The 144179-nt window shown below is 40.0% G+C and overlaps 1 protein-coding gene and 1 pseudogene across 5 annotated transcripts; both read right to left on the bottom strand.

Moving 5' to 3' along the window:
* Positions 1 to 7097: 7097 nt before the first annotated feature.
* On the bottom strand, positions 7098 to 7560 carry LOC308246651 (myosin regulatory light chain 12B-like; annotated as a pseudogene). The gene has a single exon. The product of its transcript is annotated as a myosin regulatory light chain 12B-like (transcript).
* An 18685-nt stretch (positions 7561 to 26245) lies between these two features.
* Positions 26246 to 98810, bottom strand: NAMPT (nicotinamide phosphoribosyltransferase). 4 transcript variants are annotated; one of them, XM_080663911.1, is made up of 12 exons: positions 97900 to 98073; positions 91317 to 91473; positions 88105 to 88208; positions 85134 to 85262; positions 76875 to 77033; positions 76204 to 76340; positions 70223 to 70448; positions 68408 to 68527; positions 63772 to 63912; positions 60490 to 60624; positions 58034 to 58157; positions 26246 to 26523 (listed from the first exon to the last, which is right to left on the bottom strand). In XM_080663911.1, the coding sequence occupies exons 1-11, from the start codon at positions 97954 to 97956 to the stop codon at positions 58047 to 58049; spliced, it is 1476 nt and encodes a 491-aa protein (XP_080520037.1). In that variant the 5' UTR covers positions 97957 to 98073; the 3' UTR covers positions 26246 to 26523; positions 58034 to 58046. The 4 variants fall into 4 exon arrangements, with proteins under 4 accessions (XP_080520037.1, XP_080520035.1, XP_080520036.1 ...); XM_080663909.1 differs by lacking the exon at positions 26246 to 26523 and adding an exon at positions 98551 to 98810 and having other exon boundaries at positions 55301 to 58157; positions 97900 to 97999; XM_080663910.1 differs by lacking the exon at positions 26246 to 26523 and having other exon boundaries at positions 55301 to 58157; positions 97900 to 98219.
* Between the last annotated feature and the right edge of the window lie 45369 nt (positions 98811 to 144179).

The following is a 144179-nucleotide window of genomic DNA, read 5'->3' as shown; positions in this document are numbered from 1 at the left end:
TTCCCAGCAAATGCCAGCAACAAGTACCTGGAGATGAATACAAACTACAAACAACAACTAATATCAAACGAGGTGAGGGAAAACAGAACCAAAAAACAAACAAAAACAAAGGAAACAAAAAACAAAACAAAACAAAAGAATAAGCAAAACAATCTCACAAACAAGCATAAAAAATCGATATAATCAACATTCAAGCAAACAACAGCAAAAGGACAGAGAGAAGAACAATTTTTTGGATAGTGAAGACAGAGAAGAGAGAGGTGTGTATGAACTCAGAGCAAGGGATTGGAAATTAGATATATAAGTAGGGTGAAATTTTAACGGGGAAAAAGAAAGAATAGAGAAAATCTAAAGCAGGAAAAGGGTAAGAGAAACAGGACAACAAAAGGGGAAAAGTTAGGAAGAGAGTGATGGCATAAAGGTAGAGTTGAGATAGAGTAGAATGATGCTAAAGGAAAGATGAAGATAGAATGTAGAACACTAACCTCAAAGTCAAATAAAGAGAAAATAAAATGACATGTTTTTAAAGAAAAAGGTAAAATAGTAGTAGTAATAATATTGATTGAAAATAAAAATGTAATAATTAAAAAGGTAAAATTAAGTGAGGAAAAAAGAAAAAAATTAGTTTCTTAAGTAAAAGATGAAAAAAAGTAAATAAAAATAAAAATAAAAATAAAATGTGCAGTAGTGAAGGTCATTCACTTCCTCTACTGTTCTGTTCAGCATGCCCGTTTCCCAGTCAGGACAGTATTGCAGTTCCCTGTGTTCCATTGCTCCTCAGTGTTGTAAGCCAGTCCTGATTTTTAAGCAGGCGGTGTGTCTTATTCTTTTGTATTCCTTTATTTGTGATTACACAAGAGTCAATTTGTGATTTAACCCCTGGGTGGCAGTGTTTCTGGATTGACCTCCGGGTCTATAGGTCATCTCTTCTAGCCTGTGCTTACATCCTGCTTTCCCTGTGGCACTCAATACCAGTTTGTGGGAGTGGGCTGACCCAGAGCTGGTTCGCCGACGGTCACTCCCCACTCCGATCCCCAGGTTCCAGAAATACAGCTTTCCCCTGCAGTCTCATAGGGTGTCCCCAACTAGGTGATCCCATGCATTGGGCTCAGCAATCAGAAGCAAGGAATTAAAGAGGAGAAAGCGCAAGTGTGCGAACTCCGGAGCTGCGTGCAAGTTTGCACAGTCCTTCCTCTCCCCCCTCCCACCCCTGTGTCCAAGCAGCCGGCACACTTTTAAAATTTTTAGGCTGTCCTTCTGCGTCAGATCAAAATGGGTTGCTTTTTAGAGATCCCCTCTGTTAGCAGCTCTGAGGACCCCCTTCCACATTCACAGATCACGCCAGCCCCAACAGCCACGGATTTTTCTAGGCACAGACTTCCCCCGGTCCTCCAGCTCCCACAGTGTGTGCGTTTCTCTGTCCTGCCGGGACCAGAGACCTCACCTTATCCCAGGCTAAGTCTGACCTTTCCGTGGTGGAGTGTAGAGCTCCTCTGAATCCGTGTGTCTGCGCCAATTGAGGACTGGTGCTCTGGGGTTCGCAGCTGTTCGGTGGGTGCCACAGTTGTAGAGTTTCAGGCTTCCCATAACATCCACTTTCCCCTTCAAGATGGCACAGTCTCCGCGTCCAAGCCGGTGGTTCCAGGAGGGAACTCAGCAGCAGTGGGGGCTGCCCGGTCAGGGGAGCCCCGTCCAGCAGTCCCCCCACCTTCTCCCGAGTATAGCTGTCCCTTAACTCACCAACAAACACTCCCCGTGCGACCCTCAGCTATTCTTTCTATCTGCTCTGGCACAAGGCTTGGGACACGTCTGTCTATTCCACTGCCATTTTTTTCTTCCTCCCTTTAGTATTCTTATCTGCCTCTTTCCTGATCTTCTTCTCCCCCCAGTCATGGAAGTCCCAGTACTCTAGGTATTGCTGTAGAGAATTTTTTACATTATAATTGTTACTAGTGGCCTGGTGCACGAAATTCGTGCACATTAAAAGGGGATTTATTAGAGAAAATAATTTAATATTGCTATTTGCCCTTTCTCTAAAATAGAAGTGTCAGAGATGAAAGAAAATTAGTAAAATGTATATGAAAACCTTCCTCCTGTCAGAGTCTGGGGCGCACCACGGGACCCAGAGTCAAGTCCCTGCCCACCCACATGTGCCTCAAAATCGCTGAGACCCAGACCCAGCCGCACCCCCCCCCTCCCCATTGGGCTAGATCCAGACCTGGCAAGTCCCACCCTTGTCAAGCCCCACCGGGCAGGGGGCATAGCCTCAGGTCTCCTGGCCCAGCGCCAGGACAGGGGGCATGGCCTGAGGTCCCCCAGCCCAGACCAGGGTGGGGGGCATGCCTTGAGGTCCCCTGTCAAGCCCTGCTGGATGGGAGGAATGGCCTGAAGTAACCTGTCAAGCCCAGCCAGGCAGGGGGGTGCAAGCCTCAGGTCCCCTGACCCAGTGCTGGGGCGGAGGGTGTGGCGTGAGGTCCCCCGTCAAGCCCCGCCGGGCGGAGGGTACAGTCTGAGGTCCCCCGGCCTGGTGCTGGGGTGGGGGGCATGGCCTGAAGCCCCCTGTCAAGCCCCACCTGGTGGGGGGGGCGCGGCCTGAGTTCCCCCGACCCAGCACTGGGGGTGCACCTTGAGGTTCCCTGTCAAGCCCCACCTGGTGGGGGGGTGCGGCCTGAGTTCCCCCGACCCAGCACTGGGGGTGCACCTTGAGGTTCCCTGTCAAGCCCCACCTGGTGGGGGGGTGCGGCCTGAGTTCCCCCGACCCAGCACTGGGGGTGCACCTTGAGGTTCCCTGTCAAGCCCCACTGGGTGGGGGGCACGGCCTGAGGTCCCCTGTCAAGCCCCGCCGGGCGGGGCTTGAGGTTTGAGGTCCCCTGGTCTGGTGCAGGGGTGGGGGGCGTGGCCTGAAGTCCCCTGTCAAGCCCCACCTGGTGGGGCGTGCAGCCTGAGGTCCCCTAGCCCAGGACTAGGACAGGAAGCGCACCTTGAGGTCCCCTGTCAAGATGGCCTCATGTCCCCTGGCCTGGCGCCAGAGTGGGGGGCGCAGCCTGAGGGCCCCCAGCCTGACGCCAGGGTGGGGGGCACGGCCTGAGGTCCCCTGTCAAGACCCATGGGGGCGGGGGAGGGCGTAGCCTCAGGTCCCTGCTAATTGCTTGTTAAGGCTCCTTATGGGAACTTGGCCTCAGCTGTGGGTGCATCCATCTTTGTGAGGGAGTGATGGTCAATTAGCATATTCCCTCTTTATTAGATAGGATTGTTGCTTTTATACAACAACTAGTGGCCCTGTGCATGAATCTGTGCACGAGTAGCTCGCTGCTGCTTGCCTCAGCTGGCTGCCCTGCCCACTGCCACTCGTAGCTCTCAGCCACACTGTAGCTCTCTGCTTCAGGTAGCTTGCTGCCCTGCCCTCCTGCTGATCGGTCATTATGAGTCATGGGGTAACAACCACTTGCATATTATCTCTTTATTATATAGGATACCTAATCCTTTAAATTCCAACAGCATCCACAGCTGGAAAGCCAAGCACTCACTGCTCTTTCTTTCCCTGTAGGAGAGGTTGCTGCTGGCTAGTTTAGCCTTGCACAATGTTGCCTTGGGGTAGGTGTGGTGCTGGCAAAGTTCCTCTTACCCTCTCCAATGTGTCCAAACTTCCCCCACCCCCAATAGTGTGCTGGAATTTCCTCGGGAAGGCTAGATTTCTGCAAAGTCTCTCTTGTCCGAGGGTTTTTGCCCAAGTCAAGACTTGACAGGTTTTCCCCAACCATAGTTGTGAGTGGTTTGGACAGATTCACTGGCTCCTGCTGGTTTTACAGCCTGTACTGAGGTCTGTCTGCCTATTACTAGATGCACAGTAATTTCACTCTATTAATGTGTGAAACTCCTTCAGGGTTCCTTGGCATATGGTGCTGGATCCCACAACTCCCATAGAGGTGCTCTTCTTTGCGAATAGATGCCTAATTAGTTGTTTAAAAAGGAGGGACATCTTATGCTGCTGTGATACTGATGTCACTCCACAGGGAGAGTCTTTAAATGTGTTTGCATGGGTTAGCTTGACCTCTGTGCCTCCGTGTTCTCCATGAGATCATATCCCAGGTAGTTCTGGTTTCAGAACAAGAGTCACAGGGAGCTGACCTGAATTTGACCTACAGCCCAAAGCAGTCACACCTGCCAGTCCATAGATCTATAAGTAATAAATAAATAAATGCCTTTTTTTTTTAATGTCAGATATTTTGGGTTTGGTTGTCATACAGCATTATGTGACAATAGCCAACTGGTATAAGCTCTTGACTATTATATTTTAAGAACTTTTGTATACATAAAGACATATATATATAATTTTACATAAGTGCATAGCATAATTATTATATTATACATTTTTACTGCTGTCTTTGTTTTTTCTTTTCTTTATTAGGTTGGCTACCCCTCTCTTTCTCTCCACCCCACCCACAGAAGCCCCTTTCCCTTCCCAAGTAATCCATGTTAACAACCCAGTATGTACCTATATGTATTTTTCTACATATTTCTTATGTACTCATATACAATAATATGAACACACATATGCAGGAGTGCCATTCAAAATATATAGCAACCAATATGGCACAGTACAACCAATCAGAATGAACACTCCCTGAAATTTTCAGTGTGACTCTCACTGTATACTGGTTGAATGTCTCCCCGCCTCCCCCCAAGATAGAAGTTACTGTCATTGTTTATGTTTTACAAAAATGAACAATATTATAAGCATTTTTTTGCATTATAATTGTTATTGCTGCTTTTATACAATAATACCTAATCCCTTAAATTCCAATAGTGACATAGCTTTTATTCATGCTTCTTAATTGCTATATAAAATCCTATTTCATGAGCCAGATATATCAACATTCATTCAACGATACCCTATTAATAGCTTTCCTTTGTTATTAGTGTTTTTGTCACCATAAATAATGCTGCAGTTACTATTCTTGAACATATACTGTTATGTACTGGTATATTTATCTCTAGGGCATTGAGTCCCAGAAATGGATCAGGTAGATTGAATAGAGAGTGGAACATTTTGGCCCTAGCTGGTTTGGCTGAGTGGATAGAGCGTTGGACTGAAAGGTCCCAGGTTCGATTCTGGTCAAGGGCACGAACCTCAGTTGCAGGCTCCACCCCGGCCTTGGACAGAGCCGTGCCAGAGGCAACCAATCGATGTGTCTCTCTCAAACCGATGTTTTTCTCTCTCTGTCTCTTCCCCTGTTCCATTCTTTCTCTCTCTCTAAAAAAAGAGTGGTACGTTTTGTTAGCTTTGTTTTTTCTTTTCAAAGTTCTGTGACAATTTACATTTTTTACCACCAAGGTTTACATAAATCATTTTCCCTACAACCTATCCAGCAATAAGTAAGTGACTTTCAGATTTCTGCCAATCTCATAGGAATAAAGTACATTTCCCACTCACTAGTAAACTCACCCAGCTTCCCTGTGTTGGCTATTTGGATTTTTCTCTTCATATTTTTGCTCATTACTCTATTGTGGTGTTCCTATCCTTATCAATATGCAAGAGATTTTGCATATGGCAGATATAACCCTAGATTGAAATTTTTTTTCTTAATCTAGGATTTGTCCATTTATCTCTTGCCATGCCAAAATGTTGTCATGGTTATGAGAATGCCTTCTTTTCTCCATCCTCTCTCTTATCACACTCTTCTTTCCCCACACCTTTCTCTCTGTGTGTGCCTGTTTTCCTTCCTCTCTCTGCCTTTCTCTCTATATTCTTCTTGGTGTGGGTCTTCTTTTTCTTTCTTTTTCTCTCTCACCCCTATCTCCCCTCTCACTTGACTCCTCATCCACTGCTTTCCAGCTCCATGCAAATACTAATTTCTGATGCAGAGAGCACTGTCTTTTCTTACATTGTTACTTGCAAAGACAACTCAAACCCAAGAGGTGAGTAGGGCAGCACAATAAGGGGTTAAAGTAATGTGTTTTCAAAATTGGCTGAATTTGAGATCCCTTGATGAAGCGTTTTTATATGTGTTCTCCAGCCCACCCTCAGAGATTCTATTTCGGCAGAGGGGTGTAATATACCAATGGATAGCTAGTATTTTTAAATCTTTCCAGGGGATTTCAGTACACCTGCATTAGCGCTGGATCAAAGAGTCTAGACAAATGCTCCCCAGTGCTGGCAGGGTGCTTGGGTGATTGGACAAGCTGGGCTGTTACAGTCTCAGATAATTACTTTCAACAACTACCCGGCTCAGCAAAGACTGCATGAGGGGCTCGCAGGACCTTATACTCCATCTCAAGTGGCAAAAGAGAGAAAGGTGAGGTTCAACTCAACCTAAATGTGGCTGCAGTGCAGCAAATGGACACAGGGGGGCGGTGTCGCCCCATGTGGCTTAGAAGTTCCTCCTGACCCAGATTCCAGGAAGGCTCTGCCTTGGTGAAGCACTGGCTCACCACTCTACTTCTCACTCTTAGCCCCTGTCCTATAGAACCTGGTTCTCAGATGATTAAAGTTCATATGTAATTTATTGAACATGAATTATCATCAAACATTGTCCTGGGTTATTTCATTTAATCTTTATAGCAACCTGAGATAGACCTATTATTTCCATTCTACCAAAGAGGAATGGAATTAATTTCCTAGTGGATAGCAGAGCCAGCCTACTCAAGCCTGTCTGACTCCAAGGCAAGCGTTCTTTGTATTCAACAACTGCTACTTTACTCGATAACATTTAATTGATCCTGAACATATTAATAAACACTAATTTACCAATTTATTAATGCAGGGCAATTATTACTTTTTCTTTTTTTCTTCCTTCTTAAACACAGGCATCAGTAAGAATAACTAAGTTAGCTAAGAAGTCTTAAAGCCCATGGTGTGTGTGTTTTTCAGGTGGGGGGTTCAGTTTGTAGATTTTTATTTGTAAACTATTTTTCAACACAATTTACAACCTCATCTACAGTCTGATTATACAAGTGCTAAGTGGCAGAAAGATCTAGCTTAAATACATTAAATAAAGAGGCAAAGCTGTGAAACTAAGTTGTATGCAGCAGGTCTGTGAGGATGGGGAAATAAAACAGTAAGACTAAGGAATTGGAAGGTTTTAGCTAAAGTTCTTTCAGTCATCTTTCTCTTTAGCTCCATGTTTAAGGATTCGAGTGAACTCAATGTAACTTTGTCAATAGGCACTTCTCTGTACAGCTTCCTCGTCTGTAAGCCAGTCTCCCATTATTGTCAGTAGCTCTCTCAGGTAATCTCCCCAAATGGTGCCAGTTGCTTCTTCATCAAAGCAAGCAAAAGCATTTTTGATGACCTCTTCCTGGCCTGTGCCATTTAACTTCTCACCAAACATCGTGAGGAATGTGGTGGGATTTATGGGCCCTGGAGCTGCATTCATCATGGCATTGAGCTGAGCATCAGCTGGATTCTTCCCTAGAGCAGCAAGCTATCATGCAAATGTCTATGCTGAAGGCCTCTTTAAACTCCTGAACCTGTGACTGGTCTAACATGGCGAGCACAGTGTATGTTGCATGCTGGGGGTGCTTCTTAGTGGTCTTGGTCTTTGCCTGTTTGCTTGACATGGTGGCTGTTGAATTCACCGCCAGACGCTACAGCCTGGGCTGCCCTGCATGAAACAACCCTGCTTGCATTTTAACAAGTGACTGAAGGAACAAAGAATGAATGTCTGATGGTGAAATAGTAGCCATGGGGTTGCCTACTCCTTACAGCTATGCCTGGTGCCAGTCACACTGAAAGTCTGCAGACATAATGCAGGATTTTATTTGGCTAACATGGTGTTGTTTAAAAAATAGAAATTTCAATAGTTTTAGATGGGACGTTTGCCCTGCAGTTCATCACAGTCCCCACCATTCCCTTTTCTTTCCATCTTTCTTCTTTACTCATCCATGTTATGTTATCTCACTGCTGATGGCAGCACCGGGCTGATGGGTCCTGGTAATGCTGTTGGGAAATGAGACCTGCCTTTGGGCCATGAACCTCACCCCCCTCCAAATCCCTTCCCTCGCTCTACTTCCCTCCAGGTGTCATTGTCATCACACTGGCTACTCTTTATTGCTGGCAGCTCTTAACACCTGCGATGGGTGTATCTGTGGGTCTACTATGCTGCTTCTAGAACCCAGCCCAGCCCTGGGAATGCCAGGGCTAAATTTAATTGCACTGCTTCATCAGATGCTTGGGTATTTTCAGCACTAGTAGCATAGGGTGGCTTAGCTGGAAGTTGCTGAGTGCTGCTGCCAAGTGTTTTTGATTTCAACCCAGTGTTTTGGATTGAAATTAGCCTCCAGTTCGTTCCAAGGGCTTGATCCCTCCCCCTTTCTTCTTAATTGGAGTTCAGGAGACTGAAGAAGGCAAGAAGTGGCTGAGAGGAAGACAATAGAAGGCATACCCTGGGGACCCTTTGAATTTTCTCAGTTATTTCTTCCTTCTCTTAGCCAGTCACCTTTATAGCACGTGAGTGCTGGAAGATCCTGAGCTGGAGACCTTACTCTCCAGCTAAGTATGATGAGGGTGACCCATTTGGCCAGGACCACCTCCTGATTGGTAGCCGAGAGGAGGGTATGGTTTGCATTGCACAATGCTGGACTGCCTGCTGGCCTGTTCTCTCCTGTCCTGCTAGGACTCATTGTTCAGGGAGTGACTGGCCTTGTTCTGAGCGCCAGCATTCTTCATGTGTCATCCAGTGTCCTTTCCTAACCTAAGCATTGGTCAGCAGCACTTTATGCCTGAAAGCTTGGCCCTCAGCCCTTTGAAAGTCCCTGGCTGGTGGGACTATGGGTTGGTAGTCCCTCTGGCCAAGAGAGCAGTGTATGTGCAGAATCACAGGTTTCCAGTGACGGTTACAAACAGAAGAGAGACCTCCAGACCACAGCTCTCACGTTAGGTGGGGCTTGGGATCCTCTGTTTGGAACTGCTCTTGTTATAGACAGCAAGCTGCAGCTCTCAAAGGTGTTTTTTTTTTTCCCTTCCTTTCCATTTTATTTTCTTTATTGATTAAGGTATTATATATGTGTCCTTATCCCCCCATTGCCCCCCGCCCCACACTCATGCCCTCACCCCCAGGTGTCTGTATCCATTGGTTAGGCTTATACTGTATGCAAGCATGCAAGTCCTTTGGTTGATCTCTTCCCCTTACCCCCACCCTCCCCTACCTTCCCTCTGAGGTTTGACAGTCTGATAGATGCTTCTCTGTCTCTGGATCTTCTTTTGTTCATCAGTTTATGTTGTTCATTATATTCCACAAATAAGTGAGATCACGTGATATTTATCTTTATCTGACTGGCTTATTTTGCTTAGCATAATACTCTCCAGTTCCATCCATGCTGTTGCAAATGGTAAGAATTCCTTCTTTCTCAAAAGAGGACATACTAGTAAGGAAGGCCAAGAGACATATGAAAACATGCTCAAAGTCACTAATCATCTGAGAGATGCAAATCAAAACGACAATGCGGTACCATCTCACATCTGTCAGAATGGCTATCAACAAATCAACAAACGACAAGTGCTGGCGAGGATGCAGAGAAAAAGGAACCCTCGTGCACTGCTGGTGGGAATGCAGATTGATGCAGCCACTGTGGAGAACAGTATGGAGTTTCCTCAAAAAAACTAAAAATGGAACTCCCATTTGACCCAGTGATCCCACTTCTAGGAATATATCCCAAGAAATCAGAAACACCAGTCAGAAAGGATATATGCACCCCTATGTTCATAGCAGCACAATTCACCATAGCTAAGATTTGGAAACAGCCTAAGTGCCCATCAGCAGATGAGTGGATTAAAAAACGTTGGTACAACTACACAATGGAATACTACGCTGCAGTAAAAAGGTTGTTAGTTTTATGTCTGGCTTCTCGCCTGAATCATGTCTTCAGACCTTCCTATTTGTCATGCTAATATTGACAAGAACTAGCAATCAGGACACTATACCAGGCACATTTTAAACACTTTGCATGTATTAACTCATTTAGACCTTATACCAGACCTATCTATGAGGTACACAGTGCTCTTGTTCCTGTTTTACAGAAAAGGTCCTGGGGACTCAGAGAGGTTAAGTGACTTGCCCAAGGTCACACAGGATTTGGAATTGTGTGTCCTAGTACCAGAGCTCTTAACCATGGTGTATACTGCCTCTCATGGTGCTTCGTTGGGACTGCCCATTTCTTGTCCATCTCTTACATCAGACTGTGAACTACTTGAAGAAAGTGATTGTTTTTTTAAGTTCTGGTAATAACATATTTTATTTATTTTTAAAATTAAATTTATTGGGAGTGACAATGGTTATAAGATTGTATCGGTTTCAAGTGCATATTTCTATGACACATCATTTGTATATTGCTTTGTGTGCCCACCACCCAAAGTGCAATCTTTCGTAACCACGTATTTGACCCCCTTTACTCTTTACTACTCTCCACCCTCTTCCCCTGGTAACCACCATACTGTTGTCTTTGTGAGTTTTTGTTTGTTTTTCTTGTTTGTTCATTTGCTGCTTTCAGTTTTATATACCACATATGAGTGAAATCATACGGTTCTTATCTTTTCCCAATCTATGGCTTGGCTTTTCAGAAGTTTTTATTTTTAATGAAGTCTGATTTATTAATTTTTCATTTATGTATCATGCACTTAGATTTATAGATAAGAAATCTTTGCCCATCATAAGAACAAAGATTTTTCTCCTAGGTTTCCTTCTAGAAGTTTTATAGTTTTTAGGTTTACATTTAAGTGTATGGTCAGTTTTGAGTTAACTTTTGAATATGGTATGATGTATGGATCTAAGTCCCCCCCCCCTTTTTTTATGCATGTGGATATACAGTTATTTCAGCATCATTTATTGAGAAGATAATCCTTTCCCCTCTGAATTGCTTTTGTACTTTTGTCAAAAAACCAGTTGTCCATACATGTGTGGGTCTATTTCTGGACTCTTATGCTATTCCATTGATCTATTTGTCTGTCTTTACACCAATACCACAGTATCTTGATATCTGTGGCTTTATAATAAGCATTGGAATCAGGTGGTGTTAATCCTTCAATTTTACTTTTTCAAAGTTATTTATATCATTTGCATTCCTGTATGAATTCAGTCTTTCCGTGTTATGTATGATGCTAGAGATAGGTTTTTCATAGATGCTCTTTATCTGATTAAGAAAGTTCCCTTCTATTACTAGTTTGCTCAGAGTTCGTTTTTTTTTTTAAATCAGAAATAATATTGGATTAAATGCATTTTATGCACCTATTGAGATAATCATGTGGATTTTTCATTTTAGCTTATTAATATGGTGAATTATATTTATAAAACATTGACTCTTTTTAAAAAAATATATTTTTATTGATTTCAGAGAGGAAGGGAGAGGGAGAGAGAGATAGAAATATCAATGATGAGAGAGAATCATAGATCGGCTGCCTCCTGCATGTCCCCCTACTGGGGATTGAGCCTGCAACACAGACATGTGCCCTTGACCAGAATCGTACCTGGGACCCTTCAGTCTGCAGGCCGATGCTCTATCCACTGAGCCAAACCAGCTAGGGCTTGATTAACTCGTAATGTTAAAATTAACCTTGCTCTGTTGGGACTAACCCCCACCACCACCCCTTGGTCATGATGTATTATCCATTTAAAATAGGTGTTGTCTTTTAACCAAATAATTTATATGCATATATTTATAACCTGTGGACACAGACATAATGTGGTGAAGGCCTGGGGTGGGGAAGCAGGTGTGGGGTGGAGGGGATCAATGGGGGGGAAAAGGGGACATCTGTAATACTTTCAACAATAAAGATAAAAATTTTAAAAAAGAGTTAAATAATAAGAAAAAAAATCTTACCAGTGTAGTTATCATTTCCAGAGCTGTTCAATCTTTCATATGGATCCGCATTTCCATTTGGTATCATTTTCATTCCTTTCCTTCCTTTTCTTTCTTTCCTTCCCAAAGAACTGCTGATGAGTTTTTCCTACTTTTACAAGGAAGGTCTTAATTTCACTTACATTTTTGAAAGAGATTTTCACATGTAGAGGCAATTTTTTTCTTTCAGTAATGTATAATTGTTGCTTTATTGTTGGCTCACTTACGTTGATTCTAAGAAAAACTTGCCATCATGCTTATCTTTGCTCTTATGAATCTGTCTTTTTTCACTGTCTGGTTGTAATATTTTCCCTTTAGCACTGGTTTTCAGAATTTGATATATCATGTGCCTTGGTATAATTTCATGTTTTCTGTGCTTGTGCAGGGAGTTTGTGGAACCTCTTGAATCTGTTTATAACTTTTATCAAACATTTTTAAATTGCAGCTATGACTTATTCACATATTTTCTGTTTCTCCCTCTCTTTTCTCTCCTTTGGAGATTCTAATTATGTTTATATTAGGCCACTTAATGTTTTCCAAAAGTCCAGTGATGCTCTGTTTATTGATATTCGAGTTTTCTCCCTGTGTTATATTTTAGATCCCTGCTACTGCTATCTTTAAATTCAATCATCTTTTTTTCCCTATAATATTTAATCTGCTTTTAATTCCACTTAGTGCATTTTAATCACAAATATTGTAATTTTCATCTCTGGAAGTTGGGCCTTTTAAAAGTATTTCTCATGTTGGCCTGGTGGGTTAGCTCAGTTGGTTTGATGTCATCCCTATATGCCAAGGTTTTGGGTTTGATCCCGGGTCAAGGCACATACAAGAAGCATCCAATGAATACATACATCAATGGGACAACAAATTGATGTCTCTCTCTCTCTCTCCCTCTAAAAATCAATTAATCAATGGATAAATTGTTAAAATATTTCTCATGTCTCTACTTAGCATGTCCAATATTTTCTCCAGCTTTCTGAACAGTTAATATAGTTATAATAACTGTTTTAATGTCATTTCTTCTAATTCTAGCATTTGTATCAATTCTGGATTGCCTTCCAATTGATTGGTTTTTCTCCTTATAATGGACTGTAGTTTTCTGTTTCTTTGCATGTCTTGTGATTTTTTTTTTAAATCCTCACCCAAGGATAAGTTTGTTTGTTTTAAAGGAACAATCACTACCTTTAAATATATATATGATTGATTTCAGAGAGGAAGGGAAAAGGAGAGAGAGAGAAACATAAATGGTGAGAGAGAATTGTTGATCGGCTGCCTCCTGTACTCCCCCTACTGGGGATTGAGCCCACAACCCGGGCATATGCGCTTGACCGGAATTGAACCCGGGATCCTTCACTCCCCAGGCCAAAGCTCTATCCACTGAGCCAAACTGGCTAGGGCAAGGATATGTTTTTATTGATTAGAGAGAGAGAGACAGAGAGAGAGAGAGAGAGAGAGAGAGAGAGAGAGAGAGAGAGAGAGACATTGATGTGAAAGAGAAACATTGATCAGTTGCCTCCCATACGTGCCCCGACTGGGGATTGAACCCACAACCTTTTTGGTACAGGACAATGCTCCAACCAACTGAGCCACTTGGCTGGGAGCATGTCTAGTGTTTTTTTGATTGGATGCTAAACATAAAAAATTTTACCTTTTGGGTTATTGGATATTTTTATGCTTTTATAAATATTCTAGAGCTTTGTTCTGGGATACAGTTAGTTTACTTGGAACAGTTTGGTCCTTTTAAAGCTTGCTTTTAAAAGTTCTTAGGGAGAGCCGGACTGTTTTTAGTTTAAGGTTAATTACTCTTTACTACTTATGCATGACACTTTTGAGGATCTACCACATATCCATGAATTACAACATTTTCTAGTCTGCTTGGAAGTAATAGACACTAATCTGGGGTCTACATGTATACTAGGTACTGTTTCTTTTGACTCTTTTAGGCAGTTCCCTGTTCACATGTTCTGGTTAGTACTCAGCTGAATTCTCAAGGGGAACCCTCTGCAGATCTCTGGAGTGCTCACTTTCTCCCCTCTCCCCCTCCCCTCTCCCCCCTCCCCTCTCCCCCCTCCCCTCTCCCCCTCCCCTCTCCCCCCTCCCCTCTCCCTCTCCCTCTCCCTCTCCCCCTCCCCCTCCCTCTCCCTCTCCCTCTCCCCCTCCCCCTCCCCCTCCCCCTCCCCCTCCCCCTCCCTCTCCCTCTCCCTCTCCCTCTCCCTCTCCCTCTCCCTCTCCCTCTCCCTCTCCCTCTCCCTCTCCCTCTCTCCTTTCTTTATGGTACTCTGCCAATATGCAAATCATGGGATTTCCAGCTGCCATGATCTTGGCCCAGTTGCATTTCTTTAACTCACAGAATTCGTCAAGCTTGTCTTGATTCATTTCTTATTTGTTTCCTGTCTCTAAGGAATCACTTTCTTTGTTGCCTGGTGTCCAGTGTCTTGTAAACCATGTTTATTTATTTATGAGGTTGTTTCAGAAGTGAGAGTAATTACAGTTCCTGTTACCTCATCTCCCTCAGAAGCCGAGGTTCCCAGAGTCTGCCTTTAGGCAAGGCCTTGATGAAAGAAAGATTGGGAAAAATTACTCCTTATACCAACCTTAGTTGGAGGGTATTCTTATCATCTTCCCTTTTAGACGAGTAGAGGGTGGTGTGGGCTTTGGCTCAGACTGGGGTATAGGGAGCTGGGCTGGGTGAGTGGTTGCGGAGCCCGACCTTCCTGAGGGTGTGGAGAAAGGAAGGTTGCTGTCTACATTCCAGATAAGAGAGGCTCAGAAAGTATAGATACATAGTTTTCTTTTAAAATTATTTTCTACATTAAGTCTAAGATTTCTTTAGGCCCTGGCCTTTCTATTCAGTTATTGCAAGTGAAATCCTCCTTCTCACCTGTGAGGCAAAACACAGCAGGAGCTCTGGGTATGTAGAGGATTAGGCAAGGCGGGTGCAGAAGGGATGACGTGCTAAACAGACTAATTAGGAGAAACTTTTTAGATAATCATGAAATCAGAAAACACTTATCAGGATGAAGGTTTGGCCTGTATTTTGAAATTAAAACATATCATTGTGAGTAAAAAACCCTCTTTTGACCCAATTAGGTTTTAAGCATCTGTCTCTTATGTAATATTGCCTTTAAAAGCCTCTAAAGACCTTTTATGCTAATTGGTTTTCAGGGATAATGGTATTCAAATTGAGAGCTGTTACTTCAAAAGTTAAATAAATGGTTATTTTTCTTTGTCAGACAGAAAATCCTTATACTCCATGTTTGTGTCTCCTCCCTTTATGTTTCAAGACAAATACATCAATAAATGTGATAAATTCCTTCCAGAATATTGCTAGAGAGTTATTATTGGCAGGAACAAAAATGGATTTGAGATATCAAGTTCCAGGGTGTAAGTCTACCCATAGAACAAACTAAATAGAGCAGGTGGATTTGAGAGATGGGACCCACAGAGGTTTTGTAACTGGTAGAATATGTACATCTTGAAGGTATATATCAGAATGTGAGAGGGGCTAGAAGCCACAGAGAGGATGGGCACAACATATAGGAGTGGGCAGAAGTAGTTTTGCAGTTGTGTGTGAAACACAGAAATTATTCTTGTATTATTATTATTAATTATAATATTACTTATTTTTATTATTAACCTATTTTGCCCACCTCTGCATGTTAGGACAGGAAAAAACTCTGACAACGTTTACTCTAGACATTAAATTCCTTGAGATCGCAATCTATTTTTATCCCTTTTTGTTGTCATCACCTATTACTATCCTAGATACATAGAAGACATGTAATAAAGGCATGTAAAATGGCTGGCTGGCTGGATCAACAGGCAAGTGAGTGAGTGAGTGCATTGACTTGGCCCATCAACATCTCTCTCCAAGCCCACTGCTCTGTTGCAGGCCTTCCGTTAGGGGCTCCTCTCAACTTCCCTTTTTAGGGCAACTGTAGTTTTAGAGCAAGGCTTCTCAGTATTTCCCACGGAAGTACCCCATCCATGCAGGAGAATGGTCAGAACCTCCCCTGCTTCCCAGAGTCTAAGGGCATGGCCTCAGGTAACCCAAGGCTGAGTATTTTTTCTAAGTCTGATTTTTATCCTAAAATTCAACAAAACTTGCATTTTATATCATACTGTAGCTGTTGGCTTTTAAACAATGTTTTCAATTTTTACCAACAGATAAAATTATTATTCCAAAATGAAGGATGGGGCAAATGTAGGTTTATAGTTGTGAGTACACAATACACAGAGTTTGTTTTGTTAATCCTCACCTGAAGATATTTTTCCATTGATTTTTTTTTTTTTTTAGAGGAAGGGAGGGGGAGAGACGGAGAAAGAGAGAAACATCGATATGAGAGAGACACATTCATTGGTTGCCTCCTGCACGCACCCCTTCCGGGGCCAGGGTTGGAGCCTGCAACCAGGTACAGGAATTGAACCCGGGACCCTTCAGTCTATGGGCCGATGCTCTACCCACTGAGCCAAACTGGCTAGGACCAGAGTTTATTCTTGTATTCTTATTTACTAACCAGAGGCCCAGTGCATGAAATTCGTGTATTGGGGGGCAGGGGTTCCCTTCAGCCTGGCCTGTGCCCTCTCGCAGTCTGGGACCCCTTGGGGGATGTCCGCCGACCGGCTTGTGGCTGGATGGCCTTCTGTTGCTGCACAGCCTGCTGCTTAAGCTTCAGCAGCTGCTGCACGTGCACAGGCTGGGCCACCACAGTCTGTCCTGTGAACACCATCGAGTGGGTGAGTCAAGCACGGAGGCAGGCTCACCCTGAGTTTCCTGCACTTCCCTGAGTCACTGAGTTGTTCATACTGACAGCCTTCTGTAGAGAACAGCATCGGGATTGGGCCTAAGCTGGCAGGCGGACATCCCTCTAGCAGTCTGGGACCCCTCCGGGGATGTAGCAGAGTGCCAAGCGGCAGGCGGCCAGGGAGGAGCCCGAATCGAGGCCGGGCGCTGTGCCGCTCGTGCTCATCCCAGCCCACTGTGCCTATTGCTGCCGCTCAGTAGTGCCGCTGCAGAGTCGGGAGAGGCTGTGCTTGCCAGCCAGCTGTGAGCCCGGCTTCTGGCTGAGCAGTGCTCCCCCTGTGGGAGTGCACTGACCACCAGGAGGCAGCTCCTGCATTGAGCGTCTGCCACCTGGTGGTCAGTGCACATCATAGTGACTGGTCATTCTGGTCCACCATAACGGTTGCTTAGGCATTTATTATATAGATTACTTTCCATACAAACAACTGTACACCTACTTTTGCCCTACCCTGTACAGATAGCATTAATGTCAAATTATGCATATTAACTAGCATAAGGACAAGGACAATTCACTACTAGTTGTTTTTATATTTCCTCCAAAATGTCCCATAAAGCCACTGAGAATGAATAAACATGGCTGATGGGCTGAAAGAGGTGTGCCTTGCTTTGAATAGTCTAAGTGCTTCCAAATAACTTGGCAATGAAATGAATTTTTGATTGCTGAATACTTTTTCCCAATGACATTAATATTAGAATTGCGTTTTTTTGGAAGAAAGTAATTTTTACTCCAAGTCAGAAATCATGTCCTAAATTGGAGTCAATTTCTAAGAAAATCCTATGGTTAATTGCCAACACAGAGTGGAAATTTCTTAGGGTAGAAGGTATTATTCAGAATAGATTAAGAAAAACAAATTCTTTTTTCTTAAGGCAACTCCTCACACTGAGGGCAGGGCAGCCTGGTGGCTAAGAGCACAGAGGTTGGAACCAGACCAACTCATTTCTGTCTCTGCTCTTTTACTTAAGTGAATGGTCCTGGCTAAGTACTTGACTTCTTAGTATCTCGTTTTCTTTTCTTTCTTTTTTTTAAAAACTAGGGGCAACTAAATAGTGCTTACCTTATAGCAGTGGTCGGCAAACTGTGGCTCGCGAGCCGCGGTTTGCCGCTCTGTTGACTAATGAGTTTGCCGACCACTGGGATAGGGGCTTACTCACAAGGAACAACAACAGCCTATAATTATTGGAATCGAGAGTCTAGGTCAGTGGTCGGCAAACTCATTAGTCAACAGAGCCGCAGTTTGCCAACCACTGCCTTATAGGATTGGTATAAGTGTTAATGAGTTTCTGTATGTTAAGCAATGAGAACACTCAGAATATCCCTTTTTATTATTTATTTATTGTTGTATAACAACTTCACCCAACACAACTTAAAACATGACTTGTCATTGATTATCTATAACAGTTTCTGAGGGTCTGGAATTTAAGAACGCTAGGATGGGTGATTCTGACTGAAGATTTCTCATGAAGTTATAGTCAGATGTGAGCTCGGGCTGAGGTCATCCAAAGTCCTAATGGGGGCTAGCGGATCCATTTCCTCTTACGTGACTGCCAAGTTGGTGCTGACTGTTGGCAGGAGGCCTCAGTTCACCTTCACGTGGGCCTTTCCATAGGACCTCTTGAGTGTCCCCATGGAATGGCTGCCAGCTTCCCTTACAGTGAGATATTTGAGACCCCGGTAGAACTGCAGTGCCTTGTATGACTTGGCTGTGGAAGTCACTCATTGTCACTTCTTGTTTATTTCATTCTTACTCAGTGTGGGTGGGGTCCACACAAGGGCGATTACCAGGAGGTCACCATCAATGGGGGCCATCTCAGAAGCTAGCAATTACATCCTTCAAGGAAGCACTATGTTCTAATGTGTGACCAATACTAAGTATAAGATACTTAAAAATCATACAGTCCATATAGATGCTAGCATTGTGTTCTCAAATGAACTGTTTTGTTAAGATGACCCCATTGCTATTGAGACAGGTTATGTGGTGAAATGGCTGTAACTGATAAGAACTATCATGGAGATAGTAAAACTAATCCCCAACGGATTTATGGCTCATAACCAGCAACTCCATCCAACATGGTGACTGATTTCACCTTGCAGTAACCCTAGCCTCACTATAAACTCATTGTAATACTTCAGTATGCTAAATGACGCACCCCTTGCTGCCATGTTTGGAAATGGGAAGGACACAAAATAGTTGATGCTACTCTTCCAAGAAGTCTCCACTACTTCCCCAGAAAAATCCTGAATATTACTCCCCTTTATTGAATGCCCTACTCCTAGATCAGTGGTCGGCAAACTCATTAGTCAACAGAGCCAGATATCAACAGTACAACGATTGAAATTTCTTTTGAGAGCCAAATTTTTTAAACTTAAACTTCTTCTAACGCCACTTCTTCAAAATAGACTTGCCCAGGCCATGGTATTTTGTGGAAGAGCCACACTCAAGGGGCCAAAGAGCTGCATGTGGCTCGCGAGCCACAGTTTGCCGACCACGGCCCTAGATTAAGTGAGCCTCAAAGAATTAAATCCCACTACAGCGGGGCTGCTCTGTCTGTAGGATAGCCACTCTCCATCTATCTCACTGCTTCACTCATAAACTCTCTTTCACTTTAATCTCTATGCTGGCTCGTTTTTTGCGTGAAGGCAAGAACTCACAGTGGGTTGTGGACCTTTGGGTCCCTGGACGCCCGGAACGCCTGCGTCACTATAACATATTAGGTGTTTTGGTTTGGGTTCCCCTGAAAGCCGACTCTGAGACAAGGACTTGGGTACAGAGAGTTTACTAGGGAGGTGATTCTAGGAAGCAGGAGGGAGCGAGGGAAAGCCAATATAAGGGTGCATTATGGAGGTTGCTGCTATAGTCATTATGGACTTAATTCCTCTGGGACCTTCCAAGAAGGGCACGGGATGCCTCTCAACATTATCTGACTGAAGAATGGAGGCCAGGGCATTTAAGCACTGGCTCCCAAATCCCACTGAGGGTTTCCCCTGGGAGCTAACATTTCCCACATGTCAGATCTATACTTGCATTGAGGCCGGGGCGGGGGGGCCCTGTAGTGTTGGAGAAGGCTCTGAGATAAAGTGAAACCTTGGCTCTTGCTGGAGATGAGATGCCATCAGCACAAGGGAGTGTGAGCTCAGACAGGTGGGCTGAGGATGTGATATGGACATCAGAGGCATTTGGTACATTACGTTTTCAGTGGCTGGAGATTACATAAATGTATGTTAGCTTAGCTCCCCCCAAAAGTAGATGTCAAGACAGGATTAGATATGCAAGTAATTTAATGGGGGATATGCCTGAGGAAGTGAGGAAGGAGCTGGGGAGATCTGGTGAACCATCAGACTGAGGTAAGTCTGACCCCTGGGATGGAGAAGGGAAGGAAGAAAGGTTAGGTAGAAAGAATCAGGTTGCGGTGCAGGTCTAAGAAGGTTTCAGCCAGGCTGGTGGGGAGGCATCAAGCCAAAATATCCCATCGAAAGGGTCCTGGATTTCCCAGGAATGGGCCTGCCCTTGTGTCCAGCCTGTGTAGGGAAGCAAATGCAGTGGTGGGTTTACCACAGATTGGTCATGAGGCAGTTATGCTCCCTGCAATCATAGATCTCAGAGACACAGCTCCTGGCTGCCACAGTTAGTTTTGTGCATGCACAGTAGAGGTAGTTGCAATAAGGCTTGTATTTGAGGAAACCAGAGGTGGCTAACTCTGAGATGCTAAGCTATTTCCTTCCTCCTCTGTCTGCCACACAGTTTGAGATTCCACCCAAAGAGAGTAATCCCTTTGTTTCATTACACTCTTTTCCAGGTCCACCCTGGGAGAAAATACTGAGTCACTAACACTTTAGTATGAACAAATTATCCTAATTATTTTATTTTGTGATAGAAGGAATCTGGGACAACATGAGGGCATGTGGAATTTGGGTGGATAGCAAGCACTTAAGGAAAGAGGCACAAATTTGAAGGACTGAGAACCGCACTGAGTCCACTTTCCAATTGTGCTCTTGGCTCACCCCTGCTGGAAATGGACCAAAACCAACATTTAGACTGTAGTGAAATAGTAAGTGAAATGTGCTGTAAACAGTGTCTCCACTCTCATCCAGCACCACTTTTCTCTACCTCCTGAATATTTTGAAGGGGAGTGTATCATTCTGGGTGATTTGAGAAATTATGTACATGTTGCCCAGGTGGCTGGAAAATTTGAGTTGGGAAGAAAGAAAGGGACCCCAAGATTTTTCAGAAGTCTATTCATGAACCAACTCAATCAGAATCCCTAAAACTCAAAGATATACATTTCTTGCTTTCCCTCCCCGCCCCCCACCCCCCATGTTACCTCCAACCCCATACCAATTGAACTAGAATCTCTGGTGGTGGGGCCCAGAAATCTGCACTTTTATGAGCATTTCTGGTGATTTTTTTGTTAATCCTCACCTGAGAATATTTTTCCATTGGTTTTTAGAGAACGTGGAAGGGAGGGAAGGGGGGAGAGAGAAAGAAAAAGGTTCAATCCATCCCCCCCCCCGCCCCCCGCCCAAAACCCAGGTACGTGCCCTTGACTGGCAATCGAACCCACATGACCTTTTGGTGCAAGGGCCATCGCTCTGACCACTGAACACACTGGCCGGGGCAATCAGGTGATTTTGTGAACACTAAAATTTAAGAACCACATGTTTAAGACTAATTATGATAGGCTAAAGGACATAAAGACCATAACTAGGGGAGTTTAACTTCTAACTCATAATCAAGGCCTGCCCATATCTTCTCTCCTGATTTCCAGATACCAGCTTCCTCCAACTTCCACCCATGTCCTGGATTTCCTTTCTTGGCTGTACGGGGCATCTCAAACACAAGTCCATAGTCAAATACCTAATCATCTGCCTGGGCCCTCCTGAGAGGCTTCTCCACCAGTCTTCCCATCACAGTTAACGGCCACTCCATTCTTTCCATTTCGCTCAGGTGCATCCTTGCCTCTTCTTTCTCTCACTCTTCCCATTCATCCAACTCCCTCAGCTTCAAAATATAGTCAGAATCCTCTTAACACTCTTTCCACTTCCACTGCCACAACCCTTCTCTAGTTTCCATAATCACTCATCTCTGGCTTTGTATAATAGCCTCCAAACAGATCTCCCTGCCTCTGTCTTTACAATCTGCCCCTCCCTCTCACCTCCAGGTTACTCAGCTGTCAAAGAGACCCTCCAGCCAAAGGAGAAACCATGCAACCAACCTTCCTTCCTCCCTTCCTCCCTTCCTTCCTTCCTCCCTTCCTTCCTTCCTTCCTTCCTTCCTTCCTTCCTTCCTTCCTTCCTTCCTTCCTTCCTTCCTTCCTCCCTTCCTTCTTTCCTTCCTTCTTCCCTCACTTCTACCCTCTCTCCCTTCCTTGTTCCTTCCTTCTTTCCTTTCTTCAAGTAAGAACCAAAGTCCTTAATGGCAGGTCCAGATCAATCAGGACCCCCAGTTACCCTTGACCTCATTTTCTATGACTCTCTCCTTATTTCCCCTCCTTCAAGCCATACTTGACTCCGTGCTATGCTTGGAACACATTATACGTGACCCTGCCCCAGGACCTGTGCACTGGCCATTCTTTCTTCCTATACCACCCTTCCCTAATCTCTGAATAGCTTTCTCCCTTATCTTCTTTTCTGAAATATTACCTTGTCAGAGAGGCCTACCATGACCACTCTGTTTAAAGTTGCAACCCTTCGAATTCTGGATCCCCTTTACCTATCTTGAGTAATTTTTCACAGCACTTTATACAATATAATGTATTATAATTATTTTCTATGCTTCTCTAATAGAAAGTAAACTCTATATAGACAGGAATTTTTGTTTGTTTTGTTCCTTGTTGGATTCCCAGCATCTAGAACAGTGACTGACACGAGGGAGACAGTAAATATTTGTTAAATGAATAACTGAATTGCATGGAGAGAGATGTTTACAAAGTGATTCATTACATAGAATCTGCCATATTCAGATCAAAAGAGGCCTACTCGTTTAAGCCATCCACAGAAACATGCAGATCATTTTAAAATAGCTAACAAAAAACTTCTATTCAGTATGTACTATGTTCTAAGAACTATGTTAAGCATTTTTACCGGCATTTTCTCTTTAAATCACAGAAAGTTGAGGTCCAGAGAGGTTAAGGTCACACAGCATCAAGTGGCAGAACCAGAATTTGAACTAAAGCTGTTTGAATCCATAAGCTTTGTGTTTAGTCAGCGCATTGCTGCTTCAGAGTGTAGACTTCCCTAATGATTCTTAAATTCTGTCCTGTGTCCCTTTAAAAATCAGTTTACTAACTTAATGCTATGGCTCATATACTATGTGTTTTTCAATAGGCTTATCTCTATTATACTAATATTATATCAGTGTTTATTTAGCCAAGGGCTTCTGTTGGCACTTGTAAGAGCATGCGCTCTTATCCCTGTGTGTTTCTGAGATTTTAGAATCTGTTGATATGTTGTTGGCTTTGCAACTCGTATAAACTCCAAGGCTCATCTTTCACTGAACTTTTAAAACTCTTTAGGGTCCTCTGAAGATACGGCAGGCTGCCTTATAGTTTTCTATTTAATTCAAGTCAACAAATTTCTCGAGTATCTCTGTGCTGGGCTCTGAGGGCACAGAGGATAAAGACAGTTCCTGCCTTCTCAGGCTCTGGGTGGAGCCAGGGAGAACGTTGGAAAGTGCAACATAGCCAAAGGGACAGAGACAGCTTTTGGGGCAGGCAGAGCTGGAGGCTGCAGCAGGAGGTGGGATGATTTTGCCCCATGTGAGGGAAGAGATTTCCCTAGAAGGTGAAGTCTGAGGTGGGCTTGACCAAGTGCAGGGTTTGGGGATGGGTGGGAATCACGGCTCATACTTTAGAATTTGCTTTTCTAGAGAAAACCTCTGCATGGAGCAGACCATTTCTCATCTCACTCACCTTTGTGTAGCCTGCAGTGCTCTGCTTGGATTAGACACTCAGTAAATACACTTTGAATAAATATATGTTTACATTTATACACATGGATTTATTATTTCTCTTTTTTTTTTTTTTGGAGTTTTCTTTAAAGTGGGGCAGTTAGGACTAGATTAAGGTACCAGGAGGAAGTCTCTGATCTCACAATGACTGCAGGCTAGCATGTAACTGTGGAGAAGGAACATAACTTTTGTTTCTTTGCACATTGATTTGCTTATTGTAAGATGAAAGCATTTCCTCCTTTTCCTCTTTCTTGGGTTTTATCAAAATTTTGACTGCTCCAAGCATCTTCCTGGTGAGAACAGATGTAGGGGACTAATAATGGGACATTTGAAAAGTGGATTAACACAGAGATCCGAATGGCCAGATATTTGGTTTACCAGTACTACTCCCTGCATGGAGGTAAAACATCAGTTTTCTTTAATTTCTGAATCTCTTTTAATTTCTCAGCCATAAAACAACAATTCACAAACTCAATAGGAAAAAGAAGTATATTCTTTTAAAAAAGAAAAAATACCTACAAAGTACAATTTTGAAGAATGGAAATAATTATGATTTTTTTGTTTGATTTAATTACAATTCATTTGTAGCAGAAGTGTGAATACTTGCTTACTTACCACAGTCTGTTGATGTTTATGGGCTTATTTTAAAAGAGAGTCAGACTAAGACCTTCATGTATTTAGCTACTTGTCTGCATTAAAGAGATTATTGAAACATAGAAAAAAAATTAGCAAGAAGCAGATACTATCCACCAAATGCCGAAGTATAATCTATGGCCACATTTACTTGGCAAGTGACTTAGGCAAAGTTTAGCCCCTTTCTCTGTAGGCTAGAGGCTAATTTGTTGCTCCATCCTTTTGGCATCATTTCCCCAAAGCACATACAATAATTAACTGATGGCAGTAGGTGGAATTCTGTCCTTCTATCCAGCTTCAACCCAAGAGATTCTTTTTTTTTATACCTTTGCATACAATCTTTATTGAAGTTATACAAAATCTCCCAAAAGTGAAAAAATACATTATATACAAAAACACTTTCCCTTGGGAAGAAGGCTCTTTTCTCTTTTAACATGCAGTGCTTTCAGCTGTAGCTGCAGCCTCTACTGTCCCCTCTATTGCTGCCCGGCTGTCCGCCTGGTTCTCAGCCTGGAAGATAAACAGGGAGCCTGGGCATAAGTGACCCTTGTTCAAGCCATTCCATCTTATACAATTGACTAGACCTCAGTCAAAACAAGTCCCCTAAACTCTACCTTACTCCCCCCACTAAAAGGGCAATGACCAAAGTATAAATCCAATTTCTTAACCACTGTAATAGGGCTGACAGAGCCAATGTTCATACATTACATGGAAAGAAGCAAGCAGAAGTGACCCGAGGTCTTGACAATTAAGCCTTCGCATACATTCATAGTGGTGTGTATACAGGTTCCATTGGCCAGTGAGATGTCCTATAGTCCATACCAAACTGTTTCCTGAATAACCTTATTGTTTTTATGAAGGTTACACTCAAGCAATCATATAAGTCCTTTGGTTGATCTCTTTCCCCCCTTCCCCAATACTCCCCAGCTTTCCCGCTGTAATTTGACAGTCTGTTCAGTGCTTTACTGCCTCTGTATCTTTTTGTTCATCAGGTTATAATGTTCTTTATTTTCCATAAATGAGTGAGATCATGTGGTATTTTTCTTTCATTGCCTGGCTTATTTTACTTAACATAATGCTCTCCAGGTTGCTGCAAATGGTAAGAATTCCTTCTTTTTTATAGCAGCGTAGTATTCCATTGTGTAGATGTACCATAGTTTTCTAATCCACTCATCTGCTGATGGGCATTTAGGCTATTTCCAAATCTTAGCTATGGTGAATTGTGCTGCTATGAACATAAGTGTGCATATATCCTTTCTGATTGGTGTTTCTAGTTTCTTGGGATATATTCCTAGAACCCCCAAGAGATTCTTACCCATTTTAAACTTCAGAAATAAAAATCCAGCCAATGGAGAAACCATGTTATAGGTCTAGATTATGCTCTATTTATAGTTACAGTATTAAGTCCTCATTTATCCTGGGAAATATATTTTTGTATTGTTTTATAGTTTACAAAGCATATTTCATCTTACTCTATGACGATCTTATTGCTCTGTAAGGGAAGATATTTGTATTTGATTTGACAGTTAAGAAACCTGAGCTTGTGCTATTTCTTGAGATCACTTGGCTGGTACTTGACAGAGTCATGTCCAGGGTCTTAATATTCTGACTCCTAGAACCAGGATTTGCTTCCCCAAATGAACTGACTATAAAACTGCAGTAAACCCACAAATCTCAGTAGGGAAATCAATTGTGTTCTAATTTCTAAGTACTTGAACGAAGAAGAAATTTAAATACATATAAAATTAAAATTTAAAAAATCACTAACATTGATTGAATACTAACTACATGCTAGACTTTGAATACATGCATTATCTCACTTAATCCTCCCATAATCCTAAGAAGTGGGTCATTATAGTCATCCCATGTGTATAGATGAAGAAAGGGCTTCTAAAGGTTAAGGGGAAAGTCAAAAGTCACATGGTGAATAGCAGAGCTATATTTGAACTCAAGTCTGCTGGATGCCAGAGCTAAGGGCTTAACCACTCTTGCAACGGTCAAGCAGGAGCCATCAAAGGTCAGAACACAGAAGAACCATGATAAATATGTTTATTGCATGTTCCCTCTGTGTAGACATAGTGCTATATGGTTTACATGCAATTTCTCATTTGCTTCTTACAACAAACCTGTGGAAGAGGATGAGTCACTGCTTCAGTTTTACAGATGGTACAACTGAGACACAGAGAAGTGCAGTATCTTGCTCAGGTTCACATAGTAAATGGCAGAGCTGGGATCAGAATCCAAAAAATACTTTGCTCAGAATCTGGGTACTTCCAATCTGTCTAATGCTTTAAGCTGGTCTTTTCTCATCTGTTTTGGTCAAAGGCAAGACAGGGGTGGGAAGAGTGAGGGAGGTTAGATTGTTTAAGGTGCTCGGGACTCTTGGGCATGTGAAGGGAGCAACACCATGCCACTTTGGGCAAGCTGGAAATAAGCAAACTTTGACTACAAGAAAAGTAAAAATTTAATAGGGACTTTCTACAAAGACTTTGGCGTTGGGAGAGTTGTCTGGAAAATACCACATTATTGGCTTGAGAACAATAAATATGCTTCAGAGATTTTCACTGTAAAGTAGGGGTTTGGACAAGTTAGAAGTGTGTTTACTCCCATGGATCTGAAGAGAGGACAAGGTTGGGTTAAGTAACTATTAATAACAGTTGACTATAAGGAAAAACAACCATGGGCTGTGGTTGCCACAGTCTGCTCATCATGCTAATATGCACTACTTGTTTATTTTGTATTATTGTTACTGGTTTCGGGCATGCAAAATTAGATTAATCATAATCCTTGCTTTATAGCACATTGTCTACACTGGTCCTTGTGACTGGTTTATACTGATTATTGTTTTTAAAAATTCTCATTTTAATGCATAATTAAGTGAGAACATATTCTAATATGTGCTCCTGGGTACTGTGGACCCAGAGCTACAGCTCTGGCACTTGGTTTATCTGTGAAATCTTTCCCACATACTGGACATCAAACTAGGAGGAAATGGCTCTCAGCCCTGAGCTCCAGAACATGGCCAATGATGGTGCCATCGGTAAGCAGCTCCTCTCCTTTCCAGCAGGAGTTAAGTGTTAGGGGCAGCGTCAGCCACAGGCTGGGTGAGAGCATAGTATTCATGACATCCTCTCCAAATTCCAAGGAGATAAAACAAACAAGTGATCCTTTTCTAGGAAAAGGGAGGCCATGTTCCAGTGCCCTTTAAATCTCCATTCCTCTGCCAGTTAAAAAAGTTGCTCACACTCTCAACCCTTTTTCTTGGGAGGGCCAGTTGGAGTGAGGCCAGCAGAGCAGCTTCTAATAGGAAAACTGGGGAGCCTGCACTCTTCTCCATCAGTGGCCTGGTTAGAAATCCTGTAATCAGGCAGTTACAGGGAGAAGTTGAGGTGGCTTTGGAGAAAAATCCCTTTCCAAACCACCCACCTAGCATACTTTCATACTTGTCTCTTTTTTCCTTATCATAATTTTTTTCTGTTTCTTTGGGAAACATATTTGTTCCTTCTTCCCTACCACCAAAGTGAATTTTAATTGTGAAACCAAAGTGGGACTGGGCATTTTGTGTTTCTAGTGGTTGAGGTCATTGTTAAGACTATTCCTCTATCAAAGGCATCTGGGTTACATTTTTTTTGTTGTTGTTGTCTCTAGTTTGGCAGCACATTGCAGTGGCTAAGAACATGAGCCGTGCAGTTGTAGTGACTGGTTTCAAGTTCTAGCTCCATATACTAGCACATTTGAAAACAAATTTCGGCAACACATTTCACTTTGCTTAATATTAGTCCTTATTTATGAGATAATGGTAATTACATAAAATTGTTATGAAGACCAATTCAGACCTCCTTTGTAATACACTTAGTACAGTCCTTGGCACATAAAAAGCACTCAGTAAATGTTAGTTACTGACAAAGACAAGTATCACAAGATCTCACTCATATGTGAAATCTAATGAACAAAATAAACTGATGAACAAAATAGATCCAAAGACATAGAAACATAGAACAGAATGTGGAATCTCAGAGGGAAGGTGGGTGGGTGGGGAGGGATCAACCAAAGAATTTGTATGCATATATTCATAACCCATGGACACAGACAATAAGGTGGTGAAGGCCTGGGCAGCAGGAGGGGGGGCTAGAAGGGGCCAATGGGGGAAAAAGGGGACATACGTAATACTTTCAATAATATAAGTTTTAAAAAAATGTTAGTTACTGATATTATTATAAAACATATCTATACTAATAATAGAGAAATATGCAAATTATCCATTACAGCATCACGTCACGACCAGATCAGCAGGCTACATCCCCGCCCTCTGCTCAGGCAGCTGCAAGGCCCAGGGTAGGATAGGATATGATAGGAGAGGATAAGAAAGGAGAGGGAGAGGAAGGCAGGCCTGCATGCAGACAGGCCAAGAGGAGAAACAGAAATACAGAAAGGGAACAAGAAAAAGACACAGGAATGGAAAAGGGAAGGAAATGTGGGGCTGCATGTGGGAGGGGGTGGTGACAGTGGGGGCAGGGGGGAGGCAGGTGTGCCCTGCGAGGGGTGGGATGGGAGCCCCACCCAGACACAGGAGGAGGGCGGTGGCCCCCAGCATGGGCTGTTGGCCGGGAGGCGCCCATGGGTCCGGGACGAAGTGTTGGACGGTCTGAGGCCTTCTGGGCGAAGGCGCTCCTGCTTTGTGGTGGCAGCAGCAGTGCCCAGGCCACGTGGGCCTTGGCCACTCTTGCTGGGAATGGGAGCAGGACGGTGGCAGGGAGGTTGGGGAAGGGGGGCGGTGAACACCTGGCTGGGGCTGAGCCCTGGGCTGCGGGTTAATGCCCCCCCCCCCCCACTGGAAGCTTTAAGAAGGGAGGGAGGGAGGGAAGAACTTTATAAAAGAGTCAGTAGAGAGCAGAGTTAAAGAAGGAAAGAGGATGTATGAGTGAACTGTAGGAGCTATAATGAAAATCAAGTGTAGTTGTGTACTGGGGACAGATTTTAAAAGTAGGAGTCAGAAAAGAAAAAAGATAAATGATAGTGAATAATTAGGTAGATAGATAGATATTAAAGCAGTGGAAGTAAGTAGAGAAGAATGTATCGGAAAGGTAGGCTGAGAGAGAAAAAGGGAGGGAAGAAAAAATTTAAAGGGGGAGCCAGTAGAGCTTAAAAGGAGAATGGGAAGAAGGAAGAAATGGGGGAGGGAGTAAAGCAGGTCCGAGGGAGGAAGTCAAGAAAAAAATTAAGGTGGGAAGGAAGGAAAAGGGGAGGGAGGGCAGGGGTAAAGATAAAGGAAAGAAGGAATGTGGGGAGGTAGGGAGGGTAGGAGAAAGATGGGAAGAAGGATGATGGAACAGAAGTAGGAAATAAGAAGGAAAGAAAAGTTTATAAATGATGAGTCAGTAGGAAAAGTGTTACATAAAGGAGAGAAAAAAATTGTGTGAGAGGGAGAAGCCAAAAGGAAGTCAAATACAATTGTGTGTGAAGGGGATAAGACTAAAAAAAAAAAGTTAATAGTGGTGACAAGGCTGGCAGGGGAGGGCAGTTAGGGGGATCAGGCAGGCAGGCAGAGTGGTTAGGGCAGGCAGGCAGGTGAGCGGTTAGGAGCCAGAGTTCCTGGATTGCGAGAGGGATGTCCAACTGCCAGTTTAGGCCTGATCCCTGGGGCAGTTGGACATCCCCTGAGGGCTCCCGGATTCGAGAGGGTGCAGGTCCAGCTGAGAGACCCCCCCCCATGCACGAATTTCATGCACTGGGCCTCTAGCATCTTTTTTTTTTTAATTATTTTTTATTTTTAAGGGCATTGCTATTTATTTATTTATTTTTTTTTTTTTTTTACATTTTTTTTAATTGTTTGAAGTATTAAAAATAGTAGTACATATGTCTCTTTTTTTCCCCCATTGACCTCCCCCCACCCTCTAGCATCTTAATATACTTATATTTTTATTTCTCTTGGCTGAATACCCTGAAGTAGGATTTTTGGACCCAAGAGTGTGTGCATTATACATTTTAACACATGGTGCCTGATTACTATCTAAAAAGTTTGCAGTGGTTGCCCTGACCTGTGTTGCTAAGTGGTTAGAACATCAGCCCATGCACCAGAGAGTTTCAGGTTCGATTTCCAGTCAAGGGCAAGTACGTGGGTTGCAGGTTTGATCCCAGACCCCAGTTGGGATGTGTGCAGGAGACAACCAATCAATGTGTCTCTCTCACATGAATGTTTCTCGCTCTCTCCCCAATCTCTCTTCCTCTACCTCTCTTCCACTCTCTAAAAATCAATGGGAAAAATATCCTCAGGTGAGGATTAACAACAACAACAAAGAAGTTTGCAATGGTCAGTTGGTTAGAGCACTGTCCCCATATGCCAAGGTTGTGGGTTCAAGTTCCAGTCATGGCACATAAAAGAAGCAACCAATAAATGCATAAATAAGTGGAATAAGAAATCAATGTCTGCCCCACCCTGCCCCCTCCCTTCTGCTCCAGTGCCTGCCTTCCTTTCTCTCCCTCTCTCTCAATCAATTAGAAAAAAAAAGTTTGCTGCAATTTATCATCCTACTATTAGTGAACGGGAGTGGTCTTCTTCCCCAAACTTAACCAACATAGGATTAGGAATTATTTAAATTTTGGCCAATATGATGGGTAGAAATGATTTTCTTATTTTGATTTGCATCTTCCTGACTTCTAAAGAAAGATGCACCTATACGTAGACTTATTGGCTATTTTCAGATTGTCTTCTAACTCTGAACAGTCTATGCCTATTTCTAGCCTTTGTCCATGGGATTTTACAAATATCTGAGTAAATATTACTAATTTATAAGAACTCTCCATGAATTAAGGATATTACCTGTTGAAAATATTTTTTATCATTATATGTTTGTCTTCCATTTATTTTATGATCTTTGCTATACTGCCATTTACATTTTTCATGTAGACCAATGTAACCATGTTCCTTTATGTCTTCTGGGTATCCTGTTATTTTTCAAAGACTTTTTAGTGCCATGTATATGCTAGAATCATGCTGTTGTTCTCATTTCATTATAGCAGTGGCTCTCAATTTTCTGTGGACATCAGAATCACTTGTGAAGCTGTTGAAAACTATGTTTTGGGGCTTGGTCACATAATTTCAAGAGGTGGGGCTTAGACACATGTTTATGAAAAAGGAGCATCTCATTTTGAAAAATGCCTGCTTAAAAGTAGGTTCTTATGAACATGGACAACTGTGTGGTGATTGTGGGGGGAAAATGGGTGGGTGGAGGTGGAAGAGGGTATGGGGGTTAAATGGTGATGGAAAAATAAAGGAAAAAAAGTAGGTTCTTAAATTGGCAAAATGTTAATATAGTTGTTGAAGCTGGGTGCTATAGATGGAATGTTTGTATCCATCCCAGATTCATACATTGAAATCTTACCCCTCATTGTGATGGTGTTAGAAGACTGGGCCTTTGGGAAGTGTTTAGGTTGTGAGGGTGAATCCCTCATGAATGGCACAGGTGCTCTTAAAAAAAGATGCCAGACCTACCTCAAAAAAGAAGGAAAAAATGGTAATAAATTATCTAACTCTACAACTTAAAGAATTAGAAAGAGAGCAACAAGAAAAGCCCAGAGTAAGCAGAAGGAAGGAGATAATAAAGATCAGAGCAGAAAGAAATGACATAGAGACCAAAAAGACAACAACAAACAAACAAACAAACAAACAAAAAACAATACAAAAGATCAATGAAACCAAAAGCTGTTTTTTTTTGAAAGGATAAACAAGATTGATGAACCTCTAGCCAGGCTCACTAAGAAGTAAAGAGAGAGGACCCAGATAGATAAAATCAGAAATGAAAGAGGCGAAATAACAGCAGACCCCACAGAAATACAAAGGATTGTAAAAAAAATACTATGAACAATTCTATTACAACAAACTGGACAACTTGGAGGAAATAGACATATTCCTAGAAAAATACAACCTTCCAAAACTCAATCAGGAAGAATCTAAAAATCGCAATAGGCTGATAACTATGGAGGAAATGGAAGCAGTCATCAAAAAGCTTCCAGCAAACAAAAGCCCAGGGCCAGATAGCTTCACAGGAGAGTTTTACCAAATACTCAAAGAAGAACTAAAACCTATCCTCTTTAGACTATTCCAAAAAATTCAAGAGGAAGGAACTTCCAAGCTCATTCTATGAAGCCAGCATTACCCTAATACCAAAACCAGATAAAGACAACACAATGAAAGAGAATTACAGGCCAATATCCCTCATGAACATAGATGCCAAAATCCTCAACAAAATTCTAGCAAATCTGATCCAGCACTACATCAGAAAGATCATACACCATGACCAAGCAGTATTTATTCTGGGCATGCAAGGATGGTACAATATCCACAAATCAATAAACGTGATACATCACATAAACAAATTGAGAGATAAAAATCACATAGTCATATCAATTGATGCAGAAAAACCATTTGACAAAATCCAGCACCCTTTCTTGATAAAAAAACTTCAGCAAAGTGGGAATAGAGGGATCATACCTCAACATAATAAAAGCCTTAGATTGACAAACCTACAGCCAACATCATACTCAATGGGCAAAAACTAAAACCATTTCACCTAAGAATAGGAACAAGACAGGGATGCCCACTTTCACCACTCCTGTTCGACATGGAAGTGCTAGCCATAGCAATTAGACAAGAAGAAATAAAAGGTATCCAAATTAGAAAAGAAGTAAAACTGTCATTATTCGCAGATGACATGATACTGTACATAGAAAACCCTAAAGACTCTATCAAAAAATTATTAGACTTAATAAATGAATTCGGCAATATAGCATGATACAAAATTAATGCCCAGAAATCTATGGCACTTCTATACTAGTACACAATAGTGAACTTACAGAAAGATTAAAAAAATCCCATTTACCATCGCACCAAAAAAATTAAGATACCTAGGAATAATTTTAACTAAGGAGGTAAAAGACCTGTACTCGGAAAACTACAGGACACTGAAAAAAGAGATAGAGGAAGACATAAACAGATGAAAGAACATACCATGTTCATGGATTGGGAGAATCAACATAATTGTCCATACTACCCAAAGCAATTTATAGATTCAATGTACTCCCCATTAAAATACCAACGGCATATTTCACAGACCTAGAATGAACTCTCCAAAAATTTATCTGGAATTAAAAAAGACCCTGAATAGCTGCAGCAATCCTGGGAAAGAAGAACAAATTAGGAGGGATCTCAAAATCAGATATCAAGCTATATTACAAAGCCACTGTTCTCAAAACTGCTTGGTACTGGCACAAGAACAGACATATACACCAATGGAATAGAATACAGAACCCAGAAATTGACCCAAACCACTATGCTCAATTAATATTTGCCCATTTTTTAAGTTGGGTTGTTTATCTTCCTTTTGTTATGTTGCATAAGTTCCCTGTAAATGTTGGAGATTAAACCCTTATCGGAAATAACATTGGCAAATATGTTCTCCCATACAGTGGGCTTTCTTGTTGTTTTGTTGATGGTTTCTTTGTGGTGCAGAAGCTTTTTATTTTGATATAGTCCCATTTGTTTATTTTCTCTTTAGTTCCCATTGCCCTAGGAGCTGTATTGGTGAAGATATTGCTTTGGCATATGTCTAAGATTTTGCTGCCTGTGGATTCCTCTAAGATTTTTATGGTTTCCTGTCTTATGTTTAAGTCCTTTATCCACTTTGAGTTTATTTTTGTGTATGGTGTAAGTTGGAGGTCTAGTTTCATTTTTTGCATGTATCTGTCCAATTTTCCCATCACCATTTATTGAAGAGGCTTCCATTTCACATTGTATGTTTTAGACTTCTTTGTTAAAAATTATTTGCCCATATACATGTGGGCTTATTTCTGGGCTCTGAATTCTGTTCCATTGGTCTGTGTCTGTTTTTCTGCCAATACCATACTGTTTTGATTGTCATAGATATCTTATCTAATAAAAGAGTAATATGCAAATTGACCATCACTCTAAGACATAAGATGGCTGCCCCCATGTGGTCAAAGATGGCTGCCCCCATGTGGACACAAGATGGCCGCCTCAAGATGGCCTGCAGGGGAGGGCAGTTGTGGGTAGTTAGGGGTGACCAGGCCAGAAGAGGAGGGCAGTTGCAGGGGGACCAGGCCAGCAAGGGAGGGCAGTTGGGGGGGGACCCAGGCCTGCAGGGGAGGGCAGTTGTGGGCGATCAGGCCAGGAGGGAGGGCAGTTAGGGGTGACCAGGCCAGCAGGGGAGGGCAGTTGTGGGTGACCAGGCCTGCAGGGGAGGACAGTGAGAGGCAACCAGACTGGCAGGGGATGGCAGTTAGGGGTGATCAGGACGATAGGGGAGGGCAGTTAGGGGCACTCGGGCTGTCTGGGGAGCAGTTAGGTGTCGATCAGGCTGGCAGGGGAGTGGTTAGGGGGTGATCAGGCTGGCAGGCAGAAGCAGTTAGGGGCAATCAGGCAGAGGTAGGTGAGCAGTTGGGAGTCAGCAGTCCTGGATTGTGAGAGGGATGTCCGACTGCCTGTTTGGGCCCGTGCACGAATATCGTGCACCGGGCCTCTAGTGTAGTATAATTTGAAATCAGGGAATGTGATACTTTTGGCTTTGTTCTTTTTTCTCAGGATTGCTTTGGCTGTTGGAGGCCCTTGTGGCTCCATACAAATTTGATGATTTTTTTTCTATTTCTTTGAAAAATGCCATTGGGATTTTAATGGGAATTACATTAAATCTGTATATTGCTTTAGGTAACATGGCATTTTAACTATGTTGATTCTTCCAATCCATGAACATGGAATATTGTTCTATCTCTTTGTATCATCTTCAATTTTGTTCAGTGTCTTTTAGTTTTTTTTAAATTTTAATTTAATTTTTTTATTGTTCAGATTATTACAATTGTTCCTCTTTTTTACCCCCACAGCTCCCCTCCACCCGGATCCCACCCCACCCTCTACCCTTACCCCCCTCCCCACTGTCCTCATCCTTAGGTGTACGATTTTTGTCCAGTCTCTTCCCGCACCCACCCCCCCTTTCCCCCGAGAATTGTCAGTCCACTCCCTTTCTATGCCCCTGATTCTATTATATTCACCAGTTTATTCTGTTCATCAGATTATTTTATTCACTTGATTTTTAGATTCACTTGTTGATAGATATGTATTTGTTGTTCATAATTTTTATCTTTACCTTTTTCTTCTTCTTCCTCTTCTTAGAGAATACCTTTCAGCATTTCATATAATACTGGTTTGGTGGTGATGAACTCCTTTAGCTTTTTCTTATCTGTGAAGCTCTTTATCTGACCTTCAATTCTGAATGATAGCTTTGCTGGGTAGAGTAATCTTGGTTGTAGGTTCTTGCTGTTCATCACTTTGAATATTTCTTGCCACTCCCGTCTTGCCTGCATAGTTTCTATTGAGAAATCAGCTGACAATCGTATGGGTGCTCCCTTGTAGGTTACTAACTGCTTTTCTCTTGCTGCTTTTAATATTCTCTCTTTGTCTTTTGCCCTTGGCATTTTAATTATGATGTGTCTTGGTGTGGGCCTCTTTGGATTCCTTTTGTTTGGGGTTCTGTGCACTTCCTGGACTTGTAAGTCTATTTCTTTCACCAGGTGGGGGAAGTTTTCGGTCATTATTTCTTCAAATAGGTTTTCAGTATCTTGCTCTCTCTCTTCTTCTGGCACCCCATAATTCTGATGTTGGTATGCTTGAAGTTGTCCCAGAGGCTTCTTACACTATCTTCAACTTTTTGGATTCTTTTTTCTTTTCCGGTTGAGTGTTTTTTTGCTTCTTTGTATTTCAAATCTTTGACTTGATTCTTGCAATCCTCTAGTCTGCTATTAGATCTCTTTATGGTATTTTTTATTTCAGTCAGTGTATGCTTAATTTCTAGTTGGTCCTTTTTCATATCCTTAAGGGTATCGCTAAATTTATCAGCCATTTCTAGAAAATTATTGAAAAACCTTATAACCGTGGTTTAGAACTCTATATCCAGTAGTTTGCTTTCCTCCATTTCTTTCATTTGTGGATCTGTTTCTTTGTCTCCGCATTTTCACTGCTTCCCTGAGTTGATAGAGTGGCTTTGTGTGCTATGTTTCCTATATGGCCCAGTGGCTCAGCCTCCCCAGTTACCTGAGGTGGACACTTTTGGTGCACCCCTTTGTGGGCTATGTGCACAGCTTTGTTGTAGTTAAGCCTTGATTGTTGTTGGTATCACTGGGATGAATTGACCTCCAGGCCAATTGGCTGTGAGGATCAGCTGTGTCTACGCTGGGAGAACTTCTGTGCTGGAGACACTCTTATGAGACAAGACTTGCAAAAACCTCTGTACTCAGCTTGGCTGGGCCAGAGCCTCAGGGCGGAGCAGATAGCATTTGTTTCCCATCAGCCCTGCCCTAATAGGCCCCTGTGTCTCAGTGTCCCATGGTAATCGCTGCAAGCACCTCTGAGAGAAAGCCGCTCTCGATTTTCGCCTGCTGCCAGACAGTCCAGTTTCACCCTGTATGAGTCTGGGTCCCCAGAGTCTTGCCCAGAACTGGAGTTCAGCGCAGTCAGGAGCTTTTGTCTCCCTCCCGCTTGAGAAAGCCAGCCACGCACTCAGTTGCCAGTCCTCTCTGCCTGCGTGCATCTCAGTACCTCTGCCTCCTGCAGCTCCTCTGAGTCTCAGTGTGCTTTTCTCTTTCCTTCTAGTTGTAGAATTTCCACTCAGCCAGCCTTCCTGTGGTTCTGGATGATGTCCGTTTTGTCTTTTAGTTGTAGTTTTGAAATTGTTGTGCGAGGCAGCAGTTTAGGTGTTTACCTATGCCTCCATCTTGGTTTCTCCCAGTGTCTTTTAGTTTTCAATGTACAGTTCCTAGGGCCTTCACATCCTTTGTTAATTCCTAGGTATTTTATTTTTTGTTGTTGCAATTGCAAATGGGAATTGTTCTTTTTTTCATTTCTTTTTCTGAATATCGTTGTTAGTTTATAGGAATGAAATGGATTTTTGAACATTAATTTTTGTATCCTGCAACTTTACTGTATTTATTATTTCTAATAGTTTTTTGGTGGAGTCTTTAGGGTTTTCTTTATAAAGAATCATGTCATCTGCAAAAAGTGACAGTTTTACTTCTTCATTCCCAATTTATATGCCTTTTCTTTATTTTGTCTGAATACTCTGGCTAGGACTTCTAGTACTATTAAATAAGTTGCGAGAGTGGGCATCTTTGTCTTGTTTCTGATCTTAGAGGAAAAGCTTTCAGTTTTATACTATTGAGTATAATATTAGTTGAGGGTTTGTCATATATAGCCTTTATTATGTTGAGGCACTTTCCTTTTATACCCATTTTATTGTTTTATTCATGAATGGATGGTATATTTTGTCAAATGCTTTTTCTGCATCTATTGATATGATCATATAATTTTATCCTTTATTTTGTTAATGAGGTGTATCCATTGATTTTTGAATGTTGAATTACCCTTGTGCCCCTGAAATGAACCCCTTGATTGTGATGTATTAACTTTTAAATGTATTGTAGTATTGTAGTATTCAATTTGCTAGTATTTAAAATTTTTGCATCTATATTCAACAGAGATATTGGTCTGTAATTTTCGTTATTTGTGTTGTCCTTGCCAGGTTTTGGTATCCAGTTAATATTGACCTCATAGAATGAGGTCTGTAAAATCGAGGGTTTACTGTACTTGACACCACTATTTAGCAGGTTGATAGTAGAGGTCTTTCCTTTATTTTCCAGTAGGTGGAGCTGAAGCACAATTTTTTTATTTTCTCTTACCTGCACTGCTGTGGCTTCCAGGATCTCTGTGAGACCGTCACCTTGCTTGTGGGAAAATGCTCTGTATTCCCCGTGGAAGTGGGCATTCCCTTTATGTCCCAGCTATCTCAGTCTCAGGGCACCACTCCCAGGGATTGGAAGTGGTGAGCTGTGGTTCTCCTGTGTATTCCCTGTGCTGCCTTCCTGTAACCAGAAGCTGCTGCCAGGGCTGCTCTGTCTGAGTTGACTCAGCTGTCTCTACCATCTGCACTGGGATGAGTGGGAGGGAGAAAGCAGGTTTGCAGAACTGTGGTTCTGCTTTTCCTAATGGGTTTAGCCACTTTGGCTAGAAAGTACTTTCAGCCCTTTTGCAAACTGCCAATTGAGGATTTTACTGCTGGGTGGGCCACAGGGGAATAGAATGGCCAGGTTTAGCATCTGTGAAATATTTTGTCAGGTGCTGATGGGCTTTGGAACACTGATTTTTTTATGCCATTTTTTGTCTCTGACCCTGGGCCCAGCCTCAGTGTGTGATAGCCACCTGGGCCCACTTGCTGTTTCTTTTGCTGCTGTCTGTTTGGGGGCTGCATCTCAACCCTTCGCTCCTATCATATCTGCTAGCACTAAGGTGAGTGTGGGACTGCATGCAGCTTCTGCCCCTGTCTTCCTCCCTCCCTGTCCTGTCTCCGCTGTTCACTCCGATATCAGATGTCTCAATGCATGATGTCTCAGACATGTTTGCGTGTTGATCAGGAAATCCTTTGTTGAGTTATAACTGTCCAATGCATTGTAACTTGAAGGGGAGAGACCTGGAGATCTCATGCTGCTGTGCTGCTGGCGTCACCTTCCCAATGTCCTCTTATTAAAAATGGAATTAGGGCCAAAACCGGTTTGGCTCAGTGGATAGAGCGTCAGCCTGCGGACTGAAAGGTCCCAGGTTCGATTCCGGTCAAGGGCATGTAACTTGGTTGTGGGCACATCCCCAGTAGGAGGTGTGCAAGAGGCAGCTGATCGATGTTTCTCTCTCATCGATGTTTCTGACTATCCCTCTTCCTTCCTCTCTGTAAAAAATCAATAAAATATATATTTTAAAAAAAATGGAATTAGGGAAGAAATTTGGGAAGGAGACAGATATCTGAAAAAAAAATTACATCTCTTTGTTGGTTTTCTCTACTTTTTGCTAAACAGCTCTAGTTCTCTTAATTTTTCTCCATGTTGTTTTCTAGATCTGGAACCAGCCTGATACTCTCTAGTAGTGTATTTGGAGAGGCACTATAACAGTGGAGTGCCAGAATGGGGTGATAGCTTAAAGCTGTATCCTTTGGAACTAGACTTCCAGGATTTGAATCCCAGTTTGGCCCCGAATAAAGTACTTAAGTAAACAGATGGCCAAAAACATTATCTATTAAACTAGAGGCCTGGTACATGAAATTCGCGCACGGGGGCGGGTCCCCTCAGCCCAGTCAATCCAGGACCCCTCAGAAGATGTCTGACTGCCAGTTTAGGCCCGATCCTGGGAATTGGGCCTAAACTGGCATCGGACATCCCTCTCACAATCCTGGACTGCTGGCTGCTAATCACTCACCTGCCTGCCTGCCTAGTTGCCCCTAACTGCATCTGCCTGCTGACCTGATCAGCCCTCACAGACTCTGCGTGCCAGCCTAGTCACCCCTAACTGACCCCCACTGCTGGCCAGGTCGCCCCCAACTGCCCCCTCCCTGCCGGCCTGGTTGCTCCTAACTGCCCCCCCCCCTACCGGCCTGGTAACCCCTTACTGGCCTGGTCACCCCCAACTGCCCCCCCCCCCCCCGTGCTGGCCTAGTCATCCCTCACTGCCCCCCCTGCCAGCCTAATCGGCCCCAACTGTACTCCCTCCCCCGCCAGCCTGGTTGCCCCTAACTGCTCCCCCGCCAGCCTGGTAACCTCTTACTGCCCCCCCCCTGCCAGCCTGGTTGCCCCCAACTGCCCCCTCTGCTGGCCTGGTCACCCCCAACTGCCCCCCCTGCCGGTCTGGTTGCCCCTCACTGCCCCCCCGCTGGCCTGGTCACCCCACGCATCCTGATGTTTAGTTGTTTGGTCGTCCTTCACTAACCCCCCTGCCAGCCTGATCATAGGCAGCCATCTTGTGAGGGCGTGATGGTCAATTTGCATATTACATCTTTAGTATATAGGATGAGGGTTAGTAATGGTCCATGATCACAGTACAGAAAGCTCCAAATCTAAGGTTTTTAGTAACTTGAGGGTAAAATCTGGTCTGCTGATTGGAATCTATTTGGCAGGAAAATGACATGAACTGTTATCTTGATTTAATCCACTTAAAAGGTATTTGTACATGTTATTACAGAAATATTAATGTGTTTGATTAGGGGGTAGCCCCAGACCCTGCTTGGAGAGTTATGTAATTTATAATGTATGGGCCATACTTTTAAAATCTGAAAAATTCTCAATTCCAAAAACATTGGGCCCTAAGAATTTAAGATAAGGGACTGTGAGCCATTATTCTCCTTTTAAAAATATGGTAGCTAGAATGAATGCAAGACTTAATTTGTGGTCAGTGTATCAGCTCAAAGTTTATTAGGGGGTGAGAAGAGTGTCTAGGTATGATAGTCATCCCCAAAACTCTAATTTCACCCTCATAGGTGTGGTGGTAAAATGTGGCTCAAAAGGTACGGTTAGGTGGCTTTGCAAGGCCTCCTGAAAGGTGCTTTCAGGAAAGTCCCACAGTGCACTGGCTTTGGCCATTCCCCAGCCAGTAGTTTCATAGATGTTTTCTGGTAAATGAGGACTCTTGGCTGTAAGCAACAGAAGCCTACGTGAGCTAGCTCAAGCCAAAGGATTCTCAAGGAACACAAGATCAAGAAGCAACTGGGCCTTAGGGATGTTCTGGAACCAGGATAAAAGCCCCATGGAAACCTAAGGGTTCCCTCACTCTCTTTTTTCCTGCCTCTCCAAGTCCACTTCATCTATCAATCTGGCCGAAGCAGCACTTTTCTAGTTTCTAATACACTTGGCAGAAAATGGCCTTTGCCAAAAGCTCCTGTGCCTTATCTGCTCCATTTATAAGCACACCTGATTGTGGCTGAACTTCTGAGTTCAAATTCCTCAAGAGGGAGTCATTGGCTGGTCCAGTGGGTGAAGGAGGTGTAGAGGGACAGGGGCTCCTTTTCCAAACATAGCTGTTTCCTTGGTAGCTTTGTGGATGAGGAGGGGATGTGCAACTCCTAGTAAAGTGTGTGAAGATTGGAGAATAAAAGGGTTGGGCAGACCCCACTCCCTGCAAAAAATAGGCATATATATTATCTTAGTTCAGGCTGCTATAACAATACCATAGGCTGTGTGGCTTAAACCAGCGGTCGCCAACTGGTAGTCCATGAGGTCCCAAAGGTTGGCGACCGCTGGATTAAGGAAACTTTTGGAGCAGCGGTCGCCAACTGGTGGCCCGCGGACCACTGGTGGTCCGTGAGGTCCAAAAGGTTGGTGAACACTGGCTTAAACAACCATTTATTTCTCACAGTTCTGGAGGATGGACGTCCAAGATCAGGATAGTAGCATTGGGTTCTCGTGAGAGCTCTCTTTTGGGCTTATAGACAGCCTCATTCTCACATGGCAGAGAGATATCTCATTGTCTCCTCTCCTTATAAGGGCACTAATCTGATCACAAAGTCTCCACCATCATAACTTCATCTAAACCCAATTACCTCCCAAAAGTACCATCTCCTAATCCCATCATATCACAAAAGGGGTTAGGGCTTCAACATATGAATTTTGGGGGCACACAGACATTCAGTCTATAGTATGTATTACATATAGTATATATGCAAAAGCCATGGCAGGGAAGTTATTCACTTTTGGATTCATGTGGTTCTCCTTGAAGCCCAGAGATGTACAAAGTGGCTGGGTCAGGTAGGTCAGACTATAAGCAGAAAAGTCCTGGATTCTATACCTTGAAGAAAAATAAGCCACAAATTCACTTTCACTGCTGTATCTGTCTGCACCGAGCTGAAAATGGTGGTTTAAAAAAGGCCAGCTAGTAATCTGACCAATTTGAGAAAGTTATGTCTGGTTATTGTCAGGGTAGGTGTAGGGTGTGAGAAGACCTAAGAAGAAAGGCCAACAGCCCTGAGAGAAACAGAGATGGATGGACTCTTTCACCTCCTCAGTCTCTCAGTGCCCAAGCTATATGTGGTTTCTTTCCACAGGTCTGCGTCTGAGCATCTAAACAAAGGACTTCGCTGGTGCCCTTTTGTATAGGCCAGTGGTCGGCAAACTCATTAGTCAACAGAGCCAAATATCAACAGTACAATGATTGAAATTTCTTTTGAGAGCCAAATTTTTTAAACTTCAACTTCTTCTAACGCCAAAGCTTCAAAATAGACTCACCCAGGCTGTGGTGTTTTGTGGAAGAGCCACACTCAAGGGGCCAAAGAGCTGCATGTGGCTCGCGAGCTGCAGTTTGCCGACCACTGGTATAGGCAATCTGAGGCCATTCCTTGCCCATCAGACCCTCAAGGCTCTGGGCCACTTTTAACTGTGGCTCTTCATCTCTACTGCTGAGATGAAATCAAGAGCAGCCCAGTCTCCTCCTTCCCTTGGAATTGTAGACAAAACCATGCCATACTCACCAGGGTTTCACTTAATTGCTGTCCTTTACCTGTGTGACTGTCTGGCACATGGCATTTTTACTAGGTGGGACAGAAATCAAGGGTCTGATTGAGCCCTCTTCATGAAGGAATGATTTTCCTCTTGCACTTTTTGAGAACTTTTGGAGATGGGACCAACCCCAAAGACTTTCTGATTTGGGAGGACATGCCCCTTAAAAACTCTGGGTCCCTGCTCTCCAATCAGTATAAATGAAGATAACTAGCCAGTACTATCTTTTCATATAGACGTAGATGAGAAGAACTCCACTGTTGAACATATGGCTGGGGGTCATAAAGTTCACCCTGAGCTGAATTATATATGTTCCTGTGCAAATAAATGTTGCAGTAATTGGTTCTTTCTTGGCATTTGACCACCATCTGGTCAAGGTACAGAGGAGGGATGTGGGGAGGATCAGCTATGCAAAGTGTCTATAGACCCCAGGTGCATCTTAGTCCTCCCATCTGTGGCCTCCCTGATGGAGTCCTTGGTGATACTACCTAGTGAGTAAAATGACACCTACCCCCTTCCCCCGCCCCCCGATTGACATGCCAGCAAGACATAACTAGAATCATGCTTATCAACCAGCAACCCTTATTCAAGGGTTGTCTTTGCAGTTTTGGTACAGTTAAGTCTTGGTGGAAATAGTTGTGGCCTGGAAGTCAGGATGCATGAACTTTAGTCATGGTTCTGCCACAGTGAAAACAAGGGCAGTTCACTCACTCTTCCTGAATTTCAGTTTTTCCTGTTAGACTCAATGACCTCTAAGCTTACTTTCTGCTTTAACTTGCTTATGAGCTTCAAAATTTCAGAGTATTCCAGATCTTTACTAGAAAGTGTCTGAGGAAGGTGAAACTCAGAATTGCCAGTTGTATTAGATTGCTAGAGCTACTGTAGCAAAATACCATGAACTGGGTGCCTTAAACAACAGAAATTTATTTTATCATAGTTCTGGAGGTTAGAAGTCCAAGATCAAGGTGTCTGCAGGGTTGGTTCCTCTGGGGAACTTTGAAGGAGGGTCTGTTCCATGCTTTTCTCGTGGCTTCTGGTGTTTGCTAGCAAGCTTGACCTTCCTTGGCTTGTAGATGCTTCACCCCAATCTCTGCCTCCATCTTCACATGGCATTCTCCCTGTGTGCCTCTCCATCGGTGTATCCAACTCCCCCCCCCCCTTTTTTTATAAAGACCCAAGTCATATTTGTAAAGACCCTATTTTCTAGCAAGGTCACAGTCTGAGGTATCTTTTTTAAAGGACGCTATATAGTCAACTCATAATACCAGTCATAATGCTTGGTTAAATATTTCTCCATGGAAGAAGTGAAGAAGTGGACTAAAAATAGGTTTTTGAATTTTTCAGTTAGGTGAAACCTTTCTCTTATTTTTGTAGATTACTTAAGGCAGTGGTTGGCAAACTGCGGCTCGCGAGCCACATGCGGCTCGTGAGCCGCGATTTGCCGCTCTGTTGACTAATGAGTTTGCCGACCACTGACCTAGACTCTTGATTCCAATAATTACAGGCTGTCGTTGTTCCTTGTGATTATGCCCCTATCCCAGTGGTCGGCAAACTCATTAGTCAACAGAGCCGCAGTTTGCCTACCACTGACTTAAGGAATTGAGTTTATCAAGTATTATCAGATTTGAGATGTAGTATCCCTTCAAATGGTTGTCTCTAAGGAAACATAACATATTCCTTTTTTTCTTCTCCTCCCTATTTGTTTCCCTCCATTCTTTTGTGTTTCTAGATCCAACTGTATGAATTCATAGTCCATTTCCCTCTACTGGGACATTAGAAAAAAATCTGTTCTTTATTCTATGGGTTTCTATTGGGAGTGAAAAAGTAGGCATCATCGTTGTTGAATCATCTCTTCCACTTTCAAAGCCGCCTTTCTTCCTCCCCACTTTTCCAGGGACTTGTAGAAATCATGGGGCTGGGAGGGACCTGAGGTATTTTCTGAGCTCACAAGTGGCTTGGGTCTCTTTGGATAGCTTGCATTTTCAGGTCATCTCTGAATGCCATTTTCTTCACTTCTGAGGTATATGATTGATGACTGTAAGCATTAGATATAATTTCTTATGTCAAATTAAAATCCATTCCCCCATTCTGTCACTAATGAACTATCTAGAACAGCGGTCGCCAACTGGTGGTCTGCGGATCACTGGTGGTCCGTGAGGTCCAAAAGGTTGGCAACCACTGATCTAGAATATGACAAAGCCAAGCCATTCGTCTTCCACAGGAAGCCCTTAGAAGCAACACCAGCTACTCAGATTCAGACTCCTATTAACATCTGAGAGGCAGATTTCTCTCGTTTTACTCTTTATTTAACCAGTCAACTTAAGGGTTTGCAACTAATTAGTTGTAATAACTTGGGGAGGTGATATAATTTTTTTGAACATCAGGGTTCATATCCTTGAATTGAACTATAGCTGAAAGACGTGAATTTCAAGGGACGGCTCTCTCCCTTTCTTGTTTAACTTTTCTGAATTTCAGTCTGTTAATCCATAGAATGAAGATGACAGTACTTCCCTCACAGAAATCAGATCTGATAATGTTAAATTGGTTTGTTCCCTGTTACTGCTATTGCTGCTGCTGTAATTAAGGGCCTTGGCAGGAGGTCCTCATTCCAGACTACAATAAGATAGAAGTGTATAAAAAACTTTTGTTATGTCATTTTAAGCTTGTAAAATGGACAAGTGGTTGGGATATGGTGTGTGGTAAAGCCAGGAGGGTTTTTCAAGGAATTATTTTCTAATATGTGACCCAAGTTCTGATTTTTAGCTAGCTTCTAGAGCTGCCTGGGAAATGGCCACGTTCAATTCTAACAAGATCAAATCAGGGAAAAATGCATTTACTGTTTTGGAACAAATTAAGCAAAACATAGGGTGATAGGTATCATGTTGATCCCCTCTCTCATCCAAAACAAGAACTAACCCCCATACATTTCAGAGACTTAAAGAAAAAATGCACAGAAAAGAGTTCTTTTTTAAAACAAAAATCACAAGAAAAAATGGTAAGGGTTTGTTTCTTCCTGGCCTGCTTTTCTTTCTCATGCATATCTCTCTGGCATTAAGCAGAGTAACAGGTACTGTGTGGACAAATTGCAATGTAGATATCAATGGAACTGGAATGAGCTCTCCCCGCCGCCCCCCCCCCCCCCCCCCCAGGTGGCCCAGAGGCTCCCACTTCACAGCACGTTGGGTCCTTTCCATAGAACTGAGCATTCTGTTTAATCGCTGGGGCTCTTGAGGTGAATTTGTAGCTATTCTGGGCCTCTTGTTGTCTCAGTATAGTATCTAAGAGAGCCTTTGGTGGTCCTTTTAGCCACTCTAGTGGTGAGAGAAAAGAGGTTGCTTTCAAGAGCCTGAGGGCTTGGCATCAGTCAGGCTTACACATGAATGATTTTAGTATCCAGAGAATCACATCAGGAGCTAATTAAAGCCAATTCTAAATTATTATCTGGGTCAGATTTTTGTTCACATTCTTATTCAACATCTTAATGAATCTTAAATGTTTGCTCTGTGACTTTCTGATTCCCTAGTCATTGTTAATTTTTGTTTTTGATCTGACCTTGTTATAAGACAGTGGTCAGCAAACTCATTAATCAACAGAGTGGCAAACCACGGCTCGCAAGCCACGGTTTGCCGACCACTGTTATAAGAGATCCACAAAATTTACCCAGATCATTGCTACTACTAAGTGTATTCAACTGAAAAACTATGTAGCATTGGTGAGACCATCTGGTAGTGATATGAATGTATGTTTAGAGATGACAGAAATAAGGACTTTGAACCATTATCTTTTAAAAAACACAAAAGCAAAATATACACATAATGTTTAAAGATTAAGGTGCCCATACAGAGCAGTGGTTCTTAAACTTTTATGTTTATTAGGGTTACCACAGTAGGTATTTGGTACAGCCTTTCACAATCTGGCTTTTAAAAAAGCCCCACTGGTGATTCTGATAGGCTCCATTCTACAAAATAGTCATTTTAAAAAAATTCAAACTCTACCAGCACCAGGTCATGTGATGTTAGTTGCTCTTACTAACCTAATTACCCGTTTATTTTAAATTTTTTACTTATCAATATGGTTAACCTTGATCACAAGCATTTATTATTATTTTTATTTCAGAGAGGAAGGGAGAGGGAGAGATAGATAGAAACATCAATGATGAGAATCATTGGTTGGCTGCCTCCTGCATGCCCCCTACTGGATATTGAGCCCACAACCAGGGCATGTACCCTTGACGGGAATCGTACCTGGGACCCTTCAGTCCGCAGGCCGACGCTCTATCTACTGAGCCAAACTGGCTAGGGCTATCCCTGTTTATTTTAGTTATAAACCATAAGCTCAATTTATTTAAGCCCATATCTTTAACAAATTTAGACTATTTATGAACTCTTAGCTATGGTATTCTCTTGTTCACAAAGCAATTTCTCTTACATCCCTTATTAAGCTTTTATTTCTTTTACTAGAGGCCCGGTGCATGAAATTCATGCACTTGGGGGGGGGTGTCCCTCAGCCTGGCCTGCACCCTTGGATGTCCAACTGACATCTTAGTTCTGCTCCCACAGTGGGCCTAAGCCAGCAGTCGGACATCCTTAGCGCTGCCGCGGACTTCTGCTGCATTCGCCAGCCATGAGCCTGGCTTCTTACTGAGCAGTGCTCCCCGTGGGAGCGCACTGACCACCACGGGGCAGCTCCTGCATTGAGTGTCTGCCCCCTGGTGGTCAGTGTGGGTCATAGCGACTGGTCATTCTGCTATCGGGCCGAAACCAGCTCTCCGACATCCCCCGATGGGTCCTGGATTGCAAGAGGGTGCAGGCCAGGCCGAGGGACCACACTGGTGCACGATCAGGGCCGGGGAGGGATGCGGGAGGTTGGCCAGCTGGGGAGGGACCACAGGAGGGTTCCAGGGTGTGTCTGGCCCATCTTGCTCAGTCCCGATCGGCTGGACCCCAGCAAACTAACCTACCGGTTGGAGTGTCTGCCCCCTGGTGGTCAGTGCATGTCATAGCGAGCAATTGAGCAGCCTTAGCATATCATTAGCATATTACCCTTTGATTGGTTGACCAGACAACCAGACGACCAGACACTTAGCATATTAGGCTTTTATTATATAGGATTAGTCTTTAATCCTCTAACTAAAAAATCCCACCCCGGACTTAGTAGAAAATAATTTAGAAAAACCCTTTAAATGACCACATGCATGTGTTTTCAAGTATACAAGTGTGTGTTAGGCTGGGTTTTGGGGTTGCCAGATCAGAATACACCTCAGACAAGCTCAAGAAGAAGAGGGAATTTATGGGCTTATGTAACTGGAAAGTCCAGAGATCAGCTGCTTCAGCTTGATTCAGAGATTACATTAATCACTTTCCTTCACAACCTGCACCTTTTCTCTCACTGGAAATAGGCTTCCTCCATGTGGCTCTCAGAGTGTGGCCACCAGTAGCCTGAGATTCACAAATCTATGGCTAAACACCTTAATAAAACGACCTCTTTCCTCATATCTGCATGTCAATTCCAGGAAAGACTTCATTTATTACCTCCCACTTGGGTCCCACCTCACTGCCATGATGGTGCACAATGATTGACAGCAACATCTAGACTCCATGGAATGGGGGGAGAATCCTCCAGAGAAAATGTAGCATTGTGCTAGAAAAAGGGTTGGCAAACTTTCCTGTAGAGGGTCTGATAGTAAATATATTAGGCTTTATGGCTACTTAAGATCACTGCTTCATATTCTTGGTCTTCTCCTACCAAGCCTTCTTAGTACCACTGAGGAAAAAGAATTAAAATTGAGCAGAAAAGGATAGGAACAAAGAAAAGAGGGAATGAAGAAAAATGGATGAGGGTAACCATTTGAACATTGGAACATTATTTCAGAAAGTATTTAAGGACATATTTTTTATTACAAAATAACAAAACAGGAGTTCTAGAGATGTAAAGCTAGAAAAACTATCCTTTGCAAAAGTAAAAAGTAAAATTCATTTCGCTTAAATATGAGCAACAGAAAAAGACCATGGTCAAAGTTCATACAAAGTTTTGGTAAAATACAGTATGGAGCATAATAACATTCTTTTAGACAGTGAAAGCACATGCTCACAAAGAGATGAAAACTGTAAAACCTATTATTTAAAAGAAGCTAAAATGAAATAATAAAACCTATGAAGGAAGAACATAGAGAAACTCACAAATGAGGTGTTTGGAAAATAGAAATCTTTGAAAATAAAGGTGACAGAACTACCTCAGACAAGAATTAGAAAATTTAAAAATCATTTCAGAAATGAAGGCTATACCATATTGAATAAAAGAATAAATAAATATATTTATTTTTTAAATGATTAAAAGGAGGAAACTTTTGAAAAATCAAAAAAGATATGAAGAGGCAGGATTTGAGAGAAAAAAGATTTAAAGGATATTTAAGGAAGATCAAACATATGTATAATAGGAGTTCCTGAAAAGGAGAACCAATCCATTGAATAGAGCAAATCCTAAAAACTATAATTCAAGAAAAACTTACCATAAAAATAGACCTCAAAAACTACATTTTGCCCTAACCAGTTTGGCTCAGTGGATAGAGTGTCGGCCTGTGGACTAAAGGGTCCCAGGTTCAATTCTGGTCAAGGGCATGTACCTGGGTTGCGGGCACATCCCCAGTAGAAGGTGTGCAGGAGGCAGCTAATCAATGTTTTTCTCTCATCGATGTTTCTAACTCTCTATCCCTCTCCCTTCCTCTCTGTGAAAAATCAATAAAAAGAAAAAAAAAAAGAATCTGAAAGCTAAGAGGGACTTCTCTCAAAAAAAAAAATACACAAAAAGAACAAACAAAAAAACTACATCTTGAAAGGATACAGTGTATGTGAGGGAAAATGATTCAGAATAGACTACACTAAAACACTCTTGTAAAATTATTGGAATTTAAAAAGGTTTAATATTCTGATAAAAGGATCAAAAAGCAGTTCTTAGAGAAAGCAAAATAAATTACCATCATATTTTTTATAGCAATGGTTTATGCTAGGAGAGAAAATAAAACATGAAACGAAGACTATATCTAATCAAACTGACACTCAGTTATAAAGGCTTTAGGCAAAATATTTTGAAGATGTAAGAGTTCAGGAAATATTACTTTGAAGCCTTTTCCTGAGGAACCTACTAAAGAACTATTTTCAGATAGCAAAATGATTGGAGAGCTTGACATAAAGCCTAGTAGTAAGCATTAAATATCGAGGGAACTAGATCTAGATTGAAGATTATAAAGGTGCTAGAGGCCCGGTGCAAGAAATTCGTGCACTCAGGGGTGGGGGGGTCCCTCAGCCTGGCCTGTGCCCTCTCGCAGTCTGGGAGCCCTCGGGGGATGTCCGACTGCCGGCTTAGGCCCATGGCTCCTGCCACCACAGCTGCGCTCGCCAGCCATGAGCCTGGCTCAGGGCTTCTGGCTGAGCAGCGTTCCCCCTGTGGGAGCACACTGACCACCAGGGGGCAGCTCCTGCATTGAGTGTCTGCCCATGGTGGTCAGTGTGTGTCACAGCAACCAGTCATTTCACCATTCAGTTGATTTGCATATTAGCCTTTTATTATGTATGACTAGAGGCCCGGTGCATGAAATTCGTGCATGGGGGGGGGGGTGTCCTCTCAGCCCAGCCTGCACCCTCTCCAATCAGGGACCCCTTGGGGGATGTCTGACTGCCGGTTTAGGCCTGATCCCGGGAATCAGGCCTAAACCGGCAGTTGGACATCCATCTCACAATCCTGGACTGCTGGCTTCTAATCGCTCACCTGCCTGCCTGCCTGGTCACACCTAACTGCCCCCCCACTGCTGGCCTGGTAGCCCCTAACTGCCCCCGCCGGCTCCGTCACCCCCAACTCCCCCCCCTGCTGGCCTGGTCGCCCCACACAGCCTGCTGTTCAGTCGTTTGGGCATCCCTCACTAACCCCCCTAACGGCCTGGTCGTCCCACGCAGTCTGCTTGTTCAGTCGTTTGGTTGTCCCTCACTAACCCCCCACTGCTGGCCTGGTCATAGGCAGCCATTTTGTGAGGGCGTGATGGTCAATTTGCATATTACCTCTTTATTATATAGGATATGTGTAAGTATGTTGTATGATGGCTGTGTGTTCTAATAGTGTAATAGAATGCAACTATCAAAAACTGGGAGAAAATCTGATGAGTATATGAAAAATAGATTAAGCTTACTGATTGCCTTATATGGGAATAAAACAATATTATTTCAAATTAGATGCTGAAGGAGAAGGAAGGATGAGATAAGAGCTTACTAGCTAAATTTAATATTGCTCATGGTAGAAACTAATAGACAACAGTAAAAAATGAGAGCCCTGGTGCATAGGATGACATTCCAACCATCTGAGCCACACTAGCCAGGCCAGGGTGGCAATGACTTATTGGTATTGTTCCTAATTTGGTCTGCCCAGAACTAAAGCAACTTTCCTTGCATTGCCCTAGTGATGTAGGGATGGTTTTATTACTGACCACTGGTTCATCCTCATTCTGAGGGTAGCTCTTTGGGACACAAGGGGTGCTTTATAGCAGGAGGATTTTTTTGTTTACCAAGTCTTGTCAGGCCTTAAAAAAAATTAAAGGTCAGAGTCCCCAAGTTTGTAAATGTCCAGGACAAAAGCAGCTGCAGTGATTGGTTCTCACTTCAGAGTCCCATTTTCACTTGGATTTTTGACCTGGTAATTTCTTACTGTCCTGTTAGTTCAATACTTTTAAAATTTACTTTTTGTTGTTTTCAGTGAGAACATGGTCAGAATTATCTAGCCTGCTTACATATCTGAAAATAGGAATCTTCTCATTATAAAAATACATAGAAATTGTTTGTCACAAGTTTGATATTGCTGGACTGCACAGAAGATTCCTGGAATTTCTTTTTAACCTTCTCACAGCACATGGTCAGATTTCTTAATTTTTTTTAAATTTCTTTATTGATTAAGGTATTACATATGTGTCCTTATTCCCCCATTACCCCCCACCAGATTTCTTAATTTTACTTCCTAAGTTTCCATTTCTCCATCTGTAAAAATTGTCATTTAAAATAGCCATCAATTTTGGGATCCATATCAATGAATTCCATAGAACCTATTGAGAGCTGAATTAAAATTATATTTTTTTTACTTTGCCTTATTTCAAAAACCGTTTAAGGTGATTAAAATCTTAAAATTCCCAATAGCACCACTAGAAGCTCATTCAAATAGAGAGGGAAGAGCATTTGAAAGCATGAATTCGAATCTGCTCTGCAGTTACTTACAGTTCTCATTGTGGTCTGTGGAACAGCCCCTTTAAATGTTATGCAAATTGTTTTATTTGTAAATGAGACTTTATCTGTGAAGAGGGTACATAGCTTTAAGCAAATTCTTAGAGGTCTAAGACTGAAGGAAAGTTATGAACCACTGAACTACATACAAGGCAATCTTAGGCAAATAATTTATTGTCTTTCTTCCTTAGTTTTCTAATCTATATTTTGAAGAAACAACCTTACTTCATGAATTTATTGTAAGGATTTTTCAAAAAGACAGTAATATGTGAAGATACTTTGAAAGTTATCTATCTTTAAACACACTTAGTAAAATGTTCCACCCTTCTGAAATACTTAAAATGTTCAGGCTATATTATGGAGGATATCAAAACATGTGTTTATCTTAAGGACATTTATTTAACAAACATTTGACTGTCTATTCTGTGCTGAATTCAGGGGCACAGATGAATAAACCACAATCCTTTGCTGCCTTGTACAGGACACAAACCCATGGACTGTGAGTGCTGTTTTATAAAAACACTCAGTACCTATGGAGGCCAGAGGAAGGGCATGTGGGGTGGGGATAGCAGAGTTAGCTTGCAGAATGCTTCTTGGAGGTGTCATCACAATAAGCTAGCAAAGGCAAGCATTCTGGCTGAGGGGTCAGCATAAGCAAAGGCAGAGAAATGGAGAAAATGGTACAGTGTGTCTGTGTGCATGTGTGTAGATGAGGCAGAGCCAAGTCAGTGATGCTGGCACAGAAAATGAAGGATAAGACACGAGGCTCTCCGTGCTGCATGGGCCAGATCGGGGAGATTTGTGTAGGTTAGGCTGGGTTCTGAGCGTCAGCCAGTCGGCTAAGAGGAGGAACACCAAATGCTTTAAGCAGGGGACTGAAATGACTAGATTTTGCTACAATACTCTGGTAGCAGAGTGGGAGGGAGAGAGGGAAGTCTCACCTCAGTGGGTGGTCAATCCCCCCTGCCCCACCACCACTGTGAGGCAGAGAATCAGGAGGAATATGATGTTTGGATCTGTTGCATTTGAGTAGGTATCTGGATGAAAATGTATTGCAGACAGGTAGGGAAATTCAGAGGTCTGGGCTAGAGATCTGAATGGGTGGAGGCTTTAGTAGATAGGTGAGCGCCCCAGACCATGTGAATGGCTGAGATCAGCCAAGGTAAATACAACGATAAATGGACCTGCCAACATTTAAAGGGTGTGTGAAGAAGAGCCCTAGAGAAGGGATTTAACATAGAAAACAAAGTAGTTCCAAGGAATGAACTATTAGCAGTGACAATACAGGAGAGTTCCTCCCATGAGAACTCAGCATATTCATTTGGCCATCAAGAGGTCCCTGTTTTGTTTAATGCAGGATGAGAACCAAATTGGAGTTGAACAGGAAGTGAGGCAGTATATGGAAGGAAATGTACAGAGCTCAAGAAGTCTGGATATAAATGGGAGATGGGAGACCCAGAGCTGGTATTATTAAGGGAGGCCTTTTTTTTTTTTTTTTTTTTTTTTGGTAAAGAAGAAGAAATAGGAACATATGTTTATTGGCTTAGGAGGAAGGAATAAAAAGGGAGAGGTTGAAGGTTAAGAGTTGGCTTTTCTCAGGCTCAGAAATCTGGTAGAAATCTTCAGGCTGCTCAGGAAGACTTAATCAAAATTAAACTTTTGGCCAATTCATCAGGAGAGCTTGTAAGCACCAGAGCTAATTCATTTTAATAAAATCTACAGAATGTCCTACCTAGTTTAAGTCAAAGAAGTAACAGCTCAGTAGCCAATCACAAAATTAAAATTAAAAAAAAAAAAAGTCAATCAGGATAAGTGTATTTTAAATTGAATTTTGTTTCTAACCAAAGAATAATATTTTTCTCTGGAATGAACATAACTTGAACATAAATCATTATAAATCAAAATTTTTTTCTGCAGAGATGATTCTATAAACTGGTCAAAAAATCAATTGGCAGGCTACTACAGTTCTTGCTAAAAGCAGCGACATGAGCTCTGAAAAGTGGTAAAAACCTCAGGTCCCTTGTGAATATACCAAGGAAGTTACCAAGTCATGTATTCCAGTGAGGCGAGGGTTCAATCAGCCCATGTGACAGTATGCAGGCAAATACCTGATTTTCATCAGGACGCATTTTCATGGTAGTTAAAAAAATTTTGGTGATGTTGATAACTTGAATGATTCTAAATTCCTAAGAACATATTTCTCTTTGCTGGAATAACTTAAAGTATTTAATAAGTAAGTTTTAATGGAATAAAGAACTGTGAACCAAATAGATAAAGTTGCCTCTGGGGGAGAGAACAATTAGAGAAACTTCTGAAAATAAAATGATAAAATGAGGTGGGAGGACTTGAAATATGTGGGAGAGGTGACTAATTTTAATTGGCTGCAGAATGCTTTGGCTGGTCTCTTAAAAATAAAATGTAAACAAAATGTGACATTCCAAACAAAAATTTAAAGATTAAAGGCTTGAACATATGGGCCTGTATCAGAAAATGGGTATTTGTAGCAATCTAATGAAATGTAGAAATTTTTTATTTTGATTATTCCTTCTCTCCATCCATTTAGACATCAAATACTGCTTGAGTGCCCGGTGAAGGACAGTAAGCCGTTGGCAGCTCTACAGAAGCACTTTTTAATCAGCTTGTACTTGTCACGTATGGTTGGACCCCTCTGCAGGCCTGCCTGCGCTAGTACTTTCCCTTGCTTGATCCCTTTGAGGTTTGCATCCCTCCTTGTTGCTGCCTCCTGGTCCCTATACCTCATTCACTGAACACTTTGGCACTGATTTAGTTTTTCTCTCCACTACAACTTCTGCCATCCTCCTAGAGGATTTTATTGTCTACCCATACAACCCACTTGTCTTTTCAGGTTTCTGGATCTTGTCTAGTCCTCTTTTCTTTAGCATAAATTGACACATTTTATTCTTTAAAGAACCATACAGTAAATTATTTTAGGCTTTGCACAACTACTCAACTCTGCCATTGTAGCATGAAAGCAGCCATAGAGAGCTGTGGGCAGAGCTGTGTTCCAAAACCACTTTATTTACAAAAATAGATGGACTAGATCTGGCCTGTGGTTTGCCAGGCCATACTCTACACTCTCTTTAGAGAAGTATCCTTTCCTGTGTCTCCAGTGGCTATCTACACATCAAATTCATATCTTGAGACTCTTTTGTCCCCAAATCCATATACAAAGCTACCTAGTATCCTCATTTAAATGTTTCAAAGGCATCTCAAATCTTAATATAGGAATTGTGCTCTTTCTCTCCCCGTAAAGCTGGTCTCCTTCTAGTGTTCTCTCTTAGTAAGAGGCACTACCATTCATATACTAGTAGTTGCACAAAGTAAAATATAGGAGTCATCTTTGACACTTCTCCCTCTCATTCTCTAATTATTTGAACTGAAGGAATACCTTAAAAAGAAGTCTGGAAATATGCCATTATTGGAAGCACACAGTCAAGTTTAACATTTCACTAATAGAGCTAAACTTTATTTCCATGTTTATGAAATGTTTATCTATGATGCTGAATACATATATTAGAATTGACTTAACATACAACTTTGGAGAAAAACTGACATTCTCCACTGAATGGGTTAAAAAGGAATGTAAAACTACAAAATACCTGTTTAAGTGTTTAATTCTAAATATGGCAAACAGAACAATAAATACCTTGCCATTTTTCCTCTTTCTAGTTTTCCAAATGATAAATATTTTTGTAACAATTTATTGCAATAAAGGAAATAAGGGATAATCACTAAAACCACTTTAACTATAGAGTACAAATAAAGAGTCTTAATACAGAACACCTATCTCCTATTTAAAATACAAATACTTTATATTATGAATTGAGAGGGATTAACCGATGTCAGCTGCACATCTAATGACTTAAGGAAAGCCACACATGCTACTTGCTTTTGTCTGAAACAGGCTGATTTAAAGAGCGACACAGCAGAGTTCTATCTGGTACCTATGCTAACCATTGCTACTCAGAGTGGTGCTTAGTGATGGAAATTCAGGGTTAATCAGTTCCAAATGAGTAAGAGTGAACAGAATTAATCATCCCACCCCGCAATCTATGGCCATATCCAAATGTACAGATTTTAGCATTCACTGAAAGTCTTAAAATAAAACTCCTCTAGATACTTTGAAATTGCTGATATTCACAGTACAAAAAGAATATTGCCTTTAGTTCAATTCCAGTGTTTAAACAAATTAAATCAAACTTACAGGTGGCATCAATTATTTGGAATATAGTTTCTTTTAATTCTTTATAAGCCCTAGAGCACATTTTGTGAAAAGATGTATTCTTTTTAATACTACTGATCTTTAGATACATTTAAAATCATCTTAAAATTATTTTCTACCAGAAATTACAGGATGAAAACTTTTACTGAAAGTGAATAAAACTTATTATTCTCATTAAACAAGTTTTTAGAATCATCTGCAAAAACCTATATTTTTAATGTTATAAAAGATGTTTAATAAAGGTAACTCACCTCTCATTAGATTATTCTAAGAAAATACTAATAAAATACTTTCTCATGTAATTGTTCAGGACAGATGATTTATGGCTTTTCAATTTTTAAAATTTCACATTTAATCAGATTCTTAAATGAGAAAAGAAAGGATGAGAGACAAACTCCGTATCAACTTAACCTCCTACCTTCCCTGAAAATCAACATTTCTCTTAAAATTCAAGGCACAGTCCTAAAGGGCCAGATAAACATTTCAGGTTTCTGGGCCATGTGTTCACTATTGCAACTACTCAATTTCTGCTGCTCTCTGGGAAGGCAGCCCTAGACAAGATGTTATTTAACAACAAAAAAAGCAGTCCAAATGTGGCCTTGGGCCTTAGTGTCAACCTCTCGCTGCCTTAAAAGTGCAGACCTAAATATATACGAATCATCTACAAAACAAAACAAATGGTCTCCAGTCAGATGTGATGACTGACTCAGAATCTAGCAGATAATCACTCTAGAACATTTTGATGCTGAATACTTTGAATTTAGCCCATTTTCTTCTATTTAAACTCATGTCATCATGCTTTTGACTGGGGATAATTCATCTTCCTTTAAGAACTTGCTGGAATATTATTTATTTAGGAATTCAGTTTAAAATAAATGATGTCCATACAATTTAATATTCAATTTAATTTTTAAAAAACTTAATGAAAATATAACAGAATCAAAAAATTTAAAATAAGTACACTCACTACCCATTCCAGTATTAAGTCATATCAACTATAGAATAGGAAAAATAAATTCAGAAGTGTAATTATTTTAAAATACACTACTTCCACTTTTGTCAATATTTTACATTTATGTATACATTCTATAGCGGAAGCAGAAATTCTTTCTAAAAACATTATCTCCTTAAAATCTTGAGGTGCATATTACAGCCACAGGCAATATTTGACATATAAAACTGTAGCACAGGCCTTTCCAATTTGGCATTTCATTGGTACAATACAATGACCAACATATATAATCACTGTACAGTGCCTAGACATTCCAGTAAGAACCATTATTTTCTTTAATGTAGAATGATTAATATATATTCTACAAGGGGCAGTGAGGTTAGTAATTCTATAGGATGTGTCCCGACATAATTTTAAAATTGTACAATAACACAAACAACTTTGTTAAGGCCATGTTTTATTTGCTGATTAATGGACAAAAGGCAATGTAATTTATCTTCAAGTATTTTCTTGAAAGTCTGTGCTCATAAAAATCATGAAAAGTTGGAAAGACTGTTAAATCACTGAAACTTTAAATATATCGTACACAATCTTGTTTGTACAAAAATACAAGTTAAATATAAACATAAAGCAATCATGACAACTTTATGCAAATCTGTTTTATGTGATCTTTAGTTATATATAAAAGTTTCTCAGTTCTGTTGAGAAAAGATCAATACCAGATTAAATTACTATCTATTGGCAAAGGGCCCTAAAAAGCTTACTTTAGCATTAATCTTTTATGTGGTCAAGTGCATTGCCTAACTGAGATCACCTAAACACTGGGGAAAAAAAGAAAGGGCAGTATGTCCATAAACCAACAAATAATTTGGCTGTAATGTATCATAAAACAAAGAAACCCCACACATCTGTACAATGAACATTATGTATCACACACTCACCCATACTGGTGTATAGGTGTTTGCATGTACACGCACACGCAGAGGCAAGGACACACACCTAGTCATAAAGCCTAATGAGGTGCTACTTCCAGTTCAATATTCAGCTTTGCATTTTTTCTTACTTCATCAAATGAATAACTTTTTGTCACCTTCCCATTCTTGAAGACAGTATGGAGAAGATCCTGCACAAATTTAACAATACTGAAGTTTAATGATTAGACTCTCAAGCAAAATACTTAAGCCTGGCTCATGAATTAGACTGACTAGTCAAATACACAGAGATGTTGATAGTGTTCAAATTATGAAATAATTTTATACACAAAGAATGCTGGTGGAGCAGTCAGCAAGGCACTATCTAAAATGGCTATGTAGAAATACTTAGCTTTTATGAAAAGGAATAATCTAAATATTACATTCTTAAAAAAGTTGTCCTTAAAGGATAAACCAAAACACTTAGTTGACCCATTTTTTTTTTCTTCAGGTGGAAGATGCATTGCCTAGAACTATGGCTATTGATAATTACCACCGACAGTACAACAAAGGAAACCTTTCCTTGTTCCTATCCAACAGGCTCAACACTAGGTTAATAAATGCATAAGCCTGAAGTTTAATAGAAACAAAAACAATTATGATTTCTTAGCTAATGCACAGTGACTGATTTTTACTTTGTGTATATCCAAAAGTCACTGATACAAGCAATGTATTTGATCCTGGCAAGGGTAGTAAAGATATACTAAGAAATCAGTACTAAATTCCCTTTTGAGTGAGACAGGAGTAAAGCCACTCCTGTCGCACTAAGGAATTATCTCTAATTTCACTTTTAAAAATCTGTAAGTAATCTACCGTGCTTAACTTTCCCATCTATTCTTAAGATTGTGATATGTAACATTATCTAATATTTTCGTCCTTATGTTGTTTCAAATCACACTGCTCTACATAATCTATCAAGAAACGGTGGTTCTTATTCTTAAAATGCTTAATTTTAAGTAAATTACTACCTTAAATATTCTAGAATATCATTCACATACTCTTAAAAATCAATGCCTTTTAAAAAATAAGTTATGACTATGCCTTTAAAAAAATAATAGTTATGAGTGTCTACAGTAATTCAGCAAAGTCCTGGTAGCTATAAGAGTTAAGGGAAGTCTACTCAAAGTACAGTATTAACAGGCTATATAAAGGAATCTAATTCTAAAAGTTTGTTTAGAAACATATTTTAATTAAAGGTAACAAAATGTTTTTTCATTCTGGCTCAAAATCATAAAAGTAACAAGCAGAGTAATGAATCTCAAGTACTAAATTTGTGTGTTTATATTTAATATAAACTTTTCTCTGAAAATATAAATATTCATGAGTAGTTTCCCTAAAAAAATGAGTATGTTTTTAATCCAGTAGGTCAAGAATTAGAAATTTTATAACTTTTGAGTTCACAAATATAAATGTACTTTTGTATGTTAAAGACCATTAGGCCATATGGACTCCTTTAGCATAAGCATACTACATATTTTTCCAAATTTGATTGACCTGAATCAGAAAACTTGGTTAAGGCTAGGTTTCACCATTTATTCGTTATGTAATCTGAATCAAATCATGTGGTTTTCACATTTTACACTACTAAGATAACATAATTTGCCTTATTCGTTATGTAATCTGAATCAAATCATGTGGTTTTCACATTTTACACTACTAAGATAACATAATTTGCCTTTTTAGTCCATGGAGTTGCTGTGAGAATCAAATGAGACTAAAGAAAACCATCTAAGCTGGATTCTATTATTTTTAAAAATGGGATTATCTTTAGCATTTTAGAATTTGGATAAAATAAAAGCCCTTCTTTTTTCTGTTAAAATTACCAAAGTTTACTGTAATATAAATAGCTATGAGAAGTGTAATAATAATATCCTTTAAGTATTCTTAACTATTCCTCTTCAGAAAAAATGGACTGCTAATTGGCAGCAAAGAGAAAAAACACAGCTTGTTGAAGCTCAGCAGTAACAACCATGCTGGTCACTATTTGGAAACACTTTTACTTTTTAAATGTCAAGTCTCATATTTATGATCTAGCCCAGCCGGGGGGCAAACTACGGCCCGAGGGCCGGATCCCGCCCGTTCGGCTGTTCTATCTGGCCCGCGGAGCCGAAAGAGCGGAGGGTTCTCTTGCTCTCCCCTCCGCTCCTTTACTTTGAATTTATATTAGTTCACACAAACACTCCATCCATGCTTTTGTTCCGGCCCTCCGGTCCAGTTTAAGAACCCATTGTGGCCCTCGAGTCAAAAAGTTTGCCCACCCCTGATCTAGCCACTTTTTGTTTTTCATCTTATTTTGGTAGGTTCAGTCAACTATTACATATTTTAAAATAAAACTACTTTGTCCTCCAATAAAAAAATTGTTCTGATAATTTAAAATTTATACAACTAAAGCCTCCTTTCTTAATTTGGAGAGCCAAGCTACTACTGTTAAAAGGAAAAAAAAAGGGGGGGGGCAAAACAAATCCAATCAGCATAGATACATACATGACCATATTCCTCGAGGTCTCCTTTTCCTTCCTCAAGTGTAACAAAATTTCCTGCTGGTGTTTTATGTAAAGATAATCGACCTTTTTTGGACCTTTTATTGGGATCAGCAACTGGGTCCTTGAAGACATTAACCTTGAATCCAAATTCAGAAAGAAAAAAGATTAATCGTCAGTAATGGTCATTCAATTCCTATTAAAAAATAACCCTACATACATAATTTACAAATAAAATTTAAGGCAATTTTTAGGTATAATGAAACCAATCCACACCAGGCTTTTAGAAACATAATTCTAGCCTGTGTAGGAGGACAGAGTAGAGTTCTTTGTAAGGAAAAAAACAAAATCCAAATCTTGGCTATTTTTTCTTACCAATGAAGAATACCTAATACTCGTTTTGTAGGAAATATTTAATGCTAACATGTGATCTTTAAGGTATCTCCTTTTATATCACACCTTATCTTTATACTGATCTAAGTACAGCACAGACATGCTATTGAAAAACAAATCTACGTCAACTCAATTATATAATCTGTGGCTCCAGAACTAGGATTTTACTAAGTATGGCTTTCTTATTTCATAACCTTTGCATTTTGTTACTTTTTACTCTATTATATTGTTACTGCCAGAAGCAAAATGATCTAGAGAACCTCAAGAGCAGAATGTTTGTTTCAGGATCAGAAAGGTAGGAGGCAAAACATAAGAAGCAGATGGGTCAATCCCATAACTATCCAAAGAAAGATGGAGGTAGAGGGAGAAACCAAGATGGCGGCATAGGTAAACACCTAAACTGCTGCCTCTCACAACAATATCAAAACTACAACTAAAAGACAAAACAGACACCATCCAGAACCACAGGAAAGCTGGCTGAGTGGAAATTCTACAACTAGAAGGAAAGAGGAAAGCACTTTGAGACTCAGAGGAGCTGCAAAAGACTGAGGTATGGAGACGCGCGCGTGCGCGCGCGTAAAGGACGGGCGGCTGAATGCACAGGCGGCTTAGTGCATGGCTGGCTTTCCCAAGCGGGAGGGAGATGGAAGCTCCCGAATGCGCTGAACTCCAGTCCCGGGTGAGACTCTGGGAACCCAGATTCATTCGGGGGGAATCTGGACTGTCAGGAAAAGAGAAAGCACACTGAGACTCAGGGGAGCTGTGGAAGGCAGAGGTCTGGAGGTGCGCATGCGCGCAGCGAGGACTGACTGCTGAGTGCACGGGCGGCTGAGTGCGTGGCTGGCTTTCTCAAGAGGAGGGAGACGGAAGCTCCCTACTGTGCTGAACTCCAGTTCCGGGCGAGTTTCTGGGAACCAAGACTCATTCGGGGAGAAACTGGACGCAGCGGGCAAAACTCGAGGGCGGCTTTCTCTCAGAGGTGCTTGTAGCGATTACCACGGGACACTGAGACCCAGGGGCCTCAGAGGGCAGGGCTGATGGGAAGCCAAGGCTGTCTGCTCCGCCCTGAGACTCCGCCCCATCCAAGCTGAGCACAGAGGCTTTTGCAATTTTGCAAGTCTTGTCTCATAAGGGTGTCTCCAGCACAGAAGTTCTCCCAGCATAGACACAGCTGATCCTCACAGCCAATTGGCCTGGAGGTCAATTCCTCCCAGTGACACCAACAACAATCAAGACTTAACTACAACAAAGCTGTGCACACAGTCCACAAAGGGGTGCACCAAAAGTGTCCACCTCAGATAACTGGGGGAGGCTGAGCCACTGGGCCCTATAGGACACCTACCACACAAAGCTACTCTACCAACTCAGGGAAGCAGCGAAAATGCAGAGACAAACAGATCACAAATGAAAGAAATGGAGGAAAGCAAACGACTGGATATAATTCAAAACCATGGTTATAAGGTTTTTCAAGAATTTCCTAGAAAAGGCCGATAAATTTAGCGAGACCCTCGAGGATATGAAAAAGGACCAACTAGAAATTAAACATACACTGACTGAAATAAAAAATATCATACAGAGACCTAACAGCAGACTAGAGGACCGCAAGAATCAAGTCAAAGATTTGAAATACAAAGAAGCAAAAAAACACTCAACCGGAAAAGAAAAAAGAAAAAAAGAATCCAAAAACTTGAAGATTGTGTAAGAAGCCTCTGGGACAACCTCAACCATACCAACATCCGAATTATGGGGGTGCCAGAAGAAGAGAGTGAACAAGATACTGAAAACCTATTGGAAGAAATAATGACCGAAAACTTCCCCCACCTGGTGAAAGAAATAGACTTACAAGTCCAGGAAGCACACAGAACCCCAAACAAAAGGAATCCAAAGAGGACCACACCAAGACACATCATAATTAAAATGCCAAGAGCAAAAGACAAAGAGAGAATATTAAAAGCAGCAAGAGAAAAACAGTTAATTACCTACAAGGGAGCACCCATATGATTGTCAGCTGATTTCTCAACAGAAACTATGCAGGCCAGATGGGAGTGGCAAGAAATATTCAAAGTGATGAATAGCAAGAACCTACAACCAAGATTACTCTACCCAGCAAAGCTATCATTCAGAATTGAAGGTCAGATAAAGAGCTTCACAGATAAGAAAAAGCTAAAGGAGTTCATCACCACCAAACCAGTATTATATGAATGCTGAAAGGTATTCTCTAAGAAGAGGAAGAAGAAGAAAAAGGTAAAGATAAAAATTATGAACAAATACATGTCTATCAACAAGTGAATCTAAAAATCAAATGAATAAAAAATCCGATGAACAGGAAAACAAAAAAAGATGGAGGTAAATAAAGCAGGGTACCAAACCAGGTGTTCTTAGGAGAGTATTCTCCATCCTCATCCTTTGACCCACACTCTCAAGAGCTATGAAGCCTAGGGCGATTGTTGTTCAGTTGCCTAGCAGCCTGGGTTTCCCTATTCTAAGGCTACTAGAACATGATTCTGGTGTCACAACTCCAGTGTCATACTCTACCTTCCTAAAACACTGTTTTGATAGTGTTTCCATGCTTGCTTATCGTTCATATACAATGGCTAGGTTAGCTGATGTTCATGTTCCAGATCAAATATGGTCAACTTTTTGATTCAAAGTTATATACAGAAGCAGTGGGAATGACTGACCTGCATTGTCTTTTAATCTCTCATCTTATTTTTTCTGGTCTTGTTATTATCTAATGTCTCTTTCCTTTTTTTTTCAGGCAGAGTTAGTAATACCTGATAATATATTAATACCTCAGGACCATATTATCCTTTGATTATTGCATTCAGTAACTGCATTCTACCTAGATACATAAAGAAGGTACTAACACAGGAGTAAAAGTTAAAGGACATACCCCAAGGCCATTGGTTATAACATAACTACACTTAAAGGAACAATTCAAGAGATCTCTTGTTAATTTTTGTAGCAAAGCTCCACCAGAACCGAAGGCAATATTTTCAATACTCCATTTTTTCTGCTTCATGCCTTCCACAACCTAGAATATTAAAAAATAAAAACAAACAAAAACTAAGTAAACTGGAAAAGAAATGAGGTAATTTTCCATGAGTCATAGTGATGAATAAAGCATCCTAGAGTTGTATTATAACATAGTGAATGATGAGATTAAGAATAGGCTTATACAAAACTCTATCCCATATTTTCTTTTAAAAGCCCCACCTACAGCAAAAAGGACAAACTGAGGGATAAGTGTGGAAGGAAGGGATTTCATTCATAGTCCCTGGATTTGTGTTGTTGTCATCATTGTAACTGTGGTTAGGGTTGGGGAAATGAAGGAAATGAGAGAAAAAAATGGCTTTACATATGTAAGGTTACTTAAGTAAACTTATCTGTCTCCTGTAATTGTTGCCCAGATACCAGTAGGGACTTAGACATTTGCCCTGAATTTCTACACTCTAGGAATGACTAATCACTCCTAATAAAGCTCAATACATGTTATCACATGTCATAATGCATATCATATCTAATGATATGCATTATGACATGTGATAACATATCTATTTTAAATAAATCAACAGATATTGGTGGCAAAACAATATAAAATACAATCTCTTACATATCATTCAGATATTGGCAGAGTCATTTTATTCTGGCTAGAACTACAGTGCTGTAAGCAAAATTATAAATAGACTAGGCATTAACTTTTATCATTGGATCACTTTTGGCAGAATGATGATCTACAAGCCACTAGAGAGACCTGAATGAACATATAGTTCTGGCAGATAAAGTAGTTTTTTCAAGGGACACTTAATTTGAAAGTTATATTAATTTATTAAGCTACATTATTATTGTCATTTATATTTCTTTTTCCTAAGTAGGACTTATTTACCTAGCATGTCTTATTTGTGATAGAAGGTTGCAAGTTCAATTTAATTTCATGAGATGAGTCAAAAGGAAGTATTGGAAAATCTGGTTCCATTTTACTGAAACAGAACTTTCAGAAACGATTAGAAAACCATAAGCAAATTTAATAGTTTTATATAAATCATTAATATAAATTCACCATATTCCCCTCAAATACTAAGAGTCTTGACCTGACATCTATTATTTTCAACTCTAAACGATAAAAATATATAAACTCCAAGGACCTTCAACTTTTAACAATCTCACATTTAAAAAGGCAGATTTTTTTCTTAAATCCCAACCATCTAATTCTACTGCTATATGTCAGGCATCACTATGAAAACATACAAATTTATTTTAAAGTGATTCCTTAGGCTATACATAAACTCAGTCTCATGTCTTTATTATTATATCAGAACCCAACAGTATCCAAAGGTTCTGGATTTAGATTTTTCATTGAAATAACTGTGAACAAAGTATAACTAAAACAAAAATAAAATCCTTATAAAATAATATAAAATTAAGACATGTTCCAAAAGAGTGAATTTCAATATGGGAGAAATGCAAAGAGTAGAAAAGAGATAGATGGAGGGTAAGGTGGTTTAGTTAAAAACACATCACCCTAGCCAGTGAGTAGTGGTTAGAACACTGACCAGAGCACCCAAGGGTCTTGAGATCCATTCCAGGTCAAGGGCATGTACCTGGGTTGCAGGTTCAATCCCTGGCATACGGGAGGCAACCAATCAATGTGTCTCTCTCTCACATTGATGTTTCTGTTTCTCGCTCTCTCCCTACCTCACTCCCCTTCTCTCTAGAAAATCAATGGGAAAAATATTGAGGATTAATAAGAAAAAATAGAGAAAATTGTTTCAGACCTGTCACATGATTTTAGATATGCCTCAGAAGCGTAAGAATGAGGAAATTACAAAGAACAGTAATCACCTAATGTTATATATCCGCATTTCTGGCTCAGTTACTTTAATATATTCTTCCCATATAGCTGCACCAGAAGTTATAATATTTAGACAATTTGGAGTTAAAGTTTAAGTGAATCATTCTGTTAAGAGTACAGGAAATTTCAGAATTAGGAAAAAAAAACAAAACCCACTACTTAAAAATATTTACAAGAAGGAAATCTGACTAGACATAAACTGAGAAAATTTAACTGTTAGACACTACTCTTCATTTCCAATTTTATGCTCATGGTATTTAGATAAAAAAATTAATGTGTTCCTGTCATTAAGATTTATATAAATCTTCTATTTAGTCTCTGGACCAAAGTTATGAGGGTCAAGGGACATTTCCTAGAAAGGACGAGAAAAGGGTTCTAGGGAAAGAACAGTAGGATAGCTACAGTGAAAGAAAAATGTTTCAACTATGTGGGACTTCACTTGCAAAGAAATCATACCAATTTTGAGAATTTGGTATCATTTTAACATCATTAATGAACTACTCCAATAGAAAGGTCTCCATGATAATCAATATGACTGAATAGCTAACTGAGATGCAAACAGAAAGAGAAGACAATCTGTTTTGTCCAACACAAGAGAATTTTGCCTCTCTTTGTAAATAAGCAGATTGATTTTGGTACACACAAACTAGGACATGCTTACATTGTAAACTTCATGGGGAAGACTGATGGTGAATAACAGTATAGAAAGGGAGGCTGATAGTCAATAAAAGAAGCCAATTGTTTGAAATTAAACAGATTTTTTCATTTTGTCAAAATTAGGCATCTAATTTAGTACATATACAATATAAAACCACTAGATGAATTATTCTTTCTGCTTCTAAAAACTTATTTGACCCACCTCCATATGAAGAAAGCAGCTATCACCCTTTAGGTAAATCAACACGACTACATTCGCATTACACAAGCTTCATTCTCTGATCATTTTGTTGAAAGTTTCACCAATGCAAAAGAGTATCTGTCTCAATATCTGACTTCTTGTTCATAATTAAAAAAGGCAAAGAAAGAAAAGCCAATAGCTTCAGTTTTTTAAAGGAAGTTGAAATAAGTTGGATTGAACAAACCAACTTAAAGAGCTCGCCACTGGAATAAGGCAGGGCAGATAGAAGCAGTGGAAGAGCACAGTACAATGGGTTTTCTGAAACTGGCACAGAACCCTGTCCATGTTTCTTCATCTGAAAGGGGAATAAAGAAGGTATCTGCTAAACTGCCTAAAATGTAGGAACTGGGTAACAGTTCTTAACTGATACCCAGATAAGAAACCTTTGATTCAGCTGAGCTAAGGAGACAACAGCAACTACATATGACAGCTGGGATTTCTATAATCCTCCTCACTGCAAACTTTTCTTCTCTTTCTAATGTCCCAACACCAAATGCCTTAGAGGAGTTTGGGGGAGTTTCCACTTTTCTTAGACAAAGCAGTTTGGGAGAGTTGGTGGAAGAAACCTCATTTCTGTTATTCCAAGAAATCTATTTCAAATACCTCCTTTTGGAACACTAAATGCACATGACCATAGAAATACTGTTTTGTTATATTCAGTAGTTCTTACTTTTAAGTGAACCTCTGGAAAACTACTTATAATTTGGGTACTAATCTCACTGTAACTACACACCAAACTCTTTCAAACAGAAAAATCTTTGATAACTTGTGTCAGACAAGTGGATGCCACTGGAGATTGACATACATTAAAATGTCAGTGGCTACAATGGCAGACAGTCCATATTATGAAATTGGTGATATCCTTAACTTTTATGGAGTATATTTTATGAAATTATAGCTCTTTAGGTGCTTGAGAATGAAAGTAGCAAAAGTTTTCATATAATGCACTATGTGGCTAAATCTAACAATAATAGTGATGACAGTTGAGGCTTAATTTAGAAGAGCTAACAAACCATTTTATAATTTTGAAAAAGCACATATTAATACCACTTGAGTTTCACATTGTTAGAGTATGTGAAGCTCCATTCTATTAAAACTGAGACCTATATGAGCAGTGTCAAGACTTTTGTTTTAATACAAGAAACATTCCTTAACTGGCACTTTCTTGTTTCTTAGTGATATTTTTCTTTCTTCTTTTTTGTTAATCCACAACAGAGGATATTTTTTCTATTGCTTTCAGAGAGTGGAAGGGAGAGATGGGGGAAGAGAGGAAGAAACATCCGTGTGAGAGAAACACATGAATTGGTTGCCTCCCACATGTGCCCCAAGCGGAGGCATAGAGTAAACTTGCAACCCAGGTACCTGCCCTTGACCGGGAATAGAACCTGTGACCCACTGGTGCTCGAGGGCCGACACTCTAACCACTGAGAAACACCAGCCAGGGCAGTGATATTTCTTTAGGTTTGTCATCCAGGGTGGCTACTGAGGACTAGGAATATAAATGAGGTTTCATTGTTACTTTTAAGTTAACTGCCATGACATTTTGAATTTAATTAAAAAAGGTCCGCCACTTGTGTCTATAGACACTTACGTAGTACAAATGGTTAAGTTACTATTATTTATAAAATGTAAGCAATTAACAGAAAAGGCATACAGTATATCATTATAAACACTTAAGAAAAGAATCACAATTGTGCTGAAATTATGTGCTGTTATCAAACTAATAAAAAGGAACTTAATTATGATTACCTTATTGGAACACTTAGTATAAACACATACCTCTTGTAAGGTATTAATATCTACTCCATCTCCTTGAATAACTCGAAGATAAGGTGGCAGCAACTTGTAGCCCTTTGAGTTCTCAGTAATAGGAAATTTCTTACCTAAAATATCCAAAACCTGTACAGAAAAATACACAACCCCCCCCAAAAAAAGTGAAAAACAAGTGTAAAAGCTTTCCAAAGTTAAAAAGTGACTTTGCTTTGCTAGACAACCTTGAGAATATAATCAATTTACTTAAAAAATTTTACAGCACTATGCATAAACCTTCTAAAATTTAGTCTCAATTCCTTTTATGTTATACAAATAAAACATATTTTCTATCAAGTCATATCATACAGTAAAGTGGCTCAAACCATAAGATTTTTCCCCTACATCTCTCAAATTATATAGATTCAGGAAAAGAACCCACCCCAAACATCTTAACATTAGGAGCTTAAAACAGTAAATATAATAATAGTTTTAAAAGGTATATAAAACACCATTTATCACGATTACACTTTTGATTTTCATTTATTCTGCTTGTGCCGAATAGTTTTGATTTATTTTTGATAAAACAAATATAAATCTATTTGAATTACGAAGTTCAGAGAAATATGATATGCAGGCAAAGCTGGAAATGAAACTCATATAAACCAGTTTCCCTGAAGTTCCCGTCAGTTAAAGATGACACCCATTTTTTTAAGCCAAATTGATGCGAATCATACCACTCATTCATTAACTGCTAAAAGTTTTATAGCAGCTGAAATACCTAAACACCGATTTAAAATTTCTCAGAAAGCTTGGCCAAAGGTTCAAAAGACCTATCAGACAATTTTTCTCCCCAACAATCATTCCCTTTTCCTAAATAAATTGATTGAAGATTCTAACAATGCATAGATTCCATATTGATGACTTAGGTTATTTTTAAAACTAGGTCTACACATTTTTTTAAAATTAGGTAACAGGTAAAACATGAAACCTGTTAAGTTTGCTAAAACCAAATCTTGTAAATATTTCAGGCTAAGATGACTTTAAGATCGGCCTATTATTAATAGGATAGGAAAAGACTTCCTTGATTCTATATCCCCCTTTCTTAAGGGGTATTTTATCATCTAATTATTAGATGGGAAACTGTGGTAAAGTGAGAAGGTGACAATGGATACTTGGCTTATTTTACACGTTGTGTGACCTTGAGCAAGTTACTTTAACCTCTCTATCTAAATCTGTTTGTCTATAAAAAAGAGAATTTAATATTTATCAGAGTTTTCATAGAGATTAAGAGACACAGCTTAAGTAAAGCATCTAATACAATATTTTTCTAGTAGGATCAAAGAACCTGCTCTTATTTAGTGCTTTTCAAAGAAAGCAAACCAAGTCCTGAACACTAAACATAGACAATACTGCTATGTTGATGATCGAAGTATCTTTAAAAAAACACTACTTGAAAAGTATTTCTAATATTTTTTTACCACCTCAACTTGCACATGTTTCTTTTGCACTAAGAACTTCAAAGGTATAGCAACAAACCATAAACTTGGTAACCAAATCACAGGAATCATTAAAATGGTAATACTATCAATTAATTTTGAGAGTAAGCAGAAAATATTAACGGTACTTAATTGTCTATTTGACAGTATATATAAATAACCCATAACTAAGGGTATCCTTTGTTATTGTGTGACCTTGGGCAAATCTATTACTCTCTCTGGGCTGCAACTCTAAAGTAAGATCTAGGATAGCTCTGAAATGGTATGTGTGTAAATGAAATTTAAAGTAGTGGTGATGCAGCTGGTCGATAGCATTTTAATAATCATGTTATGTATTAAAATTTACCTTTAATACAGTGTCAAGAGGATTTCCAGAATCAGGTCTGATTATTAGTGGTGCCTCTGAACTTCTTGATACTATTAAATGTCTTAGATCTTCACCCCATATTTTCTCACACGCATTATAAATGTCATAACTATCGCTGACCACAGATACAGGCACTGATGAAAACTGTGTTACTATATGTTCAAAAGCATCTTTTTCATGGTCTTTCCCCCAAGCTGTTATGGTACTAGAAAACAAAATGAAAAGACAGATTTACTCAGGCAGACACATTACCTGTTCCTGAATCATATCTCATGATTACTATACTATATTATCAATATTGCAGAAAAAGTGATTTAGTTTAATGAATGCACATCAGAGGATTAATTGAATAGCTCAGCCAAACCACCCCTCGTATAATTTTTTTAAAGACTAAAAGTAATATCACTCCTCTCCAATAATTATTTTAGCTTTCAAGTCATATTGAACTTTTTTGGGGGTATTTAAACTTTATGAACTATAAAGCATTTACTGAATGCACTTTATTTGTTATGCCAAGATGTTAGAAAGAATGGACACACGTTCCCACCATTTGTTAGGCAATGTAAGCATTTGGCTCCCTCCTGTGAATTTTTAAAACCATGTACCAATAATAGTAGGCATACATTTTATCTTTTTCACCTTTCAAATTCTTACACTTAAAGGCAATTACTTAAACTATACTGTAGATACATATAGTCAACTAACTGTTTACCTGTTATTTCAAATGGGTAGTAATTATTATTTATTTCATTTATAGGTTATCCACTAATTAACATATATCCAGGGAATAAGAATTTTAATATTTAGTTTGAGCAAAACATAATTTAGGTGGAAAATAAAAGTGTGAGAGTTTCTATGAGTGACTTTTACAATGTCCTCAATAATGGTTCTTCTTATTAAATAGATTAATATTATATAATTTAAGAACTTGTTGGTTTACTAATATAGGGGTGGGCAAAAGCAGGTTAATAATAACAATAATAAATAATATAATAATTAATAAATAATAATACAAGGATAAACTGTTTTGAGTACTCGCAACTGTAAACCTACTTTTGTCCACTCCTGTATATAATTTTTAAAATTCTTAAAACAGAATGAACTTGAAAATTGCCATTTTCTCATGCCAAGCAATTTTTCTTTCTTCCCTAATTTTCTAGTCTTTGCCTCTACCCCATTTTTGTAAGTAAAATAATGAAAAATAAGACAACTCATTCATCCTATCTAATAAAAGAGTAATATGCAAATTAACCATCACTCTGCTACACCCACCAGCCACGCCCACCAGCCAATCAGGAGCAAATATGCAAATAAACCCAACTAAGATGGCTATGGCCACAGAGAGCAGGAGGGAGGCTTGGGTTTCCCCGGCAATGGAGGAAGCCAAGCTTTCCTCCTGCCCTTGCTGGCCAAGGCCTCCGCTCAAGGCTACAAAGTTTCAATGATAGAAGATACATAAACCCAAACAGAAATGGCAGCAGCCACAGAGCTGGAAAGAGCAGGAGGCTAGGGTTGCCCCCGGCGATGGAGGAAGCCAAGCTTTCTGCACACCCTGGCCGGCCCAGGCCTCGCTTAAGGCTACAAAGTTTCAATTATAGACGATACATAAATCCCAATAGAAATGGCTGTCGCCACGGAGCAAGCAGAAGGCTTGGCTCCACTCCAGGCTACAAAGTTTCAATTGTAGAAGATAAATAAACCCCAGATACCAGGGCCTCTGCTTGGGTCGCCAGGGGGTGTGGCTGGCCTGCAAACCACCACAGGCCCCTCGCCCAGGCCGCCCCACATCCCAAGGGACACCCTTCAGGGCAAACCAGCTGTCCCCCCACCCCCGTGCACTAGGCCTCTATCCTATCTAATGAAAGAGTAATATGCAGATTGACCATCACTCCAACACACAAGATGGCTGCCCCCATGTGGTCAAAGATCCTGCCCCCATGTGGACACAAGATGGCCGCCACAAATGGCCAGCAGGGGAGGACAGTTGTGGGTGATCAGGCCAGCAGGGAAGGGCAGTTGGGAGGGACCAGGCCTGCAGGGGAGGGCAGTTAGGGGAAAACGGGCTGGCAGGGGAGCAGTTAGGCATCAATCAGGCTGGCAGGGGAGTGGTTAGGGCAGGGGTGGGCAAACTTTTTGACTTGAGGGCCACAATGGGTTCTTAAACTGGACCGGAGGGCTGGAACAAAAGCATGGATGGAGTGTTTGTGTGAACTAATATAAATTCAAAGTAAAGGAGCAGAGGGAAGAGCAAGAGAACCGGATAGAACAGCCGGATCCGGCCCGCGGGCCATAGTTTGCCCAAGGCTGGGTTAGGGGGTGATCAGGCTGGCAGGCAGAATTGGTTAGGGGCAATCAGGAAGGCAGGCAGGCGAGCAGTTGGGAGCCAGCAGTCCTGGATTGTGAGAGGGATGTCCCAGATTGGAGAGGGTGCAGGCTGGGCTGAGGGACACCCCCCCCTGCACACAAATTTTGTGCACCGGGCCTCTAATTTACTATAAAACCCCATGTAGGTAAACATTTATCTCAAAACTTTTTGAAGAGTCATACGAATTTAGGTTTGAAATTGTCATTTTATTTTTACTTTTTTTCTAAAAGATTAGAGTAGCCAACTTTTCCCGTGCTGTCAATGGTATGCTGGGGATAGCAGAGTACATACAATCCAGGGTTATAAAGACTTAACTACCCAGAGGAACTACTCTTGTCTGAAATGGAAAGATAGCCTATTTATATAGTGAACACTATTCTAAACTATAGAGGCTACCAGTAGCTATTCCGTTCTCTTAACTCACTCAAGCAACTGCAGGCTATGGGAAAATTAGGACATGATGAAAAAAAGCCCCTTCTTCATATCAAGAATTGCTACTATCCCCTTGATAAGAGAGACAATTAAGAGCAAAGAATACCAGTTCTGGAGAGCTTAGTAACTGAATAAAAAATCCTAGTTAGAAGTTATTGCTTATGCAGTTATATTTTACTAGCATTGTATCAATACAGTCATCTAACTCTATTTGTGTTTATCATATCTAGCCAACGTAATTGTTTATATTAAGCCTTTATTTGCTTTCTCTGTGGCATTTGAACTTTCCTGAAGCTTTCTTTCCCATGATTTCAATGACACCTCCCACGTTTTGATTTTCCTATTTCTATGGCTCCTTTTCCATATCCCCCAGATGCTATGCTATCTCCTTTCTTCAATCTGACCAAAGGCTGTGACCTGGGCACTGTCTCCCTTCATACATCTCCATGTGTGAAAAAAACACACACACCCCAAGCTTTTAAAAAATACCCTCATGGTGAGGATTTCCAAAGTACCCTAGTCCAAGTTTTGCTTCTGTACTCCAGATGCACTTTGTTAGGTAGAAGATGAATATGTTCATCTCATCATACCACAGACTTTTCCTAGAGCATTCTCTATATAATCCAGTTGTTACACCCATTCTTCTTAGTATAATATTTAGTATATAAAGATCATAAATATTTATTCAATGAATTCTACTCATGCCAATATTCTAATTTCCAGTATCAAACTAGATAACTTTCCAAAGTTTGAGGGAAAAGTTATATAACTGAATATTTCTAAATCCAGGTTCATATATTCCTTTAAGAAAATATTTATAAGAATAATGGCGGTGCTATAAAATTTAGAGTTCTCTTATTTTAAAATTATTTTAGATGTTAGCTCATTTATTTTCAATGACCTTCTGTGTTAAAGATGTAAAATTTTAGCTCCCCCTTTTATTTGGTTGGATGAACTGAAAAACAGGGATTTAAGTGCCTTGCCCAAGGCCACCCAAGGTGTCAGCTATAAAGTTCTATTCACTATACTATACGTTTAAGACTGACTTTTCTATTTAAGGACATCTGAAATACTCTTCTACATTAAGGAATCGAATACTTACAAATGTACTATTATGTGACTTTAAAGTAAATGGATTTTTACCTTTTTATCATGAAAGCCCTAAAGAAGATATTATCTTTATTCTCAGATTTATAGTACCATTCTCATGGTACTATACAAAACCACTAGTCAAGAGTCTAATACATGGATACTACATTAAGTTTTAAAAGCTGTACATACATCTAAGTCTGAAATAAAAATACTGTAACCCTAAAACCATTATCTGTTGATAAATTTTTCCAGTTTCACTAGTCTTAAATGTGATATTCAATAAGGCCCTACTAATACAGCTATTCTCATAAATGTTAGTTGAATCTACTCTCTACATGGTCCCAATTCCAATTATCAAGTTCTGGCAATTTCATTTCCTAAGCCATTACTCATGTTTATCTGCATCTTTCCATTTATTTAGACACTTTATTTTGAACCTTGTCATCTCTCAAAACTGCTGCAATAGCTTTACTATAGCCTCCTACCTTTTCATTTCTCTTTTCCAAATTAGAAGATAACCTGCTATCAAAATAATGTTTCTATAATATTTGTGTGACATCACTTCTTTGCTAAAAACCGTCAATGTCCACTTCCACTAGAAAATAGAATTAGAATAAGCTAGCATAAATCTGAGAGCCTTCACTAACTGTCTTCCCAGTTTACCCTATGTTCCCTACAGTTTATATTTTACCTCTGATTCCTTAAACACATTGTCTCCTCTTTCATTCTTGCTCTTTTAGGACAATGCCTGACACATGATGGGTAAGCAGTAAATATTCACTTAGAGAATGAGCAATCCCCATGACTGCCATTAAATGTTACTATTCTTTCAAAAAGTCAAGATTTCACATCCCATCTCTGTGAGACCTTTCTTGACCCTGCCAGTGGAATGCAATCCCTCCTTTCCTTCCCTTGCACTACTAGAGCACTTTAATTATACCTCTTTAAAAATACTTAATCAACAGAGCTAAATGTTGCTAGTGTACTATTTTACCCTAAAGACAGAGTCAGTATTTTATCTTTCTATTCCTTATAGCACTCAGTAGATTGCCTTTATAACAATCTCACCTTTTGCATCATATAAAACAAGTGCTTAATAAATATCAACTATTTTTTTAAAAGCTCAGTTTATTCTAAACTCACTACTGGTTTTGGTACCCTGAAATACTCAAGTTTAAATAGGACTTAAGAAACCACCTCAGAGTAAATACATTTTTTTAAATATATTTTATTGATATTTCACAGAGAGGAAGGGAGAGGGATAGAGAGCTAGAAACATCGATGAGAGAGAAACAGCGATCAGCTGCCTCCTGCACACCTCCCACTGGGGATGTGCCCGCAACCAAGGTACATGCCCTTGACCGGAATCGAACCCGGGACCTTTCAGTCCGCAGGCCAATGCTCTATCCACTGAGCCAAACCGGTTTCGGCCAGAGTAAATACATTTTGTTATAAGAACCAGAATTAAGGTTTGATCTGTTTTAAAAACAAGTTAACTCTAGGATCAGAGCAACTACTGCCTAGATTATAATTGCCTTCTAATTCAACTTGAGATGGTTTAGTAAGATCACATAAGGAAGCATAAGAAGAATCTGAACTCTCTTCCTTTCATCAAAAGAGCTTACTAGCTCTTCTACAATTGAGGGTACCAGCTCCAGATGACAATTTCCATGGCAAATATAGCTGGAGGTCATGTAGAAGAGCAGGGAGAGGGAAAAAAGTGACCAGGTTTTACAGTGAGTAGATGTAATTCAATACATAAAATCCATCTGCTTTTTCAGAGCAGCTGAAAAAGTCCTTTTAAAAAAAACCTGATCTATATGGCAATATAGCAGTTAAAAATGCTCTTACACTGTTTCTATTAGGATGGTTAAAAGTTCTCTAGGTCCCTAATACTAGTCTTTACACAAAGTATCAATAATGAATTTGTATTACTTTAGTTCATGAAGATTTACTAGAGTACATGGCTCTGTAATTAAGCAAAACATCACTAAATTACAAATACAAGAGAGAAAACTTAGTAATTATAGAAAATAAATGTTAGATAATAAAAGAATGAAAACAGTTTTACCTGTGTTCTGCTGCTGGAATAGAATAGCCTGGAACAGGATCTTTCGTTCCATAGTATTTTTTAATTAAAGCAATTCCTGCTACTGTATCCGTTCCTTTGAAGTTAACCAAATGAGCAGACGCTCCTATGCCAGCAGTCTAGAAAACAAAACATAAACCAAAATCCAAAAAAGAAAAAGACCCATACTTGACAGAGCTCCCAAAGAATTATTCTCTTCCATTATTCTTAGAAAGGTATTTATTATCAGAGATAATAGTTATATGACAAACATCTAGTTTTTTTTAAGCACTTAAGGAATCAACTGCTACCTTCTCAAAGAGTATTTAACAGGGCCTACCCCAATTTCCCATCACTCTCTTTTTCCTTACTCTGCCTAATGCTTCTCTGTAGCATTATCTGGCATCTGCTATATTTATTATGTCTGTCTGTCAGTCTACCCACCCATCGATCTAATATATACAGGATGGAAACATTATTTGAAGGCTATATTCCATGTACTTTGAACAGAGTCTAACATACAGTAGGTACTTAATCTGTTGACTAAATCTCTGGAACTTCAAAATGTTGCCTATGTAGAACCAACCCTGATCCCATAACTTGCCAGAATGTTTATAATGGTAATCTATTGACAATCTACATTTTATTCAATGAGGTTCATTTCAGTTTCTTACCTCTTGGGAAGAGACTCCTCTGTAGCCAAAATCATGCAACTTGTATTCCAGACCAACTAAGTTACCAGATGTTTCTAACAAATATTTGGCCAATATTTTCTTCTGCTCTCTAGAATTTGTGGCCACAGTGATTGGATACCAGGACTGAACAAGAATAGTCTGCAGTAATAAAATTAACCACAAATATTAATACATAAAATATTGGGTTCTTTCTGAGGAAAACCCTAGCTTTCTCCGGAGATATGTTCTAGACTTCCATACTACCAGAAATGCCATTTAGACATTTCAACTGTGTAACACAATGCTAACATGAGCATTCCAGATAAAGTGCATAGCTCGGCTCTCAAATCAGCAACACAGAAAGAAAGTGCACATCAGCCCCTAACAGTTGAGGATGTCACATTTCTCTCCAAAGCTCCAAAGAAGCAAATAATAGACTGTGATGAAAGACCAACTTTTAAAAAGGTTTTCAATCTGTCATGGAGTAATTATTTTATGAAATACACACACACTTGAATGGTGGAGCAATTATCATAAAAGTTTCTAAATGCTTATCCTTAATTTCTGTATTTAATGTGAACCTGCATCAAATAATTCATGGACCAGCACTGGTCCATGGACTATACCTTGATTAGTATGGGCCTAAGGTTACTCATTTACTCCTCTAGGTCGACTTGGATTTAATTTTTCCTTGGATCTAATATGACTATTGGTAGGTTATATATTTGAAATACTTTTGCTTAGCACTGAAGAATTCTATTCACTGAAGTTATGCTTTATGCCCTTGGCTTTTATCAAAAGTCATTATAGAAGGCCACATGAAAGATTTCTGCATATGTTATAAAACTGTGAGGCCACTATATATTTTATAACTTAGTACCTATTATATAAATTCCCAACTAAGGACAAGGAAGAATTGCGAGGTTCCTAATTTCTTATAAGAACTGTACCTTGGTTTCGTTTTTTTACTTGGCTGCCAGGAAACTCCTAAGTAAGTCTAATGCTTAATCATGGCAACCATATCAATTATTATGGCTTCTTCTCCATAGTAGTATCATAATTTTCCATTTTTATTTTATAAACCAGAGAGTCTATTAGAAGCAGCCTCAAATCTGTTTTAGAAAGACCTAAGATGACAGTATCTGAGCTCAATAAAAAAGCTATTTAATGAAAAAAAAAAAGCTATTTAATGAATAAGAATTTACAAAACCAGCTCTTATTGATACCAGTTAATTGTCAATAAATAAGTAAAAACAAAAGATCATTTGACCTTGGACTTCCCCTTGGTCACCTAAAAAGAAAAAAAAAAAAACTGTAGCATTAGACTCCTACTGTATGACTGATTAATGTGGCCCCAAATCTTTGCAGCTCCTCTCAAGAGATGGGATCTATTTCCATCCTTTGATTCTGGGCTGTCCTTTTAATTTGCTTTTAACCAACAGAATGTGGTATAAGCCATACTGTATGACTTTCAAAGTACTGTTTTAAGAGGTTTAACAGCTCTCACTCTCCTAGATCCTTGAGATTACAGTGTTGTGAAGGAGCCGAAGTTATTGAGAGAGGCCCAGCAGTCCCTGCTATCTCAATGAGGCCCTAGACATGGGAGTGAGGCCATTAGTCCTAGCTGAACCCTTAACTCAATACAGACACAAAAGTCCAAGAGAGAGCAGCAGAGAACCATCTAGTCAACCACAGAATCATGCGAATAATAGCTATTTTATGTTGTGGTAGTTTGTTAACTAACATTAGAAAACTAAACTCTATAACCAATCACCTCTAATCTCTAACCACTCTTTTTGCTTCTCCGACTTTTCATACCACTGGTTAGCATTCTAAAGCAAAAGTTTTATTTAGGTTGTGTGATTCCTTAAAATCCTTTAACAACTATTGTCCATAGGGGTAAAACACCAATTCATATAGAAATTGGGATTCCTATAATCTTGCCTTGTTGATCTATTATATTTCCCACTGCAGAGCTCCCCTTTGAGCTATCTGCCATTCTAAAAATACTGTGTCATTTCCTCAGCTCTCCCTATCCCTTATTAAAGCTTATTTACGTTTTCTATTTCAGATTCCTTAGATGGGATTACCTATTTTTCTGCTAACAATTTAGTATTCTTTCTTATGTTAGTGGTTAGTTAAGATGAAGTGCTCCTCCCCCAAAGGCCCTTAACTTACTCTAATTTCTATGCCCACCATTTTTTTGTACATAGCTGGTACTCAATGTTCATCTGTTGATTTAATTCAATTAACTCTCACATTTTAATTTAACTTAGATTGGTATTATCTAGGAGTATGAGAAAGATAAAACAATGTGAACGACTCAAGTTGAGTTATAAAGGTAGAAGATTGACCTTACCCCTCGAAAAATGCCAGGGAAGGAAGGAAATAACTATCAGACACAGTGATCCTTCACATCACCATTTCCTTTCCATAGTCCAACAAAATCAGCTTAAATTATACTCTTAATAAAATCAGTCCCCTTTAAAAAAGATCACTGTAGGTGTAAGCAAGGGAAAAAAAAGGCAAGTTAGTTTGGGTTAATCCAAGGTCTAATAAAGTAGGCCTTGTTGGAAACTTTTCCAAAACAGCAATTTGCCCACACAAATCAAGGTTAAATTTTCAGCTGAAAACTAAGACTAAAGTAAATGAACCTGCAAATTTCATTTAAGATGTGTTTATTATAATGTTACTGTGCAGGATAAATAATTTTAAGGAATAAAAAATGGTGTGGTATTACAGAAAGGGGACTAAACCTACTCTAGTGTAAACTATAGTCCATTCACCTCTCAGGGCTCAATTTCCCCATCTGTAAAATGAGGGCTATTTGACTGATGTAATGATTTTTCAAGTCATTTTTTAACAGCAACAGGTTTTGTTTTTTTTGGTTGAAAGAGACAGTTAAGTTTAGCCTAATACGTTCAATCCTTAGCCCCTCCGATGTCTGAGACTCCCCTCTTAAATGTTTTAAAATTTGATTTGAGGACTAAAATTTCTTCTAGCACTAGTATTGAAACTGATAAAGCAATTCAATAATTTTAGTGGGTTTTAAAGGTGAGTATATGGGGAATAACAGTGTATGGTTAATAACAATTAAAGAATGTTATTAATAACTTTGAACATAAATTGGAAGGAGCCCTATTTAGTACTATTATTTTAAATATTCTAAATCAAGAATTACCTGAAGGAAATCTTCAATTTATAAATAAAAGGTTTATTGAATTTGGTAACATATTTCATATACAAGGTGGTAAAGTTGTGTTAGGGATGAGTAAAAATAGGATGAACCTCCTCTAACCCTACATAAAAGCCCACAAAGAATGCAGAGTTACCATGAACAAGTCTCTTCTAGAGACCTGTTATTGAGAGTATACACGTTGTTTTATAAAGCATTGGTCAATCAGAAACTACAATAAGGAATTGTCAGACCATGTTTTTTGTGCCTAGATAAAAATACCTGAAATTAAAGTCCTATATAGTAAAAACCTAATATGCTAAGTGTCCAGTCGTCCATTCAACCAATCAAAGTGTAATATGCTAATGATATGCCGCTCAACCGCTCGCTATTACGTGCACTGACCACCAGGGGGCAGATAGTCGCCTGGTCAACCAGTCACTATGACATGAACTGACCACTAGGGGCAGAGAGTCGACCAGTCAACCAGTCACTATGACATGCACTGACCACCAGGAGGCAGATGTTCTGAACAGGTAGGTTAGCTTGCTGCTGGGGTCTGGCCTATTGGGACTGAGCAAGACGGGCTGGACACGCCCTGGAGCCCTCCCGTGGTCCCTCCCTGGCCCCGATCATGCACCAGTGAGGTCCCTCAGCTTAGCCTGTGCCCTCTTGCAATCCAGGACCCCTCGGGGGATGTCAGAGAGCCGGTTTCAGCCCGATCCTGCAGGCCAGGCTGAGGGACCCCACTGGTGCACGAATTCGTGCACTGAACCTCTAGTAATATATATTAGAAGATAAACTTGATATGTTATTTCAGGTTATAAGCAAATAAAAACAAGGAACTATGTACTTTTTCTTTTCTTCAAAATCTAAGTCTCACATTGGATTTCACATTTAATAACTGTTAAATTTAAAATATTTATATATTTGCTAACATACTAGTGCCCTAAGATGTCTATATATATAATTTTTTACTTTATGTTTCTTTGGTGAAATAAACTAAAACAATAATGATTATTAAAACAAGTTTATTTTTTAAGGCTGTTTTTTCACTTTCTGAAGAGAATAAAAACGTACATGAAGAAGGTAGACTGGGAGAACCAAGAAGGCAGCATAGGTAAACACCTATACTTGCTGCCTCTCACAACCACATCAAAATTACAACTAAAAGGCAGAACAACTACCACCCAAAATCACGGGAAAGCTGGCTGAGTGGAAGTTGCACAACTAGAGAGGTGAAGAAAGCTCACTCAGATGGGTAAGAGGTGCGGAGGCGCGGAAAGTGCTGGCACCTGGATGTGCTGCTCTTTAAACCGGGAGGGAGATACAAGCTCCCGCTTGCTCTGAACTCCAGCTCCAGGTGAGACTCTGGGGGACCCAGATACATACGGGAGAAACTGGACTGTCTGGCATCAGGACAGGAACACGAGGGCAGCTTTCTCTCAGAGGTGCTCGCAGTGATCATTGTTCCTGCATGGGGTCGTGGGACACGGAGACCTGGGGACCTCTCCGGTGCTGACTGGCAGCCATTGTTGTTTGCTCCACCCTGGTGATTCCCAGAGACCCTGATCCACTCAATTTACAACCCCACCCAAGCTGTGCACATTGGCTTTTGCATATGAATGGCCTGTCCTATCTCAGCCTAAAAACCTGTAAAACTGCAGCTGGGTCAGAGAGCCCCAGAGCTTCCAAAAGAAGGCCCAAGGCCTGGTAGCAGCAGCCAGCCTTGCTTCACAGCTGGGCCTCGTCTGGGCACTTCCAAACCCCATACAAAGAGGAGGAATCTGCAGATGTCTCTGTAGCTCCTGCTGGGTGGCCCCAGACAGTGGCTGACCTTGCACCTCTTTGGAGATCCAAGAGCCAGTGTACCCAGTTGTCAGAGTGAGACCATACTGGATTACAACTCTTCACATCCATAAGAGACACACTCAAGGGGCAGACTCAGTGAGCACCAAAGCCCCACTAAAGCAAGTTCTGCCTCATAAGGGTGTCTTCTGCGCAACAGATCTTCCAGTGTAGACACAGCTGGTCATCAAAGCCAATTGGCCTGGAGGTCAATTCCTCCCAGTGATACCAACAGCAATCAAGGGTTAACTACAATAAGACTGTTCAAACAGCCCACAAAGGGGTGCACCAAGAGCGTCCTGCTCAGGTGACTGGGGAGGCTGAGCCACTGGGCCCTATAGGACACCTACCACACAAGGCCACGCTATCAACTCAAGGAGACTTAGCAGTTACCCAGTACATAGAAACAAACACAGGGAAGCAGCCAAATGCGGAGACAAAGAAGTCACAAGTGAAAGAAATGCAGGAAAGCAAACTACTGGATATAGAGTTCAAAACCATGGTTATAAGGTTACTCAAGAATCTTCTAGAAACCTCCGAGAAATTTAGTGAGACCCTCAAGGATGTGAAAAAGGACCAATCAAAAATTAAGCATACACTGACTGAAATAAAGAATAATATACAGAGATCTGACAGCAGACTAGAGGATCCCAAGAATCAAATCAAAGATTTGAAATATGAAGAAGCAAAAAACACCCAACCAGAAAAGCAAAAAGCAAAAAGAATCCAAAAATATGAAGATAGTGTAAGGAGCCTCTGGGACAACTTCAAGCGTAACATCCGAATTATGGGGGTGCCAGAAGAAGAGCGAGAGCAAGATATTGAAAACCTATTTGAGGAAATAATTACAGAAAACTTCCCCCACCTCGTGAAAGAAACAGACTTACAAGTCCAGGAAGCGCACAGAACCCCAAAGAAGAGGAATCCAAAGAGGACCACACCAAGTCACATCATAATTAAAATGCCAAGGGCAAAAGACAAAGAGAGAATCTTAAAAGCAGCAAGAGAAAAACAGTTAGTTACCTACAAGGGAGTACCCATACAACTGTCAGCTGATTTCTCAACAGAAACTATGCAGGCCAGACAGGAGTGGCAAGAAATATTCAAAGTGATGAATAGCAAGAACCTGCAACCAAGATTACTCTACCCAGAAAAACTATCATTTAGAATTGAAGGTCAGATAAAGAGCTTCACAGATAAGAAAAAGCTAAAGGAGTTCATCACCACCAAACCAGTATTGTATGAAATGCTGAAGGGTATTCTCTAAGAAGAGGAAGAAGAAAAAGGTAAGATAAAAAATTATGAACAACAAAGTGACAACAAATACCTATCAACAAGTGAACCTAAAAATCAAATGAATAAAAAACCTGATGAACAGAACAGACTGGTGAATGTAATAGAATCAGGGGCTTGGAAAGGGAGCAGACTGATAATTCTCGGGGAAGGATTTGTGGGGGGTGCGGGAAGAGATTGGACAAAAAGCTTACACCTATGGACGAGGTCAGTGGGGTGGCAACTGGGTGGAGGGGAGCTATGGGGGGAAAAGGAGGACCATCTGTAATAATCTGAATAATAAAGATTTAAAAATAATAAATAATAAAAAAATGACGGTAGACTGGGAGCTAGTTCTTTGTCCATAAATATCTGCTTTATGGAAGTTCAATTAAACATAAGGGAATAGTACTTATTGACTAAATCCTCAATCAGGAAACCAGAAAAAAAAATTGAGAAAAAGTTATCCACAGATGATGATTTTCACAATAAGATTTACTTATTTAGAATCTTTTGGCATCATTGATGGTAAAATGACAGACTAGATTATGTGATTAAGAACCCCTCCACTGTTGTGTTTTCATAATACCATCCCCTTAAAATAAATATTTTCCAGTACAAATACTATAACAGTTATACAAAACTAATAGGAGATACATGTTCTTTTACTTTGAGTTTATTAATTCAAAGTTTTAAGACATAGCAGTGAACTATTTAAAATCTGCATTTTAGTTAATTGAACATTTTTTTGAGCCCATTAGTCTATTATTAGTTGATGGCTCATTAAGAGTCTGATATGAAAGTTTTAAATTTAACAAAATTCATTTAGCAAAAATGAATTTCAAACATATTCTTAGGTGTTACTTCTTCTCTAGTTTTTATAAATGAACCTCATATGTATTTTACTATGCAACAATTAGTTTAACTAATAAACTAATAAGATAATCAGTTCTAAGCACTAAGTAAACATCTCTCAAAAATAAATATGGTATTTCTATAGTCACCTTCCAGAATATTTCCTTTTATAGATAAAACTAGAGGCCCAGCGTGCACAAAATCGTGCATGAGTAGCTTGCTTCCGCTTGCCTCAGCTGGCTGCCCGCCCTCCGCCGCTCGTAGCTCTCTGCCGCTAGTAGCTTGCGCCCCGCCCCGCCAGCCGCTGCTCATTTGGTGGTGATGGCCACAAGCCTTTTATTAGTATAGACATAAGTTAAGCTGGTATTGCTTCTTGGCCTTTTAGCTAAGATCAAGTGTAAATTAAGCTGTAAGGAGCTAAGTAGATTATTAATATCAAAACTATAAGCATGTGAAAAAATCGATTACTTAGGAACAGATGCAAGGAAAACAAACAAAAAACTTTGTAATATAAACTCGGAGCCTATAATGTAGCCTCCTTTGAGGCTCAGAAATCAAAGAAAATAATCAGTGAATCTTGAATGTAGCTAGATGAGAAATATCAGGAGGTAGAGCCTAGGCTCTTAATTAGATAAGAATAGAGAAAGCAGTTATTAAAAATTTGAACAAAAATGCCTTTAGTCTAATTGAAACAATTTCCAAAAAATACCTTAAATCATTAAAAATATACCTGTGCTGTTTTTCTAATTTTTCTTAGGACTGCAACAAATAAGATGGAAGCTAGCTGAGCTTTAACAGAAATAATTAATAATTCTAATTTTTCTTAGGACTGCAACAAATAAGATGGAAGCTAGCTGAGCTTTAACAGAAATAATTAATAATTTGATTTAGATAAAATCTCAGAACATTAGATTTCACTGCAAGGAACGTTAAAGATTATTTAGTCCAAATGTCATTTTATAGGTGAGGAAATTGAGAATTGTCAAGGTTTATTAAATTGCAGGAGGTGACATCACCTTATTAGTAGCAATTTTTAAATTAGAATCCCAATTGAATGGTTTTTACATCTTCAATTAATGTAAATAAGAATTAAAAACAAAACAATTTACCTCAACCCAATTTGTAAGCCAATAACACTCTGGATCTGTGTTTTCCACTGTGAAGAGAACATTTCCTCTGGGAATGACAGAGCCCTCAGGAACAGCTTTTACTTCTATTGGAAGATGCCCATCGTATTTCTGGTAAGAGACAATAATGAATTCATTTCATTCAACTGATGATATACAGTTACCTGTTTTGTTTTGTGTTTTTTTTAATATATTTTATTGATTTTTTGCAGAGAGGAAGGGAGAGGGATAGAGAGTTAGAAACATCGATGAGAGAGAAACATCGATCAGCTGCCTCTTGCACACCCCCTACTGGGGATGTGCCCGCAACCAAGGTACATGCCCTTGACCGGAATCGAACCTGGGACCCTTCAGTCCGCAGGCCGACGCTCTATCCACTGAGCCAAACCGGTTTCGGCCAGTTACCTGTTTTTATAATAAGGTTCTTTACATTTTACAGAAGCTAAACTTATTGTAATAGAAACTGCAATTGTAGATGTTATTATAATGTTAATAAGATAGTCAGAATATGCTTATTCCCCTGAAATGAAATTAGCTAACAGCTAAGGCACTGATATCAATTTTTAAATTTCATGTTGTCTAAGTGCTTCTGCTACAAACATTTATTATTAAAAGATAGAGATAAATTCAAATTGATAAAAAAGTGTTGTTTCCCCTTCATTCTTTCAAAACAAAACAAAAGAAGAATTCCAACATATTCCAAAAGTATTCCCAAAACACTATTTTTCTTCTAAGTAGGTCATTTTCATAAAGGAAAGGCTAAAGACAGAAAGATGAAATAATGGAACACTATTGAAGAGCAAAATAAAGAAGCAAAATAACACACACACACACACACACACACACACACACACACTGGTGTAGGTTTTGGTAGTAGATAGTACACTTTCTAGAACTTTGGCTATCCATATCAAAAGTGCAATAATTCTCTCCAAAATTAGGCTGAAAATATATTTGCTACATAGGATGTTACTAGATATTTAATTATGCCTCCCTACTTTGAAAGCTAAAAGTTGTGGCTAACTTTTGGTTAGGAAGGCAAGTTGTTTCAGATATCTACGTTTATTTATGTGATTTGGGACAAGGTAACTAGAATTTTAAAAATCTGTTTAGCCCGGCCAATAAAGCTTAGTGGTTGAGCATTGAGCCAGGAACCAAGAGGCCACCGGTTCAATTCCTGGTCAGGGCACATGCCCAGGTTGCAGGCTTAGTCCCCTGTCGGGGGGCATGCAAGGAGGCAGCTGATCAATGATGTTTCTCTCTCATCGATGTTTCTATCTCCCTTCTTCTCTCTCTAAAAAATTCAAAAGGTCAAGAACCAATACCAGCTTAATTTATATTTTATCTGAAATATATTTTAAAAAAATCTGTTTAGCCAGCTGGTGTTACTCAGTGGTTGTGCGTCCACCTATAAACCAGGAGGTCATAGTTTGATTCCTGGTCAGGGCACATGCCCAGATTACAGACTTGGTCTCTTAGTAGGGGGTGTGCAGAGGCAGCTGATCAGATTCTCTCTCATCATTGATGTTTCTCTCTCCTTCTCCCTTCCTCTCTGAAATAAATAAAAATATATTTTTTAAAAACTCTTTAATGAGAAGCACTGAGGGCCTCAGGATAGAGCAGAAAGAATACTGCCTTAGAAGTCTTGGCTTGAATTCAAAAGCAGGTAGGAGAAACCTGGGCAAGTCTTTTAACATTTCTAGGTCTCAGACTTTCCTTATAAAATAGGGTTAGACAAGATTATCTCTAGAGAAACTATGAATCCCTAAAATTCTCTGAACATAAAATCAAAACATTTATCATCCCGGCCACTGGAAATTGTATTAATAAGCATAGTACCTGACTTATCTATTAATATTATGCTCACAAAATCCAAATGGGGTAAGTTTAGGAGTTACCCAACAGATTTTACTTAAATATGGAAAAATTACAGTACAGAGTGCTTACGTGACTTCTTCAAAGACTCATAAGTAACAAAAAGTAAAATTTGATTATTACCAGATAGACATGAAAGTTAAAATATTTCTAATTATTTTGTGTTTAATAGTCTACAATGGAAAATATATACATTTTTAAGATGTAAATTAGTTAACTAATACTTAACATGACAAGATGCCAATAGATACCATTTCCAATCTATCTTTGTAATAAAAAAACAAGCAAACACTAAAGGATGTTAACTTAATTCCCATGTCTCTGGATGCCCAAAGTTTAAGCAACGGTTCCAAACATGCTAGATATATTACAGTACAAACAAAGAATAAAATTCAACTTCATGGATCTGCACCAAACCATTCTAACTATTCAGTAAGGGAAATTTCCTAGAATTATTGTGTAGTGATAGATTCATAGCATCTATTTTCTTAGATAACCTATAATCAAGAAATAGACCTAAATTTTGAAATTGCCAACTAACCATGCCCTTTTTAAATTATAGTGTATTTTCAAAGAAAGGGTTAAATTCCTTCCTAAAAAAAAAAAAAAAAAAAAAAAAAAAGGTTATTTAAATTGTAGTTCATTTATAACAAATTAGACTTGCTGTAGATTCTAGACCAGGGGTGGGCAAACTTTTTGACTCGAGGGCCACAATGGGTTCTTAAACTGGACCGGAGGGCCGGAACAAAAGCATGGATGGAGTGTTTGTGTGAACTAATATAAATTCAAAGTAAAGGAGCGGAGGGGAGAGCAAGAGAACCAGATAGAACAGCCGGATCTGGCCCGCGGGCCGTAGTTTGCCCACGGCTGTTTTGGACACTAATGATTGGCAACCAGAAAAAAAGTTTAACTGTTACTGTTAACTTTTCACAAGAATGTCTAAAGTAGCCATCATATTTAGGTCACAGACAGAAGAGTAATAATTATAGTCTAATCTTCTATTCAAACTCCTTTGCAAGAAATTTTGAAGTAAATGTAAAACCAAAATACTAGATCAAAACATGAAACCAGTTTTTACCTCAAGAATGTAGTTCCATCCCTTTTCATTAAATACATCATCTTGGAAATGCTCTTTGTACACCTCTTTGGCTTCCTGGATCTTCTCTTTGGTCACTACTTTACCTAAAAAGATAAACATTTCTTGTTTATATTTTGAAAGACATTCTGTGAACTGTTGAGCTGTCACAAGATTAATGTCTGTAGATTTTTCACCCATTCTGTGGATAAAAAAACGAGAACTGAGAGGTCAAATAACTCATCCAGAGTCAACAGCAAAGCCAGAAAATGAATTTGCACTTTTATATATATGTTGATTGATTTCATAGAGGAAGAGAGAAGATAGAAAAAGATAGAAACATCAATGATGAGAATCATTAATTGGCTGTCTCCTGCACACCACATACTGAGGATCAAACCCGCACACTAGGAATGGAACCGTGACCTCCTGGTTGATAGGTCTATGCTCAACCACTGAGCACACCAGCCAGGCTGAATTGGCACTTTTAATCACTCAGTCTAAGTGTGTTGATTTCTTATTTGAAAAGTAAATGTGCAGAAGAAATTATAACATGTATAGTATTTTTTTAAATCACAATTAACTTCTAAGAAGATACCTTTTCTAGCTCTATTAATTTCTACACCCTTCAAATTTAAGAGTAAGCCTTATACAGATGCTTTTCTAGGTAAACCTTCTCACTTTATTCTTTTTTTAAAAAAAAATATATTTTATTGATTTTTTTACAGAGAGGAAGGGAGAGGAATAGAGAGTTAGAAACATCGATGAGAGAGAAACATCGATCAGCTGCCTCCTGCACACCTCCTACTGGGGATGTGCCTGCAACCAAGGTACATGCCCTTGACCAGAATCGAACCTGGGACCTTTCAGTCCGCAGGCCGACGTTCTATCCACTGAGCCAAACTGGTTAGGGCCTCACTTTATTCTTAAAAGATATCTTCAGGGCTGATAATCCAATAATTTTCACAATTACTACATTTTGCCCCCCAAATATACTTTAAATTTTCTTTATCTGTAAAATGAGGATAAAAATAGTAGAGTACCTATTTATAAGTGGTTGTGAGGACTGAATGAATTATAACATATGAAGCACTTAGAATAATGTTGGCTTTTAATAGGAAATCAATATATCCTATATAATAAAGAGGTAATATGCAAATTGACCATCACTCCAACACACAAGATGGCTGCCACAAGATGGCCAGCAGGGGAGGGCAGTTGTGGGGGACCAGGCCTGCAGGGGAGGGCAGTTCGGGGGGGGGGGGGGAACCAGGCCTGCAGGGGAGAGCAGTTAGGGGCAACTAGGCCGGCAGGGGAGGGCAGTTAGGGGCAACCAGGTCTGCAGGGGAGAGCAGTTGAGGCGACCAGGCCGGCAGGGGAGGGCAGTTAGGGGTGACCAGGCCGGCAGGGGAGGGCAGTTAGGGGTGACCAGGCCGGCAGGGGAGGGCAGTTGGGGCAATCAGGCCAGCAGGGGAGGGTAGTTAGGAGCAACCAGGCTGGCAAGGGAGGATAGTTAGGGGTGACTGGGCCGGCAAGGGAGGGCAGTTAGGGGTGACCAGGCCAGCAGGGGAGGGCAGTTGGCGAAGACCAGGCCTGCAGGGGAGGACAGTTAGGGGTGATCAGGCCTGCAGAGGAGGGCAGTTAGGGGTGACCAGGCCAGCAGAGGAGGGCAGTTAGGGGCAATCGGGCTGGCAGGGGAGCAGTTATGCATTGATCAGGCTGGCAGGGGAGTGGTTAGGGGGTGATCAGGCTGGCAGGCAGAAGCGGTTAGCAGCAATCAGGCAGGCAGGCAGGCAAGCAAACGGTTGGGAGCCAGCAGTCCTGGATTGTGAGAGGGATGTCCCAGATTGGAGAGGGTGCAGGCTGGGCTGAGGGACACCCCCACCCCCGCCCTGTGCACAAATTTCGTGCACCGGGCCTCTAGTCTATATATATAAAAGCCTAAGCGACAGTTGCAACCGAACAGATGACCGAACAGGGTGTGTGGGGCAACCAGGCCGGTTGTGAGGGGGGCAGTTAGGGGTGACTAGGCCGGCAGGGCAGGCAGTTGGGAGTAACCAGGCCAGCAGTGGGGGCAGTTAGGGGCGATCAGGCAGACAGGCAAGCAGTTAGGAGCCAGTTGTACCGGATTGGAGAAAGTGCAGGCTCGGCTGAGGGGACCCCCCCTCCCCATGCATGGATTTCGTGCACTGGGCCTCTAGTTTTTGTTATAATTAATAACTAATATGAAGTTTTTAACCTGTAGAATTGAAGTGTGACATCAGTCTTTTGGTAACTTTCTCAATATAAGATCACTAGTAAACTCATTTAAAATATCTTGGGAGGTCTTGCTGCAAAAGAAGTACTTTGGATACTAAGTAGGTTTTCAGTAGTATAACATATCTGAACAGTCTAATCTTAAAATTGCCAAGATTATGTGAAAAGGTTATTAAATAAAAATTCAAAAATTCAACTTAATCTGTGTTCAATTTAAAAATTATTTTTTATTTGAAAAGGCTAAAGATGAAATTTTCTAAAATACATAAAACCCTTAGAAACTGTTTTGCCTCCTAGAAATAATATTACAAAACAGACTAGAAATGGACTTTCAAGTAAAAAGGCAAAGAAATTATTTGGGGGATTTTTCTGCTTTTATATGCATTTGGGACTAAGTTCATAGAGGTAGTTTTGAAAAATAAGACTTTAAGGTAAAACTGACTAGCATAAAAATATTCTAATTATAATTGCTACCACAATTCAAAATGAGTTCCCAGGTCAATAATACTAGTAAATCCTTCATTTTGAATTAATGACTAAAGTCTATTAACAAACCAGATTCGCCTCGGAAAATTAGTGACTTAAAAAAATTTTTTTAACTCTATTTTTATTGTTGACGTATTACAGATGTCCCCATACCACCCCTTTGCCTGCCCCCACCAGACCCCATTTAGTGACTTTTCTAGACTTATTCCTAAACTTATTAGTTTCAGAAAATCTTCCTCATATTGAGAACACCAGGACACACAAAATTGTAAGATTTAATGTATTACTAATAATATTAGTAAATATTATTCTAAGATTTTTTTAAATTCCAAGACTCCTAAAGTAGTTAAAACAAATAAATATCAAAATTAGACTATTCAAAATGCTACTTCAGATAATAGAATATAAAATAGGAGAAAAATTATGAAGTTTTATGTAAAAGCATTGTTTTAAATTTATAGGACAAATAATACCTTTTAAGTACTTATTAAGAATGTACTGCAACCCATAAAATACTGTTTCCTCGTATTTCACCTTCCTTATTTTGGAGTTTTCTGTCTTCTTTTCACGGCATTCAAAGTAGGAATAAACTTTGCTTGTGTTGGGTGGGTATTGTTTATAGTGAGTAACCTATAAAAGAGAAATAATTGAGTCAGAAAACATGAGAAGAATGGACTATAAATCACAACAGAAAGGGCTTGAAATTATTTAAAACCAGAGAAACTATGTTTATTTGCAATTGATCAGTTCCTTTTCCTGGCTATAAAAATAAAAAATAAGAAATACTTAAGATACTTTTAATAGTTCAGTATCTTAAATTCAAAACCACAAGAGAGTATGAAATTTTATAAACAAGCAGATGAACTTAAGGAAGCAAAAGGTCTCTAAGCTGCACATCTGGTACAGTACAAAGACAGGTATCTTATTTGATCTCGGGGAATAGTATTCATTCAAGGGAAGAGAGATGCAGCTGCCTGAGGGGGACAGGAGGAGCGCACATACACGATATAAAAGAATGAGCTGAAAGCAAAATTTGGTCCTATTCCTATCTAAATGTAGTGTGTTTGGTAAATCAACAGTCATGATTTCTCAGGACTCTATTTCTTCATCTGTATAATGAGGTAATGAGAATGACCTCTTTAGTCTTCACAGTGACACTGAAAACCTGAATCATGCAGCAGCAAAAAAAAAAAAAAAAAAAAAAAAATTTCTTGTTTTGTAGTCTTTCCTTTTCCCCAAATTACTTCTGAGTTGTGAAGGAAATGCCTATACAATACAATATCAAACCCTTATAAGCTTAAAAATATAAAGAGTTATTATCACAAATTTCCATCAAATTGAGTAAAAGTCACTGGTGAAAAATTACCTGTTTTTGTTTCAAGAAAAAATAAATAATGTGCTCATTATAATTTGAATTTTATTATATTTCAATGTGGTTAAAACATTTACCAATAAAAAATAACTGGAAGGATAATGTGTATTTATTTTCCCAGTTGAAAGAGTAGTTAATAATGCCTTAATTGGGTGGTAATTCAGGTTAATGGTGGAATAAATCTTCGCAGACCAAAGTTCATAGATGACCTCTGTAAACATTAACCATTCATCTAAAATGAATATACTCTGTAGAGAGAGCAAAAAAACCCCACAAATTTAAAAAATATTTTAGTTTCCTCTTCAATAGAAGTAACTTGCAACTCTATAAAAACAGCACCCTCATGTTCCTTACAGGTAATCTTTATATTAATACTAGTGGCCTGGTGCACGAAATTCATGCACATCAAAAGGGGATTTATTAGAGGAAATAATTTAATATTGCTATTTGCCCATTCTCTATAATAGAAGTGTCAGAGATGAAAGAAAATCAGTAAAATGTATATGAAAACCTTCCTCCTGTCAGAGTCTGGGGCACACCACGGGACCCAGAGTCAAGTCCCCGCCCACCCACATTCGCCTCAAAATCGCGTGATATCCAGACCTGGAGGCCCACCCCCCCATCCCATTGGGCTAGATCCAGACCCAGCCATTCCCACCCTTGTTAAGCCCCGATGGGCAGGGGGCGTAGCCTCAGGTCCCCTGGCCTGGCACCAGGACAGGGGGCGTAGCCTGAGGTCCCCCAGCCCAAACCAGGGCGGGAGGCATGCCTTGAGGTCCCCTGTCAAGCCCTTCCAGGTGGGGGGCATGGCCTGAGGTCCCCTGTCAAGCCCCGCCAGGTGGGGTGCGCAGCCTCAGGTCCCTGTCAAGCCCCACTGGCAGGGGGGTGAAGCCTCAGGTTCCCCGTCAAGCCCCACTGGGCGGGGGGCGCGGCCCGAGTTCCCCTGACCCAGCACTGGGGGTGCACCTTGAGGTCCCCTGTCAAGCCCCGCCAGGCAGGAGAGCGCAGCCTCAGGTCCCCTGGCCCGGTTCTGGGGTGGGGGTCGCAGCCTGAGGTCCCCCAGCCTGGTGCCAAGGCAGGAGGTGCGACCTGAGGTCCCCTGTCAAGCCCTGCCGGGCAGGGGGTGCAGTCTGACGTCCCCTAGCCCAGAACCAGGACGGGAAGTGCACCTTGATCTCCTGTCAAGCCCTGCCGGGTGGGGGGCACGGCCTGAGGTCCCCTGTCAAGCCCCATGGGGGTGGGGGAGGACATAGCCTCAGGTCCCTGTTGATATCTGGTTAAGGCTCCTTATGGGAACTTGGCCTCAGCTGTGGGTGTAGCCATCTTTGTGATGGAGTGATGGTTAATTAGCATATTCCCTCTTTATTAGATAGGATGTGGCCTGATTGCCTAAGTCAGGCAACAGAATTAGAACTGTTTCACTCAGGTATGATGGATTACCTGTATACCACAAGGTATAGTGAGGCCTCATCAATATCTAGAAGTATTTGCTAGTTTCTTTCAGGTTAGAACCCAGGGACTGATACCACTATTAAGTCAAGAGCATTTAAATCTATTAGGCAATTCACTAAAATGCAAAACAACATCTAGCCCAGCCGGTGTGGCTCAATGGTTGAGTGTCGACCTATGAACCAGGAAGTCAGGGTTTGATTCCCAGTCAGGGCACATGCCCAGGTTGCAGGCTCGATCCCCAGTAGGGGGTATGCAGGAGGCAGCTGATCGATGTGTCCTTCATTGATGTTTGATCTCTCTCCCTCTCTCTTCTAAAAAGTCAATAGAAACATTAAAAAACAACATTTATATCTATATCTATACATACATATATATATGAATGATACCTTAGTAATAAATGATCACTATTTCAACTACTTATAAAACTGATTAGAAAAGATACCACTAAAAATGTATCTAAGGTGTATAAAAAAATGAAAACGTCCAGTTTACAATATAAATAACTCCAACTACTTTAATGGGAATAAGCAGTGGGATAGAAGAAAACTCAATTATGATGAAGTAAAATATGAATCAAGATCTAGATTGCATCAGGCAAGTTTATAAAAGTCAGATTCATAGTTGTGACTCTCAATAGTTTGACCTTCTTTACAGTTCAGATACTTAACAGTGCATCTTTATAAATTTACTTTTTCTATATCAGATTTAAAAGTATCAAAACACAAACGAATTATTTTCATTTTCTGAGTAGACCAAGCAGTCAAAAGTTAAATGGGAATGTCCCTAAACTATGTAAATCCATCTTGGTCTAAAAGTATATTAAAAATTTTTGATCTTACATATACAGTTCCAGTTCTTTACTTTGGCTGTGTTCTTTAATTATGGTACTTCAAAACTGTGCATAAATATTCAGAATGTCTCCTCTGAAAACAAATGTCATTAAAAACATGAAATTATCTAGGCCGCTAAATTAGAAATGAAGTGACTTCTAAAATCTTCTTTGGAAAAACTTAAGAGAATAGTTTTAGAATTGAGCTAAAGAATCTAAGTCCTCTAAGTAAACTGTCAGGCAATTAAACATGAAACATAATTTACTATTAACCACCTACTATCACCCAATACTTTTATAGAAGAATAAAAGAGTATGTTCAGATCTATGTATATTGGCATATAACATTGTTTTAAGGGAAAACATTTTATACACAGCTTCTTAGTAAATATTATTCTAAAAATACAGCCAAAGGATGATTTATAGTAATTCTAGTTTTGCTAGGTTTTCTGCCCTCTTCATTTTACTTTCTGCTAAACTGGTCACTCTGAACCCCTTGAAACCTTCACCAGAAATTGAGATGATATAGCAGAAACTGAAATCAACAGATTATTTTATAAATAGTTCATTCATCCACAAATATACAGGGTGGGGCAAAGTAGGTTTACAGTGTTCATATGGGAAATAATTCAATAATGAATATGTAATACAAGGATAAACTGTTTCCTGGACTCAAAAACTGTAAACCTACTTTTGCCCCACCCTGTATGTATATGCTGTATCTACTATATATCAGGCACTGTTTCAGATGTTGAGGACAGAGAAATAAATAGACTAAAGTAGTTTCTATCCTCATAGGGTTAAAGAAGGCTGAAAAGTCAGAAAATAATAAACAAGCAAAATAATGTCAGGTTTAGGTGGATGCTATGAAAAATGAAAAGAAAATGGTGGGCTAGAGGGAGCCTAGGAGAGTACTTTAAATGGGAGGCCAGAAGGCTTCTCTGAGATGGTGACATGTGAGCAAGACCTAAATGACAAGGAGGTATGAAATAACTTGACTCAAAGGACAGAAAAGAATGAAGGTTAGAGTGGTAGGTGCTTAGGGAATGGGGAGGAGGAAGAAAGAGGTACATGGTCTTGAAGTCAGGGAGAGATGCAGAGATAAGAACAGGTAAGGCTTACAGGCTACAACAAGGAGTTTGAATTTATGTCAAGTGCAAAGGGAAGCCATTACTATGTTTTAAGCTGGGTGATTTACATTTTACAAGGATCACTTGGCAGTGAGGTGGAGAACTGGATTACAGGGTGACCAGAGTGGAAGAGGGGCATCAGGTGAGAGGCTACTGCTGAAGACTAGGCTAGGTGAGAGAAATGGCTCAATATCTTTGGAGGTAAAGGGAAATTAGGCTGATAGATTAGATCTGGAGGATAAGGAGGGGGAGGAATTAAGGATGTCTCCTAAATATTTGGCTTGAGCACCTGGGTAAATGCTGCCATTTACTGAGATGGGGAAGGCCTTGGAATGGGTTGAGAAATTGAGAGCTCAGTTTAAAAAATGTTAAGCAATACTAACAAAAAGTTTCATAGTATTCAAAATTAAAGTGAACTACAAAAAGGGAGCTCAAATCCATATATATATATATATATATATATATATATATATATATATATATATATAAAAATTTTGATTTTAGAGAGGAAGGGAGAGGAAGAGAGAGATAGAAACATGAATGATGAGAGAAAATCATTGATTGGCTGCCTCCTGCACGCCCCCTACTGGGGATCGAGCCCACAACCCAGTCATGTGCCCTTGACCAGAATTGAACCTGGGACCCTTCAGCCTGAAGGCCCATGAGCCAAACCGGCTAAGGCCAAATCATATTTTTTAAAGCACTGTTTTGACTTAGATTATTAGAGAAAGCGGCTCCACAATAACTTTAAAATTATTTACAGATGAAGAGAAAATAAATCTCATCTTCAGCAAACCTTTTCCCTAAAAATGTTTCCTGAACTGGTATGGCCTTTCTGTAGCTAACAGAGCACTACCAGTACATAAATATATGTGTCATAAAAAACAGGCACACAGGAAAATGTAGTTCTTTTAATAAACTTAATTTCAGTTATGTAATTGTGCACTTCATGAAAAGATAAGCTTCTAAAATTTGTAACCCCAAGCATGACATTTAAAGAGAAGTATGAGAAATCTTTAAGCTGCATAAAATAATTCTGTGAGAGCAAAGTCAACTTGCTCCTGAGTTCTAGATTTCCCACAAGGTTGATTTATCTTTCAAAGAGTTTTCCTGCCACAATGGATCACATGACCAAAGACAACAACTACTAACCCACTTTTCCAGTTATAATTTTATTTTTAACTTCTAACAAATAATCACAAGCCAACACTTTAACAATGCCATGTACATAAAAGAGCACATGGGGTGACATACCCAAGGTCACAGAGTAAGTTCTGTTACCTACATAATATCTAACGGCACTCAGAAAGCAGGGGAGTAAACATCTGGCAGATTTTTCCCAACATTCTTTCCTTTACTAATGTGTGTTTTTCAAATAAAATTAATGGGGCTGCTATGCATGCAACAGTCCAATACGCATATAAATTCTCCAGGATTAAAACTGCAGTTCATTGAACTTCTCGTGTTTCACTTTCCATTTCACAGAAATCCTGTGGTGGCCTTAGTGGAGTAAGGGCAGGATGGCCTTTGCTAGCAAACAGGGGTTAAAGATCATGAGTGATCAGCAGGAGCAAAAGAGTTTGAAACGGAGCCCATGGAGTGGGACGGAGAAATCCAGCACGGCTACGGGGACAGATGAGTGTCCTCAGTACCGAGCCACAGGCAGAGGAACGCGGCCGGCTGCTCCGGTACCCCTATAGGACCTCGCCCACACCTTCTCCGAAAAGGGACAAAATCTGCCTAGCAATAGCTGAGCTGGGAAACCCCACTTCTCAAACCCCGTTCCCTCTCTCCACCGCCGAGTCCCAGGGGCTGTTACTTAACTGACCCGCTCCTAGGGCGAGCCCTCGCCCAGGCCAGCCCGGCCCGGCGCCAAAAGGCCGAGGTCCTGGGTCAGGCGTCCGCTCGGCCGGAGACGCCCAAGCCAGTCCAGCCCGCGCCCGCCGCGCCGACCCGAGCCAGAAGCCCCGAACCCAGGGTGGAGGGAGAACCCGCGAGCACGCAGCGCCGGCCGGGCCCGCCTCAGCCCCTCGCCGCGCCCCCCCACCACGCACCGCCAGGCCCCGCCTCCTGCCGTCCATCCTTCCATCCCTCCTCCATCCACCTCCTTCCCAAGGCGGCGCAAGCTTCACCTGCCCCGCGCCGCTGCCCGCACCTTCCCTCGGGGCTGCCCGGCGCACGACCCCATACCAGCCGCCCCCGACCCCACAACCCCGCGCTCGCCCCCAGGGCGCCCTCTCCTCGCCCTCACCTGCCCCCGCCCCAGCCTCTACCTTGTAGGAGTCGGTGGCCAGGAGGATGTTGAACTCGGCTTCTGCCGCAGCATTCATCTCGGGCCGGAGTGGGGACCGCGTACCGGAGGGGGGGGCTGCCCTGCACCGCAGCGAGGAGGGAGAAAATATAGGCTTCACCGCGCTCTGTTGCTTAAGTCACCGCTCGGTCGGAGGGGGAGGTGAGGGGGAGACGGAGCGCGGAGGCGGGGCCTAAGGAGGGCGGGCCGGCGGCCCTGACGCGGCGGGGGTGGTGGCGGCTCGCGCGCACGCAGCCGGGAGTCCGACGGCCTCACCTCGGCTCCTCGCCCCGCCCACTGCCCAGGGGTGGAGGCGGGACGCGAGGGCGGGGCGGGACGCGCGTGCGCAATGCGCGGGGGCGAGGCCGGTGGGGAGGACGTGAGGCACGCGCTCCTTCTTGGAAACGCCCACCCCGGGAAGCCGGAGGCAGTGGGGCCGCCCGGGCCCGTGACCAGAGGTTTCGTTTCCCGGCTTGCGCGACGGGACCGGGAGGGCGCCGTTCGTAGCCTCGCCGCTCCTGCAGTCACGTGTGCGCCAGCTTCGCGGACACCTTCCTGTCTTGCCCAGTCCTGGCCCGTTTTCTGAGTCCTGAAGTCACGCCACCGCCTGTCTCTCCGTCCCACTGTTACTCACCGTTGTCTCCGGCTTGATTTATGGATCGAGCCTTTGGCCTCCATCCCTCTTGTCTCTCCTGACCCTCCTGACCCTCGCTTTAGCATCTGAAGACCTGCGGTGAGGAACAGGTCTGACGGGCCCTCTGATCTGATACATGGACCCCGCTTTCCTCCGGCTCTATGGTTGAGCTCTTTAATCCTTTGAGCGATGTTTTAATTTTCCCGGAAAAAATAGCCTGCACCGAAAGGCAGGGGATGAATTCAGTCCTCACAGATAATGAGAAAGACAAGACCCAATTGAATCAGATATTGCCTAGAAGTAAAGGGCACCGGGCCAAGTCTTTGACGGTGCGAAACTGACTTATCATGGTTATAATCGTTAACTCTTGGGAAACCTCCAATGAAGACGCAAGTGACCACGTCAGATGACTTCAAATGCGGACCATCCATTTGCTCAGTGCTCATATGTGGTTGCATTTTTGCGTAAAACTAAGATTCCCTTTGTCCACGTAGTCAATGCCTGCTTTTTTATTTTATTTTAAGATTTAGGTTTTAGAAATAGCTGGGGGAAAAAGTGGTTTAATGGAAGCGGATACAAGGACTTTTATAGACTGTCCTTCAAGTTAGTGGAAGTCTTATTTTATGGGTGAAGAAGGGGAGTGTGACTTGAGAGAGATTCATCACAAGAAAACTGAGACCTCTTCAATCAAAAGTAACTTTGGTCCAGCTGTGTTCTGGAGTCCCTTCCGATTCTTGAAAATTGCCTCCATCTATAGATAGATTCCTACAGTCAAAATTCATAGAAGGGGTGAGATATCACTAGACACTCACTAAAGTAGTAAATAATACTAATACAGTTAGAATTATTTTCAGCAACAAGGTTTAAAATAAAACAAAGATGCAGGTTTTTTTGTTGTGTTGACCCGGTATTTACTGGGGAAAAGTACTTTTAAAAAAATTCAAATAATTAAATTATTTAAATATTTTTATTTTGGGAGATTTTGTTAATTTAGTTCAAGCAGTGCAGTTCAGAGAAGGAAAATGATCCTTTTTGTCCCCTTGGTGCTTTTTTCTTTATTCATTTAAAGTTTTCATAACCTACTTGACTTAAATGACAAATTATTTTTGCTTAGCTTCCTGGAATCCATGTTTGTGTAACTCATCATTTTTCTATGCTGCCTTATACAAGGGGGGAAAGGATTCTGATTACAAAGTGGGCTTTGTTTATGGTACCATTTTTGTTTTAAAAAAGCAAAATAAACTTTGATCTTGCAGTATTTGAATTGAATTTGAAGTTTTAAGGTGAGAAAGTTTAATATCAGTAGAGGTAAAAATGTTATTACATTGACATGTTAAATGTAGGGATAGTCATAAGACCTGTATATTAGTGACTTAAACCCGCACGGCAGTCTCCAGAGGAAAATGCAGTCATGTTACCAATAGAAAATCTCCATTTGTCTATGATAGAATTAGGCACACTCTATATGAAACCACATGCTTAAGCAGGACCAATTTTGAATTAATTGGGGTTTAGAACTAGAACTATGAAATTATTACCATATACAAAGTCATGATTTCATTTTGAAATGGCCTTCCTTGAAAGACAGTTTAACCTGGCCAGTGTGGCTCAGTGGTTAAGCATTGATCTATGAATTAGGAAGTCACAGTTTGATTCCTGGTCGGGGGCTCAATCCTGGAGGCGGGGAAGGTGTAGGAGGCAGCTGATTGATGTTTTCTCTCATCGATGTTTCTATCTCTCCCCCTCTTCCTCTCTCTGAAATCAATTAAAACATATTTTGAAAAGAAAGTTTAACAGCTAGCATACCTAGTAGCATGTAAAAAAGTCTGAGAAACTGTTTCTCATAGGTCCTCACAACATGACAAAACCTGACAAGTACAAAGACTCAAATGGACCCGTCCCTTTATTCAAAGCCCTGGATTAATCTAAGCAGGGTGAATTGGGCATCCAGCTCCCTGTTTATATCCCACAGAGTGCCTGGACAGGTCCATTTGATAAAGCCAAGTGGGTGTTACTTCACCATCCCTGTTTCCACACACCCTTCCAGACAGCCTTTGGTACACTTTTGTATTTCTAAGTTGCCTCAGAATTCCAACCTGACCTGATTTCATCTCAATAAAAAAAACACTGGAGAAATAGATGTGGGGCTCACCCACCTGCAAGTCATGACGCTGTTCCTATCCATCACCCTTCAAAACTTCCTCTAGCCTTACCAAGCAGCAACAATTATCACAAAGACAAACAAGAACAAAGGAAATGTTTAATTGGTTAGACCTTTTTCTTATTCAAACCTCCATTAGAGTTCTAATTTCCTAAAGAAAAGGCCTCATCTACAGAAAGGGTTTTCATGGATCTGATTATCAGTGCTAACCATCCCTGAAGCACTCTTTAATAACTCAGGCTGCTGGGTTCTCTACAATCACACAGAGACACACAGAAAACTGATGACTCTTGCCCTAAAAGTATGGAAGTGTCAGAGTAACTGGGGAAAAAAAGGGGTTTAATGGAAACGGATACAGTAACCCACATACAGGAAGAATTACTGCGCGTACATGGGTCATCTACAGGCATTACGTTGCAAAATGTTCCTGTTTTCAACTGAATATTAATATCAACTAGGTGTTTCATCACCAAAAAGGATTTATTTGGGAAAAAGAAAGGGGTTGCCACCCAGTAGAAGCAGACATAGCAAGCCACATGCACATTCTGGCCTAGGTGCCAAGATAGAGGAGTATTTATATAAGGGGAAAAAGGAAGTTAAGGAAAAGGGGGAGTTACAACCATAGAACTCTTCCTGTAGACTTCTCCCAGTTACATAGAGTACATAAGCCCTGGCTAGCAAAGTTCCAGTTAGTCTTTATCACTGTACACTTCCTACAGTATCCTGGTGGTCTGACTATGCTATGCTCTCTAACCAACTATTTGCCTGGGCAATAGTGATCTGATCATCTATCTGAAAGGCTCTTCAAACCTCATATTCTGCAGGAAGTCTTCCCAATCTATGTATGCTGCATGGCAGGTCTCACTCTTCCCACATTTATTAGTTGTGTTTTTGGTTTCCATTATACACAAACAAATTTTTCTTATCCCAACCAAATAAAATGGGAAATAAAGATAGAAAGCAAAAAGAAAAAGGTTTGAATTTATTTTTAAAAGTAAGGTAAATGTGGACTTGCATGTTATGATGCTATATGTGGAGATTTGGTAGTTATAATTACTTACACATTTTGCTAATGGCCACTTTATTTAAGACTCAATGGCTAAAATTAATGATTGAGAGAATGAGAGTGTTAGAAGTATAAAAGGTTGTCAAGATCTTTTAATGAAGTGTTTCCCTAAGTGAGGCTTGCTTATCTGAGATGTGCTCAAATAAACATTTTTAACATTAATAATTATTTTAATGAGTTCTAGAAAAATATACCTAGCACATAAGACTCAATTTTTCCTGGGAATTAGTATTTAGGATGAAGCCAAAGTAGGTGGGCACTCAGACTGGTGAGCCTTACTACTTTCCTTGCCTTTTTTAACCTATAAGTTGTTTTCATAGCCTCGACATTAGACTAGTTTCCTTGAAGAAGTTAAACATGAAAGGCTACATATTGTATGATTTCATTTTTAAAATTCTAGAAGTTCTACAATGAAAGCAGATTAATGATTTTTAGAGGCTGGGATTAAGGCAAGCAGGAGTGCTTAATAAATATTTATTGAATGAATGAAGGAGCAACTTCTATCACCAACAAAAGCAGGATGGGCCTGTGATAGACTGCATTGCTTTCCCATATTCAAAGCCCCTCTCTATTGTATTGCTCACCCATATTCATCATCCCTCTCCTATGTGCATGTTCTATTGAACTCAGGCATGATCACGGGAGTTGCTTTAGCCATGAAATGTGAACTGATGTGATGTGTTGTGCATCACTTCCCAGCAAAAGTTTTAAGCACTCATGCATGATTTGCCATTCTCTCTTTTCTTTCTGCCACAAAGATGGCAGTATTCCAGTTAGGGCCTGATCCACATGCCTAAATCCTGAAATGTGGAACGAATCAGAGCCAACTTGCCCTGGCCATGTAGCGTACGAAATAAACCTTTCTTGTAAGCCATAAAGATTTTGGAGGTTGTTAGGTTTATCCTGACATATGTAGACACCCACGCATGTTTTCTTTTTACTTCAGGCTCAAGGAAAGAGGTATCCCTCCTTCTGCCCCTGGTTAATCTCTCTCACCTGTGCTCTGGATCCATCCCACATCCTCCCCTCCCCTTTTTCTTTTCTTCATTTAACCATTATTCCTCTTGTTTTTCCCTCTGACAACAGGGTGAGAGAACATTTTCCTCCAAAAGAAATCTAACCACAGTCCATCTGCCATGGAACTTGGCTGTAGGTCCCAGAAGAAACCACCTGTTTATCTTGGCCTGGGCTACATATCTCTTTCTTTCCTAGTGGTGAATTTTTGTTCTCCTAAAATACCTGGTAATGAAAGGCAAGGGAACATTTTGGATCCCATCTTTGTCCAGGGTGTTAGTCATACTATCAATCCCAAAAAGCTTTCCCCCATTTTTCATATGAGGCTGAGGGGCTCCTCATGCAGAGGACTCCTTATGGTCTGCTCTGAAATTAGAATTCTTGAGTTGTGCATGTGCACTGCATGCCCCATAGATACTGGTTCAGAAAGAATTTCATCAAGTGGCTCAAAGGTAGTCAAACTATAGAGGACTGAGAAACACTAACTAATCTGACAAGCAATACATTGGTCTCTTCGATGGAAAATTCAAGTAATTGCAATGTGAAATAAACCTGACTTGACAAGGGGATCCTGTTACCTTACAGCAGGTTCTCTCTGAAAACCAGTTTGCATGTCAATAATTTGTTTGCCAGATACAGAATAAGACAGTGAGTGTTACATTCTCTTAAAAAATACTTCCATTAAGTCATCTAAGTCTTAAAAATTTGCTTTTTTAAAATTCTGGGGGTATTTCTGTCAAGGTTAGGGTTGTTGGTCTTCTAGAATCAATGCACCCTCTTCATGGATAGTATTAGAAAACACTGACGAATTACATAAGGACCATTTCAATGTGCCAGGCAAGTTACAGTGCCATTTCATTTTACATTAGTGACATTTGAGCCATGTTCTTGACATGGGGATTGGTTATCTTCCAAGTTTTCCAGCAGTACATTTGTAAGCTGTTTATTCAGCTCTTGGTGTTATAATTTCATTGCTTTCTGTTTTCACTTTTAGAAGATGATCTTTTCCTTATTCTAGCCCCATGTTTTGGATATCCTAGTGTAGTTCTTCATGTGCCAAGAATATTCGGGTTTTAAGAACGTCTTTAAAGCTGTGTGCCAGAACCATTATATTTACTAAAAATTCACAGGTTTCTTTACAATGAAATTGTTCAAACTAATTATTCATGTGTGAGAATATACTGAAATGTGATGAGTTATACAATTTGAGCTCTATGGGCCCTGAATTCTAATGAGTATATGGATATGTTTTAAAAATCAAAGAAGAAATAAATTTATACAGATCATACTTATTCATTCCAATTATTTGTACACATTTGGAAGTGTGTATTATTTTTGATCTTGTAACAAAGTCTGTGAAAAAGTGATGTAAAAGTGAAGAGCTGGAAAATTATGCAATACGTTTGATCATATAACTTGATTATTTGTACATGACTTGTTATTTTTCAAATTAAACATGCATGAATACATAAGTTTATCTTAAATACTTTAGAATTTAGAAGTATATAGAGGATTAAAAGTAAAAGTTGATTTGTATGTTCTAGTTTGCTATGAATTTAAGTGTTGGGGAGCACAAGAGACTTGGTTGGAAAGTTGTAAGGAGGACATTCTGATAAAAGGGAAGTGTGTGGAAGGCCGCATGCCCTGTTTATTGGAATTCCGACCCTCCTATCGGTCTCCATGTGGCTTATTCTTTACTTCCTTAGTTATAGGAGTTCTGTTTAGCTAGTCTTCAGGTGGTTCTCTGGGATTGACCTATAATTAGTTGTAAGTTTGGTGTGGTTGTGGAAGGAGGCGAGCAGGGCATTTACGAATTCTGCTATGTCGACTGTAAGACACCCTGAACTTAAAAAACCCCACCATCTCTCTCAGTTTCTGTGGGTCAGGAACTCAGGACAGACTTAGCTGTGTACACTTTGGCTCAGTGTCTGTGTTGTAGTCAGCTAGATGCTGGAGCTGAATCAGGAGGGTCCTGGTACAATTGAGGACCAACTGGGCATTTCTCTTTTTTCTTATAGTCCCAGGGCCTTTTCACCCAACATGAACTAGTTTGGACTACTCACAACATGTCAAGCTTAAGGTAGCCAGATACCTACATAGTAGCTGAAGGCTTCTAGAACAAATATTTTCGTGAGCAAGGTGGAAAGCTACATTGTCTTTTATGACCTAGCCTTGGAAGTCACACACCATCACTTCCATCATCCTCTCCCTCATGGGAGTGATGATTAGCCTCTGGCATGTATTACTTATATATTGCTGCTTAATAACATTATTGCTGAACTTTTTACTTTGCTTTCTTCTTTGGGACACTTCTTGGTTTCTGCTTAGCTATGTTCCTAGTCTGTAAACTCTAAGACCCTTGAGTAAATATTTGTTGATTATATTTAGCATAGCCTCCAGACATTTTTTAGTTCATTTGATATATATGATTGGATTTTTTTTAAATAGAGTTTTTTCTGTAAATTGATAGAGGAATTTAATCCATTCATACAATCAGGTCAGATCATATCCTGACATTTTCCTTTATGTTTCCTATCCACTATACTTTCTTGCTGATTTTTTCTCTTCTCTCTAAGATCAAAAGAAAATCCTAAAAGTTCCCAGAGTAAAAAGAAAGGTTACTTACAAAAGAATAAGAAACAGAATGTCAATGGATTTTTGCATCATCAATACAAGGTACTGGAAGACAACAGAACAGTCTCTGATTCTGAGAGGAAATTATTTTACACTAGAGGCCCGGTGCACAAATTTGTGCATGGGGGTAGGGAGGGAAGGAATGGTGGGATGTTGGCTGGCTGGGGGGAGGGACCATGGGAGGTTGGCCGGCCAGCGGGAGGGACCATGGGAGGTTGGCCGGCCAGGGGGAAGGACCGGGGAGGTTGGCTGGCTGTGGGAGGTTGGCTGTGGGAGTGCACTGACCACCAGGGGGAAGCTCCTGCATTGAGCGTCTGCCCCCTGGTAGTCAGTGCCTGTCATAGTGACTGGTTGACCGGTCATTCCAGTTGTTCGGTTGTAATGGTCGCTTAGGCTTTTCTATATATGGATTAGAATTCTATAGTCAGTCAAATGTGACTGCATTAAAACGTGAGAGTATTTTAAAAGACAGTTTTGAGCATGTCATGATTCTATAGGACTTGAGAAATTCTACTGCTGCCCACTGCTCAGTATGGAGTGGGGAAAACCCATTGGAAAGAGGAGGATCTCCTCTGGTGTAACACTTTTTACTGTTTTTTTGTTTTTTTTTTTTGTATTCTTGTCCAATTGTGCTTCGTTGTATTTGTGGATCCTGAACTTGGGGCAGGAGTCAGCAAAACTATTGCCCTCAGGCCAAACCCACCCTGCCACCTGCTTTTGTAAATAAAGACTTATTGGAGCATGGCCCTGTTATTTACATATGCATGATTGCTTTTAGTATGCAATGATAGAGTTGATTAATTGCTAGAGTGCATAACTCACAAAACCTAAAATCAGGACTAGGACTAAGATGAGGAAAGAGAGGCGCCTAGGATGCAATACCAAGGAAGTGCTCCTTTTTAAAGCTCACTAGCCTCACTTTATTTTACACTCTGCCTGAAACATTTACTATGTGGCTCACAACAGAAATTGATTTCCTGGCTTAGAGTTTCTCTGAAATTGTTTGTGTTTCTGGAACAGTCTTCTCCTGCACATAATATGGATCATGGTTTTCTACTTTGGGCTCTCCCTTTCAATCTGATCATACCTTTCTATTTTGTGATTCATTATTTTTTAAACTAATTTTTTTCTAGGTATTTTGGATAGGAGGAGAGGTAGAGCTATTTTATAGAGAAATCTAATGAAAATCCAGTCTGAAATATAGCATTTTAATATAAACCGTTATTCTTCTCTTGGTCCTTTTTTAAAGTTTTTTTATAGAATTGATTATTGGGAGGTGTTTTTCTTTTCAGATTAAATCTGACAGCACTGCAAAGCACATAGTGTAGAGTTATATATCCTCTCCCAACCACTTTTTGGTTCATTTCCTAAAAGGTTCATAAATATATCACTGGAAATTTTATTCATATTATGTTTTCCTTCTCTGAGTCTTTTTATGTTTATTACCTGAGGCATAGAATTAATACCTTTATTTACATCTTACTGCCTGCCTTGCACAGTAAAGCACTATTACTGACATGTTTATTTATTCAGCATCTACTTTGTGAAACCAATTGCTATTCTAGATTCTGGGGCTACAGTGGTGATGGTAAAACTCATGCTCTTTCTGCTCTCACGGAGTATATAGTCTAGCTAGGAAACAGAAATTGATCAAATGTTGGATTATGAACCATGGAAAGTGATGTGAAAGAAAGATATGAAGCTTCAATAATGTTTAAAAGGTGAGCTTGACCGGGAATGGTAGTTCTAAGAATGCTTCCCTGAGAAAGAAATGTTTGAGTTAAAATTTACAGTAGGAGTAGGAATTAACTAAGTAAACTTGGGGAGAAGAAGAGATTGTTTGGAGGAAAAAGAAGACTTTATGCAAATGCTTGAGGCAGTATTGAACATGGCACATTCCCCTATGAGGAAGAGTATTGAGAAATGAGGTGGAAAAGGGGGGCAGGGTTTACATTGTATACAGGATGTGTATTTTGGTCTTAATCTTTAACACAATTGGAATCTATTGACAGGCTTTTAAGCTGGGAAATTACATGATCATATTTAGGTTAAATTAAACAAAAATCAATTTGCCAGCTGAGTAGAAAATTGAATGGAGGATATGAAGTGGCCAGTTAAAAGGTTATTATAGTGATTCAGGTGAGAGTTGGTGGTAGATTGGACTATGGTAATAAGAGAGGAGATAAAAAAAATTGATTCAAGGGATATTCTGAAGGTAACATGAACAAGTCTTTGTAATGATTTTTAGATGGAGGATGAGCAAGTGGTGGGTGGCAAGGACAACTCCCAAGCTTCGGGCTTGCTCAGTTGAGTAGATTTTGGTGCTGATATATTTACTGAAATAAGAAACACCACAGATGAGCTAAGTTGGGGGGTAGATCATTTTTCATCTTTGGATGTTTGAGTGGGAAGTGCCTCTGATACATGCAAATAAAGATTTCATATAGCTCTCCTTGTCTAGAGCTCAAAAGAGAGGCCCAGAATAGATGCATACTTAAGATATATAGGATTTAAGCTCTGGGTGTGTTTGAGATTGTCTAAGGAGGTAGTCTACTCTAGAGAGCCTACAACTGAGCCTTGATGAACTTAAAGGCAGCATAGAAGAGGATGAGCCAACAAAGAAGACAATGAAGTAGCAGCCACAAACAAAAGAGGAATATCAGGAGTGCACAGAACCATGGAAGCCAAATCATGTTTAAAGAAGGGGTCAGTCATCATTTTGGCTACTGATTCAAGAAGAGGATCGAAATATTTATTGAATCTTTTGGCAAATAATTAGTAGTAATCTTTACAAAAATAGTTTCATAGTTTGGTAAGAGAAAAAGTCAAATAGGAATATGTTGAGAAATTGGTGCCGGTGAGGAAACTGTTGGAAATGTAACTAATTTCTTTGTGGTGAAGTGGAGTCTCCAGAAAAGGAAGTGGATTTAAAATATTTTTCTTGCCCAGCCGGTGTGGATCAGAGGTTGAGCATCAACTTATGAACCGGGATATTATTCACAGTTCAATTCCCAGTCAGGGCACATGCCTGGGTTGCGGGCTCAATCCCCAATAGGGGGCATGGAGGAGGCAGCCGATCAATCAATGATTCTTTTTCATAATTGATGTTTCTGTCTCTCTTTCCCTTTCCTTTCTCTCTGAAATAAATTTTTAAAAATTAAATTTTCTTTTTCTTTTTTCTCCATTTTTTTCTTTTTTTGCTTTCTCCTTATTTAAAAAAAAAGAAAAGCAGGTATGGTTATATGGAATAGAAGGTTTCAGAAGAGACCAATAAGTTAAAGATCCAGAAGAGATCAATAAGTTAAAGATGCTGAAGAGACAAGAAGTAATAAAAAACTTAAGGCTGCTAAAACAGGAGAGTGTGGAATTCAGAACGTTGGAAGACTTGTAGAGTTATTGCTCTCACAGTTTCATGTCCTCTCAGTTATGTCTTAGGACAGTTATGTCTTTGAAGTACTGTTCAGGTGGATATATGTCAACAGCTGTTCTCTGTCTATTGTTTTTGGCTCAGTGAATGGTAATAAAATGGAGCAGAGTCATTTAGGTCATTTGCTCTTGACATCATTATTCTAACATTATGCACACAATCTTTTTTTTTTCTTAAATACATTTGTGATTTGTGGCATGTGCTTTGTAGGGCATGAGGTCCTTCCTATCAAGGACTCTTTGCCAATGCTGTTTTATATCTCCCGTAGCTCTCTATGTGGGATTAAATGTTTTGCCTCAAGTCTGGTTCACATTGAAGATAAATGGGGAAGATAAGGTACAGGCAGTTCTTCTCATCGTTGCTGCTGACTCATCTGCACCACCAGTACTTCATATCTCTCTGTTATCCTGCATGAAGTGTTTTCTGCATAGGTCCAAATGGTAAAAACCAACAGCATATGAGCAGTAATACACATGGCAGTCCAGAGTTTATCCTACCTCAGGGTGATTAAATACATGATTTTCAGAACACATTACATCTAAAGATGAGCTAATCTGTAGCTGAAGGTTGGTATCCCATCTTTCCTCAGCAGCAAGAAATACAAAGGTCCAGTCCACATTAATCAGATAAGCCATTCTAAAATTAAGCAGAAAAAAAAAGATGCTTTCTTGTATCCTTTTTTTCTTTTTTTGGGGGGTATTACTTAATGATATTATTCAGCTAAACAAAGGTGAAAAGCTAAGAGTAAGACAGTGTGGGATAAAAGAAAAGATATAACCAACCTTGTAATACAATTACTTACACTTCTTAAAATCATTTTTTAAAAGGAAACCTCAGAATTTTCAGCAGGCCTAGAAAGCAATAATCCAAATTAAAAGGAAAAGTCAATGTTCTTCAAGAAGAAGAAAAATGGAGTAACTTGTATGTAATATCTAACATAAGTAAGAAGCTGGAATTAATTTATAATATGCATAAAAAGAGCTATTTCTTCTCTACAAGAAAAATTCAAAGCAATCCAAAATGCTAGAAAAACAAAAAGCTATACAAGAAAGCCAGAATTCAAATATACAATCTAAAATGTATAAGACTTTTCAATAATTTGTAGAAAGGAAGAAAGGAGAATCCTTAAAACTTTGACTCCAGAACATAGTGTTTTGTGTGGCACAGGGGTTATGATGTTGGTACTATACAGAAGAAAGGCACACGTGGTGACACTGCTTCTTTTCTACAAAAGAAGGGCAGCTCTTCCCTTCAGCCACTGCTTTCCCTGGAAAGTCTCCTTCCCTGAGATTGACAACCAAGGGGAATCACTATCCCTTGCTGGTTTCTTTAATACTGTCCACATATTTGTAAAAATCCTTTCATTAAACTTTCTTCAATCAACTCTTTTTAAGTATCTACTAGTACCCTGCCATCAAGAGAAAGAGAGTAAGACAATATTTATTTTTAAATTCTTTTTGAAAGTATTACATATGTCCCCTTGTTTCCCCATTGTCCTCTCCCAGCCTGCCCCTGGCCCAGGTCTTCACCGCCCCCCGTCGATTGTTCTCTGTCCATTAGTTATGCTTATATGCATCCAAGTTCTTTGGTTGATCTCTTACCCCTATCTCCCCTTGCCCACCCTCTCCAGCCTTCCCTCTGAGGTTTGATGGTCTATTCGATACTTCCATGTCTCGGGATCAATTTTTGTTCATCAGTTTATGTTGTTCATTATAGTCCACATGAGTGAGATCATGTGATACTTATTTTTTCTCTGACTGGCTTATTTCACTTAGCATAATGCTCTCCAGGTCCACCCATGCTGTTGCAAATGGTAAGAGTTCTTTATTTTATTTTTTATTGATTTCAGAGAGGAAGGGAGAGGAAGAGAGATATAGAAATATCAAAGATGAGAGAGAATCATTGATTGGCTGCCTCCTGCACACCCCCTACTGGGGATCGAGCCCACAACCCAGGCATAAGCTCTTGACTGGAATCGAACCCAGGACCCTTCAATCCACAGACTGACACTCTATACACTGAGCCAAACCAGTTAGGGCAGTTCTTTATTTTTTACAGAAGCATAGTATTCCATTGTGCAGATGTACCAACGGTTTTTAATCCACTCATCTGCTGATGAGCACTTAAGCTGTTTCCAAATCTTAGCTATTGTAAATTGTGCTGCTATGAACATAGGGGTGCATATATTCTTCCTGATTGGTGTTTCTGATTTCTTGGGATATATTCCTAGAAGTGGGATTACTGGGTCAAATGTGAATTCCATTTTTAGTTTTTTGAGGAAACTCCATACTGTTTTCCACAGAGGCTGCACCAGTCGGCATTCCCACCAGCAGTGTGTGAGGGCTCCCATTTCCCCACATCCTTGCCAGCACTTGTTTGTTGATTTGTTGATAGTAGCCATTCTGACAGATGTGAGGTGTTACCTCATTGTCATTTTGATTTGCAGCTCTTGGTTGATCAGTGACTTTGAGCATTTTTTTCATGTGCCTCTTGGTCTTCTGTATGTCTGCTTTTGAGAAGTGTCTATAAGGTCCTTTGCTCATTTTTTGATTGGATTGTTTATATTCAAGACAATACTTTAAATTCTATTTAAGGAGAGGATTTTAGTAAGAGATCCAGTGAGCCTGAAGCAAGTTCTAGTGGAGCAAAGACACCAAAGAGTGAAAGAACCCCAGAAGAACAGCTCCCTGACGTTTTTATGGAAGGGGACTCTCCTTTCAAACAATAACATTCCTCCATCCCTCCTCCCCCTGTTCAGTCAAAGAATGAGTTGAGAAGTTAAGACTTAAAACCTTTTAGGATTCCAAAATGGTGGTGGATTAGATAGAAGCCACACAGACCTTCTCAGAGGACCAAACTGGAATTACAACTATATATGGAAAAAGCATTCTGAATACCCAACTGAAGACTAGCTAGAATGAACCCTTATAACCAAGAATGTAAAGAGGAGGCTGAATCAAGACTGGTAGGAAGTGTGGAGGTGTAAGAGGGCTGGCTGGGCTTCCACAGGCAGCAGCTGAAGTTCTGGAGGAATATTTCAGGTGCAGGGGGTTCCCCTGAGAATTCTGGGGTCTAAACCCCAAGCTGGGCTCCCCAGCCCAGAGCACCAGGACTGGGAAAGGTGCTCACATAACATCTGGCTGTGAAAACCAATGGGGTTTCTGTTCACCAGGGAGAGATGGCTAGAAATGCAGGCACCCGCTTAAAGGGCCAACACACAAAATTTCATTTGCAGTCACTCTCCTTGGGCTCGGGCACAATGGACTAGAGCTGTGTGAGGGGAGTCTGGGGTTGGTGGCTCTGTGGGAAGAGCTGAGAGGACAGCACCAGGATCCCTGTGCTGTCATTCCCCCATAATGCAGAAGCCATCTTTCTTATCTATACAGCATTAGCATAGGGGGAAGCAATAGCCTCACCTGTTGGAATCCCTCTCACCCAACCCTATGGAGTTTACACCCTGATGAGGAAGGACTATAGCTGGGGACTCATTAAGTGACTGAGCCTAACAGATAGCCTATGGGCAGAGGTGAATCTCTGGGTGAATCTTTGCCTGACCTGCTCCTGGGCCTGGGACTAGCAAAAGCAGAACTGGGTGCACAGCTAGGTACTTTCCACATGCACCAAGGCCCAGCAAAGGGAGCCACCGATAGCTCCAAACAGGTTGCTCAGGGCCAGTCACAGACAGTGTCTGACATTGACTTGTACCAGAGTCCCTCTAAAGAGGCCCAGAACCAATAAACTCAGTGGCCAATAGAGCAACAGAGCAGACAGAGCAGGATCCAATAAATTTCACAAGCAGCATATTCACAGGGAGATTGTGGCAGGCACCAAACACTGCTGAGGCAAATTCTACTTTGTATGACCGCACCTGCTCAGCAGCCTACATGCTGTGTTGGGGGCTGAGCCTCATTGTCAGTCAGACTGAGGGTTGGGCCCATGCATGAATGGGCCAATAGCAATCAGGAGTCAATTACAACAGGGGCCCCACACAATACACACAAGGGACATTCTTAGAGCACCCAGCTCATGTGATCAGGGAGATAGCACCGCTGGATCCCACAGGTCATATACTACATAGGCCACTATACCAAGACTAGGAGTCATAGCAGATCTACCTAACACATAGAAACAAACACAAACAGCCCTAGCTGGTGTGGCTCAGTGGATAGAGTGTTGGCCTGTGGACTGAAGGGTCCCAGGTTTGATTTCGGCCAGGGGCACATGCCTGGGTTGCGGGCTTGATCCCCAGTGGGGGATGTGCTGGAGGCGGCTGGTCAGTGATTCTCATCATTGATGTTTCTCTCTCTCTCTTCCTCTCCCTTCCTCTCTGAAATCAATAAAGAAATAAATTTAAAAAACCCCACAAAAAACCACAAGCAGACAGCCAAAACGAGGAGACAAAGAAACAGGCTTCAAATGAAGCAACAAGAGAATTATCCAGAAGAAAAGCTAAATGAAATGAAGGTAAGCAATTTATCAGATATAGACTTCACAGTAATGATTATAAGGATGCACAACAGAATGAAAAAGGATATAGAAACCATAACAAAGTCAGAAATGAAGAATACCATATCTGAAATAAAGACTACACTGGAAGAAAAGAAAAAACAACAACAACAACAACAGCAGGATCAATGAAATAGAGGATTGAATCAGTGACTTGGAAGATAAGGCAGAAAAAACATCCAATCAAAATAGCAAAAATAAAAAGACTTAAGACAAATGAGGATAGTTTAAGGGACCGTTGGGACAGCATGAAGCATAACATCAGCCTCATAGGGGTAAGAGGAGAAGGAGAAGAGAGAGAACAAGGGATTGAGAACCTATTTGAAGAAATAATGTTTGAAAGCTTCCCTAAGGTAGTAAAGGAAAAAGACATAAAGGTCCAGAAAGTATAGAGAATCCCAAAGAAGATGGATCCAAAGAGGCCCACACCAAGACACATCATAATTAAAATGCCAAAAGTTAAAGACAAAGAATGAATCTTAAAAGCCACAAATGCAAGTCAGTTATCTACACAGGAGCTCCCATAAGACCATCAGCTTATTTCTCAACAGAAACATTGCTGGCCAGAAGGAATTGGTATGAAATATTCAAATTGATGAAAAACAAGGACCTAAAACAAAGCTACTTTACCCAGCAAGGCTATCATTTAAAATTGAAGGAGAAATAAAGAGCTTGCCAGGCAAGAAAAAGCTGAAGGAGTTTGTTACCACCAAACCAACATTACAAGAAATGTTAAAGGGCTTGCTCTAAGAAGCAAAAGAAGAAAAAGAGAATAAAAACAAAGGAACTTGTAAAAAATAAAATGGCAATAAATATGAACCTATCGATAATCTCTTTAAATGTAAATGGCTTGAATACTCCAATCAGAATTCATAAGGTAGCAGAATGGTTAAGAAAACAAGATCTATGTATAGGCTGTCTTCAAGATATTTACCTCAGAATGAAAGATAAACACAAACTAAAAGTAAAAGGATGGAAAAAGATATTTGATGCAAATGGAACAGGAAAAAAGAGTTGGGTTATCAATACTTATATCTGACAAAATAGACTTAAAAAAAAGGCTATAGTAAGACAAAAAAGGATACTACATAATGATAAAGGGATCAATCCAAGAAGGAGATATGCACTCAACATAGGAGCAGCAAAATATGTAAAGAAAATCTGAATGGGAAGAAAGGGAAAGATTGGCAGTAATACAGTTAAGTAGAGAATTTTAACACCCCGTTGAGATCAATGGATAGATCTTCCAGACCGAAAATCAATAAGGAGACATCAGTCTTAAATGAATAGTACATCAAATGGATTTAATTGATAGCTTTAGAGCATTCACCCCAAAGCAGCAGAATATACATTCTTTTCAAGTACACATGTAACATTTTCTAGAATAGACCATATGTTAGAACATAAACCAAGTCTCAATAAATTTTAGAATATTGAAACCATCTTCTCTGCACATAATGCTATGAAACTTGAAATCAATTGTAAGAAGAAAACTGAAAAACACACAAAAAAACATGAAGGCAAAATAACATTTTACTGAACAATTAATGGGTTAACAATGAGATCAAGGAAGAAATCAAAGGTTATCTTGAAACAAATGAAAATGAGGCCACAACAACTCACAGTCTGTGAGACATAGAGAAAGCAGTCCTTAAAGGAAAGTTTATAGCATTATAGGCCTATCTCCAGAAACAAGAAAAAGCTTAAATAAACAATTTAACTTTACATTTAATGGAACTTGGAAAAGAACAACAAACAAAACCCAGAGTGAGGAAAAGGAATGCAATAATAAAGATCAGGGCAGAAGTAAACAAAAGAGAATCTAAAAAACCCCACAAAAGATCAATGAAACCGAGAGCTTTTTTTTTTTTTTTTTTTTTTTTTTTAACAAGATGGACAAACCTTTTACTGGACCCATGAAGAAAAAAAGAGACAGGACCCAAATAAATAAAATCAGAAATGAAACAGGAGAAGTAACAACCAACACCAAAGAAATACAAAAGGATTGTAAGAAAATACTATGAACAACTATGTGCCAACAAATTGGGCAATCTAAAAGAAATGGCTAAATTCCTAGAAACATACAATTTTACAAAAGTGAATCAGAGAATCTGACTAGGCATATTACAACTAGTGAAATTGAAGCAGTAATAATAATAATAATAATAACTTCCAACAAACAAAAGCCCTAGACCAAATAGCTTTACAGGTGAATTTTACCAAACATTCAAAGAAGAACTAGCACCTATCCTTCTCAAACTACTCAAAAAAAATTCAAGAGGAGGGAAGACTCCCAAGCTCATTTTACAAGGCCAGCATTATCCTAATCCCAAAACCAGATAAAGACATGACAAAGAAAGAAAGAAAGTTACAGACCAATATTCCTGATGAACATAGACGCTAAAATCCTCAACAAAATATTAACAAACCAAATCCAGCAATACGTTAAAAAGATAATACATCATGATCAAGAGGTATTTTTTCTGGGGATGCAAAGTTGGTACAATATCCACAACACAATAAATGTGATATACCACATAAACAAATTGAAGGATAAAAACCACATGATCATATCAATAGATGCAGAAAAAGCATTTGAGAAAATCCATCACACATTTATGGTAAAAACTCTTGGCAAAGTGGGAATAGAGGGAATATATCTCAATGTAATAAAAACTATATAAAGCAAACCCACAGCCAACATCATACTCAATGGGCAAAAACTGCCAGTATTCACTTCAAGATCAGGAACAAGACAAGGATATCTGCTATCACCACTCTTATTCAACATAGTATTGGAAGTCCTAGCCACAGTAAACAGACAAGAAGAAAGAATAAATGACATACAAATTGGAAAGGAAGAAGTAATACTGTTATTATTTGCAGATGACATGATATTTTATATAAAAAATCCTAAAGATTCCACCAAAAAGAAAAAAAAAACTATTACAACTGATACATGAATTCAGTAAAGTATCAGGATGCAAAATAAATATTCAGAAATGAATGTCATTTTATATACCAATAATGAACCATCAAAAGGGAAACTAAAAAAACAATCCCAATCCCAATGGCTTAAAAAAGAATAAAATACCTAGGAATAAATTTGCATTATGCTTTTTTAAAAAAAATATTTTCGTTGATTTCAGAAAGGAAGAGTGAGGGAGTGAGAAATAGAAATATCAATGATGAGAGAAAATCAGTGATTGGCTGCCTCCTGCACGCCCCCGACTGGGGATCGAGCCCGCAACCTGGTAATGTGCCCTTGACCTGAATAGAACCTGGGACCCTTCGGTCTGTAGGCCAACCCTCTATCCACTGAGCCAAACCAGCTAGGGCCTTAGAAATAAATTTAACCAAGGATGTGAAAGACTTGTACTCAGAAAATATGACATGGAAGAAAGAAATCAAAGAAGATGCAAATAAGTGGAAGCATATATAGCATATATCATGTTCATGGATAGGAAGAATTAACATAATTAAAATGTCCATACTACCCAAAGCAATCTGCAGATTCAACAGAATTTCTATCAAGATACCAATGGCGTATTTCACAGAACTAGAACAAATGTTTCAAAAATTTATATGGAACCACAAAAGACCATGAATAGCAACAGCATTCTTGAGAAAGAAGAACAAAGTTGGAGAAATCATGGTACTTGATATCAAAGTATACTACCAGGCTATAGTAATCAAAACAGCATGGTACTGGAATAAAAACTACATATAGATCAATGAAACAGAATAGAGACCCCAGAAATTTTCCCATACCTTTGTAGTCAGTTAATATTTGACCAAGGAAGCACAAACATACAATGGACTAAAGAGAGTCTATTCAATAAATTTTGTTGGGAAAATTGAACAGATATATACAAAAAATGAAACTAGACCAACTTCTTACACTGCACACAAGACTAAATCCAAAGTGGATTAAAGACTTAAAATGTTAGAATTGAAACCATAAAAATTCTAGAAAAAAATATAGGCAGTGAAATCTTGGACATTTCTTGTAGCAATATTTTTTCTGAATCATACTTGCCACAAGATGAGCCCATTATGGCAAGGGAAACAGAAGAAAAAATAAACCAATGGGACTACATCAAACTAAAGAATTTTTTGCACAGCAAAGGAAATCATCAACAAAACGAAAAGACAACCCACTGAATGGAGACCATATTTGCTAGTGACACATCTGATAAGGGGCTAATATCCAAAATTATGAACTTATACAATTCAAAACAAAACAAACAAACAAACAATCCGATTAAAAAATGGGCAAAAGACCCGAATAGACACTTCTCCAAAGAGGAAACACAGATAACTAACAGACATATGAAAAGATGCTCAACATCACTGGTCATCAGATAAATGCAAGTTAAGACCACAATGAAATATCACCTCATGCTTGTCAGAATGACTATCATTAGTAAATCACCAAACAAGTGTTGTCAAGGATGTGGGGAAAAGGGAACCCTTATGCACTGTTGGTGGGAATGCAGATTGTGCAGCCACTGTGGAAAGCAGTAGGGAGTTACCTTAAAATTTAAAAATGGAACTGCCTTATGACCCAGCAATTCCACTTCTGGAATTTATCCAAAGAAACTCAAAATATTAATTCAAAAGAATATATGTGCCCCTATATATGTTCATTGTAGCATTATTTACAAGAGTCAAAATTTGGAAGCAGTCCAAGTTTCCAGTAATATATGAGTGGGTAAAGAATCTGTGGTACACTTACATAATTAAATACTACTCTGCTGTAAAAGGAAGAAAATTTTACTCTTTGTGACAGCATGGATAGACCTGGAGAATATTATGCTAAGTGATATAAGCCAGTCAGAGAAAGACAAGTACCATATGATTTCACTCATAATGAACAAACTGACCTATCAAGCAAAATAGAGGCAGAGTAATAGAGAGCAGGCAGACAGCTCTGGTGTGTGTGTCTGGGTGGGGGCCAAGGGGCTAAGGGAATGATCAAAAAAGAAAAAAAGAAGAGAGAAGTCATGGACATGGACAACAGTGTGTTGATTGTGGAGGAAGGCGTGGAGGTGGAAGAGGGCATAGAGGGGATAAATGGTAATGGAAAAAATAAAATAAATTTCATTTAAGTTTCACCTAGTGATGACTGAAGGCCATGAGGTAAGTGTGAGAGGAGTTGAGAGACACAAAATTCTTCTTTCCCTTGTCAGTCTCAGTCCCATGTCCACATGCCTCTCATAATGTGCTCATTTATGGCAAGTATGATTCTTCTGTTTGTTAGATGCAAACATGCTACCTTGGGCTTCAGTAGATAAACAAATCTTATTTCCATAGCCACTATTAAGTCATTAGAACTGTTGTGCAAGTTACTAAAAAAGCTCCTCTCCTGCATCTTGACAAACAGACCAGTCTAGATCTGTCCCCACTCACTCTTCTGGAGGCCTTGTGTGACCAAGGCACAGCTTCCATCACCACAAGCAGTGGCCTTGCCTGCCTGTATGCCAGAGGAAAAACTGGTTATGTTGGACTTACTGAGAAACCAGTCTTGACCTTTATAGGCTGATGCAATAAAATGCTGATAAGAAAAAAACAGTCCCCCAAATCACAGCAGGAACTTCAAACTCAGTCTGGTCTTCCCATGTTGGCTTATGAAAAGGGACTTGTCAGATGTTTTGATCTCATACCAACACATCTCAACAGAAGCACAAATCCAGGTATAAGGCACATTGATGATCAAATTTTCGATTTTTCATGAAATCATCTCTCTTGGTGTTTAGGCCAGCTCAAATAGTAAAAAACACTGCCTCTCCTTCCTCCCTGCTTCAGATCCACTTACATTTTGGCATCCTTTTTCTCACTTCCCAGACCCCTTCTCTGTCTGCTTCACTCAGTTGCCCATGGGCAACCACACTGCATACATTAAAGTTTCTCCCCACCCTGCTTCCAAATGCCTCCGTGAACTGTGACTCAGTTGTGAAACAGGCAACGTGAACTTAGAATTACATCATTCTGTGTCCTTTTCTCTTCCCTTAGTGCTCCCTTCCCCTATTTTAAAGTTCCAAGATCTTTTTGCTTGGAAGCAAACCTGCTCTCCCAAAAGAATTTTTTCAATTATTTATATTTGATCTGAATCTCTATCTAATAACAATAAATGTTTGCATTTACTGGGTTGGTTTTGTGGTACTTTGGTATAGTTATGTTATTGTATGACTAGAGGCCTGGTGCACGAAATTCGTGCACGGGAGGTGTCCCTCGGCCCGGCCTGCACCCTCTCCAATCTGGGACCCCTCGGGGGATAACTGGCAGTCAGACATCCCTCTCGCAACCCAGGACCACTGGCTCCTAACCACTCACCTGCCTGCCTGCCTGATCGCCCCTAACTGCCTCTGCTGCCTGACCACCCCTAACTGCCCTCCCCTGTGGGCCTTATCTCGCCTCCAACTGCCCTCCCCTGCTGGCTAATTTGGTTCTGATTGGTCAGTTTCTATGCCAGTCAGTGTCAAAAGCTCCGCCTCCTAGGCAGCCATTGGCTCCTCACATTTCACCCAGATTTGGTTCTGGTTGGTTGGTTTCTATGCCAGTCAGCATCTCTGTGCCTGATCAGAGAGGTGGGGCTGATCAGCAGCCCCTGTAGAGGCCTGGAGAGAAACAGAGGCAGCTCCTGGTGAAGCCCAGAGAGAAAGAGAGAGGCAATGGCTGATCAACAGCTGCCCGGAGGCTGCAGATCAGACCCTGCCTCTCTCTTTGGGCCTCTCTCCGGGCCTGATCCACAGTCTTCTCGGCAGTCAGTGCTAGGTCGCCGTGCCCGCACTGGTGGCAGTCAGTGCTGGGTCACCACGGGAACCCAGCACTGACTGCAGGACTGACTTCTGGTGTTTGGTCGAGCCTTTGGTTGGTTGTTACAGACCCTGGGTTTTTATATATTAGGATTACCATTTTTAACCCAGTGTGGTATGGCCAGACTCCACTGCTGGTTGGATGTAGCACTATCCTATTTCTCAACTTAGAGCAATTAAAGGGCCCATTCCTAATCTAGCACTAACCTAGTGCTTGCCCTTAAATGTACTGCTTGGTTGTATACTTTATATATGCTATTTACAACCACTTTGGTGTTTTTATTATCCCCACTTTAAAATAAGATAATCCGCCTATTCCTTCTTCTTAATGCTACTGTTTATTTTCTTCCTTCTCTTTTGAACATAGGCTTTTTTGGGGGTTTGCTTTTAGGACAAGGGTTATTCCAGATAAGAATAAGAGGAACAATAACTGTTATTTATTGAGCACTTACTCTATACAAAGCATTGTGTCAAACATTCTATAATAGTTATCTAATGTATGCTTTATGTCAATCCTTTGGGGGTGGGGATTACCTTAAAGAACAGAGATTAGATACTTTGTCCTAAATTACACATCTAACAAGTGGTAGAGAGGTTCAAAGCTGAAACAATCTGACTCTAGCTCCTCAACACTACAATCTCCCTAGTTTCAATGTGGATACTCAAAACAATGATGAGCAATGTCAATGAAACTTTAATAAGAAATAAAGTAATAAAGTAACTTATAAAGCATGCTATGAAAATCACTCCATGTTGGCTAATTGCATAATAGAGCACACATGAATCTGGAAAATAACAATTTCAAGTTTTGCAAATAGTACACAGTAAAACTGGAAAACATAGCACTCGTGATTTTATCTGAGTTGAAAGTACACAAACACACGAAAGTGCTTTTAGTCTGTGTTGTATTCCCTTCCTGTTTGTCACTTCCCCCCAGGGGAATAGAAACAAAGTCTCCTCCAGCATCTCCTTCAAAAATGGTTCGCCCAGTACATTTTTAAAATTCTATATGAGAGCACTGGATGCTAATTAATTAGTTGCTTGCCTTATTTAATGCTTATTCTCCCTGCCAGGCACACTCTGATGTTCATAAATCTAATTTTGTGCAACCTCTACTCATGAAATAGGATGTCTTAAACTGAAAGGGCCTTCCATTCTGTACATTTTATGCTAGTCTTTTCTTTCTTTTTTTTTTAAAAATATATTTTATTGATTTTTTACAGAGAGGAAGGGAGAGGGATAGAGAGTTAGAAACATCGATGAGAGAGAGACATCGATCAGCTGCCTCCTGCACACCCCCTCCTGGGGATGTGCCCGCAACTAAGGTACATGCCCTTGACTGGAATCAAACCTGGGACCCTTCAGTCCGCAGGCCGACACTCTATCCACTGAGCCAAACCGGTTAGGGCGCTAGTCTTTTCTTTCAGTTTCTTTCTCCAAAGTTTCTTTTCTCTTCTTAGAATGTTCCTTAAACTTGCTACGCAATTCCTCTTTTCTACTTCTTCTTGAATCCTTGTTCACTTCCTCAAAAATAAAAGTAGAGCCATTCCTCAAGGGTTTTTTCCTGGTCCTGTGTCTGTAATTCCATTTTCAGTCACTAGTCTCTCTTGTATAAATTCCTGTACCCTGACTCTGACTTCCTGGAACAAGCTCTTTACTTTCTTCTTCTTTTAAAATTTTTATTGTTGAGAGTATTACAGATCTCCCCTTTATTTCCCCCATTGTTTCCCCCTCCACCCGGTTCCCACCTTTCCTGCCCCAGGCCTTCACCACCTTTAGTGTGTGTCCATAGGTAAGATCTTTGGTTAATCTCTTCCCACACCCTCTCCCCCATTCCTTCTGAGATTCTGAGATTCCTCAGTCTGTTTCATGTTTCCATGCCTCTGATTCTATTTTATTCACCAGTTTATTTAGATAATTAGATTTCTTGTTCATTTATTTTGATTTTTTAGATTCAGTTGTTGATAGATATGCATTTATTGCCAGTTTATTGTTCATATTTTTTTATTAAATCTTTATTGTTCAGATTATTACACTTGTTCCTCTTTTTTACCCCCATAGCTCCCCTCCATGCGGTTCCCACCCCACCCCATGCCCTTACCCCTCACCCCCACTATCCTCATCCATGGGTGTATGATTTTTCTCCAGACTCTTCCCGCACCCCCCACACCTCTTTTCCCCCAAGGATTGTCAGTCCACTCCCTTTCTATGCCCCTGATTCTATTATATTCACCAGATTATTCTGTTCATCAGATTTTTTATTCACTTGATTTTTAGATTCACTTGTTGATAGATATGTATTTGTTGTTCATAATTTTTATCTTTACCTTTTTCTTCTTCTTCCTCTTCTTAAAGAATACCTTTCAGCATTTCATATAATACTGGTTTGGTGGTGATGAACTCCTTTAGCTTTTTCTTATCTGTGAAGCTCTTTATCTGACCTTCCATTCTGAATGATAGCTTTGCTGGGTAGAGTAATCTTGGTTGTAGGTTCTTGCTATTCATCACTTTGAATATTTCTTGCCACTCCCGTCTTGCCTGCATAGTTTCTGTTGAGAAATCAGCTGACAATCGTATGGGTGCTCCCTTGTAGGTAACTAACTGTTTTTCTCTTGCTGCTTTTAATATTCTTTCTTTGTCTTTTGCTCTTGGCATTTTAATTATGATGTGTCTTGGTGTGGTCCTCTTTGGATTCCTCTTGTTTGGGGTTCTGTGCACTTCCTGGACTTGTAAGTCTATTTCTTTCACCAGGTGGGGAAGTTTTCAGTCATTATTTCTTCAAATAGGTTTTCAGTATCTTGCTCTCTTCTTCTGGCACCCCCATAATTCTGATGTTGGTACGCTTGAAGTTACGAGAGGCTCCTTACTATCTTCATATTTTTGGATTCTTTTTTCTTTTCCGGTTGGGTGTTTTTGCTTCTTTGTAATTCAAATCATTGACTTGATTCTTGCGATCCTCTAGTCTGCTGTTGGATCTCTTGTATATTATTCTTTATTTCAGTCAGTGTATGCGTAATTTCTAGTTGGTCCTTTTTCATATCCTTGAGGGTCTCACTAAATTTATCGGCCTTTTCTAGAAAATTATTGAAAAACCTTATAACCGTGGTTTTGAACTCTATATCCAGTCGTTTGCTTTCCTCCATTCGTTTCATTTGTGATCTGTTTCTTTGTCTCCGCATTTTGGCTGCTTCCCTGTGTTAATAGAATGGCTTTGTGTGCAAGGTGTCCTATAGGGCCCAGTGGCTCAGCCTCCCCAGTTACCTGAGGTGGACACTCTTGGTGCACCTGTTTGTGGGCTGTGTGCACAGACTTGTTGTAGTTAAGCCTTGATTGTTGTTGGTATCACTGGGATGAATTGACCTCCAGGCCAATTGGCTGTGAGGATCAGCTGTGTCTACAATGAGAGAACTTCTGTGCTGGAGACACCCTTATGAGGCAAGACTTGCTTCAGTGAGGCTTTGGTGCTCACTGAGTCTGCCCCCTGAGTGTGTCCCTTATGGATCTGAGGAGTTGTAATCTGGATGGTCCCACTCTGACCCCTGGGTACACTGGCTCTTGGATTTCCAAGGAGGTGCTAATTTAGCCTCTGCCTGAGGCCACCCAGCAGGAGCTATGGAGAGATCTGCAGATTCCTCTTCTTTGAGTTTTGGAGGTGCCCAGATGAGGCCCAGCTGTGAACCAATGCAAGCTGCTGTGGGGTCTTGGGCGTTCTTTTGGATGTTCTGGGTCTCTCTGACTCAGCTGCAGTTTGTTAGGTAATTTTAGATTTCAAAGGACCAGGTCATTCATATGCAAAAGCCTCTGCACTCAACTTGGCTGGGGCGGGGTCTCAGGGCAAACAGCAATGGCTTCCTGTCAGCCCTGCCCTAAGAGGCCCCCGGGTCTCAGTGTCCCATGATAATCGCTGCAAGCACCTCTGAGAGAAAGCCGCCCTCAAGTTCTGCCCGCTGCCAGACAGTCCAGTTTCTCCCCGTATGAGTCTGGGTCCCCAGAGTCTCGCCTGGAACTGGAGTTCAGAGCAGTTGGGAGCTTGTGTCTCCCTGCAGATTGAAAAAGACAGCCGCCTCCTCTGTTGCCAGCCCTCTCTGCGCACGTGCCTCTGTACCTCTGGACTTTACTTCCGCAGCTCCTCTGAGTCTCAGTGTGCTTTTCTCTTCCCTTCTAGTTGTAGAATTTCCACTTAGCCAGCCTTCCTGTGGTTCTGGATGATGTCCGTTTTGTCTTTTAGTTGTAGTTTTGAAGTGGTTGTGCAAGGTAGCAAGTTCAGTTGTTTATCTATGCCGCCATCTTGGTTTTCTCTATTTTTCATATTTTTAAAATACCTTTTTGCTCTTTACTTTTTTAAAACTTCTTTTTCACATTAAGATAATTTATTCTAAATTATAGTTGACATATAATATTTTATTTACTTTCTCTTTTTTCTCACTTTACATTTCTTCTTATTTTTCATATCATTGTTTCTGTTATATGTCAATTTTTCTTTTTCAATCTTTTTGCTCCATTTTTTTCTGTTCCTTTAATGAAGGACTGTTTGTTGGCAAGACTGCCTAACCAATTTCTGCTTCTCATATTCTGTATGATCCAGATTTAAAAAAGTATTGATTTTAACAATCTCCTTCTTCTCTCTCTCTTCTTCCCCCAAAGTTAAAGATTTGGCTCCGGTTGGCTTATGGAACCCTTGTTATTTTCTGTATGATTGTAGAACAGTGGTTATCAGATTGACTTGGGATATCTTCTCAAATAAATATATCTGATCTTCTCATTTCTTCTACCCTTTTTTTTATATTCCCGGAGTGGAGTGATATAGGGGATAGAGAGCAGACACAAGCTTTTTGACAAAGCTTCAGGGAATTTGCCTGCTCTGACCTTCTCCAGTTCTGGTTCTGATTGAGCTCCTCCACTCTAGAAGCTTCTTACTGGGTCAGAAATAGATACATTTGTGTAAGGCAGTATCCTGCTGGTTGATGAATGGCCATCAGTTTAGCAACAGTGAATGAAGTGCTTCTGGGGTCAACATGTGAATGGCACAAGGAAGGAATCAAAAGCTCCTTTCCCATCTGCTGAAGAGTAAGTTGCTTGATGCAAGGTTAGGGTTGAGTCAAGATTCGTTTTATTGTAATTAAGAGCAGTTCCACACAATGCAGTGGAACTTACTTAAGTGTTGAATCAAGAACTTTTTTTAAAAAATTGCTATTCTGAGTTTATATCAGATCAAGCCTCTAGCTCATATATAGAGTCTGCCCAAACTCTCCAAGAACTGGAAGTCTACTAAGTCCAAAACTAATTAAATAAATAAAATACTAAACAAGTAATCTCCAAGCAATGTCTAAAGATTGTCTGACCTGGACTCAGAGCTTTGGATAGACATAAAAACAAATAGACATTGACCATCTACAGTGAAATTCAAGGAATCATCATCTGTATCTGATGAGACATCAAATCAACTGCATTCTCCAGAGGAACAAGAACAAGAAGAACTTGTTTTTGTATTTGATGAAGAGATGCAACAAAGGGAAGAATGAATAAACACATTTACTGATTGCTTAGATAATGATTCAGATTGTGAAATTGGTGACCAGGATTTAAATAAGGTTTTTATTATAACCGAAATACTTATGTTAACATAAAAACATTCAAACCTGTAAAGAATTTTTGTGATGTTATTTGAGCCAACTGTCAACAATTGCCATGAAGCAGAACCTCAAGGGATTGAGATAATGCTCCAGAGAATGGCGGGTTACACCTATATTTATACTTTGCAATCAAAGGAAGGGACGTAGGTGGGTTACATGCAATCCATTGATGATAGACTAGAGAGGCGGGAGAAAGCAAAGCAGGGAAAACCTTGGGGATTGGATAAAAAGTAAAATGATAGACACATACTTAGGTGGGTATAGGAACAATTAACATGATAACAATGAAGGAATTTGTGGTATCTGTCCTGGTGTCCAGGCACATTAGGTTGTACGCCAAGGGGTCTGGAAAAGGGGAAGTTACAAGTTACCCAGACATTTCAAGGATATGTTATCATAGGTGCAAAAAGACAGATAGGCTCAGTTAAGGTAAAGGTTGACCTTGTCAGTGAAGATACCAGCCTAGAACATAACCGCCCACCATAACTGCTTTTAGTTAGTTTAATTTCAGACCATCCTTTGTGGTTACATTAGGTCTTTGAGTTTGCAAGACTGCCATGCAGACCTCCCCTGAGCTGGTCAGGTTCCCATGTGGCCCCTTTTGTCCACACTTGTAATAAAAACTGAGAAAACGTCCTGAATGAGGCTGTGAGGACAGGAATGGGTATTTCAGCCCTGATGGTCAATATTACTATGAACAGGATTTGTGCATGGAAAAGAAAAACACAGCCATTGAAAAATTGACAAGGTGATTTAGAATTTCATTTGGAAATTCAAGAGATTCAACACAGCCAAAATAATCTTGGAAAAGAAGTACGGAGTTGAAAGACTCAGATTTCCTGATTTAAAAACTTAACACAAAGCAACAATAATCATGATAGTGTGGTATTGGCATAGGGATAGATATTTAAAGCAATGGAATAGAATTGAGAATTCAGAAATAAACCATGTGGTCAGCTGATTTTTGAAGGGTGCCAAAACCACTCAATAGAAAAAGAATAAGCTTTTAAACAAACGAATGCTGGAACAGCTAGAAAGTCACATGCAAAAGACTGACATTGAATGAACCCTTACCTCACACCATATACAACTATCAACTCAAAATGGATTGAACACAATTATAATAGCCTAAAACTATAAAACTCTTAAAAAGAAAACATAGACATAAATCATTGTAAACTTGGATTAGGCAATTGTTTCTTTTATGACTCCAAAAGCACAAGTGACAAAAGAGAAAATAGTATCTTAGAGTTCATCAAAGATTAAAAATTTTGCATTACAGAAAACATTATTAAGAAAATGCAGACAAGCCACAAAATTAGAGAAAATATTTACAAATATATATATCTAAGTCTTGTGTCTAGAATACATAAAGAACTTTTACAACTCAATAATAAAAGAATAAACCAATTAAATGTAGGCAAAGAATATGAATAGATATACAAAGAATATGAAAGAAGATATACAAATGCCAATAACACAGAAAAAGATGATTAACATCATTACCTACCAGGGAAATGTGCATAAAAACCACAACTGAGCTAATACCTCTTCCTCCCACTAGGATGGCTATGATCAAAATGACAGATAGTAACAAGTGGGAATGTAAAATTGTGCAACGTTAAATAAAGATTTCCACATGACCCAGCCTTTCCACTGTTAGGTATATACCCAAGAGAAATGAAAACATATGTCCAAACACAAACTCATACATGATTGTTCATAGAAGCATTGCAAAAGTGAAAAGAACTTAAATGTTCATCAACTAATAAATGGTTAAATAAAATGTAATGTATACAAACAACACAATATTATTTGGCAATAAAAAATACTAATACATACTACAATATGAAAACATGCTAAGTGTACAAAGCCGATCAAAGGGCCACATATTGTATGATATTATTTATGTTAAATGTGCAGAATAAGGAAGGCTGTAAAGACATAGGGCTGGTGAGGTTGGGGAGAAGAAATTGGAAGTAGCTGCTAATTGGTAACAGGTGTTTTTTATATGGTAATGAAAATGTTCTAAAATTGATTGTGGTGGTAATTGTAGAGTTCTGTTTACATACTAAAACCATAGAATTGTACACTTTAAATGGGTGAACTGTATTACATGTGAATTATCCTATATAATAAAAGCGTAATATGCAAATCAACTGAACAGCGGAACGATGGTTGGCAGGGGGTGGGCTGGCCATCAGGAGGTGCCAGGCCAGCCAAGGCATGTGCCAGCAGGCAGAGCGAGGGGATGGCAATCGGGGGGCAGCGGTGACCAGCCACAGTGGAGGGACAATCGGGGGGGGGGGGGAGGAGGGCGGCGGACTGCAAGAGGTCGCAGGCTGGGCTGAGGGACCCCTCCAGTGCATGAATTTTTGTGCACCAGGCCTCTAGTATCTTAACAAAGCTGTTATAAAAAATTACTGCTCTATTGGTATAGAATAAATCCTTTAAAAACTAGTTCTAAAACCATTTTCCTGCATAGAACCTTAAGCTACTAGCATTTTACTGCCAAGCAGTGGATATTATACTAGAATGCTGTGGAGAGTTTTAAAAAAGGGTAAATTAAACAGGGAAGTCAGAGGGGAAAAAGGCTGGACTGAAAGATGCTGTGAGGACAGGAATGGGTATTTTAGCCCTGCCCCAAGACCATAACTATAGAAGTCTCAGTGGATACCTGTGGAGACAGAGGTCTGGAGGACAAGATGCCACCCTCTCCACTCAATGCCTTAGCTCTGTTAGGGCCTCTTGGGAAATGGAGACTCTAAGAGTAAGTTTCCACAACCCTAGCATAATGTAAGCCAGGGAGAGAAATTAAGTGGAATGATAGAAAAATAATGCTATATTTTATGCTCACTTGAATTTCTGAACTGAGATTCATACTAGTACATGCATACCTGCTACTACATTATACTTTACATTTAGGACACACAGTGTATTCCCAAACACAGCTATATTCAGTTAAAATCTGTAAGAATAACCTAAGGAATTGTTTATTCATAATAACTTTTGAACATTTCTCTTGTGCCAAGCAGTGTGCTAATGATTTTAAATTAATTATTACAGTATAATCAATATTTGTAACTTTAAAGGCTGAAAATTCTTATTATCATTGAGTCATTGAGGATATAAAAAACCTGACCATTTAGGCATTATAAAGGATTCCATTGCATTTGTGGTGATTGCTTCTTTCAAGGGACTGTTGAGATGGAATGAATATCTATGCCAAAATAAAAGAATTCTAGGGATTCCAAAATAACTATACAGTGTATGAAGCCAAGATCATCACTAAGTAGCTTTTATAAATTGTTCATTAGCATGAAAAGTCATTCATTGAGGGCCAGTTTGAACCAGAAACTGTGCCAGGAATGTTGATTAACAACAACATTCTCTCCCTCAATCAAACCTGGCCATGGTGGAGTTGTTTGAAGGCTTGTCAGAAGATGATCTAGATTACTTCCTCAAGCACAGTAGCCATTAAGTCAGAAAACCACACTTTTAAAAAATTGAAAGAATCACCAAAAATCAGTTCAGCATATATTCTTTCTGATTGGTGTTTCTATTTTCTTGCAAACAGCCTAAGTGCCCATCAGCAGATCAGTGGATTAGAAAACCGTGGTACATCCACACAATGGAATACTACGCTGCTGTAAAAAAGAAGGAATTCTTACCATTTGCAACAGCATGGATGGAACTGGAGAGCATTATGCTAAGCAAAATAAGCCAGTCAGAGAAAGATAAATATCCCATGATCTCACTCATTTGTGGAATATAATGATCAACATAAACTGATGAACAAAAACAGAACCAGAGTCCTAGAAGCATCAAATAGACTCTACAACCTATGAGGGAAGGCAGGGGGTGAGGGGGTAAGAAATCAATCAAAGGACTTGTATGCACGCCTATGAGCATAACCAATGGACACAGATAGGGGAGGGGGGTGAGGGCATGTCCTGGGGGGTGGAAGCGGTCGGGGATAGGTCAATGTGGGGGGAGAGGGGGGAAGGAGACTCATGTAATACTTTAAACAATAAAGAATTTAAATTTAAAAAAATCAGTTCAGCAAGTCTTTGCCTTAGACAAGCATAGCGTCACTATCCTACTTCTATTGGTGGCATAATCAAGTCCCTGAGTGATAAAGGAGAGCAATGGGAACTAATTATCTTGTCTTTTCATAAGTACTTTTTCCATACTACCATACTGTTCCTCATTTCCTCTAGAAGATAATTATTTATTATATGAAAAACTCTCAAGAGGGTTCATATTACATTAGGAGACAAAAAGCAGACAATGGACATTTGTACTTTCTATATAGATATTTGGTTAAATCACAACACAATACCAGCATCCTAATCAGGGTCCTCCAGAGAAACAGAACCAATAGGAGTATCTATATATCTATATCTATATCTATATCTATATCTATATCTATATCTATATCTATATCTATATCTATATCTATATATCTATATCATCTATATATCTATATCTAATCATATATTTAAAAAATTGATTTTTAAAATGGCTCATGTGATTATGGGAGTTGGCAAGTCTGAAATCCAATGGGCTGGTTGGCAGTATAGAAATTCAGGTAGGAGTTGAAGCAATGTTGAGGTCAAAATACACAGGGCAGGTTATGCAGTCTAAAAACCCAAGTAGGGTTTTATGCTACAGTTTTGAGGGCAAATACCTTCTTCTTCTAGAAACCTTAGAATTTTCTCTTAAGGCTTTCAACTGTTTAGATGAGGCCCCCTCACATTATGGGAGGATAATCTACTATACTCAAAGTCTACTGGTTTAAATGTTAAGCACATCTAAAAAAATACCTTCACAGCAACATGTATACTGGTTTTTGACCAGGCCAACTATAATCATTGACTTATAAATCTGGAAAAGTTCCTCCAGTTCAGGGTACCACCAAAGACAGAGTTGGAATTTTTAGTAAGCATGCCATCCAAAAAGTTTCCATGGCCAACATTTTTTTTTCCTCAAACAATGTGAACTAATTTATCACAAAAACCTTTTCTTATATTCAGTATAGTGGAAATGCCCCAAGGAGGGTCTGTAGTTTACAGTGATATTTGGTTTAGGTTATCATATAATTTTTGTGTGCAAAAGTCATCTCTCTAAAACAGTGTTTCCTGATGCAGATACACTGATCAAATCTCTCTCTCTCTCTCTCTCTCTCTCTCTCTCTCTCTCTCTCTCTCTCTCTCGCAGCTGAGGAGACTGAAGCACAGAGAGGTGATTGGCCTTAGGTCTCAGAGAGTTGGTAACAATTACAGAACCAAGTTTGTTGACCCCAGTGCTATTGTCAAATGCAAAATATAAAAAGCTAATAGCAAGTGATGAAAATTGGGGCCATTCCTAGGGAGGTGTTTAATCTGGGGTGATTATTTACCTTGCTAGCTTTTCTGTGTTGCTTAAGTTAGACCTGAATAATGAGAGAGGTAGATTACATGGTAGAAGTGGCAACCCAGCTGGCTTTGTCTTGATGATTGTGTATATAGATTATCTTTTCTTGCTGAGACCAATTTCTCCAGTGACAGCCCAGTTGCCAGCAGGGATAATGGGAGGAGGGGTTGAACGGATTAATCGTGGAGTTTGAGGCATTTGCCTCCACTTGTCATACTTTAAGCATGAAGATGGTAAGAATTCCTACCTAGTTGGAAAAATGATATAAAGGGTTATGAATCAATGATGGAATGTCACTTAAAGAAGAAGCTATCAGAGTTAAAATCAATAGAGGAATATCTCCAAAAGCTCAATCCTTCTTATATCAACTCTTTTTCCTTGGCTATTGGCTTGGGCAGGGATTTAAAAGCTATAGTTCCAAATTTATTATATTCTTTTCCAGAAATATACATCAATGTATGAATTTCTTAGATTCATTTTAATCTTTTCATTAAAGCTTTCTAGAACTTTTTGGTGATCCTGTGTTAGATAACAGCATATAACCCTGTTCATATTTTCTTTTGTGATAAAAGCATCAAATATGTGTGCCAGTATCTAATTTATTATGCCATGTGCCCTATGCTCTCAAAAAAACTGTGGATAGGACTAAGACATACTAAAACCATACATTAACCCTTTGAACCAGACTAGTGACAGTCTGAAAATGTTTTGTGGTGGTTCTGTTATTGGACAGCCCCAGGTCTGAGGAAGAGGACTGTCACCTCCTCGGCCCTTGTAAATCTCATAAGAAAGGTATTAAATGAGTGACAGACAGCAGTGTTGTAGCAAAGCAAGTAAATTTATTAAGGAAGCAAGGCAAGCAAATTTTAAAAATAGACTTGGCATAAAGCACAAGTGGGCCACTCAGCTAGTCTGAGCATGTGCTCCGTGTGGGTTCAAGGGGTTTTATACCCTTCTTCCTTTAGGTTTCAAGATTTCTCTGCTAGATATCTTGGGTTCCACATTAGGTTTTAAAGTCCCCTTCTCCATTGTTGCATCTTGTTTGGAGAGTTCTAAGACAGCTGACTTCTTTGTTTGATGGGTGACATAAACTCCCCCTTTTTTTCTCCTTCCTCTTTTCCTGTCATAGCATCCCCTAAGTGATAGCTGGGATCTTTGTACTCTATTTACCTAGTCCAGGATGATTTAAGTTATGCATTCTCTTATTAGAGAGGAAAGATATTAATCCTTTGCTTTCAAGTGTCCTTGGGCAGGGAAGATAAGGTCCTGTGATTCACAAGCTGGCTGCAAGCTGCCCACACTGTTTGGCTTTATTTAATTTTCTTGTCTCAGTTTTCCTTTCCACTTGCCTAGGAATTTTCCTAGCTTCTTACTATCCTGCACACAGATCTTCAGAAACTAATCTTGAAAATTAGGAGATAATCACTTATGCATCCCCTTTTTGTCTTTATGATTAGTATGGACCCATAATCTGCACCCCATTCACTTGATTCTCCTTAAATATTTCTCTTAAGGTTCAGAGGATCTACATATTTAATATCCTTGGTATAAAACAGTTGTGGTATAAATCTCATCCCTGCACTCTACCTGAGACACTCATGAGAAATACAGCACAATAGATGCTACTGGAATGTGCACTTTCTTTAAACCTGGTGTCTTAGGTAACCTGTGTAGCCTGCAGCAGGGATTCTTGCACAAGTGATTAACTGAGAGAGTGATCTCTCCTGAATGCTGCAAGGGAGTGAGGGGAGGAGGATAGCACAGAGGATAAGCTAAGTAAGATGTGGTTTCAGCTGAAGTCTAGCCTCAGTCTGATCCCATGGGGAGCTCTGCAGCAAGAACACCACCGCTGAATTGAAAAGCATTAAGGCTAGGGAGGCTTTTGTATTCCTGTATCTGTGAGAGTCGGTGGCCAAGCCTATACCCCATTTACCTCAAATCTTCATGATTATATAGTCTTTAGTTATGCCTACTTCCAGTCTTCATCTTCTGCTGGGCAGAATTTACTTATAAAGCATATCTGTCTTCCAACAGTTCCTTTTCTGCCCTCTCCCTGAGTGTTCGCCCATCTGCTCTAGTGCCAAGGGTCCAAAAGTACATCCTCTTCCTCCAAGATGGCAACCTTGAGGTATGGCAGTATTTGAGCCTGAGCTGGAATTGCAAAATTAGGCAGCTTGGCCAGGGAAAGCTAGAATGGGACACCAAATGGACTTGCCTGATCTCTAAAGAAACCAAAGCTTTTGACCAAAAACTTTAATGTATTTTCTGTGATGTCAGATATCAAGGGAGAGTAAGTTTTACTTTCACAGTGCCTGGGTGTCATAGAGGTTTTTTTATCCTGACTGTACAGTAGCCCCACAAAAAGGTTACATAACAGGCTCCACTTATCCATATGGGGTTTGGGACATTAATGAGAATTTGGCTAAGCCTGACCACTCTGCCATCTCATCTACTTCCTACTTTTGTGATGCTTTTCATCGGTTCTAAGGAAGAAAATTTCTGTTACACTGACATAGGCAATACTCCTAACTCTGCCAGCTGTCTTACAAAGTATGTGTCATTGGTCACGAGAGGAAATAGAAGGAAGAGCATATATTCTTTCCGTGTTTAAAACAAATCTCAATAGAGATAGAAAATATCTTAACTTTTGCAGGCCACTTATGGTCTCTTTTACATATTCTTCTTTGCTTGTTTACAACTCTCTGAATATGTACAAACAAATCTTAGCTCTGAAGGCTGTGCAAACAGACCTAAGGTGGGATTTGGCTCATGGATAGTGGTTTGCCAACCCCTGTTATGTTAAACAACTTACAAATGCAGCAATGGCTCCAAGAAAATTGTAAAACAAACAAACAAAAAAACCAAACCAAAACACCCTTACATACAAGTCACAGCCATTTGAGAAGGTGCTGATTTAAACAGTAATTAGAATCTCAAAATAATCAGTAAAAACAGTGAAAAGGACCAGGAGATGTGTTATTTAGTAGCAGATCTTATTACTTCAAATAGGAAAAGTCACACAGTCGGTAAGGTAAGAGCCTAATAATGTGATCCTGTACAATCATTGCAAATAATATGTTAGGACAAGATGCAGTGTAAGAAATTGGAAGGTTCCACGCTCTCCAACAGTGTGAAGAGTTGAAGTATTGATGACACAATAGATGATTTTTTTATGTTTTTTTTTAAATAAATCTTTATTGTTAAGATTATTACAGGTGTTCCTCTTTTTTCCCCCCCCATAGCTCCCCTCCACCTGATTCCCCACCCCACCCCATGCCCTTACCCCCCGCCACTGTCTTCATCCATAGGTGTAAGATTTTTGTCCAATCTCTTCCTGAACCTAAACACCCCCTTCCCCCTGAGAATTGTCAGTCCACTCCCTTTCTATGTCCCTGATTCTATTATATTCACCAGTCCATTCTGTTCTTCAGATTTTTTTTTCACTTGATTTTTAGATTCACTTGTTGATAGATATGTATTTGATGTCATTTTGTTGTTCATAATTTTTATCTTTACCTTTTTCTTCTTCTTCCTCTTCTTAAAGAATACCCTTCAGCATTTCATGTAATCCTGGTTTGGTGGTGATGAACTCCTTTAGCTTTTTCTTGTCTGTGAAGCTCTTTATCTGACCTTCAACTCTGAATGATAGCTTTGCTGGGTAGAGTAATCTTGGTTGTAGGTTCTTGCTGTTCATCACTTTGAATATTTCTTGCCACTCCCTTCTGGCCTGCATAGTTTCTGCCGAGAAATCAGCTGACAGTCGTATGGGTGCTCCCTTGTAGGTAACTAACCATTTTTCTCTTGCTGCTTTCAAGATTCTCTCTTTGTCTTTTGCCCTTGGCATTTTAATTATGATGTGTCTTGGTGTGGTCCTCTTTGGATTCCTCTTGTACGGGGTTCTGTGTGCTTCCTGAACTTGTAAGTCTATTTCTTTCACCAGGTAGGGAAAGTTTTCTGTCATTATTTCTTCTAATAGGTTTTCAATATTTTGCTCTCTGTCTTCTTCTGGCACCCCCAAAATTCGGATGTTGGTATGCTTAAAGTTGTCGCAGAGGCTCCTTACACTATCTTCATATTTTTGGATTCTTTTTTCTTTTTGTTTTTCTGGTTGGGTGTTTTTTGTTTTCTCATATTTCAGATCTTTGGTTTGATTCTTGGGATACGTTGATCTATAGCTGAGTTTCTGTATATTCTTTATTTTAGACAGTGTATGCTTAATTTCTGACTGGTCCTTTTCCATTTTTTTTGTCATTCTCATTAAGGTCCTTGAAGGTCTCACCAAGTTTCTTGGCGGTTTTTAGAAGATTCTTGAGTAACCTTATAAATGTGGTTCTGAACTCTATGTCGTCCAGTAGTTTGCTTTCCTCCACTTCTTTCATTCGTGACATGTTTCTTTGTCTCGGCATTTTGCTGCTTCCCTGTGTTGATGGAGTGGCTTTGTGTGGTAGGTGACCTATAGGGGCCAGTAGCTCAGCCTCCCCAATCACCTGAGGTGGACGCTCTTGGTATACCCCTTTGTGGGCTGAGTGCAAAGTCTTGGTGTAGTTAAGCCTTGATTGCTGTTGGTACACTGGGAGGAATTGACCTCCAAGCCAATTGGCTGTGAGGACCCGCTATGTCTATAATGGAAGAATTGCTGCGCTGGAGACACGCTTATGGTGCAGGACTTGTTTCAGTGGGGCTTTGGTGCTGAGTCTGCCTCTTGAATGTGTCACTTATGGATGTGAGGAGTTGAAATCTGGTGTCTCACACTGACCACTAGGTACACTGGCTTCTGGATCTCCAATGGGGTGCAGGTCAGCTACTGTCTGAGGCCACCCAGCAGGCGCTACAGCGAGAACTACAGTTTTCTCCTCTTTGCTTGGGGTTTGGAAGTTTTGGAGCTGTCTGACCCAGGCTGCAAGTTTGCTAGGTTAAGCTGTGATAGGGCAGGCCATTCATATGCTAAAGCCGCTGCTTGGAGCTTGGGTGGGTTTGTAGATTGTGCGGGGCGGGGTCTCAGGGAGTCACTAGGCTAGGGCATGGCAAACAGCAATGGCTGCCAGTAAGCGGCTCTGCGTCTCCGACCACGTCTCCGCGTCCTGCGCCCCAGCACAGTAAACAATTATTCCTGCACGCAGCCCTGCAAGCAAGCCTCCCTCACTTTCCGACCTGATGGCAGACAGTCCAACTTCTCCCCGTAGGAGTTTGGGTCCCCCGTGTCTCACCAGAAACTGGAGTTTGGAGTAATTGGGAGCTTGTCTCCCTTCAGGTTGAAAAAAGCAGCGCTCCCAGTCGCCTGTCCCCAGCCCGATTCGCGCGCCTCTGTACCTCAGCTTTTCAGCACTTGTGCACCTCTCAATGCTCTTTTCTCTTTCCTTCTAGTTGTAGAACTTCCACTCAGCCAGCTTTCCTGTGGTTCTGGGTGATAGACATTTTGTCTTTTAGTTGTAGTTTTGAAATTGTTGTGTGAGGCAGCAGTTTAGGTGTTTACCTACGCCGCCATCTTGGATCCTCCCTCACAATAGATGATTTTGAAGAGGTTTTGTGAAATAAACTCAAAGACCACAACAGCTTTTTAATCTAGTTGGAGTTAGTAGATTTCACCAATAAATGCCATGCTGCAGTGTTGGTAAGATTTGCAAGTAATTGTGAAATTCAAGAACACAAAGAATTGCCCACAACAAGCAAAGGCCAAAACAGAATTAAGGTTTAGCCTTCATATCTGTAAACAAATGATCTGTCATGGGAGAAGTGTGTACGGATGGTCCTGGTCAATGGTTGGGTCTCTGAGAGTTTTTGTATCTTGTAAGAGGAAAAATCTACTCACATTGTCACAACATACTGCTTTCTTCTTAGAGGAGTGGTGTTGTTAAACACCCTTCAAGATGAAGTGATAGAAAGTTTTAGATGATGCTACAATATGGCTAACTTTGATATACAAAGAGAATATTAACTTGAGAATATTTTAAACTGTGTAAAAACCTGGACAAAGACGATATTAATATGCTGGTATATACAGAAATTTGGTGGCTTATCACAGGAAGAGTTTTTAACAGGGTTTTTGAGTTGAACAGTGAAATTAAGGAGTACTTTCAAAATGATAATGGCCAACTAAGTGTTCTAAAGATGAACAATGACTGCAGAAAGTAGACCTACCAGTAGATACTTCTCACCATATGAGCTAGTTGAACAGGTTTCTACAAGGCTCTGGAAAGTGTTTGACGACAACTGACAAGATTCTTGAATTTAAAAGATAAGTGAGAGGGATTTCGGATTTAGGTGATGATAAATAAGACCATCCTTGAAATCGTCCCTGTAGTAAATAACTATAAAACCTGGACACAAAGCAAAAAGCAAAGACCCAAAGGCACTGGAGACAGAACAGAAATAGACATATGCTGGTAAGGAATAAATACTTTGAGGAGGGAACCTGTATTAACACATTGCGGGCAGATCACGAGCATTCTCGCGTTTTCATATTACACAGTGATTTACATAAATGTTAAAGGCATGCCTTAAAATTAAATACTGATTGTATTTTGAAGTTATTTATTACATGTTCTTACAAGCTGATACCTTTTTAAAGTATGATACTTTGTAAAACGTTTTTTGTACTTGCTCAATAGAAACTTATCTGGCTGCTGGGTAAAGCTAGCAATAAAACTACTGGTGTGCAATGTGTTAAGTAAGCCCCCTGTATCCGTGGCTATTATCCTGGGTGCATAGCCAGTGCATGGTGGGGAAGGTGTCAGAAAATCCACAATCTTCCTAGTAGGAGAATCCACAGCCATTGGAGAAAGTTGGAGAATCCCAGAAGAGAAAGAGAGAGGACATTCCCAAATTCTGTCTATCAGTTTCTCTAATTATTGAATCACACTGCATGAGACAGATTCATGGCACCTGAGCTAAAGACAGATGATCTGAACTGAGATTGGCACTGCCAATCAAGAAACAGTTTCATAAGCAAAAGAATACTGTTTGTTAAAGAAAAATCAAGACCGTATATAACTTACCATTCACAAAATGCACTATAAATTCAAATTTTCCTAACATAAAAACACACACACCAAGAAAGTGGAATATATTCTCCAGAGAAAAGAAAATGAATTGGATAAGAACTTGAGAAATCTAGATATTAGAGGTAGCAGACAAGAACTTTTAAATAGCTATTATAATGATTCTCAATGAAATAAAACAAAATATGAACTTAATGAATTAAGGAAATAGACAATTTCAAAAGGGAAATAAAAAAAAAACAACAAAATGAAATTCCAGGACTGAAAAATACAATACCTGAAATAAAAAATTAACTGAATGGACTTAACAGTTGAATGGAAATAGTAGAGTAAGTGAACGCAAAGATCAATATTAATTGTCCAATGTGAAGAGAGCTTTGAGTCCCCAACTCAAAGAGAGAAAAAAAGATTGGAAATAAAAAAATAACAGAACAGAAGAAGAGAGAAAATAAGTTTAATAAAAAATGGCAAAAAAATTTCCAAATTTTGATAAAAATCCCAGAAATTTATAAATAAAGCATGCCCAAGGACATCAAGCAGAAAAAGCATAAACCATAATCAGGCATATCCTAGTCAAACTGTTGAAAGCCAAAGATAGAGAGCAAGTCCTCAAAGCGTCAAGAACAAAAATAACACATTATATATGAGGGAACCATAATTTAATTAACGGCTGAGTTTTCATCAGAAAGTATGGAGGGTGGAAAAGAGTGAACCAACTCTGGAAGAAATATGAAATCAATGCAGTGTCTATATCCAGAAAAAATATCCTTCAAGAATGAAGATAAAATAAAGATATTTTTCAGATGAAATAAAATTAAAAGTATCATTGCCAGCAGACTTAACTATAAGAAATGCTAAAGGAAGTTCCTCAGGCTGAAGGTAAATAATACTAGGTGGATATTTGTGTCTCTTTAAAAGAACAAATAACATAAAAATTGTAAATGTAAGAGAACATATTTTCTTTGCCCCTATCCTCTTAATTTCTTTATATAAATCACAAAACTATTTAAAGAAAAATTATAATGGTGCCATATGATTTATAACAAATGTAGATGTATTACATATAATAATTATAACAAATCATGGGGGCATATGGAACAAATGGTGTCAAGGTTTCTATATTTTATTTTAGTGGTACAATATAAAATGTAAGTGAACTATGAGAATTAAGGATGTATATTGCAATCCCAGAGCAATTACTAAAACAATAATACAAAGAAGTATAGCCTATTATGGTAAGATTAGAGGCCTGGTGCATGAAAATTTGTGCACTCGGGGGAGGGGGGAAGTCCCTCAGCCCGGCCTGCACCCTCTTGCAGTCTGGGAGCCCTCAGGGGATGTCCAAATGACTGATGGCTTAGGCCCGGGGGGGAGCAGGCCTAAGCCACAGTCTGGCTTCCCTCTGCAGTAGGCGACCAGAGGGCTGACTGCCACCGCCACTGGTGTCCTCTCTCTGTGGGAGATGACTGGCGGGCCAATTGGGGGATGGCGTTGGCTGGCCCTGCCCCGCATCGCTGCCCCACCACTGCCAGTGGCCTCCCTCTATGGGAGGTGACTGGGAGCCGGCCCTGTCCCCATTGCCCTGCCACCGCTGGTCACCACCACCCCCCGATCGCCATCCACTCCCTCTGCCCACTGGCATCTGCCTTGGCTGGCCCAGTGCCACCTGCTCACCGGCCCTGCCCCCCCCACCGACCGGCAGTTCCTCCATTCAGTCAATTTGCATATTAGACTTTTATTATATAGGATAAAGTTACAGGGACATATCCTCTTTCCTTAAACTAAAAAAACTAGAAAAACTTATGAACATCAAGACACTGGATATCAAGAAGTAATAGAAAGTAATCTCTAAGAGATGGGAAACAAATGAAATAAACCCTACAATTATCCCAGATAACTGCCTGGAAAGAGTTTCAGGCAATGGTGTAGGGAAGGGAAATCTAAGAAGAACTCAGTTGCTCCCTGAGTTGGGGACTCAAAGCTGTGAGAGTGGAGAAACCGAGGAAGGGCAGGGTACCAGAAAGGAGAGAGGTAGAGAGAGGGAGGGAGGAGAGAGAGAGAGAGAAAGAGAGAGAGAGAGAGAGATTAGCAGCTATGTACTAATCAGTGAGTGCATATGTCTGAGGCTCGTAACATTGGAGAAGAGACTACTCATATAATTAGAGGGGAAAATATCTGAAACTAACACAGGGCTTGAAAAGTTCCTGTTCCTAATAACCAGAATGGAAAATCTCATTATTTATGAGAAATTAGGTAAGATGTTTGCCTCACTAGTCAGGAAAAAATTACTCCTAGTTTAAACACTGCTCTGGTTCCACCCAAGAAAGCTGAAAAACAACCTGGAAAGGATCAAACTGTTGCCAAGTAACTGCATTGCATCTAAGGTCAAGAATATTTATAGGATGCTCCGGCCAGATAGCTCAGGTGGGCAGAGCATCATCCTGATAAATCACGGTTGTGGTTTCATAGAAGGATCAACCACTGAATGCATAAACAATTGAAATAACAAATTCAATAAAAAAATCAATAAAAAATTAAAAAATAAATAATGAATTTTTTAAAAGAATATTTATAGGAATACAAATTTTAAAAGTTAAAATTAACAGTACCTTGAAATGCAATAAAATATTAGCAGTTGTATTAATTTTCTATTGCTGCATAGCAAATAACCACACACTTTCTGGCTTAAGGCAACACCCATTTATCATTTCACAGTTATGTAGGTCAGAAGTCTGGGCAAGGCTCAAATGGGTTCTTTGCTCAGGGCTTAGAAGTTTGTAATCAAGGTGTTGGCCAGGGCTGTGGTCTCATCTTAGGCTCAGGGTCCCCTTTCAAGTTTGTTTGACTGTTGGCAGAATCCTTGCAGTTGTAGCTCTTTCAAGACCATCAAAAACGCATTTCTCCGACATCCTTTGTCTTTGCTTTCTAGATTTCTTGTTAAGAGCTCACCTAAATAGCTCAGGCCAACCAAAGACAATTTATCTCTTGATTAATTAAATAGATTTGGGAACTTAAATTTCATCTGCAAAATTTCATCTTCCTTTAGATATATATTATCATGAGAATGATATCTTCTCATCAAGGCTAGGAAATTAAAAAAGGGACTTCATCATTGGGTCATCTTACAATTGTGCTAGTTATACAAGGCAGAATAATATGACCACTAATAATGAAAAAATTCAATGGATTGAAATCAACTTAGAAGTGATACAGATGATATAATGGGTAGGCAGGGATATTCAAACAGTTATTACAATTCTGTAAATTCAAGAAGGTAGAGAAAAGATTGAACATATCAAATAAGCCATACAAAATACAAATGTATCTTCAAGGGGTGAAAATTACAATGACTAAAATAAAAAGTGCCCTGGATAGAATTAATAGCAGATTATACAATGCAGAAGAAGACTAGTAAACTTTACTAGTTTTAAAGACAAATCTTTAAAAATAATCCAAAATAAAACACTCACAGAAAAAAAGAATAAAAAGAGAAATGGGAAAAAATTAATAGATTAATATCTGTTAATTGGAGTCTCCAAATTTAGGAGTGGAGCAGAACAGAAAATATATTTGAGGAAATATGGTTAAACAATTTCAAAATTTGATAAATACTGTAAACTCATGGATCCAAGAAGCTCCATGATCCTTAAACATAAGAAACATGAAGAAAATTATACCATGACACATCAAAATCAGATTTTTAAATCCAGTGATAAAGAGAAAAATTTAAAACCATCCAGAGCAAAAGACATGTATAGAGGAATACAAATAAAAATGACAGCAGATGTTTTGGAAATAATACATGGAAGAAGACAATGGAGCAATATCTTTAAAGTACTATAAGAAGAAAAACTGACAAGCTAGACTTTTATACTCAGCAAAAGTATCTTTCAAAAATTAAATAAAGCCAAATAAAGCCTTTACTTCAGACATACAAAAGCAGAAAGAATTTATGTCCAATAGTGCTTTACTAAAAGATATTTTAAAGGAAGTCCTTCAGGCAGAAAGACAAGAATAACAAATGAAAATCTGTATATACACCAAGAAATCATGAAAACTGGAAACGGTAACTAGGTGAATAAATATAAAAGATTTTTATAATTTAAATTTGTTTAAAAGATCATTGCTTAAAGCTAAATAATAAAAATGGATCATAAGGTATATAATATATAGAAGTAAATATATGACAATAACCAATAGGTCAAAAAATAGCAACTTTTGTAAGGTTCTTGTATTATGTGTGAAGTGGTATAATATCACTTGAAGGTAGAGAGTTAATTATGGGTACTATAAACACTTAAACAACAACAAAAATTAATACAAGTAGTTATATATAATAAGCCAATAAAGGAGAAAAATGGATTCATAAAACTGCACAATCCAAAAGGATATAGAACAATAGCTGCAGTTTTCTGGAAAGAGCCCAAGCCAGCCTGACAGCATACATTCAGTTGACACACTTTAGACTCACACGGCTTTCCTGCATATATGGGAGGTCTCAGAAGTGCAGAGGTGTGAGGACAAAGATGGCAGCCAAACCACTGAGTAGAAGCTGGTCATGAGAGGTGTGGACTCAACATACCAGTATCAAAAATAATAACAGTGAGGTCTGACCTCGGCCAGGCCCTGTGCTACTTTACACAAATGATCATATTGAATTATCACCACACCTTCAGCAGGAGGTATCATTATGCTTATTTTATAGATGAGGAACCAGAGGAACAGAAAAGTTAAGTAACTTGCCAATAGTCACACAACGAGGAAATGGGCAATCTGGGATTTAAATCCAGACGTGGCTCAGAAAGCACCGACTACTAGTACGTGTGCTCTGAATGAGATGGCGAGCCTTGCGGGGAGAACAGGGACTTTGACAGTGGGAGGGATTTGGAGTGCACTACAACAACTTGGTAGAGATAGGTAGTCTGAGATCCTCACTGGCAGGTGTCCATGGTGTGCAGATACTTGAAGTCTGAAAAGGCGCCACATAAACTCTCATCATCTGTCAGGAGCCAGGAACTGAGGGTCCAGTGAAGAGATTGGGTCCATTTTTCCTTCAATGAAAAGAAAGAGAGTTCGCCCTTTGATTTACCTTCCTCCTGCTGCTCTGCCCATCTGGATCCTGGCAGGCGGACACTCTGAAGGGTTCTGACTAGAGTACCACTCTCTGAGGAGCACTGAGCAACCCTCTCCAGTCCTTTGAAATGTTGCAGCTCCTGCTGTTCATTTCTTAAAAGTCATGGCTATGCCAAATCATTCTGAGGAAGTTTCCCGAATGGGTACAATTCCCAAAGAGAAGACGGTTGCAGCAGATGGAGCTTTGCTTTCAGGCTCTAATAAAATGCACATCCCTATTTTTTTTTCTGTCTTGGAGATAACTGTGATGGCATTTTAAAAAGTCACTGATTTTTAATACGACTGAAGGCAACATATACAATATGTGATTGCAGCAGTCATTGCCTTATCACGACTTTGTTAATTTGAAAGAAAGAAGAACAATAACAGAAGTTTTCTAACTTTAATTTGATTATTTATTCATTCATTTTACAAGGGTTTCTTGGGTGAGGGCCAGGCTCTTTGCGAAGTGTTGTAGATACAGTAATAACACGCAAGGCCCTAAAGTTTACACAGAAGATCTTACGAGACTGAATTCAACTGGGAAGGTAAAGTGGCAGTCCGCAGGATCAATTATACTTTCAGTTTTCATCTCCCCCTGCTCTATAGTTACAAGGGAGAATAATTTCTTTTTGCACAGTCATAGACAGTCTCTAGTTTCAGTCCAAATCATGAGGCCATAGTTTAGTCATTTAAGTTTGTCATTCCATTTCATTAAGCTGCTCAGTCCTTAGAGAATCCCACTATCCTCAGATTTCTCATATCTTTCAAACCATTTTATGGTGGCAGCAATTCAGTGGCAGCAAACCATACCTTTAATGGATACTTGATGCCCAGTGACAACA

The sequence above is a fragment of the Plecotus auritus genome (genome assembly GCF_963455305.1).
Source record: "Plecotus auritus genome assembly, chromosome: 4".
Classification (NCBI taxonomy): Eukaryota; Metazoa; Chordata; class Mammalia; order Chiroptera; family Vespertilionidae; genus Plecotus; species Plecotus auritus.
The sequence above is the reverse complement of the archived record's forward strand: the minus strand, read 5'-3'. Positions and strand labels throughout refer to the sequence as shown.

Coding starts and splice junctions, on each gene's coding strand:
- NAMPT (XM_080663909.1), bottom strand. CDS start 98,636: ATGCTAAAGCGAGGGTCAGGAGGGTCAGGAGAGACAAGAGGGATGGAG. Junction 98,000..98,550: donor AAATCAAGCCGGAGACAACG/GTGAGTAACAGT, acceptor GCTGCGGTGCAG/GGCAGCCCCCCCCTCCGGTA. Junction 70,449..76,203: donor ATTCCAGCAGCAGAACACAG/GTAAAACTGTTT, acceptor TTTGTTTTCTAG/TACCATAACAGCTTGGGGGA.